This window comes from Tamandua tetradactyla, chromosome 6 (assembly GCF_023851605.1).
Source record: "Tamandua tetradactyla isolate mTamTet1 chromosome 6, mTamTet1.pri, whole genome shotgun sequence".
Classification (NCBI taxonomy): Eukaryota; Metazoa; Chordata; class Mammalia; order Pilosa; family Myrmecophagidae; genus Tamandua; species Tamandua tetradactyla.
Genome location: NC_135332.1, coordinates 84666800 through 84806641, shown reverse-complemented (window position 1 = coordinate 84806641; position 139842 = coordinate 84666800). Strand labels below are relative to the sequence as shown.

The following is a 139842-nucleotide window of genomic DNA, read 5'->3' as shown; positions in this document are numbered from 1 at the left end:
AGGGGCCCCCAGGGTACCCACCTGACCCCTGCCCACTGCCCCACTTGGCATGAAGCTGGGCTACTGCCATACAAGGGGGAAACTGAGGCTCAAAGAGCAGACAGACTTGCCCACGGCCCCACAGCAATGCGGGGGTTGGGGGGCCCAAGTGGCCCCTGTCCTGGTCCTCCCCAACTGTGGACCTCATTCCTGGTAAAACGTGGCGGCTTGTGGTGGGGACCCTCTGGTGTCCCAGGGGGCCTGTGGAGGCAGAGCATCCAGGACACCAGGGGGACTCCAGGCACCACGTGATCCCCGGGTGGACCCTCAGCGGGCTCAGTGGGGCTGGTGAGTGTCCCTGACTCCATGCCCCCCCAATCTCTGCAGGGCACCACCAACCAGACGTGCATCCTGTGGGACGAAGCAGATGTGTAAGTCAACATGGGTTTTGTGGCCTGCAGGGCTCCAGGGTGGGGTTTGGGGAGCTGACCCAATGAGGGGCATGCAGGTTTCAGTTTCGGGGTGCCATCCCCTTCCATCTGTGTTATTGCTCGGCCTTTCCCAGCCCCTCCCTGCCCAGGTCCAGCCCCACCTGCCACTTCCCTCCCAGGGAAGTTCACAGTTCAGGAAGGGACGTTGAGGCTGGACCCCGCAGCCGGAGGCAGGGTGGGGAGTTACACACACGCCCCAAGCAGCAGAATTCTTTGGTTTGCACGCGGCCTCCTGGCGCTGGAATGCGGGGGGAATGAGACACGGACTTCTGGGTGGGCAGTAGATCTAGACCGCGGGCGCAGACACAAGCGTCTTCCGCTCCCCTTCAGGCGCGCTCAGCTCTTTTCCAGGCTCCTGCGGGAACCAGCAGGGTGCACGGGGAGGTCGGGGCCGAGGTGGGGGCTTGCAGGGCCCTCTGCGACCATCTGGAGGGGCTTTGTGCCAAGGCTTCGAGATGCCAGTGGACCCTGAGCTGCAAAGAGGGTCAGGATTTCAGGAGAGGAGGCAGGAGAGCATGGCCGCTGGGTCCTACCGGCTGGTTCCTTGGGGCGGCTGGCCTTCACCCCAAAGGCCCTGGGCCCGTGGGGTTTGGTGTGCGGAGGGAAGGAGGGGTCAGGCACTGGTGTCACTGGCACCACCCATCTGGGTGCACCCCTCCAGCCTGCTTAATCAAGTCCCCAGGCCCCCTCACCCCTGCCCCAGGCCACCGGACTGTGAGTTTGCCCATGCCATCTCCTTGGCTGTGACCTGGGGCAGACCTGGCCTCCTGGCGCCACAGCTCCCTGCCCTGGGCCACGGAGTCTGTCTGCCTGCTGGGAGGAGCTGTGGCCTCACCTGCCCTTCCTCTCTCTGGGCCCAGCCTGGCCCCTGGTTTTGCTCCGATGCCTCCTGCTTGTCCTCCGGATCGTGGAGGCTCAGGGTAACTGAGACCCTGTGAAAGAGCCCACGGCTGTCCCGGGCACCATGTTACCTACATGACCCTCCCCAGTGGGTCTTGACATCGCCCTGGCAGCTCTTTATGCGGCATGCACATTACAGCGCAGGTGCCAGGGGGCCAACTGGATGTGCCCAGCTAGTGGGTGACAGAGGCTGTCTGAGCCCAGAGCTGGGCAGCCTGGGGCTCACGGGGCAGGGTCTGAGGGGGTAGCTGCATCCCACACTCCCCCTCACTGCACAAGACGCTTCTTCCACCATCAGCTGGGGGCCATGCCCATTAGGTGTTTTCCAGTGACCTGTCATGGTACCAGGGGCTGGGTCTCGGGTCAGCTTCCATCAGTGTGAGGGGAATCGGGTCTGTGTTAGTGTGAGGCAAGGCTTGAATGCGATCAAGGGGGAAAGGTCTGGTGGGCCCAGAGCTCCCCGCAGGGATTGGGTGGCTGGTGCAGGAATGGGGGTGGGTAGATAAGTGACATTAGCTGGGAAACAGGGACAATTGTGTCCATGAGTTCATCTGTAACTGAGCCCTGACCCTGGTCACACACTGAGCCTTGATCTTGGTCACACACGGAACCCTGACCCTGGTCACACACTGAGCCCCGATCCTGATCACACACTGAGCCCTGATCCTGGTCATATACTGAGCCCTGACCCTGGTCACACACTGAGCCCTGATCCTGTCACACACTGAGTCCTGATCTAGTCACATACTGAGCCCTGATCTAGTCACATACTGAGCCCTGATCTGGTCACATACTGAGCCCTGATCCTGTTCATACACTCAGGCCTAACTCAGTCCTGACCCTGGTCACACACTGAGCCCTGACCCTGTTCACACACTGAGCCCTGACCCTGGTCACACAGTGAGCCCTGACCCTGGCCACACACTGAGTCCTGACCCTGGCCACACACTGAGTCCTGACCCTGGCCACACAGTGAGCCCTGATCCTGGCCACACACTGAGCCCTGATCCTGGCCACACACTGAGCCCTGATCCTGGTCACACACTGAGCCCTGATCCTGGTCACACATGGAGCCCTGACCCTGGTCAGAGTCTGAGCCCTGATCCTGCTTCTCCCTGGGATGGCTTGTGCATGGTCACATTTCATGACTCACATGATGCATGCTTGCAGAGCTGCTTCCTCAGCCACATGTGACACTCGACTACATAACACACTCACTTATGGAAATCAGTGAGTCAGAGGCTTCCACCCACCAGCACAGACCCTGCAGACTGCCCCCTCCCCCGCAACACACTCAGATGTATGGACTCAACAGCCACAATCGAGGTTTCTGCCCATGCCCTGTGAACACTGGACCCTGCTGCCCCCTTACCCTGCCATCAATTATGGGCCCAAATCCCTCGCTCTCTGCGCCCTGCCTGACAGGATGGCTCGAAGGCCCTTCCTCCCCCATACTGCTAACCCGGCCTGTGAGGGACAGCGAGGCCTTGCGGAGTGGGCTGGCAGGGAGGGAAGTGGAACGAAGATGGGTGGAGAGGCTTAGAGTTCCCTTACGCTTGAAGCAGCAAGGACCACTGACACTTCTGCACATTCCTGTCTACCTCCTCAACCAGCTGTGTCTCAATCAACCAGGACTGGGGTGCACAGTGGTGGCTGTGACAGTCATGCCCATACCCCCAAAACCGGGTGTTGCCCAGTTGGGGGTCAGTAATGGTTTATGAGTAAGGGAATGAACGAATGAATGGATGCATGGCAAGTGAGAGGATGGACTCATGGCAGGTGGAGTTGGATGAGTGGACAGGTGGATAACCCATGGTGACTGGTTGGATGGATGGGTTCACGGAAGGTGGAGGGTGCCGTGAGTGCAGGTGTGCTGCTGGGCGATAGAGAAATGGTGGTGGACTTGGATGGATGGCTACATGGGTGAATGATCAGCCAATGGATGACGAATGAATAGGTGGTAGGTGGATTGTGGAAGGAAGGATGAGAAATGGATAGAGGTGGGTGGCTGGGGGGGAAGATGGGTAGACAAATGTTGGATGGATGGAGAAGCAGATGGTTCTGAGAGTGAAGACTAGAACCGCATCTAGAAGTCAAGCTCAGGGGTCCTGAAAGGACAGCTCCCTGGGTCTCTGCTCCTGGCAGACTGCCAGTACTTTGAAGTCTTTTAAAACTCCTTTTAAAGCACAAAATAACTGAGAATATGAAAGTCAGAGCTGGCAAAACTCACAAGTCATCTGCTCTGCCCTCATTTGAAAGTGAGGGTTCACTGATGTCCGGAGTGGGGGAGGCAGTCCAGCCCAGGGCACGGGCATGGTGTCCTGCAGGCCGCATGTGCTGCAGCCCCCACATTTCCTGGAGGGTGCTCTGTCAGATGCCAGCCCTGTGAGGGCTCCAGGAAGGGCAGGGTCCAGGCCTATCTTTTCACACGCTCCGTGGTCCACGTTTGCATCGTCTATAACCTTCTGATAAGTCCTGCAGCAGGCTCCTATTCAGCTGGGGCCAATGTTTCCCTTGCTGGTGGGCTCTCAGCACCCTGCCTCTGCCCACACGGCCCGTCCTGGACAGGCTGACGTGCCCTCCCACTCTCTCGGTCTCCACTCACGAAGCGGGCTGCTGCCAGGCACCGTTAGGCCCGCCTCATTTAATACAGACAGAGCCACCTCCGCGCCCCATCCTTCACCAGCCTGTTTTGCAGTGGAGAAAACTGAGGACCAGAGAGCCCACCTGAGAAACCCAGCATACCCTTCCAGGTCTGGGTGCTGACCCCCAGGGCCTGGCCATGCCCAGGGAACCCCCAGGTAGATACTGGGGACCCAGGCCCAGCCCCCCTTCCCAGGGTCCCTGACTAAATGAAGGTCCTGGTCCCTTTAAGAGCCTCACCCCCCCCACCCCACCCCCGTCGCTGGTTTCCCTGGAGAGGGCAATGAGGGGGGCAGGCGGAGTGGGGGAGCGGAAGGGAGACTTGGCAGGGTCCCCAGGTCGCTGTCAGCGGCCGGTTCCCAGCCCGGATTTCTCCCACGCCGGCCAGGCTTCCTGATGGGGCCGAGGGGGTGGGCGGTGCGGGGGTGGGGAGGAGACAGCCTCCCACACAGGGCCTCTTTGGTAGCCTGGGAAAGGCCTCGGGATCCACGCCCGGGAGGGAGGGGGCTAGGGGCTAGGAGGCTGCTTTGCTTCCCTCGACCTGTGAGCGGGGGGGGGGGGGGGGGGGCACCCTACCCCAGCTTCTGCCTGCGACCAAAGCCTGGACTCAGAGCCCATCCCTCTGGGGCAGCCAGGCTGGGCAAGGGCCACCGTGCATTGCAGCCTCAGGCCTGTCCTGCTCACCTGCAGGGTTTGGGAGCTGGAGGGAAGGAGGGGGTCAGGAGGTCACGTGCACTTGCCCAGGGTCGCCAGGCACTGTGCTCCTGTCCCTGGGGCTCTCTGACTCCATCCGGCCTGGACCCCAGTGGCTGCCTCTGCCTTTGGGCCTCTCAAGCGGGCCTTTCTGCCACTTCCCCATGCCTCCCCCACAGAAGCCCCCTCCCCGCAGGCACTGGCTCTTGGTCACCTGTCTCCCGTGCCAGGAGCTATTTGTGGAGAGAATGAACAAAAGCCACTTGAATGCAGCCCATCTTAGGGGCCTGGGGATCCGTTCCTCCATTCCCTCATCTTCTCATTCATCCTGCAATGGCTCCGCCCACAGCCTTGAGCACTCCGTTCCTACACACCAGCCTGGGCTACCCCAGGGCCCCCACCCTGTCACCTGCTCGCACTCTGCTAGGCGCTTGTGCCACTCCACTGGTCATCCACCAGGGAGGTCTCACCCTGAGAATCAGTCCGTTCTGCCTCCCTGATATAGGGGGAGAGCCCGATATGGGAGGAGGAAATACGGAGAGGCACAGCCCCCTGGACCTGCCCTCTAGATCAGAAACCTACAGTTTCATCACCTAGACAGTGGGACAAGATGGGCCCCTATCCACAGGCATGCGATGCCTGCCCCACTCCCAGTCTAGAGGGGCCATATCCCATCTCCCAGATGCCAGGGCTGCCAAGGCTGGCTGGCTGCCCCAGCAGCTCCCCTGCACCCCTTTCTTTTTCTGGGCTGTGGCAGCCCTAGTGGGGAGCTTTCTGGGAAGGGAGCTCTGCAGGGAACAGGAGGCATGCCACGGGGCATCAGACCCGCCTGCAGTCCTGGTCTGGGTGCATGGGTGATGCATGGAGGCATTGTGCCCACGGCCTCTGAGCTGTAGCATGCTGGACTGCACAGAGCTGCTCCTCCACTCTGGGCTTTCCCTCCTTGTAGGAGCCACAGTGTTTGGGGGTCCCGGCATCAAGTAGCGTCTGCGTCTGTGGGTGGGTGGTTGGTGTGTCGCGACGGCAGTGTCCTTGGGGACATGTGGATGAGGGTCGTGGGTGGTCAGGTGAGTCCTTGTCTCACCAAATGAGCAGGACGAGGGTGCAGGTTGGTGCTGGGTGGGCCTGAGGCTGGCTCAGGTGGGTATGGGGGTGCAGGGGGGGTAGGATGGCTCAGGTGGGGCAGGTGGTCCCGGTGGCTGAGTGGGCAGCCAGGCAGCAGCTTTGCAGGAGCAGGTGTTGGCACCACTGGAGCCAAGGGCTGGGACAGAGCCAGCCTGAGGCTTCTCCACCCTCCTCAGCATCACCTCCCACCCCACTGCTGCCACTGCTCCCCACCAGCCCCTCCCCATCAGCACCCCCAACTATGAGCTTCCATCCCTGGCACCACCTGCCTATCCCGTGGGAAGGGCTGAAGTCCAGGCTCTGCCACCTGGTGGCCTGGATGCAAGCTCTGGTTTGGCACCGCCTTGCGGAGGCCACCCTCTCCCTGTCTCAGTACCCTTTCCCACAGGCTGGCCAAGGGCGGGGAAGGTGAGCGTGCAGTTGCAGACAGAGTTTGCTTACTCAGTTGTTTGCTCATTCATCTGTTCATTTGTTTGTCTATATGTTCTTTCATGCATTGATTCATTGGCTCATTCATTTATTCACTCGATTCATTTGTCAAATCACTTATTTGCTAGTTCATTTGTTCGTTTATTCATTTGCCAGCATTAGTTCATTCATTGGTTCACTTGTTCACTCATTCATTTGTTCATTTTTTGTCCGTGTTCATTCGTTAATTCATTTTTCAGTCACTTATTCACTTGATTCATTTGTGATTCATTCATTCATTCGTTCACTCATTTACTCTTGTACTCATTCATTCCCTCCTCCACCTGTCCACCTGCGGCATGTCCAAAGCCCTGTATATTGGCCCAGCCCTGTGCCCCTTCCTTCCCTGGCATCCTCCTGTGAGGAGGGTCAGCGGTGGGCACAGGACTTAAGTCACGTCTGAACCTCCAGGATGGCCCCAGCTTGCCTGTCCAGACCCCCAACCTCCAGCTCCTATGAGGCTCAGGCTCTGCTCCATTCCCTTGGGAGCCACCTCCCATCCTCAGGCAACCAGACCTCTGCCCACCAAAGTTTCTGTCTCTGCACAGAGCAGTGGCTGTGACCGTTCAATGAGATGATGTGCGTTAAGCAGCTGGAGCCCAGGAAATGCTCAGCCAGTGCGGGGCCATCATTCCCAGCCTGGACCATGAAGGCTGCTTGGAGTGAAGGCACCCTCCATGGCCTGCCCTGTGCTTGGGAACAGCAGTGATCCACTCGGGCAAAGCACCCACCCAGGGGGAAGCTCAGGATGGGGTTCATGGAAGAGAGGTGGCTTGAGGTGGTTGTGATGGCTGAGCTGGAGTTCACCTGGCAAGGGAGAGTAGAGGCACCCCAGGCTCAAAGCACAGCATGTGTAAAGGCCCGGAGGCAGAGAGGGCTTGGGTGTTGAGGAGTAAGTGGTCCAGAGAGAGGTGGGAGTCAGGAAGCAGAGAAAAGAGGCTGCAGGGAGGTGGGGCCTGGTGCCCAGGCTTGGGGCCTTGGGTCAGTTCCTTGTCCACTCACGAATCACCACTTCCTTTCTAGGAGCAGAGAGGGTGAGCTCTCTTGCTTTGAAGGTGACCCAACAGAGGTGGAATTGGGGTGAGGGTATGGAAGAAGCCTGCAGATGATGCTTCCTGGGCACCTGCCCTGCACCAAGTCTTGCCAAAGCTTGCTCCATTCCCAGCCCTGGCAGGCTGAGACCAGGCCCTAGACCTAAGAGCTCAGACGAGAAGCCTGAGTTTCCTAGTGGGGGCAATGCTTGGTATGGCCACAGAGCAGGCCGCTGAGTCTCCGCCCTGGTATGAGTAGCCTCAAAGTACATTCTGGGCTTCTTCACATCCACATGGCCTGTGTCACCTGTGGGGAGGGCAGGGGCTGGGGCAGCTAGGGGTGTCTGGACCACGAGCATGCGTGGGACACAATTTATGGCTGACCCTCTCCATTGCAACACTCGCCTTCCTGCTTCCCTCTGCCTGTGGCATGCAATTGCTTATTTGTGCAGCAGAAGTCTTCATCAAAACTGCTGCTCCCTAGGTGGCCCAGGGGTCTGTTCTAGTGATAGAGAATGGTGGCAGCTGGTTGCTCCTCAGCTCTGTAGGGGCCAAAATGGTCAGGAACACACTAAGGATGTGGAGGACAGGAATCAGGGTAGATGAAAAGAGGGACTTCCAAACTGGCAGGTAGAGAAAAGAACATCGGGTGTCCATTCTTCCTTGGCCTTAGTGCAGAGGTGCCTGGAAGCAGGAGAATGGTGGGACGGCCTTGAGTTCACGTGAGGTGAATGGGCCTTTGGGGCTCAGATGAACTGGGAAATGCTGGAGGGTGGGGAGGCAGGGGTGTAACGATGAGCCCTGCAGGACATATTTCTCTACCTGCACAGTTTGGACCCAGTGGTGTGCTGAGTCAATGCTTGTTGAATGTTGGGGTCAGTGATGACCAGGCTAGTATCCGTCCTGGTGGTCGTCACACTGATGGCTCTGCTGAGGTGACAGCAGTGAAGTGGTCAGATTGGAGAGATGATGGTAATCACGGTGACCGTGTGATAATAATAGTGGCGAGGGAGGTGGTGGTAGTAGCAGAGGTGACGGTGGTGATAACGTGAAGGCCGGGGCATGATAGGAATAGTGATGATGATGGTGATGATGATTATGATGGTGATGATGGTGATGATGATGGTGATGATGGTGGAGGTGGTGGTGATGATGATGGTGGAGGTGGTGGTGATGATGATGGTCATGATGATGATGATGGTGGTGGTGATGATGATGATGGTGGTGATGATGATGATGGTGGAGGTGGTGGTGATGATTATGAAGACGATGGTCATGATGATGATGATGGAGGTGGTGGTGATGATGGTGGTGGTGATGATGATGATGGTGGTGGTGGTGATGATGATGATGATGATGATGGAGGTGGTGGTGATGATGATGATAGTCGTGATGGTGATGGTGATGTGGTGGTGGTGCAGGTGGTGGTGGTCATGATGATGATGATGATGGTGGAGGTGGTGGTGGTGATGATGATAATGGTCATGATGATGATGATGATGATGGCGGTGGTCATGATGATGATGGTGATGTGGTGGTAGTGGAGGGGATGTGATAGTGATGGTGACAGTAGCAGAGATAGTGGTGGTGTGATGGTGATGGTGAGCCAAGCAGACACCAGGACCAGATGGGGAGCCAGAACCCACCCTCATGCCACAGCTAAGAAGCCAAGCAGTATGGACCCCAGAAATGCAGATGGGAGAATTGGCCTGGAGAGCAGGAACAAGTTCATGTGGCCACAGGTGGTAAGGATTTGGGACTGATTAGAGCACAGGGCTGGCTTGGAAGAAGCTTGATGAATGAACAAGGGAACATCCCGGCCTCTGAACCCTCCAGTGCGGGAATGTGGGGAACTGGGGGCAGCTGGCCCCACAGCTGGCAGGGTAGGTTACAGGCCAGGCAGAGCCAGGCTGGAGGTCTGGCAGGTGAGGTTCTGAGTGAGGGGCAAAGGAGCCATGAGGCGTCCCGGAGGCCTGGAGAGGTTTCAGAGGGGCCAGCACGTGCTGGAGGAGGCAGAACCCAGCCCTTCCAAGCCAAATGGCATCCTTGTATGGGTGGCGAGGCTGGCATCTGCCCTCTCCAAGAGCCGTGGTCCACCCATAGACTGTCCCGGGCCTCTGTGTCCCCCACCCAGGTGAGTGGGGAGGATGAGAAGAGAGCTTGGACCCCAGGGAGGGCTGGGTTTCCATCCCTGAGTCTGGAAGCTCTGACTCAGCGCAGCTGGCGCCGGGCAGGGGCGAGGCGATTGGCATCTTGGCATGGCAAGGAGCATGTGAAGGTCTGGAGGCCCTGCCCCGGAGCTGCAGAGTGGGTCTCTGACATGGTCAGCACCGCAATTGGCCAGGGAGCCAACCCCACATGCAAGGCCAGCAGGCTTGAGAAGGCACGAGTCTCATCCAGAAGCTGGAACTCAGCGAGACCCAGGCCAGGCAGGTGTCTGACCCCCAGGTCTGCGGTCCGGTGACCAGGGTCCCCTCAGGTCCACAGCCATTGCCCCCAGTCTGGTGAGCGGGAAGGGAATGGGGCTGACCTGGGGATTCTGGCAGACTGGTGGCCAGGTGAGGGGCTGGGTATGGAGAAGGAAGGCAGGGAGGGTTCCCAGAGGAGGCAGCAGCTGAGACGAGCCCTGAAGTGTGCATCCCAAGAGGGCACTGGGTCAGGGGGACAGGCCAAGGGGAGGTCTGGAGGCAGGAGTGGGTGGGTGCATCCTGGGTTGCCAGTAGTTCTGCCTGGGCCAGTGGGTGCAGGCAGAGCTGCGAGGGCCAAGGAGTGCCCGGGAGCCTGGAAGCACCCCCAGCCGCGGCTGTCATGGTGAGGTGCGGCTGCTGGGTGAGGCAGGAAGTAGGGAGAGGGAGCCGACTAGGTGGGCTCTGACTGAGGGTCAGGCAGAGGCTCAGGAGCTCACAGATAGGACCATGGGAAGCTCGGTTATCCAGGCAGGCTTCCTGGAGGTGGAGACTCAGCACTGCCTTGGTCCACATCTAGAACGTCAACAGACAGGGATGGGAAGTGGATACCGCCGAGAAGGTTGATATAAGCAGGTATAAGGAGGGATGATTAAGTGGGGCTTGTACCTGGGATGGGGTTGGAACAGGCAGCTTTCGGCGGGGAGCACAGGTGGAAGCTGGCTGAAGAAAGTTCCTGAAAGCCAGGCTGAGGACTTATGGGGGGGGAGTCCCCCTCAGTACCCTTTCTGTCAGGTGCCTGCATTCCCCCACTGAGGGTAAGCTGTGTGCACTTCAGGTTTTTTTCTGCAGCGTGGGAGGAATCCTTATGAGTCATTCACACTCAAGTGTGAATTAGTCCATCACATCCCAGGGGACTCCAGCTGTGCGTGGTCCGATAATAGCACCTGCTTCCTGGTCCAGCAGGAGGCACAGTGAATGCAGCAAAGACCCGGGTTCAGCAAGGAGCACACGGCCGGCAGGCGGGCAGGCTGGCTCTCAGTGTCACTGTCCCCAATGTCCTGTATACCTCAGGGTGGGGGGGTTCCGAGGGACTGTGTGGCCATTGCTCCGGGTGAGGAGAGAGCTGAAGGAGGGATCTGAGAAGGGACCCAGGCCTGACGTCTCAAATGGTGGCACTGGCGCTGGGAGGAGGTAGGGAAGGCAGGGTGGGGGGGCATGGGGGGAGGCGGCAGAGCAGCGTCAAGGGGTCAGCAGCATGTCTCCTAGGGTGGTGGCTAGGGAGGGGTGAACCCTGGCTGGGCTCCCCATGTATTTTAAAGGGAAGCCCATCAGATTTACTGATGGGCAGGTTTGATGGGAACAGAGGAAGCAAGGAGGGTCCCTGGAGTAGTCAAAGGAGGGAGGAGGTGAGGCAGCCTGGGGGGTCCTGGAATGGGTGATGGGAGGCTGGGGTGCTGGGGCCCATCCTTCCAGTTTTCCCTCACTTACCTGTTTCCCTAACGAGCCTTGGCTGAGCACCCCTTCCCCCCCGCCCAGTGCCGGGACGGGGTGAGGCCTGGGGGCCACGGGGAGCTGGACAGGCCCAGTTCCTCCTCCCAGAGCCCAAGAATGGGGGTGGGCAGCCCAGAGCACAATCTGGGAAACAGGCGGACACGAGGCCTTCCCCAGAGCGGTGCGTGCCAGGCAGACGGCGGGGTGGGTGGGGGATCGGCCCCTGGGAGAGCTGGGGGGCCATCGTAGGGCAGGACTCATCATGGGGGGGTGGCATGACTCAGTTGCCTTTTCAAGGGCTCTGCCAGGTGGGAGGGAGGAGACTGGGGATGGGAGGGGGCGGCGGGGGCCGTCCCAGGCTTGACGTTGGGGACATGGGGCTGGCTATGGCGTGTTCAGGATGACGCGGACACTGGGCTGGGGGTGAGGAGAGCCCGGCGCGAGCCTTCTAGACGCCCTTGCAGCTGGGGGGGGGGGACGGCGGGAACAGAGGAGTAGGGGTTCTGTGACTTGCTGGTGTGTAGGGGTATAGAGTCAGGGCAGCGGGCAAGCTGAGGCCCATGAAAAGGGACAGGAAATTGTCCCTTGCGTCTGGTGACACGCAGGCTGTTGGTGATCTTGCAGGAGCCGAATGGGAGGGGTTCCTGTAATGGGGGGTGACTGGCAGCCTGCAGAGCATGGGCGTAGCTTGGTGGCCAGACCAGCCCCCTCCTGGGGCCCTGGACTGAGGGGAGACACAGCCCTCCCCAGAGACCCCAGTCTGAGGGGACCAGGAGGTCCCCCGTTTCGCTCAGGCGGGGTGGGGTTGCCTCCTGCTTTAACTCTGGGCCCTTCTCTGTTCTGGTCACCGGCCAGCCCCTTTCCTCATCCTGCAGCTAGCGAGCAGAGCGAGGGGGAAGCAGGTGTCCCTGACCCAGATTCCTCAAGCGTGGGACCAGGAAAGGGTCCTGGCTCTGTGACCCAGATATTCCAAGTTTCTGTAGCTCAGAGAAGAGGTTGCAAATGGTCTCCCACGTGCGGGAACAGTTGCTGAGTGCAAGAGAAGAGAATGACTTGCCTGGGTTTCAGAGATGGAAGCAGATGCTTGCCACAACAGGGAGGATTTCAGTCAGATGTGAAGAAGAACTTCCACATACTATGAATCAAGGTCTTGGTAAAAGGGGGTGCTTCCTAGAGGACTTGTTGAAAGAAAGACGGTTGATGGTCCCTTGCCCTTTTCTAGGGAAAGGATGCAGGTAAGGGGTCCTCAGGTCGGGGACCCCCATTCATCGCAGGCAGTGCAGCCAGCACGGGCAGCAGCTGGGGAGCTCACCCTAATGAGTTCTCTCCCTGGCTCTTTCTCTGGCAGGGTCTCAGGTAACCCTCGGGGTCCCTTCAGATCTGTCACCAGAGTCTAGAGGTTCCGACTACTGAAGGCCTTGGGTGAAAGGGGCTGTTGGTCTGTTCATCAGAAAGATAAAAGTTGGAGTCTCACTGTGTGGTCTTAGGTGACCAGGTCCCTCTGTGTGCCTCAGTTTCCATATCTACAAAGTGGACCTGAGGCTATTGACAAGCCTGGATGATGAAATGCACTGGAAACTTCGGCACACATGGAAGCCGTTGTTGGGGGGTGGGGAGAGGGCCCCTGCCCTGCACTGACACCGCTGACACGGGTTGCCAGAGCCAGGAGGATGCCGGAGTGGGTGCAGGCCCGAGGCCCCAGGTCTGGGCATCTCATGGTGCGTCAGTGACTCCTCTCCTCCTGGGGTTTCTAGACCCAGGGTGGAGGTTTCTTGGGCTCCCCCATGGCCTGATGGGGTCCGGAGCAGCAGGAGCGGGCCCTGGCTGGGCCCTTAGGAGAGTGGCCAGCAGCCCCTTGCCCCTGCCTCGGGAACCATTAAGCTAATTAGCACCCTCAGCTGGAGACGCAACCCAGGGGGCTGGGGCAAGTGGTCCCCTGGGCGGAGCTGGCGGTTACTTATCTGCCTGGTGCCACGGGCCTCAGCCAGCCTGGCTCCTCCACCACAGCCTCCAGGGGACTGTCCCTTCTCCGTCCTCCCAGCACCCCTTAGGGCAGGACAAGAGGCCGGGTCCAGGACCCCCTGCTTGAAGAAGCAGGGGCTGGTGGACTTGCCTGGACTGTGAGAAGCTGGGATTTGAACCCCAAACCGCTGGTCACGAGACCTACTCTGAAGAGCAGCCACTGAGCCAACAGTGTAGAGAAGCAAGAGAGAGTGCGCGAGAGAGGGAGAGAGAGGCACCCAAAGAGAGAGAGAGAGACAGGCAGGCAGGGATGGGGCGGGGGGTAGTGCCATGGGTGCAGCCGGGCAGGGATCGTGCATGAACCCATGTCTTCTGGCCTGCGCCCCGCGGGCTGTCTCGGTGTCTGTCTGGTGGCCTGCCTGTGCCTCCCAGGTGTGCTCCCCACCAGCTCAGGGCAGCAGCGGGGCTGGGGGTGGTGGAGCTAAGATGAAGCCTGGCCCTGTGCCTATTGGCTGCGTGCTCCTGGCCCATCTTGGTCCCCTGTTCCCAGGGATAGGGGCTTCTCCCCCATGAAGGGTGGGTGGAGGGCCAGACCCCCCTTGCTGGATCTGGGGTGTGACTCAGAGCTCCAGGACTGTTGGGGTCCCCGTGTCCCCTTCCTGGTTCCCACCAGGCCCCAGGTCCTGCTTCGAGGGCTGCAGTGAAGCAGATCTGCCCTCTTCCCACGGAACGGGTGAAAGGGTCTCTGGGCAGGGCTTAAGTACTTTGACCTTTGCTCCCCTCTCTGCTGGGGCCACGGGGCCCACAGGGTGGCAGGCTGGGGGTGGGAGCCACTCAATCCAGACTGGGTCCGTGGCCCCTGTCTCGGTGGCTGGGGTTGGCTCCTTGGCCACCCAGTAAACTGCCTGGCCCTGAGCCTCAGCCCCTCTTGGCCAGGTGGGGTTCAGGCGGGCCAACTGGGAGGCTCGGGCAGAGGCAGCTCCTGGCCACCCCAAGGATGCTGCCCCCAAGGCCCTATCCAGATGCATACCCACTTCGATGTTCCCCTTTTGTGGCTCCCTGGACCCCGGACAAGGAAGGGCTCCAGGAACGGGTGTGCCCCCTCTCTCCTGCCCTTCACAGAAGAGCACCGCCTGAGGCCTCTTAGTCCAGTGCCTTGCAAGGCCTGCTCTGCCTCTGGGGGCTCCAGGCATGCCTACCCCTGGGGCCTGGCCTCCTCCCCTGTGTAACGCAGGCACCAGCCCTCTGGTGCAGGGGAATCGAGAGGCAAAGCAGATGTGAAGGGCTCCCCAGGGGTGAAGCAGGACCCTTTCCCCCAGGCGTGATGTTCTGCTGATACTTCTGTGGGCCTCTGAGAAGAGGGGAAGGAGGAGGAGATAGGGTGCCAGCCCTGATTCAGGAGAAGTTGCTTTGGGGCAATGAAAACCATCCCAGGCACTGGCCCCGGCCGCACAGCACTCAGGCGGGAGGAAGCTGGAGCCTTGGGGGTGGGACAGCGCTTAACGGAGGGGCCGTGGTGGGGTCGAATGTGGGGCCGGCTCTCTTCCATCGTCCTGGGAGGGCAGGCTGGTCAGAGCACTGGACAGGGAGTCAGCTTGGCTCCAAACCACAATGCCACAGGGCAAGGCCCTGCTGATACAGTCCGGTACGGTGGGGAGGTACGGAAAGCACAATGAGGCACCATCGGAATGGGCAGAAAGCGCAGCATGCAAGCTCTAGGGCAGACTGTAGGAGACGGTGGGGAGAAACTTCAAAGCTTTTCTTCTGAAATTCTGGGGCAGGCCCTGGGTCATGCCACCTGGGGAGGGTGAGGCCTCTTTCTCTGCACTTGGGCTCCAGAGCTGCAGTTTCTGTCTTTAACTCTGGGCTGTGAGCAGCACCGGGCGCATGTCTCCAGGCAGCCCGTGATCCCTTGCAAACAGGCCCAGGGCCCCTGGACAGGGACGGCACCTCATTCTGGGGAGGTTTTCCGGGGCCTGGCAAGGGAAGGCCAGGTCCAGGTGGGCTGCAGACTTCTAAGCTCCTGAAAAAGGGGGCTGGCCTTGAAAAGTGGAGGACATGGGTCCATAGCAGGGGGTGGAAGAAGGGGAATGTTGAGCAGCAGTTAAATTTCTGGTGCGCTTAAAACCTACATGAAAACAGGCGCAACTGTGCAGCCTGTAGACAGCAGGAGGGGCCTGGGTCAGACGCGAGGTGGAACTTTCCGGCTGCGGGCAGAGTACAGTGTCTGCACTGGCTGCCCCCAGGGAGACTGTTTCTGCTCCCGGAGATACGCAGGCAGAAACCAGGGGCCCCAGCGCCTGGGGACGCTGGGGGGTGGGAGGGGGTAGGGTGGGACCGCGGTCCCAAGGTCATCAGTGCGGCGCCCGGGGCTTGGGTCCAGGCGGCCGCAGAAGCCGGGACTCGCTCGGCTCCAAGCACCCGGCCGCGCCCTCCCTCAGGTTCGCCCCCTCCCCGCTCCACGTGCGCCTACGAGCCGCTGCGGGCGCTCGCCCCCAGCTCTCGCCCCCGGGCGGCCGGGCCCGGGAGGAGCGCGATGGGGGCGGGGGCCGGGCTCCGGGCCAGCTCTCGGCGCACCCCGCCGCCGCCGCCCGCCCCGCCCCCCGCTCCCCGCACCCCCTCCCTGCGCCCGCGACTCGCTCTCCGGTGGCTGCTCCGCTCGGGCTGCGGGCGGCGGGCGGCGGCGGCGGGGCCGGCGAGCGGAGCGCGGCGATGGAGGCGCGAGCCCGGGGCGCCGGCGGCGGGCGGCGGGGCGCGCGGCTGCGGGCGGAGGTGCGCGGCAGGCGGGCGGACGAGGGGGCCGCGGCCGGGGGCTGGGGGGCGGCGCGGGCCCCGGGAGGCCGAGCGCGTCTCCTCCCGGGCGCCGCCGCCGCCGCTCACGCCGCCGCCTTGTCTCCCCCACCCCCACACCGTGTGTCCCCGTCTCCCCCGCCCCCGCAGACCCTCCGCCGCGCCCCCGCAGCTCGGGCCCTGGTCGTGGCGCGGCTGCCGCACGGTGCCCCTCGACGCCCTCCGGACGCGCTGCCTCTGTGACCGTCTCTCCACCTTCGCCATCTTAGCCCAGCTCAGCGCCGACGCGGTGAGACCCCGGGGCCGGCGGCGGGGCGGGAGGCGGGCCGTGACCCGGTGGGCGCGAGGTCGGGGCGGGGCGGGGGCGGGGGGCTACCGGCGGGGAAGGTTCCTGCGGCGGCGTGGGACGGCGGCCTCCCGTCGGCCTGCGGGGTGGGGGCGTGAGGGTGGGGGCTGCGGCCCGGTCCGGGAGTAGGGGCTGGGGTGCCAGGCCTGACCTGCAGGGAACTGAGTGGGTGACAGTGTGGAGTTGGGGGTGAGCCTGGGAGGAGCTGCTGGGGCGCCCCGCAGCAGTGACTGGTGGTGAGTCCCGAGCTCCCCCAGTCTCCGCCAGCTCAACGTGGGATGTAGGACCTTGGAGGAATCTGGGTCCTCTCAGGGGACAGAAGAGGGCAGCAGACTAGGCAGAGCTGGCAAGACCCTTCACCTGGTCAAGGACCCTCAGCCACTGTAGGGTCCCTGCCGGCCCGGAGAGGGAGGGAAGAGGAGTTGGCCTCCTTCCTTGGAGCTGTTCCCACCACCCCAAGTGGAGCCTGGTCTGGGAGGGAGCCAAGTCCCCAGCAAGGGGCCCTGGGGTGGACAAGGCAGCTGGACCCGAGCCAGCTCTGCCACCCTCCCCGGGAAGGCCCTGTCATCTCATGGGCCCTCCTTTTTGTTCCTGTGATGTTTGTGGGGGCTGCTGGTTTCTATGGTGATGGCATCTTGGGCCAGCCGCTGGCTGGGGCCCTGGGTGCTGGGCCCAGCCCACTGGAGCTGCTGGGCTCACCCACCCCAGCCAAGCTGCACCCACAGGCCCTGGGAAGGCCGGTCCCTTCGCCTGCTGTCCAGGCTGGGCAGGCCCTCGCCAGATGGGGCGGCACAGCCCTGCCCTCGTGTTGGCCCCGGCCCCTGAGAGCATTCCCACTCCCCCATTTTGTCCTCTGGGAAGTGAGTCAGAGCACCCCAGGTTCCCAGTGGGGGCCCCCCGGTGCCAGAGCTGGATGGCGCCTTAGAGGTCACCCCACTGAACCCCACTTGACAGGCAGGGGAACCAAGCCCCAGAAGAGGACCTTGCTCAAGGTTTTGGGGTGAGTCTGGCTGGAGGGTATTTGTGCCTCTGGCCTTGACTCCAGAGTGCTCTCCCCCTCGGGCAGCTCTCTGCACTGGGGCTGCACTATTCCCACCTCTGTGAGCTGGGCCCTGTTCAGCAGCAGCCAGAACTATCCTGGAGGCCCCCTGGAAGAAGTGTCTTTCCTGGGGGATGGCGGTAGAAGCTAAAGCAGCTGGCTCTCCTGCGTGGGGAGCATTCAGAGAGGAGGAGCTTTCCCTTGGCTCCAGCAAGTGCAACCAAGCAGGGCCCTGATGTGACGGCTAGTTTTTGGGGTGTGTGAAGAAGAGGCCCTGGGGGCAGGAGAGGGTTCTGCGGTGGAGTGCACCCCCCCATAATTCTGCCCCCTCCACTAGGAGGTCACTGTCAGTTGGCTCTTGAAAGTGTCCTGGCCACTTTCCATGGGCTGAGCCCCTGACAGGCCTGACATGGAAGGCATGTGCAGCAAGGGGCTGTGGGGTGAGTGAGGGGCTGTTGCTCCAGAAGCCCCCAGGGAGAGGCAGATGGGATGCAAGTTCTGTCTGCAGGAGCTGAGGGAGTCAGGGCACCCTGTGGCTGCAGCACCAGTGCCAACCTGACCCACCCAGTCACAGCCCACAGAGGTGGAATGCCAGCCCCTGGGTCAGCCCTTTCATCCCCTCGTCCCACATTGGGTGGCCGAGGCCACGGTGCAGTAGCTGCTGGCTGAGGTCAGGATGTAGGAACTGGCAGCGGCTGCAGAGCTAGTCCTGGCCAGGGGAGCTCGGGCAGGATGCCAGTGACATCCCTGAACCTCAGTTTCCCCTGTAGTTGGGAAGGAGTCCCTGCCCTGCCTGCCTCTGGGAGGCCCACCGGGGCAGGACGTATCCCACTCAGCATGGGTTCTCCATGCAGCAGGGCCCCAAGCTCAGAGCCTGAGGGGGTGTCTGGGATGGATCCGGTTGCAAGTGCCACCCCCCCCCCCCAGGGGCCGCCCCACGCTCACCCTGCCTTCAGCATCCCACGGCTGCCTACCTCTCCACTCCCAAATGCCTCCCCAGCCTTCTTGGCTCTGGCCGGTGAGGGCCTCAGAACTAGAACAAGGGATGGGTGGAAGGGCTTCCCAAGAGACTGTCCTGGGTGCAGCCCTCGGTGACTTCTCTATCTGTCCTGGTGTGCTGACCTCTCTGAGTGGCAGGGGGCTGGAACCTGGCTCCTACCTTCCAAGAGTGCAGAATCTGATGGCAGAGACAGATGTGTTCTCACACAGATGTGGGACAGTCCTGGCTGGCAGAGGTGGGACGTGGAGTGGTTTGGGGAGATATCTACCAGGAGATGTGGAGCAGGCCCCTGAGGGGTGAGCAGGAGTTCAGAGGGGAGGAGTGACGCTCATTCCAGGGAGGGTTGCAGTTCCGGGGGATGTGGGAGAGGGCATGATGTGGCTGGGTATCAGCACAGGGTGGCAGGAGAGGTCAGGGGCTGCTGGCATGGCTGGGTCAGGGAGAGCACTGGGTTGCAGTGCAAGGACCTATGAGGCTGCCATGGAGACTGGTCTGGGGGCAGCCAGGGGTGAGAGGGGCGGGGGGCAGGAGGGATTGCCCACCCCTGTGCAGGCATGAGGGCTAGAAGGGAGCCCTGTGGGCACGGGAAGAGATGGGGTACAGCCTGCCTTGGCATTTGGCTAGGTGGGTGGTGGCTGCGGGACACCCTAGGATATGGGCGGGCATCAGAGACTAGAGTCCAGAAACAGGGCCTAAGATAACAGTAGAGATGGGGAGCCATGGGTGTCCCTAGGAGCCAGAGAGGGATGAGACCCTGGGTGAAGGGAGAAAAGACCGTGTATCTCCTGAGAGCCACACACAGCACCACAGTGTCCGGGGGCACATCCCGGCTGTCACTGCTGCACCTGTGACCTCAGACTGTTAGGTAACCACTGTGTCTCTGCTGCACCTGTAACCTGGGAAGGTTAGGTAACCGCTCTGAGTCACACTTGTGAGGAGGACGACACCAACTGCTTCAGCTGTGGTGGGATGGTACTGCCTAGCATGTAGTAAACAGGCTGTAAAGGACAGCTGTTGCTGCTTCCATGATGTGTCTGAGATCCTGTTACTGGTCTGAACAAGGTCAGGGCTCAGTGCGTGACCAGCATCAGGGCTCAATGTGTGGCCCGGATCAGGGCTCAGGTGTGATTAGGATCATGGCTCAGGGTGTGACTTAGATCAGGGCTCAGGCTGTGACCAGGGTCAGGGTTCAACATGTGACCAAGCACCAGGTCTTAGCATGTGCCCATGGTCTGGGTTCAGTGCATGATCAAGGTCAGAGCTCAGTGTGCTCAGTCAGGGCTCAGTCCATGATCAGGGTCAGGGCTTAGATTCATGGGTTATTGGGAGCCATGTGTGGTGTTAGGGCAATGGCAGAACAAAAGTGGTACCTTAGAAAGGACATCAGATTTGGGGTGCATGGGGTGTGGGAGAAGACTGGGAGCAGGGGCTCGGGTGGTGGAAATTGACCATTACCATATAGACAAGAGTAGCCATGGAGATTGGTCAAGGAGAGGGACAAGTACCCTAGAGGGGGCCGAGAGAGGATGGCAGGCAGAGGGGCCGTTTCCGATTGGGTGGTCAGGCAAGATCTCTGTGAGATGGTGACATCTGAGCTGGGAGGGGAGCCAGCATGTGAAGGTCAAGGCATGTGAAGAGCAGTGAGTGGAGGGACCAGTGTGTGCAAAGGCCCTGGGGCAGCACGGAGTTTGGCACAGGCGCTCATCTCTCTGCCAGAAAGCTGGTTCACTGACTTGGGGCCCATCTTTTGCCCTTCAGGTCTCTAGTCCAACCCTCCTAATGAGGCCTGACGTCCTCTGATATGCTTGCCCACACCCGCTGTCACCTGTCCCCTCCCCACATTGCCCAGGACCTGCTGGGTGAGGGCTGTCAAGAGTGAGCGATGAGCCAGGTGGGGAGGAGGTGGAGCGGGTGGGCAGGTGGGTGGATGGGCTGGCGGCTGTGCGGCTGCCAGCCTAATGAGGGCAGACGAAGGCAGGTGGCCGCGAGGTCAGGGCAGGAAGCAGCCATACAACAGGCGTGAGCCACTTACTTGGCCACCTGTCACCTGCATGGACAGCTGACTGTGGGCTGGACTCTAGAAGTGTTTGCTGGGATCATCTTGCCCCCCACCCACTGGCTTCCTCCCAGCTGAGGGCCTGCTTTTCTCCTGGGGTGATGGGACTCCCACCCCGCAGGGCCTCCTGCTTTGTGGTTCTGAGCTCCAGGGCCTATAGGCTGTTGCATGTAGAGAGATGCCCTGGGCTGAGCTTCCTGCAGGGGACAGTGGTGACACTCTCTCCTCTCGACCTTTGCCTCTAGGGGCTCAGACCAAGCTTTGGTATAACCGAACTGGGAAAGGCCACCTTGCTTGTTGTCTGGGTCTCCTCCAGGAGACTGGGTTAATCAGAGGGACCTGCCTGGAGGAGACGGCTTTAGAACTGAGTCTCTTGGGTTGTCAGTGCTCCCGCAATGAGAAGCAAAGGGGTGTTCCGGAGGATGCTCGGCTTGAGCAAAGATGCAGGGCCCAGAATGAACGGGGATCCACTGTGTGGGTCTGGGAAAGTCCCAGGGTTGAAGCTTTGCCTCATCTTGTCCCAGGAGAGGAGAGGGAGATGGCAACAGAGGCAGGGGGAAGCCCGGGCAGGAGAGTGGGCAAGCGATGTTCTCGAAGCTTCAGGTGTCCTGCCAGCAGAGCCTGAGCCCCAGGGAGGGCTCTGAGGCCTCCACACCACAGGCCGCCAGGAGGAGATAAGTGGTCAGCAGGCGGCTGGGCTCCAGGGAGCTCTGGCATGGAGCCGCAAGGGAAACGAGGTGCCGGCAAAGGCAGGGGGCAGACTGCGGGGCAGCTGAAGGCCCCACTTTCCCTCCTGGGGCCCTGGGGCTCAGGATGGGTGAAGCACCGCCTGAGGTCACCCAGTGAATGGGGAGAGGACCATTCACAGGCTCTAGAACCCAGAGCCCTGGCCTCGGCCCAAGCCCACCTCTTTCCCCGGGGCGCCCGTATGAGCTGGCCTTTGGCCCATGCCCCCAGCACTGCTGACTGCCTGGCTGACCTTGGACTGCTGTCTCCCATTTCTGAGTCCTGACTTCTCTCCTTGTCTTCTGGGTGTTCAGGCCAGGCCTGGCCCTGGTGGAGCCCCTGGAACCCCAGGGACACTCACCTGCAGGGACTCACAGTCACCCCCACCCTGGGACCCAGGCAGGGACAGAGTGACCCCTGGAGGGGTTCTGGGAGGCAGGGGAGTCTTCCTGGAGGAAATAGCGTGTCTGAGGCAGGCATGGCATGAGCATGAATGGAGTGCCCTGCAGCGCCCGGGGTAGGGGAGGAGCCCCGGCGGGGTGGACGGGGAACTGGTGCCGATGGAGCCGCCTGCTGGGAGCTCGGGGGCCTGGGGAGGAAAAGGTCCCACAGAGAGCAAGGAGGGCTGGCCAGGGGCTTTGGGAGAAGCAGGGAGCAAGCCTCCCACCTCTGCGGTGGGTCAGGGGTGGGCATGGGTCTGTGGAGCTGCTCCATAGGGTGCTGGGCAGGTGGGTCAGACGCTGGGGTGGGGGTGGGGTGGAAGGTATCAGCTTCTGGGCTGGGGAGCCCATAAGAGGCTCCTCCTCGCCCACCTGCTTTCCACCTCTTCTTGAAGCCAGGAGGCTGCTTACAGCGGGTGGAGGGTGGGGGCTGCAGAGCTCCTGGCTCAGGCATAGTTCCCTCTGCTCTGGACGCGGCAGCGGGGCCTTTGATCACTGCCCAGCAGACGCCCCCGTTGCCTCCTGGAAATGGGTCGGTAGATGTATGGGCGCCCCCACATCCAGGGGTGCTTGGGGCTGTGCTGAGCCTGAAAATGGGGCAGCAGGGTGGGGGGCACGAGTAGGATTGGTAGGCTGCAGCCTGGGAGGGCCGGGCTGGGTGCTGTAGGAGGAGGGCACAGCTGGTGCAAAGACCCTGAGGCAAGAAGGGCCAGGGGGCTGGAATGGAAAGTCGGCAGGGCCGGCTGGGCCACTGGGAGGTGTCTCAGGGCAGGGGCGGGGAGGAGGGAGGGCTTGGAGCAGGGGAGGGGGTGACCTCACATGATGCTTGGTAAACTGCTGTGGCGGCTGCTGCTTAGATAAGAGCCCAGGGGAGGCCAGCCACGGGGTTGGCCCTAGAGGTTGGAGGGTGGGGACACAGAGGGGCTGCTAGGGGAGAGAGCACAGCTCTGGTGTGGGGTGGGGTGGGGGGCTTGATGGGGCCGTGTTGGGAGGGGCTGTGAGGAGAGCAGGTGTGGAGCCTTGGAGGCGGAGTGGAGGCTTAAATGCTGGTTAGATGCTCAGGCCCAGCTGGGGGGTCTGGGAGAGGGTGGGAGCAGGGGCCACCCGAGGGCCGGGGGGGCCAGGAGAGCTGCCCGTGGAGAGGCCGGGCTGGAGGGAGCGGCTCTGAGACGCCTCTGTGTCCCCTTCTATGACATGGTGGGGGGTGGGGGGGAGCGGGGATGCTTCTTTGGAATTGGTGGTGGAGGGGCAGGGTTTGGGGCCAGGCTCCGCAGCCGGGAGTCCAAGGGTGGCGTTCCCACTCTCAGCACGGTGGAGGGGGTGGGCATCTCCCCTCACCCAGAGGCCGGGGGACCAGGGTGGGGGGTGGGGGGGTGCTGCACCCAGGGGCCCTGGCTTGGGGCTGTGGCTCCGTGAGGACGGCCCTCACTGCTGTGTCTCTCTGCGCACGCCCGCCGGGACCCCCAGAACATGGAAAAGGTGGTGGTGCCGTCGGTGACGCTCATCGTGGGCTGCGGCGTCTCCTCCCTGACCCTGCTTCTGCTCATCATCATCTACGTCTCCGTGTGGAGGTGGGGGCCTGGGGCTCCGCGGGGAGGGCGCGGGCACAGGGCGGGGTGGGCGGCCGGCGGGCTCAAGGGGCAGAGCCAGACCACGGGAGGGCCGTGGGTGTCGCGGGGCTCTCCCGGGCAGCCGTGGGTCAGGCTCGGAAGTGCTGGCCCCCTCCTGCCCAGCCCCACCCTCAGCAGCCCCCGGTCGCCCCCTTTGTGTTGTACGTGCACCCCAGCCCCTGCCCCCCATCGGCCTCTCCATCACAGTCCCTCCCTCCCCCACTGCACCTCACCTGTGCACAAGGGTCCTGACTGCTGCCACGCATGCTGAATGACACTGACAGGGGACAGACAGGCATGGGGATGGGGTGCACCCAGGCCAGACCTTCTCCTCTCAACCCCCACCCTCCCCCATGAGAAACCCAGGCCCTCTTTTCTCCGCCTCTGAGTGCACTGCCTGGTGATGCCAGCTCACCCCAGCAGAGCCAGCAGCGCACATGAGGGTCAGGCCAGCGGAGGCCACCTCCCCTCCCTCTGTGCCCTGACATGGGGCCACACAGGGCCACAGCCCTCCCGGAGGCCAGAGTCTGGCATAAGGGCCCAGAATCTACTCCTTTGCCCTGGGGCCAGGTGCTTTCTGAATTCAGGCGCTCCCCAACTCCTGAGGCTCCCTGACCCTAGCTGTTCCTACCTGGCCACAGATGCTCCCTATCTCAGTTGCTCCTCGGACTGTATACTCCCCAGCCCCAGCTGCTTCCTACTTCAGATGCTCCCTGACCCCCGATGCTCTCTGACTTAAGGTGCTCCCCAATCCCCAGGGATCCTCCACCCCAGGTGCTCCCTGAACCCAGCTTCTCTGACACCAGCAGTGTTTGGTGGGGTTGGTTACAGGGCCTTACTGAAGCCCGAGACAGGGACCCCAGGCAGGCATGTGGTGGGGGCAGGCGGGGACAGTGTACAGGGGCCGGACTTTGTTGTGAATGCTTTTGCTTGAATCAGGAATGAAAGCTTCAGGGGAGTGATGAGTGTGCACAGGCACAAGTCCTGAGCTTGTGTGGATGGGTCCCTCTCCTGCCCGAGGGCCCGCTGTGCACCCCAGTGAACAGAACTGCGGGATGGGGGCGAACCAAGGTCACCATACCCTGGCACTGCCTGCTGGGGCCTAGCTGAGGACGACCAGGCGGGCAGCCCTGCATCAGACACCATCAGTCATTGAGTTACACCCAAGGTCGGGTGAGGGATCGATGGATGCAGTGGGGCGAGGAGCGCCAGGCCTGGCTTGTCCTGGTGACCCAGCAGCCATGTTCAGCGGGCACAGCTCTGCCCCCGAGGGTATTGCACGGCCTGACCTCAAAACGCCAGCACCCTGTTCTCCCCTCCCCCACTGTTGTCTCTGGCCTTGTGTACACAGGCTTGGCCGCTTGGGTCAGTCCTCATCCAGGCCTCAGTTTCCCCATCTGGAGAAGGGAGGTGGGGGCAAGTGCAGGCAGTTTTGAGGTTTGAGTCTGCAGCTTTCATGGGAATCACTTGCAAGCTGCAGACAGGGCCCCTCCAGATGGCATCCATGAGAGCAGAGACCCAGACAGGGAGGAGACCCTGTCCAGGGTCTCACAGCACGTCACAGCCAGAGGCTCAGCCTTTTGCCTTCTGCCTGTGCAGGGAGGGGGCTTTCCATCCCCAAGTGCCAGGGGCCGCTGTGCTGGGATAGTGATGGCTGGCCAGTGCTGGTACTCGGTGCCTTTTCTCACCATCTGACCAGAGCCTGGAGCAGCAGGTGCTGACAGCCCCACACCACCTTTCCCAACAGATGGGGAAACCAAGGCATATGCCCAGGGGCACACAACAGAGCCAGGATTCAAGCAGGCTACCAGGCTGCATTTTCCCCTCAAAGTCAGGCCCACATGGGGATGGATGGAGCTGCCAGCTGGGTGAGGGGTAGAGTGATAGGGTGAGAGTCTGCCCAAGGGGAGGTGTCTCTAAGGATGAGCCACTCCCAGCAAGAGGGGCCAGCTGTGCTCAATAGTAACCAGTATTCTCTCCCAAACCCAACTGTGGGTCACAATTTGGTGTGCGGTGGTGGAGGTGGTGGTGCAGGTGGTGGAGGTGATGGTAGAGATGGTGGAGGTGGAGGTGATGGTGGTCGTGGAGGTGGTGGAGGTGATGATGGAGGTGGTGGTGAAAGAGATGGAGGTGATCTTGGAAGTGGTGGAGGTGGTGGTGGAGATGGTGATGGTGGAGGTGATGGTGGTGGTGGAGGTGGTGGTGGAGGAAGTGGAGGTGATCTTGGAGGTGGTAGAGGTGATGGTGGAGGTGGAGGTGATGGTGGTGGCAGAGGAGATGGAGGTGATGGTGGTTGTGGAGGTGATGGTGGGGGTGGAGGAGATGGAGGTGATCTTGGAGGTGGTGGAGGTGATGGTAGTGGTGGATGTGGAGATGGTACTGGTGGAAATGGTGGAAGTGGAGGTGATGGTTGTGGAGATGATGGTGGTGATGGAGGAGATCAAGGTGATCTTGGAGGTGGTGGAGGCGATTGTGGTAGAGATGGTGGTGTTGGTGGGGGTGATGGTGGGGACAGTGGTGCTGGCAGTAGTGACTGCAAGGATGAGTGGGGTCCTGGTCTCAGTGCCAACCACAGGACCCCAGTCTCTCTGAAGCCGAGGCCCACTGGCCCCCCGCCCTCCACCCTCTGCACAGGTACATCCGCTCCGAGCGGTCCGTCATCCTCATCAACTTCTGCCTCTCCATCATCTCCTCCAATGCTCTCATCCTCATTGGGCAGACACAGACCCGCAACAAGGTAGGTGGCCATCCAACCTCCCACGTGCTTCTCAACATTCCTAATGGGCTGGGGGACACCTTCAGTAGGGCCTGGCCTGGAGGGTAGCTGGGAAGGCCAGGCTGTGGGTGGGGGTGCCACCTGGAGCCAAGTGACCTCTTGTGCTGAGTGTCAGCTGGGGTCTCCTGCTCTCCTGCTCTGCTCTCACAGCAGTGTCCCTTGGGCTGAGGGGAGTAGTGGGGACCTTCCTTTAGGGTCAGCCCTGGCCCTGGTCACTCTCCTGACTCCCTGCTTCCAGGATGCTGCAACCTCATTCCAGGGCATAGGGTAAATCAGGCAGGAGGAGTCGCAGTCAGACAGAGAGGAGGAGGGGGACCAGGCACTATCTGAGCTGATCTGGGACTTGCTGTGTGGCTTCAGGGTGGGACTTGCCCTCTCTGGGCCCTGGGTCCACCATCTGCTGAACGGATGGGTTAGGACGGACACCTTTAGTGGGTTCCCCTCTTGTGGGTGGTTGTGGCAGATGGGGAGGGGGTATGTCTATCCTGGCAGTTGGTGGACATTTGCCGGCCAGCCTCAGGCCACTGCACTGGGTGGCCCCTTGGTTGCTTCTTGCCGAGGACACAGGCTGCTAAGCCTCTTTCCACCTCGGGCCGTCGGGGGCTGGGGGGCCGGGAGTGTCCCCGCCCAGCCTCCCCTCGCCCACCCAGGTGGTGTGCACGCTGGTGGCCGCCTTCCTGCACTTCTTCTTCCTCTCCTCCTTCTGCTGGGTGCTCACCGAGGCCTGGCAGTCCTACATGGCCGTCACCGGCCGCCTCCGCAGCCGCCTCATCCGCAAGCGCTTCCTCTGCCTGGGCTGGGGTGAGCCGGGGGCGCGCGAGGGTGGGGTGCCCTCGTCCTGGCCTCTGCAGCCCCTTTCCCCATCTCCGGGCCTCCCCTGTCCTCCTGCTGGCCCTCACCTCCCCACCAAGGGGTTGCCAGATGAAATCCGGGATGCCCCATAAAATTTCCACCATCGTTAAACAAGTGACCATTTCTTAGCATAAGCACATCCTGTGTAGTATCTGAGATGCGCTGGTGCCACGAAAATAGTCCTTGGTGATCTGACATTCAGGTTGAACTGGGGGCCCTGCAGTGTCATTGGCTGCCTGGCCGCCCTGCCCCTCCAACTCTGCAGGACACATTCCCACCTCTCTTTACACATGGTGATCCTCCTGCTTGGGGGGCACTAGGCCCCATCCCTGGGCCCCTTCTTCCGGCAGGGGCTCCGAGGCTGTGGGACGATCACCTTTCTTTCTGGTCTTTCTCTAGGACTCCCTGCACTGGTCGTGGCCATTTCTGTGGGATTCACCAAGGCCAAAGGGTACAGCACCATGAACTAGTGAGTCAGACAGCCTGGGGGCTACCCAGACCCCTGTGCCCTCTGGCCGGGCACCCTGTCTCATGGATGAGAAAGCCAGGGTTTAGGGAGGGTGGTACACCGAAAGCCAGAGGCTGAGCCATGGGCTCTGTGGGCATCTTCCTTCCGGAGTCAGCCAGCTCCTTCCAAGGTCAACCAGCTCCTCCCCATTTAACCTCTCCCGCCCTCCTTGGAAGTGGCCCCAGGGTTGAGAGGATGGGCCCTTGGAGCCCTCAGAGCATCCCACTTCCTGACCAGGTGCCTTGGACAGTTCCATCAGTCTCTCTGAATCTCAGATTCCCTATCTGCACGATAGGGTGCCCACGCCCACTGTGCTTAGGTTGGTGAGAGGGCAGCTGCGCACAGTGGGTGTGCTTCTCACAGCAGGCCTCTGGGAAGGAGTGGTGGGCAGGGGGCCCCTTTGTGGATGAAGGCCAGTGGGGCCAGATCCTAGGGGTCTCAAATGCCAAGCCAGGGAGCTTGGTGCTTATTCTAGAGGTGGTGTGGGTTCCCAAGGCAGGGAGAGAGGGGAGGGGCTGGGGGGGCAACGAGGGAGAGGACCAGAGGTTTGGCTCACTATGGATCCCGAGGGGGACAGGACATGGCCATACCTTGGAGCACCTCCCAGTTTGGGCAGCACTGAGGAAGGTCAGGGATGAGGACACCAGCAGGTAGGGTGAGCGCTGGGAGGGGAATATACACCATCCCAAGATGAGAGGAAGAAATGCCCAGCCTGCTGGGACTGGGGAAGGAGCAGGGAGGATTCACAGCAGAGGGGACATTAATGTAGGGCTCTGAAGGTTGAAGAGGAGTTTGTTTGTCAGCATGGGGAGGCTATGTGGGGAGGCTCACACTGGGCCAAATGTGTGAGCAAAGGGCCAGATGTTAAAGCTCAGGGGCCTGGGTGAAGGAGCAGGTAGGGGACCCAGCCAACATTTTAGGCACTGCATTGGAAGGAATGGGTTCAGAGGAGAATGGGGAGGGAATGCAGAGAGACCAGCCCAGTGAGCCATGAGTCAGGAAAGGAGGGGGGGTATCAAGCCATCAGTATCTGGCCAGCCTAGTCCTCCTGCTGTGTGGTCTGGGTGGGCGCAGCTCCCCGTTCCCCCTCCCCACCCAGCTTGGGGCCTGTTTACGCCTGGGAAATGGGGGTGCTGAAGGTCTAAAAACTGAAGACTGTGCAGCGACCCGCATACAGGAGGCATTTACGGCCTGCTGGTTCCCTTCTGTCCCTGCTCAGCTCCTCATCTCCCCTTCCTGAGAAGCTGGTTGCCCCTGCGACCCCCGTCTGCTGGCAGTGGGGGGGCAGGCACACCATGGCTCTAACAGCCTCTCCCTCTTCCCCAGCTGCTGGCTCTCCCTGGAGGGGGGACTGCTGTACGCCTTCGTGGGACCAGCTGCTGCTGTTGTGCTGGTACTGACCCCTCTCCTTTGTCCCGTGCCTCGGCTTCTCACCTGCCTTGGGCTGCAGCCTCTGAATGTGCCAGGGGCCTGCCATGCTCACACTCCCACCTCCAATGCCTTTGGGGTGTGTGGGGTACAGGGCCTGGGACAGGGCAGTCGCCTTTGGTTTCTGTGAGCTCAGCCCACCTGATTATTGGGTACCAGCCGTATATAGCCCTCTCCTGCCCGGAGATAGGTGTAGGTGTGATAAATGAAAGAACGGGGGGCTGAGGACAGGTGGCGACTGCAGCGGCAGGTGCTGGCAGGCTCTACCTGGCCTTGGGAGCTGGGCTGCTGGGCTGGAGGCTGCAGTGGAGACTGCACGGCTGTCCTGGCTGCAGTCACTGCCCCTTGCTTGATGTCTGGAGCTTTCACTTCACTGTTTTCCCACCCATCTGGAGAGGGACACAAGATAGTCCCGCCACTCCCAGGCCAGTATTGTCTCAGATTATAGATGCATAAGGGGAGTTGGGGGTGGGGGAGGCCAGGCACCCTGGCTAGGCCACCCCCTGCCTTTTTTTGTGGGTGGGGAGGCGAGGCTCTTCCTCAGCCCCCTCCCCTCCTGACCCCCAGATTCCTGGTAGTGGGGGGTACCCCATGCACAGTCTGGAGGGGGCAGATTAAAGGAGGCCCTAGGCCACCCAGGGCGAGGCTGACCCTGCATGGATGCGCTGGAGGAAGGGCAGGTCTGCTCCTTGTCCCTCAGAGGTGCCATGGAGAGGCCTTACTTGGCCTCATGGGCCAACCGCAGAGGCCTGAGCTCCCATCCTTACTGCTGACCTGGACACCTCCTTCCCCCCAGGCTTTGGGAGAGCAGGGGCTGGTCCTTACCAGCCAGGGGCCCCCATGGCTCTTCCTGTCCAATGGGGCATGCAGGTGAAAGCTGCGAGGCCGGGCGGCCGGGCCTCACTGGTGTGGGAAAATGGAGGTGGCCCAGGAGGGATCACGCTGGCAGGCCTGCAGGGCGTTTGTCCTTAGAGCCTGGCCAGGGCCAGCCAACCCTGAGCTGCGCGGCATGGCCCCCAGGGGGTCCGCCTGCGCACTGCAGGTCCCAGCATCTCCCGCTGCGGGCTGGGGCTGTTGAGGGGTGGCCTGGGATGAGGGGTCTGAACGGGACCTTCCCTCCACCCCAGCAGGAAGGATCATAGTCCTCTGGGGGAGTCACAGGGTTCCCCAGGGCTGTGGAGGCGGCGTATGGGGGACCCCCAGGAACGGTGGCTCAGTCTTAGGTGGGGGGTTGGGTAGAAGTACGGGAGACTTAGCTGAGACCCCAAGAACTTCCCTAGGGTACAGGTGTTCTGGGGACATGGGGACAGCCAGACGGTGCGGTTGGAGCTTTGCGAGTCAAGGAGGGTGTGATGGGAACCAAAGGGAGGGTGGCCCCGACTAACATCTCCAAGGGGCTGCCCGGGCAGGAGCCGCGTGGCAGAGCCAGGAGGAGGCAGGGTGCCCAGAGACGGACCTCCGTGCTGGCCCAGGACGCCCTTGGCCCCAAAGGCGGGCCTCAGGGTCAGCGGCAGAGCCTGGGTGGGAGGCCCCCTCGCCGCTGGGTACCCAGCAGGAGAACGGGAGGGCGCGGGGCTTCCCTGGCCACCCTTCTGGCTCCGCCTTTTCCCTCCGGGGCTAGGTCTGAGCAGCCGTGGGGAGCCCCAGGCCAGGCAGACAGTCCTGCCAGGCGCTGGGAAGCGACCCTCGGAGGGACAGGGACAGCTGTTACGGTGGCCCCAGGACCACGGCGCCAGCCCAGCCCTCTCTGTCCCCAGGTGAACATGGCCATCGGCATCCTGGTGTTCAACCGGCTGGTGTCCAAGGACGGCATCGCGGACAAGAAGCTCAAGGAGCGGGCGGGGTAGGGTCCAGGCCTCGGCGGAGCAACCCGAGTCCACCCCGAGACTGCAGGGCTGGGGCCCCGGTGCAGGAGGGAAACCGAGGCACAGAGGCTATGCTTGGCCAGTCCCTGCGTCTCTCTGTGCCTCAGTTTCTCTCTCTGGCCTGAGGTAGTGCAGGAGCCCTCCGAGGTGCTTGGAGACAAGGAAGCTGCTCAGGGAGACCCCAGCAAGCCAGCTCACCATGGTGGTGGGAGGGGGACCTGGGCCCTGAGCTGGCGCCCAGCCCCCCAGTGATCCTATCCCCTAAGTGAGGCTTGCTGTCAGGCTGGGTTCCTGTGCTGCTGGACCCTGAGATGGGTGCCCCGCCCCTTGGCAGAAGGCTCACATGTCCTCAAGGGGTGGTCAGCCAGGGAGGGACAGGCAGGGCACAGGCCTGACTGCATACGGCCCCTCTGGGGGAACTCGGCCCAGAGAGGGGAGGGCCTTGCTGGACATCACATAGCACCATGGGGCAGGGCAGGGCCCCAGGAGTGTGGGGGAGTGTGGTGGGGTCTGAGCCCCCTTTCCAGCCCAGCCTCCCCTCAGAGGGGTTCTGCAGCACTTCGGGGAACACTGCGGGCGGTGCTGGCTGCTGGCCAGGACATGACCCCCTCCCTCGGTCTTCCCCTCATGCTCTGAGCCCCCCCTCCCTCTGCTGCCACTATGTGTCCTGGCCGGTGTCTGTGGAGGGGTCCCTACCTCCACCTCCCCTTTGTGCCTGTCTCGGAGTGTGTGTCTCTCTGTCTGTCTGTCTGTGTCTCTCTCTTGTCTCCCTAGCTCCTCCTTCTCTCCCCAATGAACAAATGCTTCAGGAACCTTCCCTAGGGTCCTGGTGGGCCCTAGACCTGGTTAGACAAGCTGAGTTGGCTTAGGGGGTGCTGTGTGGCTCCCTGGGCTCCACAGGGGTTGAGAGCCCGGCTTGAAGGTCCGGTCAGTGATATAGGGGTGGAGCAGGCACTTCTGAAGCCGCCCCACCTCTGGGCACCCTGCCACCCTGCCTGTTCCCAACAGTGGGCCCTAGCACAGAGCTGTCTGCAGCTAAGTAACCCTGCAGCCGCATCTGTGGATGCGGTGCCAGCCCTCCAGGTGCAGCCTCAGGGCTTGCTGCTGCCTCCGGGGTAGGTTCTGTGGCTGCACTCTGTCTTCCAGACAGCAGGCCGAGGCCAGGAGAGGGAGAGAGGCTGCTGGGGTGGGATTCACGGGGACCAGGAGGCAGGCAGGCACAGAGCTCACCCGAACACTACTCTGCTCCCGCCTCCGCTGGGGCTGCCTGGCCCCTGGGGGACCCCGGCAGGCTCTTCACGTGCCAAGGCCTAGCCAAACACCAACCCTGCCCCCATGAGTATACATACGCACACCCATGGGCACGCCACCTGGGTCATGTGCAAGCAGGCAGGCCTATACTGTGCACTTATACATATGCACAGATCTGTGCGTGCACACACACCCGGGCACACCCACGTACATCCATGTGTACACTTACACACACGAGACTTGCGGTGGCCGCTACCTGGGTCCACTCACCAACAAAGTGCTTGGCCCATCCATCCACCCCCCCCCCCCAGGTACCCCCAAACAAGCTGCAGGCTGGGACCCCTCCCTCGTCCCACGGGGCAGTCTGTGGTTCAGCCAGACTTAGGGAATGAGGGAGGGGAGGCAACGGAGCCCCATCTTCTGATTCTTTGTGCAAACGTAACTATAGCTCCACCTTCCTCTGGACACGGGCACGTGCATGCCCCAACCCCCTACCCCTGCTGGCCCCCCCGCCCCTGGGACCTGATGACTGGAACCCACCCACTTGGGTGCACAGAGGCCACACATGCAGCACACTGCACAGCAGCCTCCTCCAGTTGGAAAGAGCCCCCCAAGGACCCCCGTCTCTCCCCCAAGGACCCCCGTCCCCTCCCACAGGTGTCCCTGAGTCCCTTCCAGGGGGCTGAATACACTGCCACCCCCCCTGCCCGAGGGCGGTCACCTCACGCCCTTCCCCCAACACCCCGGGGTCCTCGAGGAGAGTGTGCTTTCTTTCAGCCTTTTAATCTCGCCTGCAGTCAGCTCCCCGAGCCCCCTCCCGGGCGGGCGCCCCCCTGTGCCGAGTGCGGAGCTCTCCCCGCCGCCGACGCCTCCCGCGACGCCACCAGTAACGCCATGTTAGTGCTCCAGTGCGCCCCGCCCCCTGCCTGGCGCCAAGCTAAGTTTTGTTCATTTGTTTGAAGTTTTGCCTTTCGTTTCTCCCGTCAGCCCTGGGGCTCCTAGGCAGCCCCCAGCCTTTCCAGCCTCTGGTACCTCCATTCCTCCCGGCATCCCTTTCCCTCCCTGCCAGGCTCCAGGGCAGAGGCTGATTCAGGGGCCTCCGTGGGGGCAGGGCGAGGCACTGGGGCGGGGAAGGGGAAGCCAGGGCCGCAGGCAGTGAAGGACGCAGCTGGGTGTGGCCGGGGTCAGCACGTGGCTGGGACCAGGCTGGGGTGCAATGAGCGTGTGGCCGGGCCCAGCCCCATGTGAGGCCGGGCCCCGTGCGGGCTCAGGCTATGCTGCGGCTGGCTGGTCCCAGCGTCCCTGTGGGTGCCTGGCCCCCATGAGCCCATCTCTCTCACTGCCAGGTGCTCAGGGAGAGCGGCTCCTGCCCTAGGGCTGCTCTGAGAGCCCATTGCCCTTGGCCAGCAGCCCCTCTTCAATGGGCACTGGACAATGGGGAGGGCCCAGGTGTGTGTGAGAGCGTGGGTGTGTTTGGGTGAGTGTGTGAACGTGTGTGTGTAAGGGCACAAGTGTATGTGCAAGTGTGTGTATGTGATTGGGGAGGGGGGGTGGTCAGCATGGGGCTGTGGCCCCGAGGTCCGGCAGGGAGGCCGCCTGCAAGGGGCTGGCCCAGGCCGGGAGGGGACACTTGGCCCGAGAGCGTCTGCACCCCTGTGCTGGGACATCTTGTCCTTGTCCAGGAGGGAGCTGGACCCACCCCCACGCTGGCCCGGGGCTGAGATGTTGGGGTCCCATGTGGGCCCCTGTGTCACCCATGCTTTAGGGGCAGGGGCTGAGTGGAGGGGGCTCAGAGGCGGGGGTCCCCCCGGGGAGGCGTGCCTTCCTGCAGGGAAACTCCCTGCTGGCTATCAGCTCTCAGTGTCCCCCGACAGGAGGGGTGGAGGACACTTGGCTCTAAGGTGGGAGCTGCCCAGAGCACCTGCTCTCCCTCCCTGCCTTGGGTCAGGAGCGAGGGCCCAGAGGGGACACTCTCCCATCACACCTGGGGGTGGGGGGGGTCTGAATTGCCCAAGGCGGGAGCAAATGGGGGCACCACGGCAGCTCTGTCTCCTTTCTGTCTTTGCACCTGAGCCCCGGCAGTTCCCCATGCAGCCCTTTGCAGAACCGCAGGGGCTGGGCTGGGGCCGCTGGGGTAACAGACACCCCGGAGCCCCGGCTGCCTGCCCACCACCACCAGCAGAGGCCCTGGGGAGCCGGGGCGGCTCCGGAATGAGATGGGAGAGGGCGGGGACAGCTCAGAGAAGGTCTGCTCTGGAAGGAGAGAGAGTGACCGCTGTCCCTCCCCAACCCCCCACAGCGGGGAAGCTGAGAGCCAGTGCCAGGAAGGCCCTTGTGAAGCCGTGGGGGGGCGGGGTACTGGCTCGTTGGGGCGGGTAATCCTTATGGGGGCACGCTCCGTGCCAGGCCCAGGGCTGGGTGCCGGGGTGGGGACAGCGAGCCGATTGGGCACCTGCCACAGCTCGTGCCAGGGTGGAGGGCACCCCAGGCCCACACCCAGTTTGCCTGCCCAGAGAGGGCAGGCTTGGGGTAGGTGCTGGTCCCAGAGACGGAAGGGCTTCAGGGCACCCCTGGGGTCTGGGTGGAGGGCTGATGGAGCGGCTCCCCCATATGAGGAGGCCTAGGAGGGTGCGGGGGGCCTGCACGTGCCTGAGCCCCGGTTGCTGGGGAAGAATGGGGCCAGGACAGCACCGAGGGATGGAACAAGGAAGAGGAGGAGGTGGGGGGCTGGGGCTGGGTTTGGCTGACTGTACGCAGCTGAGAGGTGGAGAGATGAGGACAGAGGTGGGCCCTGGGCTTGGGCCCTGCTGATGTCTCTGACACAGAGCTGAACAGTGGGGCTGGGGAGTGGTGTGCGCCCCCCCCCCCCAGAGACCCCCAGGCCTCGGCCCCATCAACTGTGGGGGTCCTTGTCCAGTCCCTGCCAAGCTCCTTCCCGGGGCCCCTGGCCCATCCCACCCCGTACCCGCCCCACCTGCTCCTAACGCCTGCTCTGGGCAGATCACACGGTGGGTCCTGCTGACGATGACCGGGACCCTGCAGCCTCTTTGGGCTCATGAGGTTGAAGCAGGGTTGGGACACTGTTCTGTTCCTGCCCGTGATGCTCGCCCTGCCCTGTTATCCCCTGACAGCTCTTGGAGGCTCTTCCCAGGCCCGTGGTGGGTCGGGGCTGGGGACGGCAGGGGCCCTGTCGTGGGGGAGGGGCCAGGCCCAGGGAAGGGGCTCAGGAGGGTCTGGGCAGAGCCGTGCCCTGAGAGGAGGAAACCGTCTGTCTGCTTCCATCTGTCTTCTCTCACTTTTCCAGCCTGGCCTTGTCTGTCTGTCTGTCTGTCGTCCGTCTCCTCGCCCTTGCTGTTTTTTCTCTCTCCCTCCTTCTCTCTCACTCCCCCCACTCTGCCTGTCTCTCTTTGCAGGGCCAGAGCTCAGACCTGGCCAAATGCCCCCTGCCACGCGGCCATTTCCGACTGTGACTCGGGGCCCAGATCCCTTGCTTCTGGCTGGGGGTGTCTGAAGGCCCTGGAAGTGAGAGCCATTGGACCTGTCCCCCCCGGGACTCCACCCCTCACAGCCTCTTCCCAGTTCCCTGTCACCTCCTGGACCTTCAGGAGCCTGGGTCTCTCCAGAATGCTCCCTGACCCCCCGGCTGCCTGGTGAAGGCAGAGCCCCGTCCTTGAGGGTCATCCTCATGGGCCGCCAGCTCTCCCAGAGACGCTTGGGGAGGGGATGCTGCAGAGCTCTACAATGGCCTTGTTGGCTGGGACCCCACCATGGACGGAGGGATCCTCCCCGAGAAGAGGAGGCCGGAGGCTGGGAGTGGACGGGTCTTTGGGAGACGGTGGGGTGGGTGGGGGTGAGGGGCAGTGGTGGGAAAGAGGCATCTGGAGAGGGGTCGGTGGGGGGAGGGGCAGCCAGGAGCGAGGCCCCAGGACGGGCCCCCAGGGAGACCCGGCTCTGGGCACTCCCTCCACCCGAGGCCTGGGGCAGCGGCGGGGGGTCCCGGCTGGCCCCTGGCCCGCCTGACGCCGCCTGCTGCCCCTCGCTCCGCAGGGCCTCGCTGTGGAGCTCCTGCGTGGTGCTGCCGCTGCTGGCGCTGACCTGGATGTCCGCCGTGCTGGCCGTCACCGACCGCCGCTCCGCGCTCTTCCAGATCCTCTTTGCCGTCTTTGATTCCCTCGAGGGTTTCGTCATTGTCATGGTGCACTGCATCCTGCGGCGGGAGGTGGGCCAGGGGCGCAGGGGAGGGGCAGGGGCGGGGCGGGGAGGGGTGGGCGCCGGGTAGTGGCCAGTGGGACCAGGTGGGGGAGGCGCGCGGGGCGGGGGGCAGAGTGGAGTGCTGGATGACCTGGGCGGGGGCCTGGGGGTGAAGAGGGCGGGGCTGGGGCTGGACGAGGGGGCAGGGGCGGGGTGGGTCGGACCCCGAGCTGGTCCGGTTTATCTGTGTGGTCAGCGCCCCTGGGCCACCGGCCCCCGGAGGGCAGGGCCATCTCTAAGTGGCCTAGAGCCCCAGCACACAGCCCCTGTTCCATCCTGAGAGTAGAGCCTCCTCCTGCTGCACCTGCCCTACCTGGGCAGGGCCTGGGGATTGTGCCATCCGGGTGTCCCTCCTCATGGGGCCGGCAGGACAAGGAGCCCTGGGGGGTGCAACACGGCAGGCGAGATTCCTGCTTCTGGAATTCTCTGGACCTCATGTTCACAGAGAAGTTTTTTACCAAGCTGGGTCCCTAGCCCCACCTGGCGATAGCAGTGATCAGCAGAGGGGATGCATCTGGTCTCAGAGGGGACGGGGACAAGCCTGCATCCTGCCGTTGGTGGAAATAGTAGAGCATGTGCTTTGAAGTCTGGTGGAGAGGGCCGCCAAGGCGCACGGGCGCAGCTGAGCCAGTGTGTGTCGTGGTTGGGTGGGGGGTGTCTCGGAAGACACGGAACAGGATCCAAATAGGTGCTGGGTGACAGGCAAGGATGTTGGGTTGGACACGCCCGCTTCCCTCCCCCCTCTCCTTGGAACCTCCTAGAGAAGCGACAAGGGGGTGCTCTAAAGGGACAAAGGAAACGGAGAGGAGGCAGCAGCTGTAAAACTTGGGTGCTAGAAAGCAGGAAGACAACAGGTCTTGAACTAGGCAGACCCGAGAAAGCCAAGTCTGGGCTGGATAGGTGGGGACGGAGCAGCTGCTTCATGCCACAGAACACCAGAAAGTTCTGGATGCTCAAGGAAGGCCTGAAAGTGGGTAACTGGTTATCGTCTGCTTAAGTTGCAAGTTCTGATCCCCTCCTGGAGGACGGCAGTGCCCCCCTATTCAGCCTTGCCCTCCCACCGCACCCCACTTTTTAGGGAGAGTGGACCAGGCTGTGGAGGGGAGACCGCTGGCCTGGGGATACCCTGCACAGCTGAAGTGGATCCCCACAGTGATTGGAAAAGCAAACACGCTGAACTTTGATCATCCTCCAGCACTGGTCCCCGGCTCCTTCTTCCACGTGGGGAATTTGGATGTCTGTCCAGAAGGAAAGGCTGGAAGCGGGAGACCTGATGTTTCAATGGTGGTTCCGCCCCAGCAGGCGTCCGGTAGCAGGGCTTGTTGCAGGGACATCCTCAGAGAGGAAGCACTCGCCATGTCGGGTGCCCCACCCTGCCCGGCCACCCACGCATCCTAGGAATCCTCACCACAGCCCCAGGAGCAGGTGCCCTTCCCGCGCACACGTGCAGCACCCCTGCAGCTGTGGATGGAAGCTGAGCTGGGCACGACCTGTTCCATGGCCATTCACCACCAGGCCACCTAGCTCCTGTGAAACAAGAACAGCAGGCTACGGAAAAGGAAGGCTCTGCGGGCAGGAGAGCTCTAGAAATTAAAAGTACGAGAGCAGAAAACAGAAAGCTCTGTCGCAGGGTAAAGCAGAGTCTGTCTCCCACAAAGTAGAAAAAGTGGGACAACGGAGAGAAAAGACTCGTTCGAGCATTAGAAGGTAACTTCTGAAGATGTAACCCGTGGATAGAGGGACACTGGTCAAAGGAACGAGGCAGGTGTACCCCAGAGCCGGATGGCAGCGGTGGCTCAGACTGGAACGGCCCGTTCCCCAGAACCATCCAGACCCAAATGAGGTCACATCATCCACAAGCTTCAAGACACAGTGGGGGTCCAAAAGAGATCCAACGCGCTTCCACGGTGGGTTGGAACAGAGACCCATAGCGTACAACGTCCCCATCAGCCCTAGAGGCTTGTGGCCCCGTTCTGGCCATGAGTTCCCAGGAGCGAGTTCCCAGGAGCACCTGCAGGGCAGGAGGCCCAGGGGACCTTGCCAGGGTCAGCAGTTCAGAGGCCAGTAAGACCTTAGGGTCTGGACCCAGTCCTGCCTGAGCCCAGCTGTGTGGCCTCGGGCAAGTCTCTCACCCTCTCTGGGCCACAGTATCCCTCATGGAGCCCCTCCCAGCCGTCTGAAGCTCAGTGGCTGGTGTGAGGATCAGCAGGAACAGAGTCCAGGCTCCGCAGTGAGTGCTGGGCACTGGGAGCTGTGATCTGCAGGGCCTGCAGCTGGCACTGACACCATCCCCTTCTGGATGGTGTGGCTGTAATCGGCAGAATCCCCTTCAGCAGAGCTCGTTGCTCTTAATTACTAGCATTAAAGAGCTGGTGCTCCCCGCTTGTCCTCTGTGCCTTGCCCCCAGTGGACGTGCTAAGGGAGTGAGACCCTGTCCTAGCATGACGGAGGCAGCGCCGTGCGGAGTGGAAGCAGGAGGACCCAGAAGTTCTCCGGATGGTGGGTCTTGACTGCGTGGTCTTGACCAGAGGCTCTGCGCCAATCAGGGATAATCTCAGATGGGAAGAGAAGGTGGGAGCTGCCCCGCCGCGGGCAAGACTCACGGTCCCTTCCCCTCCCTCAGCAGAGACCTTCGCCCGCCATGGAAACCCTTGTCGCCTAGCTCAGCAGCAGAGCCTATACAGGGCACTGTGGTGTGGGCATATTGGAGGTGGGCTGCCCGCTGACCTCCTGTTGTCCGTTCCCAGGTCCAGGACGCAGTGAAGTGCCGCGTGGTGGAACGCCAGGAGGAGGGCAATGGGGACTCGGGGGGCTCCTTCCAGAACGGCCATGCCCAGCTCATGGTAGGACCCCGAGCCCCGGGGCAGCCCTCCCACCTGGCACTCTCCACCCCACCCTGTGCCCTCAGACCCTCACCAGGTCCCGGCAGCCCCACCTGCAGGAGCGCTGAGTGCCATTTGCACTTGGAGAAACTGAGGCTCACCAAGGGTACTTCCCTGGTCCAGGGGTGGCAAGGAATTTGGGTGGGGCCTGACATGCCTGGGGTGCCCGTTCGGCCAGTTGCTGCCCCTTGCTCTGTCCCAACACCTGCCACCCCCTTCTCTGCCCACACCCCCTTTAAGCCCCTCGATCTGAGCCCGGGGAAGGAGCTCCGTCTGGGCAGGTGCTCCATGCCCCCATACCTGCTGCCTCCCTGGCATCCTGCCTTTTGTCTGGACCCAGCCAGTCCTGCTGGATCCCCTGTCCCCTCCTGGGTCAGACACTGGGGTGATTGTGTCCTTCTCCCTCTGTCCCCTCACCCTGTCCTTCTGACTACACCCTCTTGGCTCCCTCCACCCAGTCAGGCCCTCCTTGGGCCTCTTTGCCAATTTTCTGTCCCCATCCAGCCTTAGTGGGGAGCCTCAGGCCTGGTTCTGCCCCCCTGCTGTCCCTGCTCTCCTTCCAGGGAGCTCATCCACGCCCAGGGCCCTGCCCAAGCCCATCCAGGCACGTGGCACCATCTGTAATGCCCCCTCAGCAGCCCACAGGGGGCCCTGCCGACTTAGCCCATCCCAGAGCCAGCCCTGACCATCCTCCTCCCAGCCAGGGCCTAGGGCCAGAGGGGGAGGGAGGGGCCAGTGGGGGGGAGCCCAGTGGTGGGGGTGGGGGTGGCCCAGTGGGGGTGGGGGAGGGGCCCAGTGGGGGGGGAGTCCTGTGGTGGGGGTGGGGGTGGCCCAGTGGTGGTGGGGAGGGGCCCAGTTGGGGAGGGAGCCCAGTGGTGGGGGTGGGGGAGGGGCCCAGTGGGGGGGAGTCCAGTGGTGGGGGTGGGGGTGGCCCAGTGCGGGAGAGGGGCCCAGTGTGGGGGGGAGTCCGGGGGTGGGGGTGGCCCAGTGGTGGTGGGGAGGGGCCCAGTGGTGGGGGAGGGGCCCAGTGGTGGTGGGGAGGGGCCCAGTGGGGGGGGAGGGGCCCAGTGGTGGTGGGGAGGGCCCCAGTGGTGGTAGGAAGGGGCCCAGTTGGGGGGAGCCAAATGGGGGGGTGGGGGTGGCGAGGGTCCCAGTGATGAGAGGGGACCGTCCCAGGCCTGCCCCTGCCACACCTCTGCCTGCCACCTGATGTCCGGCCAAGCTCGTCATCCCCGTGCCTCAGTTTCCCCATCTGGAACAGGGCACGTTCAAGGGCTCTAGTTTTGTCTCTTTGGGACAGTCTTCCCCCTTTGCTGAGGCCTCTTCTGGGCCTGCCCTCTGGTCTCTTCTTGGTGGCCCGGCCCTCCGTTTGCTAGGTTGGAGGTTAAGGAGCCAGCTGTTCCTGGAGGCCCACAGCTCCCCAAGAAGGACCCTCACCCCCTGCAGTGGGCCCTGAGCCGGCTCCCCCAGCCAGGCCCAGCTCCAAGGGCCTGGGTCGCCCCCTCCCACGTGCACACTGCTCCGAGGGGTGGTTGGGGAGGTGACAATGTCCTGAGCTGTTGCCTCGGAAGGGGGACGACTGAACCCCACCTTTTCTTCTCTCTGGCTGGGCAGCCTCTTTGTCTATAGAATGGGGCTCACGTTGGCCCCTAGAGCTGGGGTGAAGTGTTGTGGGCAGACCCTCCATGCACATTGGTGGCCCAGGTGACAGGTGGCCCTGGCTGGACAGCGCCCATGTGCCCTGCCCCCTGGAGGAACCAGGGAGGCAGAGTGGAGGAGTTCTTGTACTGGCGGTGGGAGCCAGGGACCCTGTGGGGATTGGCAGGGGACATGCAGGCAAGGCCTCAAGTGAGCCTTGGCTGGGAACCACTGCTACTGCCCAGCCAGCCCGCAGACCCTTTCCTTGGAGGTAGAACACACATCCGTGAGCATGTGCATGTGCGACCACACAAGTGTGAGGCACGGACGTATGTACGGAGACCAGAACCCCCACCCCACCCCCAGATGAGAAATTTCAGAACTGGGGACGTAAACCGAACACGTTAACTCCCTGCTCCTTGCATACTCATAAATGTGCACACATGCAGGCATGGATGTGTGCGTGGAGGCCACATGTACACAAACACACGTGCAAGAGCAAGCAGAGACGTGGCCCCCACTTGGCACGTGGATGTGAACACCAGAGTCTTGTGCAAACATAACCCATAGCTCCTTGCACACGTGCAACCCCCTAGCCCTCCCGAGCATGCAGACACGCACGCACACGCACACACACACACATACTGCTGTCCCTTTCCACCCCATCCCTTGCCGGGCACCTGTGCTGAGAGGCCAGCTTCACGGCCTCCTGCCGGCCGCCTGGCCCCCCACCCTCCGCCCGGCTCCCCACGCCCACCTGGCCCCCACCTGCCCCACGGTCTCTGTCTTATAGACGGACTTCGAGAAGGACGTGGATCTGGCCTGTAGATCAGGTGAGCGCCTGACAGGTGAGAGCGACAGGTGGCCTTGCCTGGGCCCACTTGCTTCTTCCTCTTTACTGTGTGTCTGTCTGTCCCACTGTCCTCATCCCACCACCTGCCTCCTGCATCCCACACTGTCCGTGGAGGGCCTGGTCCTGGGCCACCCCACCCACCCCCACTCAGGCAGGGTCTGTGGGGCATGAGCAGAAGGCTCTGGAAAACTGTCCTGGAGCTCAGGCATGGCAGGAGCAGGGGATGTCTCTGCACCAGTGGGATTCTTAGGACTGAAAAGGCCCTGCACCTCAGGCTTTCCCACCCCTGTCCTGGTCATCCCCACCCCACCCCCAGTATGTCTCCCAAGTCCTGAGAAGCACCCACAGGCCCTGCCAGACTTCCCCTCACCTGCCTCACCCCATCATACTCCCAACCTCAGGCCTGCCCTCCTCAAGGGCTGTGTTCTGTCATCATTAATCTCATCTCATTGCAGAAAGAGTGTGGGGGTGGGGAGGGATTTGCACATCCCAGTATGGGGAGACATTAGCAGGAGAGAGGAGAAGAGCAGGGAGCAGGAGGCACCGCTGAGCCCCAGGCTAGCACTGAGCTTCCTGGAAGCAAGTACAAAAAGGGTATCAGTTGCTTCCCAAAAAGGAAGCCCCTGAGAGTGGGCAGACAAGGAGCTGTTTCTTTCCCCAAGGGCCATTCTGCAAACCAGGGGTCTGGGGTGGTGACAGGAGGCTGCAGAAGGGCTGGCAGCCACACCTTTCATCCCAGATAGCAGAGGCGCACCTTCGCTAAATCTTCCCCGGTTTCTCACAGGCTGGGAGGTGGGAGTGTTAGCTGTTAACAGGAGCCTTTCTCCAGTCCTCACCTTAGCCCCGCAGCCTACCTGGGGAGCAGGGCAGTAGGAGAGGTGGGGTCAGTTCCATCCAGGTGAGCACCTGCCTCTGAGACTTCAGCTCCTTCCTTATTACTGAACGAGCTGTGCTGCCTGCTCAGGGGCTCTGGTGCCCAGCCTGGCAGGGGGCCTCAAGGGCGCAGTGTGTGGGTGTTGCTGGGTGAGCAGTATCCCCCTCCCAGGTGCTGAGTGTGCGAGGTGAGCAGGGATTCTGCCCTTGGGGAACTCAGGTGTGCCAGGTGGGTGGGCCCCAGAGGGAGGTCAGGGTAGGACAAGGGGAGGGAGGGTGGCAAGGCAAGCGGGAAGGGGCTGGGGGCCCCAGGGAGTTTGGATTACTCACCCAGGGCTAGGGAGGCCTGTGGCTGGATTGATGCAGGGTAGCCCTGAGCTGCTCTGCATTTCTGCCCGTGGGGAGTGGGATGGGGGCTTGTGGGAGGAGCCCCAGGGACCATGAGTGTCCCCGGGACTGGCCGGGCCCCCTGAAGAGGTGGGTGTGCTCATGGAGATCAGAGGTGGATGGGGGCATCTGATGGAAGGACACAGGACACGTGCAGAGGTGAGGCATGAGGAGAGGGGCGTACCCTGAGATGGCCCCGCCTTTCAGGCAGGTTTGGCGGGGAAAATGGCATGTCAGTATGGTGGAGCCAGAGGGTGGCAGGTGGGGTGTGGGGAACAGGGGAGAGGGCAGAGCTGAATGGGGGCTGGGGGCTGGTGTCTGAGAGGGTGGTGAAGGGGAGGGACCTGGCATGGTGGTCTGAGAATGCCCCCACTGCAGCGATCAGAGAGGAGGAGGAGGGAGGCGGGGAAGGAGGGAGGCCTGGCAGCAGAGAGGGGCGGAAGACAGCAAGCTGCTATCGACCTGGGATGCTTGGAGGTCGTGGGTAACTCCCTCCAGGGCCAGTGCTGACCAGAGGAGGGCAGGAAGCAGCCTGGGTGGGGAGGGGCACCGGCAAATGGGGGTGTAGTTAAGGGACCACTGCAGAGACCTCCCAGCCTTGCCTAGTGGGAGGGTGCAACTGTCCCAGTCAGGGTAGGTGCCCCAGAGGTATCCTGAGTTGAAATCTGTGGGGAGCGGGCATTTCTCTGGGGGATGGGGGTCTGAAGGGCATTCCCTGTGGAGAGCTGAAGCTGGGTGCCCATCAGGGTGGGGGAGCAGCAGGGCTAGGGAGGGGCTGTGGGCAACACCAGGCAGGAGGTGATACAAGCTGGTGCCCAGGGCAGAGGTCAGGGCAGCCTGGGCTGGCTCTGTGGGAACTGGCCCCTGTCCAGTGTAGCTGGACAAAGAGGTGCATCCCAGGGGGGCATTGGGGGACAGAGGAGGGGAGTTCAGCACCTGCACCAGGAAGAACGGCCTTCGGGGCAGAGGTGGGCATGGGCAAAGGCTCACGGGCTGGAAGGGGCTGGCCCGGCAGTGCCGGTGGGGCTCGGGGGTCGCACTGGACTTTGCAGGGCGTCGAGGGGCCCTGGGGAACCAGATTCCAGCCTGGCTTGGCATCATGGTCGTCAGACAGCGGGGGAGCTCCTGTCCCCGAGTCCCAGGGCACCCTCGCCCCCAGATGGTGACTCAGCCTGCCAGGGCCGTGAGTGGGTGGGCGCGGCCAGGCCTGAGGCATGTTCTGCCCACCTCCTGCACTTCTGAGCCAGCATGGATGCCTGTGGGGCCAGCTGAGGCCGCCCCTTGCATTCTGCTTCTTGGCCATGTGGGAGGTCCCTGTGTGGGGACCCGGTCATTTGGCCTCCTTTGGGGGCTGCAGATGGGGGGGGGAGGACAGAACCAGAAGGTGGCGGCGGCCCCAGGGCCAGGAGGGGACCTGTGCCTGGGGGCCCACCCTGTGGCCGCCCTGACCCCTCCCCCCACCCCACGGGCCCCTGCAGTGCTGAACAAGGACATCGCCGCCTGCCGCACGGCCACCATCACAGGCACGCTAAAGCGGCCGCCGCTGCCGGAGGAGGAGAAACTGCAGTTGGCCCACGCCAAGGCGCCGCCCTCCGGCTTCAACAGCCTCCCGGCCAACGTCTCCAAGCTGCACCTGCACGGCTCGCCCCGCTACCCCGGCGCCGGGGGCCCCCTGCCCGACTTCCCCAACCACTCGCTGACCCTGAAGAAGGACAAGGCATCCAAGGCGTCCTTCATCGGCGATGGTGACATTTTCAAGAAGCTGGACTCGGAGCTGAGCCGGGCCCAGGAGAAGGCGCGGGACGCGAGCTACGTGATCCTGCCGCCCGCCTCGGCCACGCTGCGGCCCAAGGCCAAGGAGGAGCCCAAGTACAGCATCAACCTCGACCAGATGCCGCAGACGCGCCTCATCCACCTCAGCGTGGCGCCCGACCCCGGCCTGGCCACCCGCGAGCCCCCGGGCGCCGGCCCCCCCCGAGGTGCCCCCTGCCCAGCCCCCGCCGCCCCCACCCCCGCCCCCTCTGGAGCCGGCGCCCCCCAGCCTGGGCGAGCCGGGGGAGCCCGCGGCCCAGCCGGGACCCAGCGTGGGCACTGGGACCAAGAACGAGAACGTCTCCACCCTGTCCATGAGCTCCCTGGAGGTGAGGGCCAGGGTGCGGGGGTGGGGGCTGGGCCTGGGAGCCCAGGAAAGGGCCCGCTGGGGCCATTGCGTCTCTTCTGCGGACTGGTGGCCGGGCCTGGGCCACACCTGCCGTCCGGCCGTGGCTGGGAGCGGCTCCTCCCTTGTCCCAGCCCTGGCCTGGGCGGCTCTGTTTCCGGCCTGGCTCAGAGGGCCTCAAGGCCCAAAGCTTGGACTGATCAAGCCAGAGCTAAGCCAGGCTTGGGGTGCAGACTCCACATCCACAGACCCACCCAAATGTGGAGGTGACCCCAGAACCTCCCACAGCCTTTTGGACAATGGGGCTCAGGCAGGGGCAGCAGCCTCCCCAGGAGCCCCCACCCCACCCTTGCCCTGGGTCTCTGGTGAGACAGCCTTGGACCCCCATGTTTCTCTCCCTGGGGGGCCTGGCGCCCATGGCCCCCATAGCTGTGCCATGGCACAGAGTGCAGATGTCTTGGGCAGGCTGAGCTGGGAGAAGAGGGGACAGGGACTTCCCAGAGTTCATCCCCAGCTCTGCCTAGGCTCACTCATGATGTGACCCTGGGGGTCCCTCCCACCCGCCCACCGGTCACTCTATCACCTGCAGCCCCACCATCTGCCCCGCCCACTTTCCCCAGAGCCCCCCAGCCTGGGTTCCGGCAGGGGGACACTGAGAACAAGAGTGCAAAGTGAACCCCTCCTCAGGTGCGTCCCCCAGGCTGGGACCCCGAGCAGGTGGATTATAGGGAACCAGCTGCAAATGCCCCCTCACCCCTTTTCCCCCAGCGGCGGAAATCGCGGTATGCAGAGCTGGACTTTGAGGTGGGTCCTGGCGTCCCCTTCCCCCAAACACCTGGGAGGGAGGGGTGCGAGCTGGAGCTGGGGACCGGGGCTCAGCCTGGCCTGGGAGCTGGGCAGGGGTGTTGGAGCCCACAGACAGGTGTGGGCGGGGTGGGCTGGTGCGCCCTCCTGGCTCAGGACCCCTTTTTCCTGCAGAAAATCATGCACACCCGAAAGAGGCACCAGGACATGTTCCAGGACCTGAACCGGAAGCTGCAGCACACAGAGAAGGACAAGGAGGCGCTGGGTCCCGACAGCAAGGTCTGGGAGGGGGACGGGGGGGGGGGGGGAAGAGGGAGGTGGAGTGAGGACCAGGAGGGAGGGGGGTCATTAGGTCAGGCTGCCTCCTCCCTCCTTCTACCCCTCTACTGCCCATCTCATTCATTTAGCCATTCCCAAAGATGATCCAGCCCAGCCCCTGCTAGATCCTGGAGACACAGGGGCTCGCACAGAGGTCTGGCCCCAAGGAGTGTGCCCAGGGCTAAATGGCCTGGACCAGGCTGCCCCTGGTAGGAGGGAGTGTTGAGCCATTGAGGGATACTGAGAAGAGAAGAGCCAGCCACAGGGAGACGGACAGCCAAGTCTCCGGGCTGCAAGCACCCCCACCCTTGACCTGGCTGTGGGGGCCTGCTCCCTTGTGAGGCAGCCCTTTACAAGTTGGGGGAGAGGCTCTGCCCATGCGACCCCAACAACCACACCCCCCTCCCTGTCTCCCATCCTACTTTCCTGTTCCCCTCTCCTGTCTCCCCCTCTCTCTCACTCCTCTCCTCTCCCATACCCATCTCCTGTGTTCTGTTCTCCTGTACCCCCTCATTCCCCCATCTCCTACTGCCTCTTTCCTCCTGTCCCCCTCTGCTGATGCCCTCTCTCCTGCCCCCCTCCCTCCCTGTACCCCTCTCTCCTGCCCCTCCTCTCTTGCCCCTCTTCACTGCTTAAATTCACATTGGCACACTTTCTCTCCTCCCCTGTCCCTTGCTCTGGGTGTCCCCTCCGCCTCTGCACACATCCCCCACCCCCAGCAGCCAGAGAAACAGCAGACTCCCAACAAGAGGCCCTGGGAGAGCCTCCGGAAAGCGCACGGGGCGCCCGCGTGGGTGAAGAAGGAGCTGGAGCCGCTGCCGCCGACTCCGCTGGAGCTGCGCAGCGTGGAGTGGGAGAAGACGGGCGCCACCATCCCGCTGGTGGGCCAGGACGTCATCGACCTGCAGACCGAGGTCTGAGCGCCCGCGGCCTCGCACCGGCCGCGGAGAGGGAGGCTCGCGTGGCCCGCGCCTGCGCAGGAGGGGCGCGGACACACCCGCGGGCGGCGGCTCAGGCCGCGCTCAGGCCTCAGGGCGCCCGGCCTCGGGCGCCGCGCGCAGGACAGGAGGGGCGGCCCCGGCGGGCACAGGGCCCGGAGGCCGCCGGGCCGAGCGCGGCGGACAGTGGGCGGGCGGGGTGCGGCCGCGGAGGACCCGCCCGCTCGGCCCGGCCCCGTTTTTTAGACACCCCCACCCCCGGGAAGCAGCCAGCCGCCCCTTTCCGGGGCCCCGGGGTCCCTCCCCAGACCCAGGCGGAGAGCACAGCCCTCCCACCTGCGCGGCCCCAGGGCCGGGACTAAAGCCCACCGGGAGAAGCAGGGGTGGGCAATCTATTTTTTCTCTCCTTTTCTTTTCTTCAATAAAAAGACTTAAAAACCCAGTTCCTCTCTGTGTGTAGCTTTCCTCGACGGCTCCCCACCCCGGGGGCCCCAGGTTGTGTCCAGGCTTCAGGGGCTGATTCTGTCTGGGCCGTGGAACCCCCACCCAGCAGGCAAGCAGGCAAGGATCACCCCCAGGCCAGCAGGCAAGGATCACCAGGCCAGCAGGCAAGGATCACCAGGCTGCCCATCCTCCAGGGTGGCCATGAGGGAACCTTCTAGAGCCTGGGTGCCTGGCCGCCCCGCGCTCCCCCTTTCCTGCCCTACTCTGTTTATGCCAGCCTCCCTCCTCTGCGTAACCTTTTGGGTATCCCCCCACCTCCACACTCCCTCAGGGTTGGTGTGGGGCTGGAGCAGGGGTGCGGGACCGCAGCACTGCGTCCCTTCCTGGCCTGGCCTTAGTGGTCCCGTCTGCCCAGGGGGCCTGGAGAGGTCACCTCACAGCGAGAGTGAGAACAGACGTGGAAAGCCCCAAGCTGCAGCCCACGCCCAGCCAGTGCAAGGTCAGCGATGCCCGGTCTCGCCCTCTCCGTTCACGCCCCTTCCCCAACACTTGCCCCCTCCTGCCTGCAGGAGTGTCCCCACCTCTGAGCAGGCTGCAGCGGGGAAATGCTGACTCCCGCCCTTCTCCGTGGTTCCAGCAGGGGGCAGCCTGAGACTCCGCAGCGAGCTTGGCTGGGAGGCGGGGGAGTGGGAGGAGAAGGCGGCGCCGCTGCTCTTGTGCCGATGGGCTAGGCAGATACCTGTTGCCCACCCCCACCCCAAATCCACACCCAACTAACTAGAGTGGTCTCGAGACCAGTGGGCAGAAGCTGCCGCCCATAGAAAGGGCTGTGCTGGGTGGGCTACATAGAAGACCCAGAATCCCCAGATCATGCCCCTGCCCTGTGCAAGTAATAGGGAAAGCAGTGCCATGCCCTGCCATAACTCGGGGGGTGGGGGTGGGGGGGAACTGGCAGGGGTTGTCCCCACAGCATGGGGCTTGGCTCTGATAGTGTCACTGTCTCTGCATATGTCTGTGAGGCCCCTCTTCTCACACACACAGTCGGGCTGGCAGGTGGGGAGGGGAAAATGCTTGGTAGGTGTGGCCTCCTGCACGACTGTCAGCAGCCACAGGTGACCAAGCAACTGAGTGACCATAGGCGACCATGTGCGGCTGAATGACTATAGGTGACTGACTGTGGGTGGTCATGGGTGACTGTGAGTGGCTGAGACACTGAGAGTGGCCACAGGTGACTGGTTGACCTCAGGTGGCCATGGGGGACTGGGTGGCCATGACTGCGAGTGATCTCAAGTGACCATGGGTGACCACAAATGATTGACCATGGGTAACTGTGAGTGAGTGGCTGCAAGAGGTCAGAGATGACCACAGGTGATCGAGCAACTGAGTGGCCACGGTGGCTGGGTGACCACAGGTAGCCATAGTGGCTGGTGGTCATAACTGTGAGTGGTTTTAAGGGATCATGAATGGCCATGCTGAATGGGTGGATGTAAATAGGGTGACGGGAGGGCATGCACCCACCCCTGCAGCAGATGAGGGGAGAGTGTGTGAAACCCCCAAGCCCAGCACACAGCAGGCCCTCAGGAACCAGCTCCTGGAGCCACAATTCTGAACACTTTTAAGAATCACATTTTGTGTGTAAGATTTGGTGGCAGCATCTGACCCAAACTCAAGCTTGTTATAGATCATTTGACCCCCCTAATGAACATGGTCATATGCTTATTGCAGCGATGTTAATGCATTTTATTAGGGTTCCAGTGAAATGTCGCATACACCCTACTATCTTTCTAAACCAAGAGATCCTGAATTCCAAACGCATCTGACTCCAGGGTTTTGGGAGAGGGGCTGCAGACAGTGATCCCAACCTCTCCTCTAGGCTGCTGTGGAAGGAACCTGGGAGGGCACCTGGAAGAAGTGGCCCCAGGGAGAAGGTCCTTAGGCCTGGGATCTCCTCCTGTTAAGGCAGCAGAAAGCACTGGGTAAGAGTCTAGAGTGTCCTTCATCTCTGCCCTTGTGGAACCTGAAGCAGGTGCTTCCTCACCTTGCTTACCTCCCCTGTCCTATACCCAGCACTACCTGTCACACAAGGATCACACCGAGGTCAAATTTCAGCAAGTGACCAGGATCAGGGCTTAGTATGTGGCCTGGATCAGGGCTCAGTGTGTGACCAGGATCAAGGTTTAGAGTATGACCAGGATCAGGGCTCAAATTGTGATCAAGATCAGGGTTCACATGGTGACCAGGATAAAGGCTCAGTGTGTGACGAGGTTCAGCACGTGACCAAGACCAGGGTTCCGACTATGATCAAGCTCAGAGTTCAGAGTATGACCAGAGTCAAGGTTCAGACTGTGACCAAGATTAGAATTCAGTCTATGGCCAGGATCAGGGCTCAGTGTGTAACCAGGGTCAGGGATCAGTATGTGGCCAGGGTTCAGTGTTGTGCATCCCAGCCCTTGTCTCCAAGAAAGCCATATCTATACCAGTAGAGGGCATATCTCCAGTTCCCTGCATCAGCTCCATTTTCACAGCTGCTTGATGCTCACAAAAGCCTCCTACTGTGACTCATCACAGACTTTGCTGTCTGCTCCCAGCCTATCAGAACAGAAAGCCAGCCAGGGTTGAATGATTCCAGAAGATCTTCCAAAACTTTTAGTCCTGCTTGATGGCAAGTGAGTCCTGCTTGATGACTGGTAAGCCCTGCATTGGGTGGGGCTAGGGGCCCTGGGGCCCTCAGTTGCTCAGAACAGGGGAATGGGCTAGGGCTCGGGCCTCTCCCCGTATCTCTGCTGGTTTCCTTCTCTATTTTATCCAGCTGTTCAGAGTGACACAGTCTTGATGCTGGACAAGGCAAAGATCATGATCATGTATTCAGTGAGGAAACTGGGACTCAGCGAGACTGATGCTGCCAGCATCCCACAGGTGAAGAGGGTAGGGCTGCATCTGGATCTACCTCTCTTGTTCTAATTCTGCAACCCTTCCCACGTTGGGTGGGTCACCCAAGGACAACAGTGGGATCTCCATCTACTTGTTCCTCCACCAGAAGTCACTCTCTATCTGGGGACTCCAGAGCTGGCCAGGCCAGGAGAAAGATCTTCAGGTTCCCTTGGTTTGCTCACATTTTTGTACAACCACCATCCTCATTGACAACACAAGTCATGGGTGAAGCTGAGGCCGTGTGAGCTGCCACTCCTCTACCTACCATCATCAACACCATGCTGACCCTCTGGAGAGGTGATGGGCTGTGGGTGGAGGTGGTCACCACGATAGGCAAGAACATTGCAGAGACCAAAGGCAATGGTGATTGTTGGGTGGATAGAGGTGGAGCTGCAGCTGGAAGATCTTGGTGCTGATTATGATGACAGTGATGGTGGTGGGGACGGTTTCTTAGTGCTGGTGCTGATGGTTATGGGGTTGGAAATGGGGATCTCACTAGCTTACCCTGTTTCCAGCTCCCACAGGGACTATCTGGAGGGAGGATGGATGGATGGATGGATGGATGGATGGATGAGGGATGGATAATGGAGGGTAGATGAATCGATGGAAGATGGATGTACGGATGGATTGATGGATGAGAAGATGGATGGATGAGAAGATGGGGGGATGGATAGATGGAGGGAGGATGGATGGTTAGATGGATGAACATGCTAGATGGAAGGTGGATGGAGGGAGGTTGGATGGCTGGATGGCTGGATGAATGGATGGAGGGATAGGAAGATGAATCGCAGGAAGGCAGTTAAGAACAACGTCTAGGGTCTGAGTCACCTGAGGGTGGAGCTGAGATGAAAAAAGACCATGAAGTGCATCTCAACAGCACCTCCTGGATCTGGAGGAAGCTCCCCTCATTTGAACTCCACCTGCTTGTTCCCTTTTCCGTCACCAACTTAAACAGCGCTGGGAGTGGAAGAGCCCTAAGAAGGTACCCTCCACCGTGCTGGAGTGGCCTTGCCTTTAGGCAGCCGGAGATCCTTTCTGCCAAGTCTTTCACAGCCACCTCTCTCACCCCATCTCCCTGGTTCTGGCTTAGGGGCAAACAAACTTGCTGCTCATAAGCCCTTCCTTGAATCTAACCTAAATGTGGTATCCTGTAGTATGAGAGGATTACTGCTTCCATCTGGCAGATTCTGTCCTTCTGCTCTCCTTTTCTTCCTCCCTCTATTCTGACTCACAAGCCTCTCGCCACCACCTGGCCTGCTTCATGGCCATCTCTGCCAGGCGCTGATGGCTCCTGGTCTTGTTCAAGACAAAGCACAGACCCTCTAGGCCCCCTGCAAGGCCTGCCTTCCATAGGATATTTCTGCATGGAAGAACAGATCAACAGTGGGCTCGTGCCTCCAGGACTCGCACTAGAACTTTCCAGAGGACAGGATTGTTCAACCCCAATCCCAACTCACGGTCACCTCCTGAACTAAGGGCTGTGTCAGGTGAGCATCACACCTGGAGGGCTGTCGTCTGCCACCTTTTTGCTGTTTCCCACAAGGCGGCTGGTACCTAAGGATCCCAGAAATAAAGTTAAGCAGGCCTGGGCACCCCCACCCCTCTCTGCCTGCAGCCCCTGCCCCCACTCCAGCCCCAGGCTGCCAGGCAGCCCTCCTCTGACAGATGTGCAATGTTCCCCTCACACCTTGTAAGCCTCTTGGTTCCCTCCAAGGCATTGCCCTGGGGAGGTGATTCCAGCACCAAGGACGCCTGCAGTTCCCCCAGACCTCAGAGTGCAAGCAAACAGTCAGGGGTCACACAGGGCCCCATTTCCTGCTCTACTGCCTCTTCCCTATGGCCTAGAGAGCCTCAGAGCAACCTGTAGGATGGGAGCCCCACCCTCCCTTCCCTGCAGCCTGTAGGGAGATGGTGGGACGTTCTGACTCTCCCATTGTGTGCCCTCTGTGCCCTGGGGCCTGCTGGGCATCTGCTGGGTCACCCCAGCCTGGGAGAGAGGTGCAGAGGGAGAGCTCCACTCCTGCAATGGGTGGTGGATGGAGGGAGGCTTGAACCAATCAGGCTCTGACTCGGGCCCTTCCCTTGACCTTGGGCAAGCCCCTCGTCCTTTGGGCCTTTGTTTCCCAGCCGATGCCATGAGGCAGGACTGGGTGCTTTCTGAATGCCCTTCCGGGGCCCTCATTCTGTGACTCTAAACTTCTAGAGGCCTCAGGAGCAGCGGGCACCCCAAGTATTTTTTCAGACCTTAAAAATAACCAGGAGGGGCGGAAGCGTCTCTAAATAGCTTGCGAATGTGCCAGTCACTCCCGCTGGGGAGCGGAAACTCCTCCAAATAAGGCCTTGGCGGAAGGGAGCCGGGACAGTCACCGCTGGCGTCAGAGCCACCTCCAGAACCTTCCCTCCACCGCCAGCCCCCACCCCCGGGGCCTGCCAGCTGGAGGGTTCCCCACAGAGGGCGGCAGGAGGACTGGGACTTCCTCGGAGGGCAGGTCTGGGTCAGGCTCTGCTCAGGGCTCCCAGGAAGTCTGGACTCTTCTAGATGTCCAAATCCTTCCTGGGGATGATGGCATTTGAGTAAAGAGCATTTGGGTCCTAGAATTTAGAATTATGGAAACTTAAAGTGCACCAGGCTAGAAGTGTGAATTTAAACATATGGCATTTTAGGACACATTCAGACTCCTTCCCCCAATCTCTGAGGACATGGGTACAGCCAATGCCCAGAAGGGTGGGGTGGGTGGCTTCCCAGTAGCCATCCTCACCCAGTGCTCCCAGCAAGCTGGGGCCCTGCTCAGCGCATCTCCCACCTGGCCAGGGAGGTGGAAGGGGTGTTGCTGGGCTCAATATGGTTCTCCGGGAATACCATATGGACCCCCACTCAGGAAGGCGAGGCGGGTGGGAGGTATACCCCATCAGTTGCCTCCTTCTGTCATCACACGGAGCTCCTCCAGAGGCAGATGGTGAGTGGGGGCAGCCTGGAAGTTGGGGTTCCAGGACCTCAGGACTACCCTCCCCTTGCTGGGCTCCTGTTAGCACAGAGGTCAGGTTTTCACCTCCTCTGGCTGGCACCCTCAGGTTTCCTCCCAAGACCGACTCCTTCAGCCCCTTTGGAAGTCTCTCCCCCTGGGGAGAGGCATCTGCTGGACTCTACCCCAGCCCCTCCAAAGGGCAAGGCTTAGCCTCTGAGGATGAGTAATTTGGGGGGGCGGGTCTCAGGCCCTATGACAGCAGAGGATGGAGAGGGCCTCTGCCTCATTGGAAGAGAGTGGGGGAAGACATGGTCTGGTGTCAGGACAAGGGAGCAGTTGGGAGTGGGAGGTGGGGGGTGGGACCGAGCAAAGCCATGACCCTCCTTACCCGCCCCCTCCTCCCCCACAGTGGCTGATCCTGGAAGGTCAGTGAGTTGCAGCCAGAGAAGCAGGGGTGGGGTCCCCAGCCAGTACCCAGGTTAGATTTGGAGGTTAGAGCCAGGACCTGTGCTTGAGTTATGGTGAGGCGGGGTGGGAGTGGGATGGTGCTGGATCGGGCTGGGAATGGCCGAGTTCCCAGGGGTATTCAGCCCTTGACCCCACCACCTGCTGGACTGGAGGGGAGAAGTTGGGCTCTCAAAGGATTGCAGAAGAATTCTGGGCCCAGAGTAGGTTCCATCCCACCTCAGGTCACCCACAAGTTGCTAGGAGGGTAGGCATGGCCAGGGTCATGTGCTGCAGTCTGGGCCCAGTCCCAGTTGCCCCCCGCCCATCATCTCCACCTGGGTCCTGGACAGCCCCCGGACAGTTCAATCCCCTCTAGTCCATCTTTGTGTGAGGCTGCCAAACACTCTCCTGGCCCCAAACTTCACGTGTCCTAACATTGTCCCCAGCCCTGGCTCTGAGTTTCCTTGAGGGCACTCTGTTCCTTGTATCTTTGCATGAGGAGCCTGGTCCCCCTCAGGATAGGGCCCACTCATGAGCCCCCACAACCACACAGGGGTTGCTCAGAGCAGGCTTTGTTAGCATAGCACAGCTGGGTGGGATGCAAGGGTGTCTGGGGGGAAGGACCAGAGCCTGCTGGGAAGGGCCCACAGACCACCTCCACCTGTCTCCAGCTGTGTACCAGAGGACATTCTAGGAAGGGACAGTCATTGGAGGAGAGGACAGCAGAGGGGACTGGGAGGGCAGAGGCTGCTCTAGAGGACTCAAGGCAAGGACAGTCCCAGTTGGATCCTGTCCCACTGGTCTCAGAGGCCTGTCAGTCCAGCTGCAGCACCACCTGAGTGAGCATCAGGCCTGCAGGGACCGTGGTGATGGGCCTGAGGGGTCTTGGCGGAGGCTCCCCAAGAAGCAGATAGCAGGACATTTGCAACAGCCTCCTGCCGCTCCAATGGGGCAGGGACTATAACATTACCCTTCTTTAAAGAAGAAGAAACTGAAGCATAGAAAAAGTGAGTGACTTGGCTGTGGGCTTTGAAGCCTGGCCACCAGGCTGCAGCACCTGGCTTCCTGGCTGTCACGCTGGACACTCGTGTGTGGGACATTTAGAATGGCTGAGTGCTGTCCTAAAAGAAAAAGAGCAATTTCCATTTCAAAAATTAAAAAAACAAACAAGATGCTCAGATGTGGCTGCTCTCTAAGCCCAACTCTGCAAATGAAATCACTGCCTTCCCCACTACATGTTTCATGACACCCAGGGGTGAAAGTCTCCCTGGCGGCATAGGCGAGGACTCGGAGGGAAAAGCCTGGCCCTTGCACAGTGAGATCAACAATGCCATCCTGACCAAATGGGGAAAAGAAGTGTAACAAATAAGTTATCAGTGGCTGAGAGAGTATAAACAGAGTTGAGAGGCTACTCTAGAGGTCACTCTTGACGCAATCTTCTGTTAGACATTCTGTTAGGATTCCTGCCAATCCTAAAGAACACCTAGGGTGTTAGATAAGACTCTACAAAGGTTCCACGTACTAGGGTAACTTTCCAGAAACCTACAACCTCCAAATGGGTCCCTGGACCAGATATGTCCTGAAATGCAGAGGGGCTAGTCTTTCCAGAACATCAACTAGTTCCATCCCCCTACCTCATATTATTGACAGCCCCTTCCAACATGAAAAAGTTAGAATGGGCATAGCCCAAATAACCCTACAGAGTGGGAAAAAGATCAATGGTGATGGTGGGGTTATACAGAGAAGGTAGGTTTAAGAAATAAGTATGATTTCTGAATCATTATATTGATATTTCTTTTTGTCTCTTTTAGCTAAATTAAAAACCTAAAACTGTGGAATTGTAACCCATACCAAACTCTGTTCTACAACCAATTGTTGTGATGTGCTTTAAAATTTATTGCTTTTTGTATATATGTTTATTTTTCACAAGAAAGAAACAAAAAGTCTTTTGTGAAGATAAATGCACAGCTATGTGATGATACTGTGAACCACTGCTTGTATACTTTGGATGATTACATGGTATGTGAATATATAATATATATCAATAAAATTTAAAAATAAAATAAAAAATAATCTAAAAAAATTTTTAAGGTAAAACAGACAAGAAGGAAGACACTGTGCTGACAGAGTAATGCAGAAACCTGCAGGTCTTTACTTGGGCCTGGACTATCTTAAGTGCCAACAGGATGCAGTATGCTGGGGCCTGGGCTGCCCCACCTCTCCCTGTTTCCCTGTCTTGCTGGGGAGAATTGAGCTCCCCTGCCCTGTCCAGCACCCACCGGGCCCTGAGTCCCTCTTTAGCTCCTCCTAAGGTCCTTCTCACGAGGGGTCCTCCTCTCTCTCCAGAACCTTAATGGGCCCCTTCTCATCAGATTTAATCATAGAGCTATTCCGGCTTTCTATTTCTTCTTGAGTCACTTTTAGTGTATTGTATTTTTCTAGCTACCCATCCATTTCAACTAAGTTTCCAGATATATGGGTATCAGGTCACTCATGACTGCCTTTTTAATTTTGGGTATGTCTATGCTTGTTCCTCTTTATCATTCCTGACAATTGTTGAAATTTCACCTTCCACTTTTTTCCTTGTTCAACTCTTTATCATATCAGTTGTTTTAAAGAACAGACTGCTGGTTTTATGGGTCCACTATATTATGTCTTTTTCCCCTTCTTTCATTAATTACCGCTCTCATCTTTATGATCTCCTTCTTCCTTCTTTCTCTGGGTTTATAATGTTCTTTTTCTAACTTCTTAAGCTGGATACTTAAGGGTAATTTTTAGCCTTTGTAGTTAAAATAAGCATTTCAGGCAACAGGGGTCCCTCAAAGGGTTACTTATTTCCACCACACACATTTCTATCTGTATTATTTTCATTATTGTTCGGTTCTAACAGTTTTCAAATTTCCATTATGATTGCTTTCTTTGATCTAGAAGTTATGTATGTTTTTAAATTTCCAAACGGCAGGAATTTTTAAATCTATTTTTTTGGCACTGATGTCTAATTTAATTGCAATGCTGTCAGAGAATGTACTCTGTGTGAGACTTAACTTTATTACCTAGAATGTGACAATTCTTATAATCGTTCCACATGCATTTTGTAACAGGCAGGTACACAGCTGTATATCCACTAAACCAAGCCTGTTGATTTAATTGTCCAAATTTCCTATACCTCAATTATTTTGTTTCTGCTTGATCTATTAATACTTGAAAAAAGTACATTAAACGACATTATGAAAGTAGCTTCTTTTCTCTGTAATTCTATCAGATTTTGCTTGCATATGTTGAAGCATACCAGTTTAAAGTTGTTATATCTTTCTGGTGAACTGAATCTTATTTGAATCTTTACCATTAAAACATCATAATGTCTTACTCTTTACTCTTAAAATCTTATCTTGTTTCATGTTAATATAAATAGCTGGGCTGACCTTTGTTAAATAGTATTTTCATGGTTTTATTTTCAAGTTTTAGGTGTGTCTCATGTAAAGGAATATAACTGGACTTGTAAAATCTAATCAGAGAATCATTTCTAACTAAGGAAGCTAATTCATTTATATTTTTGTAATTATTGATACATTTGGACTTAGTGATATATATTTGCTCTGCATTTTTATGCTTTTAAAAATATCCTTTCTGGATTTCTTGATGTGAACAAGTTTTTAAGGGTTAGAGTTAGGAGTTTTTTAAATTCATTTTTATCTTTCATTGGTTTGGGGATTGTGCACAATGTTTTCAATTCCTTTTGAATTTACCTGTGAAATTTTGCCGGTTACTTAACAAGATCTAAAATCTTAATCAGTATATTTACCCCCCTTTTAAACAACCCAAGGACCTTAGAATACTCCAAACCTTCTGTTTAGGCTTACATGCAAATGTTGTCCATAATTTAATTTAATTCTATATTTTTTAACCCCACAAATTAGTTATTATTATCATCGCCATTTTTTTCCTAAATTTGACAAAACATAGTTACATTTATCTGTGAGCTTATCAGTTTCCTTGCTCTCCATTCCTTCTCAGGGCTCATGCTTTCCTTCCTTCTCCCAGGCATACATTCTGTGGAAGTTTCTCTAGTGCAGGTCGGTGGGTGGTAAAAAGTCTCTCCTTCTGTTAGCCTCAGCGCCACATGCGGGAGGTTTGCAGTTGGCCATGCCTCTCACCTCATGGCACAGCGTCAACACTGGTCCATGTGAGGCCCTGTTCTGGTTTATTCTCTTCTGTCCCTATAGTCTGCTTCCCATCCCCTTCCCCCAGTCTAGAGGCACCTATTCTAATTTAGTTGATGTGTCTTTTTGGTATAGAAGTGGTCTTGCCAAAAGAAGTATGTATTTTTTAACTTTTTATTTTGAAATAATTTTAGGCAATCAGAATAATCACAAAGATAGCACAGAGATTTTCTGCGGATCCTAACGTTAACAACTTATGTAACCAGGGTACAATTATCAAAGTGCATATGTTTTTAATGTATTTAAATTATATCATTATGTATCTCATTCTGTTTCTTTCTCTTTTCTCATTACGTACATTTTTTTTTTTAAAAAAAAAGATCCTTCTGGGTTGCTATGTGTGCATCTGATCTGTTATTTTTTCCCTTTTTAAAATTTTTTAAGTGATTCTGTATTTTATTAACTGCAATGGCATCTTACATACTTGATAAATACAGTATTACATGAGTGATACCTTATAGGTTAGGCAGAAGGTTTATCGTACTAAATTATTAACTAGAATAGTCAAATTATTGAGCTATCTTGCCTGAGGAGGTATAAACTGCTCTCTGTAACTGCTGCTTTCAACCAATCCCTACCAAAGCTCCTACACCTCTTCATAATCATATTCTGAGCAGATCCCACAACTTTCCAATGCTTTGCAGTGACTCAAAATCTAGCCTATCTAGTCTCAATACAAGGCAAAGCTTTGCTCAGACCCATTATTAGTCAAACTTATGGCTCTGGACACTTTAAGAAGAAGACTCAGATGTGGATACTTCTTCCCCTCCCAATTTTAATTATATAATTCAGAGTTTGGACAAATGCAAATGCACAGTCCTGAAACCACCATCAAGCCAGTTACGATACACAACTGCTTCCTGCCCTCCACCACGTTCACTTCGTGTTCCTTTGCAGTAAATTTTCTCCCCTCCTACCGACTCTTGTTTGTACATGTCTGCTTTCTGTCAAAATAGTTCTGCCTCTTCTAGAATTTCATATTGATGGAATTACATAATATGTATCCTTTGACGATTTGCTTCTTCCACTTGGCCTAACAAATCTGAGATATGCCCATGCTGTTGCTCTTATCAGTTGTTCTTTTCTTGCAGATTTGTTATTTCATCATATGGCTCTATCACAATTTGTTATCCATTTGCCAACTGATGGACATTTAGCTGTGTCTCATTTTTTACCATTACTAGTAAAGCTTCTATGTTAAAGCTTCCATGATGAGTCTGATACAAGCCTTGGGTGGACAAGGCTTCACTCTCTTAGGTAAGTACCTAGTTGTGGCTCTGCTGGGTTGATGGTAAGTAATAACCTATTTTATAAGAAATTGCCAAAACATTCTCCAAACTAGCTATAGTATTTTGCATTACTACCAGCAAGGTATGAGAATTTGAATTGTCATGTCTTCCATTTTGGCCATTCCAATGGATGTTTGGTGATCGAATGATGTCTCACTGCAGCCTTGTGTTTCCATGACAGATGACAGCTGAACGTCTCTTCATATACTTATTTGCCATCTGCACAGTTTCGTTGTCAAGTATGTGTCTGTCATTTTATTAGAGGGTTGAATGAGTCCTTTTTGTACTCAGGATATAAGTTCTTTGTCAGACATATGTTGAAAATATCCTCTCCCAGTCGGTGGCTTGTTTTTCATTTTCTTAATGGGGTCCTTCATAGATTTTTTTTGTAGAAATTGCAGTTTAATTCATACATTTACATCAGGCATTCATTTTGAGTTAACTTTTCAATATACTCTGTGATAAGGGCTGAGAATCATGTTACTGTACACGGATGACCAGGTGATCCGGCCCCTTTTGTTGCAGACTACCCTTTCCTTGGCACCTTCACTGAAAATCAGCTGACCAAATAGGCAGGGGTCTATTTATGGCTGCTCCACTTTTCCATCGATCTGTTTATCTCGATTGCTGTAGCTTTAGACTAAGTCTTGAAATCAGGTAGTGTAAGTCCCCCACAAAATGTCTTTGATCTTTGTGAGGCTAATCTGGATGGTGACTTTCTTACAAAGGAATTTTTTAAAAAAAGTTTTTAATTATGAAATATAACATAAATACAGAAAAGCAATAAATTTCAAAGTGTATTGTAACAACTAGTTATAGAACAGATTTCAGAATTTGGTATGGGTTACAGTTTCACAATTTCAGGGTTTTCCTTCTAGCTGCTCCAACATACTAGAGATGCAAAGAAATATCAATATGATGATTCAGCAGTCATACTCATTTCTTAAATCTTATCTTCTGTGTTATAACTCCTTCTTTTCTTATGATCCTGCTACCAATCTTCAGGAATAGTTGAGCTATCCCCATTCTAACTTTTTCATTTTGGAAAGGGGTGTCGATAATATGCGGTAGGGGGATGGAGTTAGGTGGTGTTCTTGGAGAGGCTGGGCCCTCTTGCATTCAGGACTTATCTGGAAGTTGTAGGATTCTGGAAAGTAATCTTAGTGCATGAAAATTTTACCGTCTCAGATAGAGCCGTAGGTATTCTTTACAATAATACAGTTGGTTGGGACTTGGAAAACCATGGCAATTAGTAATATCTAGCTGAAGCTTGGGTAAGAGTAACCCTCAGAATAGCCTCTTGACTCTATCTGAAATCTCTTAGCCACTGATACCTTATTTTGTTACATTTCCTTTCCCCCTTTTGGGCAGGAAGGCATTGTTGATCCCATGGTGCCAGGGCCAGGCTCAACCTTGGAAGTCATATCCCATGTTGCCAGGGAGACTTTCACCTCCGGACATCCTGTCCCCCATAAGGGGTGGGTAATGATTTCATTTGCAGAGTTGGGCTTAGAGAGAGAGGCCACATTTAAGCAACAAAAGAGGTCCTCTGCCAGTAACTCTTAGGCATACATAGGGTTAGCTTCTCTGCTATTGAAATATACTGCATGAGAGAGAGCCTCAAGCTCAAGGGCTTGGCCTATTGACTTGGGAATTCCTAATGTTTGACAGTATCAGGGGTCTCCCCGGTGGTAAAGCTTAATAGTTCTATATTATTTTTCCAGTCCCTCAAGGGACTTTGCCAATACATTTTAATTATCTGCCCAACATAAACTCTGGAATGTATCCAGGTATTACATTAAGTTATACAGAATTACAAGCCTTCATTCCCATTCTGGGCTCCGCATGTTTGGGTAGTCTAAATGAGCTATCCAGACAGGTTGAGTTAGATAATGTGCTACAGAAAACTTAGGTTTTGGACAAAATAAACCTCTCTTCCTTTGGTCTCATACAGTAGGTGAAGTTCTAAAATACAGACAATGTCATCCCTACCCCTGGATTCTGATTTAAATTAGTCCCAACCTGATTGGCTTCATTCTCATCTCTAATTGAAGCCTCATCTCTTTTTTTGGTTTATTAACAGTTGCTGTACTGTAGCAACGCTGACTTTCAGAGCGACAAAACTCCAATTCTGAGTCACAAGTGTCATATGAGTAGTCACAATTCCAGGGAAATATCAGGTTATACATATATAGCACAGCATCTCAAAATCTAGAAATAACATGTATAGCTCTGGACTAAATGTGACTGCTACAAGAGCTTACCATCTAGTCCCCAGTTTTCTTAAAAGTATTTTCTAAAAGAGACTAAGCAGTATTTTGTTCTTTTGTTTCTGGCTTATTTTGCATCACATAATATCCCCAAGGTTCACTCACCTCCTTGCATGCCTCACATCTTTGTTCCTTCCTGTAGCCGCACAATATTCCATCGTATTTCACCACAGTTCGCCATTCTACTTCTCAATCAACGTATCCTTCTGTCACCTCCATCCACTGTGCATCATGGATTAAGTCCAAAGTAAACAATCCATGTCTCACATTATCCTCACTTAAAATCGTTGTACAATCATCAACACTCTCAACTTTAGACAATTTTCATTGCTCCAAAGATAAAAATACAAACCTCAAACAACAGCAAATCCAAACCTCCCCTTAACTCTTGTCCTTGCCCACCCCCACCCCAATTTTTAACCCCTGGTATTACTGTGGTAGTTGATGTCTTCCTGTTAAACACAGCCCATAGCATGCAAAGGCAGTTTTCTCCTTATACAGGTTTTGCCCTTCTATTATTGACTCTTTGTACAAGAGTCATACCTCTGAAGTAGTTTATGCAAGAACTTACTTATATTTGTGGTGTTATCTGATGGAATACATGGCTCTATACAACCCCTTTCAATCACAGTCACCTTCAATATGGCAATATACTTATAAACCCACTAATGAACCACCTTCACTTCTATCCATTTCCCTACATTTAAGTTCAACCTCATTAGTTAACTGTTCACCCATCTCTAGCTTGTCTTACATGGGAATTGCATGGGAATTTTCTGTTTTACTTTTTATTTTGACATACTTTCAAATCTACAGGATACACATGAAAGTACTGCAAATTCCATACAGAAAATTCCAACATACTCCTATCCCTCCCAAGATACTTAGATCCACATTTTGCCACATTTGCTATTTCTTTCTATCCATTTTCTGAACACTTTTGTGTAGGTTGCAAGCTTCTTGAACATTTAATACTGCCCATGTACATTTCTGAAGAACAAGGATATTCACTTATATAACCATCTTAAGTATAGTGATCAAGTTCAATAAATTTAATATTGATATGCGTTCCAGTTAGCAAGCTGCTGGAATGCAATATACCAGAAACGAAACAGCTTTTATAAGGGGGAATTTATTAAGTTGCAAGTTTACAGTTCTAAGGCCATGAAGATGTCCCAATTAAAACAATTCTATATAGACGCTGGCGTCCACTCTCCCCGCCCCCACAGCCCCCAACCCCTCCCCACAGCCCTCCCCCAAACTTTTTTAAAAAAGAAAAAAAAAAACCAGTCTATAAAAATGTCCAAATTTGGCGGGCCGCGGTGGCTCAGCGGGCAAAGTGCTTGCCTGCTATGCCGGAGGACCTCGGTTCGATTCCCGGCCCCAGCCCATGTAACAAAAACGGAGAAACAGAATACAATAAAACAAGAAAATGTTTAAAAATGTTAAAAAAAAAAAAAAAAAAAAAAAAAAAATGTCCAAATTAAAGCACCAACAAGAGGTTACCTTCACTCAAGAAAGGCCAATGAAGTTCACGTTCTCTCTCGAGTGGAAAGGCACATGGCAAATATGGCCACGTCTGCTAGCTTTCTCTCCAGGCTTCTTGTTTCATGAAGCTGTCTGGGGGAAATATTCCTTCTTCATTTCCAAAGGTCTGTGTGGCTCTGGAGCTTTTTCCAAAATGTTTACTCTTTTAAAGAATTCCAGTAAACTAATCAAGACCCATTTGGAATGGGTAGAGTCACATCTCCCTCTAATCAAAGGTTAATACCCACAATTGGGTGTGTCACATCTCTGTGAAGCTAATCTAGCCAAGTTGCAGGCTGTAGTGTTGAATGGGGATTAAGAGAAATGGCTCCCTCCACAAGGTGGATCCAGATTAAAACATGGCTTTTCTAGGGTACATAATCTTTTCAAACCGGCACAATATGAAACTTAAGAGCCTACATTCCAACATTTTCATATATTCTAATAATGCCCTCTTGAGTCTTCTCCTCCCTTGTTTCATTGCATATTACATATAATCATCAGTCTCTTTTCTTACTCCCCTTTTTAAAATTGTGGGAACATACAAGTGTTATAGTCAGGTTCATGTATCAGCTTGGCCAAGTGGTGGTACCTGTTTGTCTGGTTGGGCAAGTGCTGGCCTGTCTGTTGCATTGAGGACATTTCATAGAATTAAATCATGAGCATGCAGGCTGCATCCACAGCTGATTCCATTTGTAATCAGCCAAGGGGAGGGTCTTCTGCAATGAGTGATGCTCAATCTAATCACCGGAAGCCTTTTAAGGAGGATTCAGAAGAGACAGGCTCTCTTCCTGCTTTGGTTGGTGAGCCTCTGCTGTGGAGTTCGTCCAGACCCTCCATCAGAATCATCGGCTTTGCAGCTTGCCCTGCGGATTTTGGACTCTGCGTTCCCACAGTCACGTGAGACACTTGTATAAATTTTATATTTGCGAGTGTTCCCTGTTGATTCTGTTTCTCTAGAGAACCCTAACTAATACAACTTGGTACCAGAGTGGTTCTTAAGAAACAGAATCTTTAAAATGGGTTTTTATGAATGGTTTTCTACTCTGATTGGACTTAAAGGCACTAAGGATTCCGATTACCATAATCAGAATGACACTCCCAATCCATGGAGTGAGTTGGCAAAAGAGACAGTCGAAATATCACCATTCGATTCTCCTAATGCTTCACTTGTTCAAAGCCAGGCTCCGGGGGATAATGTTTTTGCCACCTTTACAGGGTTTGGTGGAAATAAGAGGTATAGAGATGTTGGCTGTTTGTTGTTAGATACACTGGCTATATTAAGGAGTGAAAGGGATGGGCTTAAGGCTTCAAACGAGAAGCTTAAGCACTATCTGATAGATGTAGAAGTTTCTATGAGTATCCTAAAGGAAAATTTTGTTTCCTGTAGCCGTAGACTTAAGATCTCTGAAACTCAGACTCAGAATCTTATTGTTAGAGTAGCAACTTCACAATGTAAACTGAAATCTCAGTGTTGCATGGTGTCTGCCATTAAAGTGAGGGCCTTGATTGGAAAGGAGTGGAACACTGACAAATAAGATGGTGACATATGGATTGATAATGATGTCGGGGGTGAGGTTGAAACCCTAAGTCATGCCGAGTCTTCTCTAGATAACCCTGTAATAGTCTGCCCTGAGGACATAGCCGCCCCACCTCCAGCCTGCCTTGAGGAGTTGGCCACCCAACCTTCTCCTGAAGGGATTAGCCCTAGAGTGATTAATCCTGTTTCACCCGATGAAACTACAAATGACTTGGAAGATACTTCTAATTCTTTTCATAACCCACTCCCACTACCCCTCATTTCTTCCAGACCTATAACTAGACTAAAGTCCCAATAGGTCCCTAAAGGTGAGGTACAAAGTATCACATATGAGGAGGTACGTTATAATCCAGAAGAACTGTGTGAGTTTTCCAATTTATATAGATAGAAATCAGGGGAATATGTGTGGTAATGGATTTTGCAGGCGTGGGTAATGGTGGGAGGAATATAAGGCTGGATCAGGCTGAATTTATTGATATGGGCCCTGTGCTGGTTTGAATGGATGTATGTCCCCTAGAAAAGTCATGTTTTAATCAAAATCTCATTCCCTATTCAGTACTGTATGTTTGAAAATGTAATCAGATCATCTCCCTGGATGATGTGATTTAGTCAAGAGTGGTTGTTAAACTGGATTAAGTGATGACGTGTCTCCACTCATTTGGGTGGGTCTTAATAAGTTTCTGGAGTCCTATAAAAAAGGAAATATTTTGGAGAATGGAAGATTCAGAGAGAGCAGAATGACATAACCACGAGTAGCAGAGTCCACCAGCCAGTGACCTTTGGAGATGAAGAAGGAAAATGCCTCCCGGGGAGCTTTGTGAAACAGAGAGCCAGGAGAAGAAGCTAGCAGATGATGCCGTGTTTGCCATGTGCCCTTCCAGATGAGAGAAGAACCCTGACTGTGTTCACCATGTGCCCTTCCACTTGAGAAAGAAACCCTGAACTTCATCAGCTTTCTTGAACCAAGGTATCTTTCCCTTGATGCCTTAGATTTGACATTTCTAGAGACTTGCTTTAATTGGGACATTTTCTCGGCCTTGGAACTGTAAACTCATTAAATTCCTCTTTTTAAGACCCATTCTGTTTCTGGTATATTGCATTCTGGCAACTAGCAAACTAGAACAGGCCCACTAAGCAGAGATTCTGCAATCAAGGTTATAGCTTGAGGGGTTAGAAAACGTATTAACAGTTTGTTTGGATGGTTGGTTGAAACATGGATCAAAAGGTGGCCGACATTACCTGAGGCTAAAATGCCAGAACTGCCCTGGTATAATGTAGATTGTGGAGATCTAGAGGCTTAAAGAAATTGGAATGTTAGAGTGGATTTATCATGCAAAGCTTGCTCTCAAGAATGTCTGAAGGATGCACCTTTTACCAGAACAGTGAGAAATTAATTTATGAGACTAGCATCATCATCCCTGAAGAGTCCTATAGTTGCACTTCTCTGTAGGTCAGATATTACTGTAGGAACTGCTGTCACTGAGCTGGAATCCTTAAACACAATGGGGATGATGGGATCCTGGGTTGGCAGAAGCCAGGTGGCAGCACTTAATTGCCAAAGACAGGTAGACGTGGCTACTATAATAGACAGCAAACTCAAAGCAGGAGTCAAAATTATATGACTCACAGAGATTTGTGGCATTGGCTAGTAAATCATGGGGTACCTAGAAATACAATAGAAGGGCACTCTACTAAATTCTTGTTTGAGCTGTATAAACAAGAGTTCTAGGTCAAGTGAACAGAAGTCTTACCTGAATTACAAAACACAGAGTCACGGTCCCTTAATCAATTTGCAGACTTGAGACACTTTACAGACCCAGAGCCCCTTGAATGAAGGGGAGGCCAGGACCGTTTAGGGGAGAACTCTGTTACACTGCCACAAATTTATACTGTTAATCTTCCTCCAAGCCTTTTCCAAGGAGACCGACAGCCTTTTACCAGGGTAACTGTGCATTGGGGAAAAGGAAATGATCAGATATTTCAGGGATTATTAGACACTGTTTCAGAAGTGACATTAATTCCAGGGGACCCAAAACATCACTCTGGTCCACCAGTCAGAGTGGAGGCTAATGGAGGCCAGGTGATCAATGGAGTTTTAGCTCAGATCCACCTCACAGTGGGTCCAGTGGGCCCCTGGACCCATTCTGTACTTATTTCCCCAGTTCCAGAATGTATAATTGGTGTAGACTTACTGAGCAACTGGCAGAATCCCCACATTGGCTTTCTAACTCGTGCAGTGAGGGCTATTATGGTGGGAAAGGCCAAGTGGAAGCCACTAGTACTGCCCCTACTGAGCAAAATAGTAAATCAGAAGCAATATCAGATTCTTGGAGGGACTACAGAGATTATTGCCACTCTTAAGAACTTGAAAGATGCAGGGGTGGTGATTCCCACCACATCCCCATTCAATTCTCCTATCTGGCCTGTGCAGAAAACAGATGGATCTTGGAGGATGACAGAGGATTATCGTAAATTCAACCAGGTGGTAACTCCAATTGCAGCTGCTGTTCCAGATGTGGTATCATTGCTTGAGTAAATCAATACATCCCCTGGTACCTGGTATGCAGCTATTGATCTGGCAAATGCTTTTTTCTCAATAGCTATTAGTAAGGACCACCAGAAACAGTTTGCTTTCAGCTGGCAAGGTCAGCAATATGCTTTCACTGTCCTACCTCAGGGGTATACCAATCTCTAGCCCTATGTCATAATCTTGTCCACAGGGACCTTGATCGTTTCTCCCTCCCACAAGACATCACACTTATTGACGCTATCATGTTGATTGGACCTAGTGATCAAGAAGTAGCAACTTCTCTAGACTTACTAGTAAGGCATTTGCATGTCAAAGGATGGGAGATAAATCCAACAAAAATATAGGGGTCTTCCACCTCAGTGAAATTTCTAGGTGTCCGGTGGTGTGGGGCATGTTGAGATATCCCTTCTAAGGTGAAGGATAAATTGCTGCATCTGGCCCCTTCTATGACCCCAAAAAGAGGCACAACGCCTAGTTGGTCTCTTTGGATTTTGGTGACAACATATTCCTCATTTGGGTGTGCTACTCTGGCCCATTTATCGAGTGACCAGAAAAGCTGCTAATTTTGAGTGGGGACCTGAACAAGAGGAGGCTCTGTGACAGGTCCAGGCTGCTGTGCAAGCCGCTCTGCCACTTGGGCTGTATGATCCAGCAGATCCACTGGTGCTGGAAGTGTCAGTGGCAAATAGAAATGTTGTCTGGAGCCCTAGGCAGGGCCCTATAGGAGAATCACAACACAGACCCTTAGGATTTTGAAGCAAAGCCTTACCATCTGCTGCAGATAACTACTCTCCTTTTTGCCTGCTACTGGGCCTTAGTAGAGACTAAATGCTTAACCATGGGCCAACAAGTTACCATGAGACCTGAGTTGCCTATCAAGAGCTGGGTGTTGTCTGACCCACCAAGCCATAAAGTTGGGCATGCACAGCAGCACTTTATTGTAAAATGGAAATGGTATAGATGAGATAGGGCCAGAGCACGTCCTGAGGGCACAAGTAAATTACACAAAGAAGTGGCCCAAATGCCCATGGTCTCCACTCCTGCCACATTACCTTCTCTTTCCCAGACCAGAGCTATGGTTATTTACAGTGAATTGACTAAGGAAGAGAAAACTCAGGCTTGGTTTACAGATGGTTCAGCATGATATGCAGGTACCACCTAAAAGTGGACAGCTGCAGCACTACAACTACTTTCTGGGGTGTCCTTGAAGGATAGCAGTGAGGGGAAATCCTCCCAGCGGGCAGAACTTCGAGCAGTGCATCTGGTTGTTCATTTTGCTTGGAAGGAAAACTGGCCAGAGGTGCATTTGTATACTGACTCATGGGCTGTTGCTAATGGTTTGGCTGGATGGTCAGGGACATGGAAAGACCATAATTGGAAAATTGGTGACAAAGAGGTCTGGGGAAGAAGTAAGTGGTCAGACCTTTCTGAGTAAGCTAAAAACATCAACATATTTGTGTCCCATGTGAATTCACACCAGAAGATGACTTCAGCAGAGGAAGGTTTTAATAATCAAGTGGATAAGATGACCCGTTCTGTGGATACCAGTCAGCCTCTTTCCCCAGCAACTCCTGTCATTGCCCAATGGGCTCATGAACAAAGTGGTCATGGTGGTAGGGATGGAGGTTATGCATGGGCTCAGCAACATGGACTTCCACTCACCAAGGCTTACCTGGCTACACCCACTGCTGAGTGCCCAATCTGCCAACAGCAGAGACCCACACTCAGCCCCCGATATGTCACCATTCCCCGAGGTGACCAGCCAGCTACATGGTGGCAGGTTGATTACATTGAACCACTCCCTTCATGGAAGCGGCAGCGATTTGTTCTAACTGGAATAGACACACTCTGGATATGGGTTTGTTTTTCCTGCACACAATGCTTCTGCCAAAACTACCATCCGTGGGCTTACAGAATGCCTTATCCATTGTCACAATATTCCACACAGCATTGCTTCTGATCAAGGAACACACTTCACAGCAAATGAAGTGTGGGAATGGGCACATGCTCATGGAATTCTCTGGTTTTACCATGTTCCCCATCACCCAGAAGCAGCTGGATTGGTAGAACGGTGGAATGGCCTTTTGAAGACTCAATTCTGGTGCCAACTAGGTGGCAATACATTGAAAAGCTGGGGTTATGTTCTCCAGGAAGCTGTATATGCTCTCAATCAGCGTCTGCTGTATGGTGCTGTTTCTCCCATAGCCAGGATCCATGGGTTCAGGAACCAAGGGGTGGAAATGGGAATGGTATTACTCACTATTACCCCTAGTGATCCACTAGGAAAATTTTTGCTTCCTGTCCCTGCGACCCTGAGCTCTGCTGGCCTACAGGTTTTAGTTCCAAAAGGGGGAGTACTTCCACCAGGTGAAACAACAATGATTCTGTTGCACTGGAATCTAAGACTGCCACCTGGTCACTTTGGGCTACTCATGCCCCTGGATCAACAAGCCAAGAAGGGGATTACATTATTGTCTGGGTAACTGACCCTGACTATCAGGGGGAACTAGGACTGCAACTACACAATGGAGGTAAAGAAGAGTTTTCTTGGAATATAGGAGCTCCCCCAGGGCATCTTTTATGATTAATCATGCCCTGTGATTAAAATCAATGGAAAACTGCAACAGCCCAATCCAGGCAGGACTGCTAATGCGTCTGAAACTTCAGGAATGAAGGTTTGGGTCACCCCACCAAAGAACCACGGCCAGCTGAAGTGCTTGCTGAGGGGAAAGGGAACATGGAATGGGTAGTGGAAGAAGGTAGTGAGAAATATGAACTAAGACCACGTGATCAGTTACAGAAATGAGGACTATAATACTGTTTTGTTCTTGTTATACTATTTAAGTTGTAAGATAACAAGTTTAAGAATGAATATTACCCAAGGACTTGCACCCTGTTCTGGAGAGAGTTAATGTGTTTCCAGTTATATGCAGGATATGCTGTGGGGCGCACAAAAAGAGAGACCACATAATTCAAAACTGCAAGCCAATTTGGAGTCTTTATTAGCTGGCCGGCAACTGCCTCAGAAAGTTCCAAGAAGGAAGATTCAGAGAGCAGCCGCCAGAGGTTTTCAAGGCGTGCTTATAAAATCTAAAATTATGTTGTGGTTTTGCAGTTGCTAGCAAGCAAGTGTATCATAGAAGCAGAAAAATGCCATTAGCTGTTGCCAAAACACATCCCATTCTCTCAGTTTCCTAACATTGGTTATTGTTTAACTCTTGGGGACTTTCAGCCCCAATGTTGTGGGGACTTTCCCTGCTTGGGCCTGATTGATTGCTTCTGGCCCTCCACAGATAGTTGAGTATTGGGTGAAAGAAAAAAATGCGTGTTTTAATGTCTTTTATTTAGAAATTAGGTACAGTTTAAGGTGATATGTACAGCTGCCAAGCTGACAAGGGGTGGACTGTCATGGTCAGGTTCATGTGTCAACTTGGCCAAGTTTTGGTACTTGTTTGTCTGGTTGGGCAAGTGCTGGCCTGTCTGTTGCAATGAGGACATTTTATAGAATTAAATCATGATCATGTCAGCTGCATCCACAGCTGATCCATTTGTAATCAGCCAAGGGGAGTGTCTTCTGCAATGAGTGATGCTTAATCTAATCACTGGAAGCCTTTTAAGGAGGATACAGAAGAGACATTTGTCCTTCCTGCTTCGGCTCGCAAGCCTCTCCTGTGAAGTTCATACAGATCCTCCATCGGAATCGTCAGCTTCACAGCCTGCCCTGTAGATTTTGGATTCTGTATTCCCATGGTCACATGAGACACTTTTATAAATTTTATATTTGTGAGTGTTCCCTGTTGATTCTGTTTCTCTAGAGAACCCTCACTAATATCAACATCCTTGTTTAAGTGTTTAAGTCTTTGCGTGGACATGCGTTTTCGTTTCTCATGGGCAGAAACCTGGGACTGGAATTGCTGGGCTTTGTGCTAAATGTCTGTTCAACTTGGTAAGAGATTGCCAATCTATTTTGCAGATGAAATGCACTGTTCTGTATTCCCACTGGCAATGCAGTAGAATTCCAGTTGTTCTACATCCTTGTCAGCTCTTGTAACTGTCAGTTCAAAAAAAAATTGTGATAGATATAATGATATTTTGTTGTGGTTTTAGTATTCATTGCCTTAATTGTTAATGAGGTTAAGCATCTTTTCATGGGCTTATTTGCCATCTCTATATATTCTTTGGGAAAAGGTCAACTGAAATATTTAATCCTTTTTTTTAAAACTTGATTACTTGTCTTTTTACTACTGAGTTTTGAGAGAGCTTTATATATTCTGGATACAAATTTTCTGTTGGATTTGCAAATATTTTCTCCTGATCTGTAGCTTGTCTTCAGTTTCTCTTGAGAGTGTCTTTCATGGAACAGAAATTTTAAATTGTTTTCTTGTATAGATTGAGCTTTTGGTGTCACATCTTGGACCTCTTTGCCTAATTCTGGGTCACAAAAATTTTCTCCTATGTTCTCTTCTAAAAGTTTTATATTTTTATGTTTTGTATTTAGTTTACTTTTCAATATCCATTTCAAGTTTACTTTTTTATGAAGTGTAAGGTTTACATCAACATTTTCCTTCAACTGAGGCTATCTTTATTTCACCTACATTCCTGAATATATTTTCACTAGAATTCTGGGCTGAAAGTTTTCTTCCAGCATTTAGAACATTTTGCTCCATTGCTTTCTGGCCTCTACGGTTTCTGATAATAAATCCACTGCCTTTCAAATCATTGTCTCTCTACGTGAAATGCACCATTTTCCTTTGGCTGTCTTCAACATTATTGTGTTTAGTTTGCAGCAATCTGGTTATGCTGTGTTTGGCATAGATTTCTTTTAATTTACCCTGTTTTGAGTTCACTGAACTTCTGAATCTGTAAGTTTATGGCTTTCAGCAAGGCATTATTTCTTCTAAGGCATTTTCTGTACCACACTCTTTTCTCCTCTCCTTTTGGGACTCTTTTCCAAATCTGCTTGGCTGATTTTTGTTTCTTTTTTTTTTGCATGGCAGGCACCAGGAATTGAACCTGAGTCTCTGGCATGGCAGATGAGAACTCTGCCTGCTGAGCCACTGTGGCCCACCCTGCTTGGCCATTTTTGATATTTTCTTATCCTTCCTCAATTTTTTCGAATTCTGTCATTTCTCTAAAATTTCATATATAATTATTTTGTATGCTGTATTTGATACTTCCAATATCTGAAGTTCCTAGGAGCCTAACGCTTATAATTTTTCTGCTGGCCCTCACTCACCAGGCTTCTTCCCTCTTGCCTGGTTTCGTGATGAGCTCTTTCTCAATCTGCCTGCCCACCAGGGGCATTCGCCGGGAAAGCCTTTTACCGGGAAAGCCTTCTTCTGGGGAGCTCTGGATGCAGTTAGGGGTGCTGCTGCCCCGCTTTCAGCATCCTGGTACAAGTGCGGGCTCATTTCCACCACCACCCTCTCCTGTCTTCCAGCCCTCACAGGCACCCTGGTGGTGGGGGGGTGGGCTGGGCCCCTGCAGGCCCTTCTCACTCACCAGCCTCAGGTTAATTCACTGGGCTTTTCATTTGTTTATTTTTTAGCCTTTAGGGATTCCCCTAACATTTGTCAAGATCCTGCAATACATGAGAAGGGATATTCAAGTACTTTACACCAGAGAAAGCAGTGCCCTCGGGCAGGGGGGGGGTCCCACTCGCCCCCCTCCTGCCCTCTTGGGAGCATCTGCAGTCGTCACCCCCTCCCCACACAGCTCCCCATTCTCGGCCTCTGTGGCGTGAACCCCACTCCCACCTCTCTCAGACAGCTCATCAGAAGCCCTCCCTGCTGCAACTTCTCTTCTTGGGGTTGTGGAAGGGTGGGCCTCGTCGAAATAAGGTCCTGGGCTAGCTTCCCCCCACCCCACTCGTACCCAGTGGCCTCCCCCACCCCAGGCTCCCAGTGTCCTATGAGCAGGAGGCTGCAAACCTGGAACCACAGGCGCTCCCCAGAACAGCCTGCCCCCCACTTGTTGGAATGTGCTGGATGCTCCGGTCCTGGGCCTCTCATCCTCGCCCCTCCCCCATCCTGCCCTGGCCCCCTCGGTGTCCCCCTTCATGTGGGCTCAGGTGGGGTGAGCTGTGTCCACAGTGACACCTTCGAGTCCTCCCCCAGTCCTGTACGTGCGATGAGCTAGGATAGCCCTGGGGAAGCAGGGGGCCCCACTCTCCTGAGCAATGGGGAGAAGGCAGGAAAGACCCCCTCCAGCTTCAGGGGGTGCACAGCCCGGGCCCACACCTGGATGTGGAACGTCTGGCTCCAGAACTGGGAGTCACTTCCCTTGCTCTCAAGCCCCTGGGTGTGGGGTCCTTAGTCAGGGTGACTGGGCCGGAGAAGGACCACCACCCAGACAGGAGCCCTGGCTTTGGACCCCGCCCTCAGCCTGCCGGGAGCCTCGGGGTGCACAGAGCTCCCAGCCTGGTCCCTCCCATCCCTGCAGCTCCCCCGAACCCCAACCCCCATCATGGTTCCCTTTTGGACGCCCTCCGCTTCGGCTCTTGGGTCCAGAGCAGGCCGCTGCCTTTCTCTCCTGCAGTTCCTTCTACCTGCACGGCCACTGGGCTCCGGCGTCCCTCTCCTGATGCCTGCCTCCTCCACTGAGCTGCCCTCACCTCCTAAAGTGTGTCGGGGCGGGGGTGGGGGGCCACGCACTTGAGCCCTGGACACCTGACTGGGGCTTCTCCCCTAACAGGGCCTGGGGGACCCAGAGGGGGCATCGTCCACACGTCTACCGAGGACTCCTGGGTGCCAGAACTCTCCGAGGCACCGCAGAAGCTGCAGAGAGCAAGGCTGTGACTTGACGAGGGGGTACAGTGGGAGCCCCCACAGGGCTTGGGGAGGAGGGAGAGGAGGAGACAACATCCACCCCGGAACTTAGGGAGCAAAGGTGGCCACCTTGGCTGGAGGGCGTCCCACGAAGGGGCCTATGTGCTAGCCTCGAGGGACCTCGGGGAGCCCGAGGGGCTCCGTAGCTGCCACCCAGCGGGCTGGGGTGGGGGCAGAGTGAGAGAAAAGAGGCAAGGCTGGGAGGTCGGAGGGGCAGGGATGGAGCCACAGAAGGCTCGGGGCACCTTTGGGAGTTTAAACCTGACTCTGACGGCAGGGCCGGCAGGGCGGGCAGGGCTCTGTGCACTGACAACTCTCGGCTCTGGCTGGGGAGCGAGGCTGTGCAGGTCGGTGCAGGGTGGGGGAGCAGCGGGGGAGGGTGGGGTCAGGATGGCAGCAGGCCCGGGGCTGGCTCCTGTCCCAGCAACCAGCTCAGTGAGTCCAGGCTCACACCAGCCTAAGGAAATGTCCCAACAGAAGCTTCCATGGACCTAGGGGAGAGGGCAAGCTGCTGCTGGGCAGCCATGCCCGGCTAACGCTTGTGGCTGGAGGGGCAGAGGAGGAGGCGGGGGCACGGGGAACTCAACATTTAATAAGAGAAAGTGATTCGACAGCATCAACAGCAAGGAGGAGAGGCGAGGAGGGCGGGAGCAGGGGCTCAGGTCACGTACTGGTACAGCTCCATGACGTCCTCCCAGAAGTCCTGGTAGAACTTGCGGCTCCTGGAGTCCTGGTCCTGCCTGAGGGTCTCGAAGTCTGCGGCAGAGAAGGCGGGTCTGACTGCACCGTGTGCCGCAGCCAGGGCGGGGAAGGGGCAGCCTGCCCGGGGTGTCAAAGGAGGGCCCAGGGTGCGGGACAGGAGCCCAGGTCTGTGGGGGGCGCAGCCTGACCCAGGGGCCTCAGGTGGGGGACAGCTCTGACCCAAGAGCCCCAATTGAGGGGGGATCACAGCTCTGTCTTGGGACTCCCCAGTTGGGGCACAGCCGTGAGCCAGGAGCCCCAACTGAAGGGGGTCACAGCCTTGTCCCAGGAGGTTGGGGGACAGTCCTGACCCGGGAGCCCTGTCTGGTGTTGGGGGTCAGCACAGCCCCAGCACAGAAGCTGCACTCTGAGGCATGTTTGGGGGGACACAGCGCCCCCCCCCCAGGAGTCCCGGCTGTGGGTGAGGAGGGCATGGAGTGTGCCCCCATCTCCAGGTACCCGGCCGGGGTGAGGCTGGTGGGTGGGAGCCACCCCCGGGGCCGAAGGGGGCGCCTGCCCTCCCCGGGCCGGCCCTGCTCACGGCTCTGGAGGAGCCTCACGTCTCCCTTCTTCAGGTGGAAGCAGAGGTCGGCGAAGTAGTCCTGCAGCAGGCCCCCTGCGGCGGGCGGGAGGGGCGGTGGGCTGGGGGCACCGTGGGGGAAGGACTCAGGCGGCCGGGACCCGTCCTGTCCACCCGCGGGGCTCCGCGTGCCTGCGCCCTGGGGCAGCCCCAGGGACGGGCGCCTGGCCGGGTCTGGGGACCGCGGGCAGCACCCACCGATGAACTTCATGGCCACCAGCTTGAGGTTCCTGTGGGGACTCTGGAGGTACAGGAAGGCCTGCAGGAGGAACTGTTGGTAGCTGCCGAAGTTGCTTTCCACCTGGAGGCCAAACACCCCGCAGCCTGAGGTCAGTGACGTGGCCTGCCCCACGGCCCTGCCACGACCCTGCTCACCCCTAGGAGAGTGACCGTGGCCTGGAGGGGAGGAACCTGCCCCCCTACTCTGGACCAGGGTCGGGGCCCGGGTGGGGTAAGCCGTGGTTGCTCAGTGGGGAGGCCTGGCCCGAGGCAGGACAAGGCCTTGAGCTGCTGCCCCATCCCGCTGTACCCATCCCAGGCAGGTCTGCCGGTGCATGGGTTGGGGGCACACTCCCTGCACACTCCCCCTGCCCACATGTCCCTGAGCGCTGTCACTCTCCCAACACTCTGGATCCAGCCATAGGTCAGGGCTGGACATACACCTGTGAGAGCCAGTGGGGACCGGGGCACGTCTGTCGGGGCCTCTGGGAGAGGGAAGTGGGGAGTGGGCCATGGTTCCTTCCCCTGGAGGTGTGCTCTGAGGATGGGGGGCCCGTGCCTGCCGTTCCTAAGAGGGGAGAGCTGGTCAGGGAAAAGGACCACCTCTGGAGCCCCGAGGACAAAGCCCAGGGCGGTGGAGAGGACAGGGCCGGGCGTGGCTTTGAACCCGCCGAGCCGGCTCCTTGGCGGCTGGCGCCCACCCCAGGCTGTTGGTCAAGCTGGTGGCTTCACCGCTGGACCAAATCGGACTGGCCTATTAAGAACCCAAATGGGAGGTTCTTGTCCACCTTGGCCCTCTCCCCGGGGGAACCCCGCTTCCGCCACGGGCTTCTCTCACCTGCCACCTCCTGACCAGGCTGATCTGGGGCTGCGCTGCCGTCCTACCCAGCCTCCCTCCCGACACTCTTGTTGGCTTTCCACGCAGTAGCCTCAGAGGGTGGCCCTCACGCTGCTGCCAGACCCACCCCACGGCCTGGACCCCCACCCCATCCCAGGCGCACAGCAGCCCGGGGCCAAGACAGCCCTCCCTCCGTGAAAACCCTCGGCGTGCTAGTTTAAATTCACCTTCACATAGTAGGTCGAGAACAAACCACACTCTGGAAATCTGGCCTCAAAGCCTGGCTGTAAGAGCCAAGCCCCTTCCCAGCCGGCCCTCAACCTGGGCAGCTGGTCTGGGCAGCTCCGGGTCCCCACCAAGCCGCATGCGTCCTCCCAGCGTCCCTGCTCTGCCCTCCCACGCCCTTTCTGCTCAGACACTAGGACCCCCCCTCCGCCACCCCCCAGAAGCCAGCCGATTTCATGTCTCTGAGCAGGACGCAATTAGGAAGGGTCTGAGACAGCCTGATGCCACAGGAAAGCAGATGGCAGTTTTAAAAGCTCAGGGGGGTGCTCAAAGGAGGGTGAATCTAAGTCAAGGGGGCGGCTCCCGGTCCTGCCAGCCCCCAGGATTTAATATGATGGTGAGAATCGTGATGAGCTCAAGCTATTAGGCCATAAATTCATAAAGATCCTCAAAAAAAAAGAGTTAATATAAAGAAAACAAAAAGGTGGCTATATCATAAAAGCAGGGAAACTATGACACATTTAATTTTACATTGGCATTAGTTAAGTCAGAAGCGGTTAAATACAGACACTTTGCTTCTTCTGGGTGTGCTTTTTTAGAAATGGGGTGCTGATGTGAACTTGCTCCCATCCCTGGATGCAGGAAAGAGTAAAGACAGGAGCTGTGAGTGGGCCAGCAGCCTGGGGGGTGAGGAGGGGCTGGGGAGGGGGCAGCTGGCAGCAGCAGTCACCCCTGTTTCTGCACCACCCTAGCCAGGAGATGGGTTCACAGAGCACCCCACAATTATTACCACAAACTAGACTGAAGGCACTTTTAACCCCGCTTAGGGATGGGGTCGCTATATGGGAATGAAGGGACAACAGGGAAGGAATGCAAGCCCCCAGACTTAAAGAATCTGTGATTTCTAAGAAAGATGCTGACTTTTAAAAACCAGCCTTTATGCACAATGGGGAGGCGGGGCTGGGTGCTTGGTCTGTGGCGCTTCCCTGCGGGCAGGGCCTGGGTCCCCAGCACCGAGGGACCTGTCTTTGGGTCTAGTAAAACCAGCACAACCTAAGAAGCTGTGGGCACAAGAGACTCTCTGAAAGGCCATGAGGCTACTTGGAGAGAGAAGAATGAGGCTAGAACAAAGGAAGGGAGAAGAAGGTAAGGCAATAAGGACACAGGAAGTACACTGATGGGTTTTACAGGCCCGGTCATATGGTGAGTCTTATCTTATTTACAGTGTTTTGAGACATTTCAGAGAATCTGATACTTAAATTTAGGATTTTAATTAAACATCCAGAAGCATTTCATTAAACCTTTAATCAATATGTAAATGTTCGTGGACGTTTACCTTGTTAAATCCACAAGGTTTAATTTCTCAGTTGCCTTGCCGATGGGGGGATGTTTGAAGATAATGTTGGCTGTCTAACGTTTAAGAGTGCAGATTGCTTAATAAATTAATGAAGTTGATACATTGGGTATTAAATAAAATATAAATGGTAGTGTATATGCTTTGACATGCAAAAAAAAAAAAAACCCTCAAAGATTAAAGACCTTATTAACAGATTTCTTACCAAGTCCTTAGCTAAGGTAGCTACAATGAAAGGGAGATCCCCCAGGCAGAACTGGCAGGGACAGAAAACACATGGGCTGGCTGGCACCTAGATGCCCAAAGCACAAGGATGTGGGGGATCCAGTAGAAGTGGGAGCTGGTCCTTGTTTGCTGGCTGCCAGAATACAATATACCTGAAACGGAATGGCTTTTCAAAAGGGGAATTTAATAAGTTGCAAGTTTACAGTTCTAAGGCCATGAAAATGTCCCAAAGCAAGTCTATAAAAATGCCCTAATTAAGGCACCAACAAGAGGTTACCCTCACTCAAGAAAGGCCGATGAAAGGGACATGGCGAACTTGGTGACAGCTGCTAGCTTTCTCTCCAGGCCTCTTGTTTCATGAAGCTCCCCTGGGTGTGTTTTCCTTCTTCATCTCCAAAGGTTGCTGGCTGGTGGACTCTGCTTCTTGTAGCTATGTCGTTTGCGTCATTCGGGCGGCTCTCTCAGACCTCAAACCTTTTCTAAAAAGCTTCCCTTTTAAAGGACTCCAGTAAAGTAAAGAAGACCCACCTGGAATGGGTGGAGACATGTCTTCATCTAATCAAGTTTCATACGCACAATAGATTGAGTCACATCTCCGTGGAGATATCCTAATCAAGTTTCCAACCTTAAGTACTGAACAGGGATTAGAGAAAAGGCCGCCTTCACAAAATGGGATTAGGAGTAAAACATGACTTTTCTAGGGTACAAAAATCCTTTCAAACCACTACATTCCATTCTCTGGACCCTAAAAAAAAGACATGTTTTTTTCCCATATACAAAATACATACATTCCATAATTTCAGAGAACAGTAAACCATTTCAGTAATATTGCAAGGTTACAAATACAAGGTTGAAACCAGTACAAAGTCAGTTACAGGCATGGTCTATCCTAAAGCAAAATTCTCCTCTGGCTCTGAACTTATAAAACTCAGAACAAGCTATTTGCTACCAACATACAAAGGAGGGACAGTCATAGGATACATAATCCCATTTCCCTAGAGAGAAATTGGAAGGAACTCAGGGGTCACTGGGCCCAAGCAGTCTCAAAATCCTGCAGGGCAAAGTCCATTAGATTTCAAAGTCGGAGAGTCATTTATCTTTGGAGCTTTAGGAAGTGGCAGTCCTCCCCTTTCCAAGGGTAGCGGATTGCCTCTCTCCAAACACAGCCTTGAGGGACATTCGGGAGACCACCCTTTCCTCGGCTCTCCCACTCCAAACACTGGGGCGGCACCCGGGCTGTCTACCATCTGTAGGACACACGCTCAAACCTCCATGTGGTGGCAACCAGGCTCTCCCCAAACCCCAGGAATGTGCTGCACGCTCTCCAAGGCCTGAGGCGGCATGACTCTTCCACTGCGACGAGGAGGAAGGCCCATCCTCTGCCTTTGGGGCAAACTCACCCTCTCCACATGTGTGGGTGGGTCTGCTCTCCTGGCCCGAGGCTTCTTGACTTCAGACCCTGCCTCCACGGTTGTGCCTCTGAAGTTATTTTTCCTCCCGTGTGTCCTTTCTCTGTCCCTCTCAGTCCAGACTGGCAGTGGGTCTGTTTATACAGATCCCACAGCGCTCTTGTTGGCTTTTGAAGCAGTAGCCTCAGATCGTGCCCATCAGATATAAGCAGTTTCCACAAATCCTTCCTGGATAATTCCATTTCCAATCCTGGATTTTTCCGAAATGGCTGACCGCTTTAACCACATTTGGTTAAACCCTCACATGGGGCACTATTCTCTGGGGTCTTCCTTCCTGGAAGCCCAGAGTTTTTCAGAACATCAATTTCTGATTTCTTTGTACCCAAGAGTTCAGTTTTCAGCTTATCTCTCTCCTGTCGCATTTCATTATAAGCTGTGAGGAGAAACCAGACTGCACTCTCTACATTCAATTTGGAAATCTCTTCTGCCATATATCCAAGTTTATGGCTTTTAAAATCTGCCTTCCAGCCAAAGCCACTAGTCAATTTTGCTAGATAATTTGCCATTTTTAAAACAAGGATCGCCTTCCTTTCAGTTTGCATAAACATGTGCCTCATTTCTGTCTAGAGCCTCATCAGAGGTATCTTAAGAGTTCACATTTCTACCAAAGTCTCTACAAAGCGTTCTAAGCCTTCTCTATCAAGCTTCTCACAACTTTTCCAAAATCTTCCCTTTATCCATTTAAAAAGCCGTTCCAACATGTTTGGTATTTGCAAACTGCAGCAGCAGCACTCCACTTCTCCGGTACCAAAATCTGTTCTAGTTTGCTAGCTGCTGGAATGCCATATACCAGAAACAGAATGGCTTTTCAAAAGGGGAATTTAATAAGTCGCAAGTTTACAGTTCCAAGGCCATGAACATGTCCCAATTGAAGCAAATCTATAAAAATGCCCAAAGTCAAGGCACTTGCCTTTAAGGCACCAACAAGAGGTTACCTTCACTCAAGAAAGGCCGATGAAGTCCAGAGTTTCTCTCTCAATTGGAAGGGCACATGGCAGACATGACAACGTCTGCTAGCTTCCTGTGCAGGCACCCTGCTTCAGGAGGCTCCTCTGGGGGCATTTTCCTTCTTCATCCAAATGTTGCTGGCTGGTGGACTCTCTGCTTCTCGAGGCTCTGTCACTCTCATCATTCGGGCAGCTCTCTCAGACCTCAAACCTTTTCCAAAAAACTTCCTCTTCTAAAGAACCCCAGTGAAGTAATCAAGACCCACCTGGAACGGGTGGAGAGACACATCTCCATCTAATCAAGTTTAATACCTACAATGGATTGAGTCACATCTCCGTGGAGATAGCCTAATCAAGTTTCCAATTTATGGTACTGGATAGGGATTAGAAGAAAGGCTGCCTTTACAAAATGGGATCAGGATTAAAACGTGGCTTTTCTAGGATACATACAGCCTTTCAAACTGGCACATTCCTGGATCTTGGGGCCTGGGTGCTAAGGCTCTGTGGGTCCTGGGCCCAGGAAGACACCGAGGAGGAAGAGAGAACCCGGTGTAAAACAGGGGCCTTGAAGGGCAGCACCAGGTCCACAGACTCCTCCAAGGGCAGACAGAGCGACCAAAAGAAAGCTTGTCTGTCCTGGCTGGGGTTAGGGGCTGGGCACAAAAGCTTCCTCGAGGAACGACGACCTCAGCCCATACTATGTGGTTTTGGGGGTTGAGGTCCCCCTACCTGTGCAGCATGGGGTGCCGCGAGCCGAGGCATGCACGCGAAGTGTGTTCTGGGACCCCCCCCCGGGGCACCTGGCAGAAGCACCTGAGAGGGCACTCGGGCCTTCGTGACCGTCTCACAGGTAGAGACCATGGAACAAAAGGACACAATAAAGGAGGTGGGACTCCACCATGAAGAAGAGTCAGAAAACATCGCAAATGACAAGATTATTGGAGCCTCAAGAATGCCAGACCAGCGAGCCCTTCGGTAGAGAGGGTAAAGTGCTTTTAGACGACCCTGTTTGCAGTAAATGGGGACTCGCAAGAAAAGAGCAGATCACTGTGAAGAAAGAGCCGATGGACCTGTAAAAGGAAGAAAAGAGAAACAAAATGAAAGCCGCAGCCACTGGCATGAAAAAGATGCATGAAGCAGCAAATCAGAGGTGGATGAAGACCGAGCCATTGAACGGGGAAGGTAAATAAGAAAAGAAGCCAAAATGCAGCATAATAGGTAAGAGATGGAATCCGTGAGCGTGAGGTTCAGGTGCCATCTTCCCTGCTGTGAAAACGCGACTGCGCCCTTTCCAGGTTTTCCTCGGCTGGTTCTGAGCTTGGTTGGCTGACAGCAGTGGGGGGAGGGGAAGGAGGGGAAGATCCACGCGTCCTGCTCTGGGCGCTCAGCTGGCTTCTGAGGCACCCGCGGCCAGCAGCTCCTCCCCGGGACCCTCCCTACAGAGTGCCCGGAGGGGGTTCCAGCAAATTCCATGCCGCATCAATTTCCCTGCCAGCTGATGAGACCTGGCCCGTGTGCTCTCCAATGGGTCTGAATTGCAGCCCAGGGAGGGGCTCTCCCTTGGGCCCTGACCCCAGCCCTGGGTGCAGAGGCTCTTCCTAGCCTCTCAGATTCCATGCTGCCCTTTGCTATCCCTTTATATATATATATGCCTTCCCTATATTCCTTAGAATCCCCTTTATTCCACACTGGTCGATTTCTCACTACTCCAACTCCCCGCGGCAGTGAATCACCTGCGTTATATTGAGCTTCCCCTGTTGAAACTGCCACATGGTTCTGTCTTCTGTCAGGCAAAGCACAGACCAAGGAGAAGCAATGCCCTGGGCTCAGCTAAAAGGAAAGCTCCTGTCCTGGCAGTGACGTCACCACCACAGCCGCAAGGGAATCCTTGCAATGCAAATGATTGAGCAAGATGCAGTCTGGACACCTTGAGGATCACATGTGCCTCCAGTCAGAGACAGAGAGCCTGTATCAAACGGGGGGTCCGAAAGACGATGCGAGGCTGCGGGACGTCTTCCGCGGCCTGCCTGCCTCCCAGGGAGGGCCGGCTCAGGTGGACAGGACATCGCGGCAAGCAGGGGCATGCCCCACCCTGGGTGTTCCTCCGCTTTTGCAAATACCCTCTCTGCCCTCTCAGGGGACTCTGGCCCCCTCCTCCAGGAAGCTCTCCCTGACTGCTCCTGTCCATGGAGACGCTGGGCCCACTCTGGCTGGTGATATTAGGGGATGGGTTTTTCAACTGGTGTTTTTTGTCCCTCCTGCCCCATTCTCTCACCTCCGTAGTCTGTCCTCCTCACGTCGCAGGAGGGAGGTGGCAGGGTAAAGAAACCATAGCAAGTCTCTTTTGGGGACCCTTTGGGGTCCCCAAAAGCCTGAACCCTTAGAACACAGGGACTGGCAAGCAAGATGGATGGTCTAAAGTACACGAATGGAAAAGGATTTCTCCAGGAGTGGAGATTCCTGGGAGGCCAGTGGGATGGACGGGGAGGGGGGCAGAGATCCTAAGAGGTTCCTGGCGACGGCTGGGTAGGGCACCCGCGCTCCTGGGTGTCCAGGAGTGGAGATTCCTGGGAGGCCAGTGGGATGGATGGGGAGGGCGGGCAGAGATCCTAAGAGGTTCCTGGTGACGGCTGGGTAGGGCACCCGCGCTCCTGGGGCATCAGGCAGCCTTGGCAGGGAGCCCCACACTCTTGCATACTTTGGTAAGTAAGACTGATGTAGACTGGGGGCCAGGGACTGAGGGTGCTTCCCCTGCCCCGGCCTCCACCCTGCCAGGGGTCCCCACGCAGTTGGGAGGGGTCCCAGCACGAGGTTTCTGCCTGGGCCGAGGCTGAGGGCCGGCTTGTTTTCCTGCTATCAGGTTAGTATGAGTAACTGGCTGAGACCCAGCCAGCTTCTGGAAAACAGATCTGCCCTGCTCCATGCTCACCTCTCAGCCCCATTCCTCTCCCACCCCAACACCAGACCTGGGCCTCACGCAGGCACCTCAGCCAGGAAGACCCCATCTCCCAGGCCTGTGCCCGGGCTCTAATTGGGCACTTTGTGGCCACAGCATGGGGGCGGCTGTCAGACCTGCACTGTCCATGTCGGGGATCTGAGTTTAGATACGGAGGGAGAGTGCGTCCCTCCCAGAGGCTGAATCACCTGAAATCCTGCAGCCAGCATGGAGGAGGCACTGACAGGGGCAGACGGCCCGCCTCCCGGTGCCTCAGAGAGGGGACAGGCCAGGCCCCTTGTGGACCCTTGGGGCTGACCCAGTGAGCTCATCCTAGCCCCAGCCCATCCCTTTTCTGGAAGGATCTTACCATGTAGATGAAGATGTCGTACTCGGCGCCGAGGCCCTGACCCCATGCCAGCTTGTTGAACAGCTGCTTCCGGAACTCCCACTTCAGCAGGATGGCACAGCGCAGGAAGGTGAGCTTTGTGTTCTGAGGGTGCAATGCAGAGGAATACTGGTCAGCCCGGTGCCCAAGGCTGCCCTCCCGGCCAGACCCCAGGGGAGAGGCTTCTGCTGCCCACCGCAGTGCCCCCCACTCCTTGTGTCCCCCGCTCCTGGAGCCCTGGGGTACCTCGCCCTGGTTCACAGGAGGGCCCCACAGAAGTGGGGGTTACCCCACTGCCCAGACCTCCCTCCCAGCCCAAGGGGACTAGGGAAGGGCCAGGTCCCCTCCCTCATCAGCACCCAGCAGTCTCAGGACCCCCGGGCCTGGTCCCCTCCAGCCTTGCTGACTCAGGGGCGGGGGACTGTCCTGCCTGGTGCTGGGGCTTACCTCCCCATCCCCCAGAAACAGTGCTCCCTGGAGGGAAGGGCCATCTCCTCTCTGGCACCCACAACGTCCTTCTTATAGTAGGTGCTCGATAAAGGCTGTGGCTTTGAGCTGACCCAGGAGGACCGTCCACCCACTACCCAGGCAGGGTGCACCCTCACCTTCCTACTCAGAGAACGCATGGTGGGCCTTAGCTTCCGGGCAGCTTATTCCAGGACTTGAGCTCCTCAGGCTCAGTTAGAGACCTGCCTCCTCCAGGCAACCTCCCCTGGTTACCTCCACCCTCTCTTGCTCAAAACTTAGCATCTATACCTCTCAATCTCCCACTTGGTCATATCCTTGCCTTTTACAGGTCTCTCATTTACTCATTCATTCACCCCTTCATTCATTCAATTCTCTGCCCTACGCTCACTCAACAGGAGCCTTGGGCTGGGGGCTGGCATTACAGACTTGGTCTTAAAACAAACCCTCTCTCCAGTGTTGAGGAGCTCTCGGGCCATGGGGCCAGTAGCGACAGGTCCAGAGGCTCTTAGGCTTGATGGCTCCAGGGCCCGGGTGGAAAGGAGGAGTGGGAAGGGGAGAAGCCAGATTGAGGGGAAGAAATGGGAATTTGGGGGCAGCTCCTTGAAAGCTCAAGGAAAGGCAAAAACAGAAAAGCCTAAGCACAAGGCTGCAAGCAGGGCCAGCCCAGGGAGTCAGCTTGGCACGCCCCTACCTTGCGGGGGAAGCAGATGTGCCGCAGGACAGCTACACCTTCTAAGGATGGCAAGGGGTCCGAGGGGAGGTGGTTCTGAGACAGGCTCTGGGCACCCGGGACTGGTGGGTGGGGGTGGAGTCTGGGAAGCCTTCACGGAGGAGGCGACACCCATGTTGGGTCTCTGGTGTGAGCAGAGGTGAGAAGGGGCAGTCCACGACACGGCACCCTAAGACCCCACAGGGCCTGCGTGAAATGGCCAGGGCATCAGGGCAGGCAGGACTGGGAGGGACTTTAGCCTGCCAGTGGGCACCACGGGCCTGAGCACAAGCCTCGGTGGGGAGGGGAGGGAGTGGAGGCAGGCAGGAGAAGGCCGGAGCTGACTTGGGGGAAAACCTGAAGCAGGTGGGCCCAGGGGGTCTTGAGGTCCCCTGCTCTTTGCATCTGGCCGTTAGCCGGCCCAGGCCCAACTCCCGTCCTCTCTGGACACAGCCTCGCCCTGGACTCCATGCAGCAGAGCCATGGCCACTCGAGCTCCCGGGCCCTTGAGCAGAGAGGCCCCACCCCGGGCAGCCTGGAAGAAGCCCTGGGGGCCACTCGCCTTGACTACGGGGGGACAGCGGTCAGCCAGGTGGAAGAGCAGCGGCACCAGCGCCTGGAAGGCGTGGCCCTTGAGTGTCTGCCGGTACTTCTTGCCACCGCTGTTGATGACATCTCCGAACAGGAGGATGGCTCCTCCGCGTACCTCTTCTCTGTCCTGCAGGTACCGCGGGCTCCCTCAGCCAGGACCTGGCCTTCACCCCAACACAGAGACCCCCACCTGCCCAGCCCTGGCCCTTCACCCCAACGCAGCACCCCCAGCCCTGGCCTTCACCCAACGCAGCACCCCCAGCCCTGGCCCTTCACCCCAACGCAGCACCCCCAGCCCTGGCCTTCACCCAACGCAGCACCCCCAGCCCTGGCCCTTCACCCCAACGCAGCATCCCCAGCCCTGGCCTTCACCCAACGCAGCACCCCCAGCCCTGGCCCTTCACCCCAACGCAGCATCCCCAGCCCTGGCCCTTCACCCCAACGCAGCACCCCCAGCCCTGGCCTTTACCCCAACGCAGCACCCCCAGCCCTGGCCCTTCACCCCAACGCAGCACCCCCAGCCCTGGCCCTTCACCCCAACGCAGCACCCCCAGCCCTGGCCCTTCACCCCAACGCAGCACCCCCAGCCCTGGCCCTTCACCCCAACGCAGCACCCCCAGCCCTGGCCCTTCACCCCAATGCAGCACCCCCAGCCCTGGCCCTTCACCCCAACGCAGCACCCCCAGCCCTGGCCCTTTACCCCAACACAGAAACCCCCACCTGCCCAGCCCTGGCCCTTCACCCCAACGCAGCACCCCCAGCCCTGGCCCTTCACCCCAACGCAGCACCCCCAGCCCTGGGCTTCACCCTAACACAGAAACCCCCACCTGCCCAGCCCTGGCCCTTCACCCCAACGCAGCACCCCCAGCCCTGGGCTTCACCCTAACACAGAAACCCCCACCTGCCCAGCCCTGGCCCTTCACCCCAACGCAGCACCCCCAGCCCTGGCCCTTCACCCCAACGCAGCACCCCCACACATATATACATTCCAACCCATCCAGTCGCAGCCCGGCTCCTGCCTCACCCTCTGTCTGAACGACCCAGAGTGGCACCCCCTGCCCCCCCCCCCCACCGAGCCTGCTGACCTTGCCCTCTGCACCACCTGCTCCCGCCTGCTCTGCAGCGCACCCCCCTTTTCCATCTCATGTCCCAGCCCACTCCTCTGCCCTGTGTGCTCTCTCCCGGGCCCCTGGGGCTGCCTTCTGTCCTGCTCTCCCTGCTCCTGGCAGACCAGGGTGGGACCACCGTCCTTCTAGCCGCATGGGGGTCCTGGAGACCCCGGGAAGGTTCCTTCCTTGTGCAACTCGGCTTCGCCCTTTGTAAAAAAGGGGGAAATGGCAGGGTCTTTGTCTGCGGGTGGTGGTGAGGATGGAGGGCGGCGCCTGCGGCCCTTGCCAGGTGGTGGTCGGCTTCTACCACTCGACCCCTCTGGCCCCACCTCTCTGTCTTCACCAGGAGCCTCCTGGGTCCCTGGGGTGCTATCGGCCTCCCCAAACCAGCCCCATGTCTCGTGTCCTCAGCACGAATTGCAACCTCCATCCCCCACTTGTCCCACCTGGGGTTCACCCTTGACCTGTCCCTGCCCTGTCCCAACACCACCCCGAGGGTCCCACAGGCCCACCCGCCGCCACCTGTGTCGCCCCTGCCTTCCTGGGCCTAAGACCTCACCCAGTTCACTCAAAACCCCTCGAAACCATGCACCCTGCCCCAGGCTTGGCTGCCCCCAATCCCCATCCCCACCGCGGGCCCGAGGGCCCCTTGGGGTGGGCGTGCGTGCGGTCTGCAGTGCAGAGACGAGCTCAGGCTGTGTCTGCACAAGGCTCTGGATGTGTTCACCACGGTGAGGACCAGAGCACGCAGGCTATGCCAGGGCTGAGCCAGCAGAACATGCCTTCCTGGGGCCTGGTCACCACCAGCCAGGCCCAGGCCCGAGTCACAGTGGTCTCCTTGACGGGGGGCTTTGGGCCAGGCATGCTCAGGGGGTGTGGGTCAGAGGGTACCGCGGGTCTTGACCATCCCATGCCCTGCCACATCCCCACCCCTGGCCCCAGAGGGCGCCCGGGGCCCCACTCACGTTCTCAAACAGCTGCAGCAGGTGCTGGGCGATCTTGAGGCTCATGGCGCCAATGCCCTGAGCACCCAGGCGGTGCAGGATGTCGCCCAGAATCGCCATCAGGCCCAGGGGGTCTTTGGGCTCAGGCACCAGGAACCTGTCCAGCAGCCCCAGCAGCTGGTGTCTGAGCAGGCCCACCTGCGGGAATAGCCAGCCCCTTCCTGGCCCCTCCGCTCCAACGGGGCTCCCGGCCTCTGCTGGGCCATCCCACCCCGGGAAACGCCCTTCCTGACCCTCTCTGCGGCCTCCCTCTGCAGTATGCGGCACACCACCTCCTCCAGGAAGCTCTCCCAGATGGGGCGCAGCCCCTCCTCTGAGCTCAGTCCCGCTGCCCTCTGTCGCCCCTCCGCCCCACAGTCCTTACTCCTTGGACTCTCCCAGCTGCCCCTGAACCTCCTGAGGGTGGGGGCAGCCTTGGTTCATCCCCAAACCCAGCTGGGTGGGCACTGCGGCTGTGAACACTGAGGGAGCAAACAACGGAAGATGGCGTCCCTGACTGAGGTCGGCTCTGGTGCCCGCTTCCTGCCTCCCTTCCAGCCCTGGCACCGGGAAACCAATCAAGTGCAGCAGGTTTTCTGGGAGAAACAAAGACTCCTCCGGTGGCATGACAGAGACAGATGGGTTCTGAGAGGCCCAACGGGCAGGAGGAGCGACTGGGAACTCGCTTAGGAGGCTGCGCCCACCATGCTGGGGTGGAGCTGAAATGGGACGGCCTGACAGGTGTGCTGTCAGGTAAGGGCTTCCCACCTGGAAAGGAGGCCCAAGTTGCTGCCTCCATTTCCAAGATTCTAGAATTCCTGGCTCTGCACACCGCAGCAGGGTTTCCTACCCTCGTCTGCCTCTCCTGCCCCCAAGCCTTGAGTGCCTTCCCCATCTAACCCGCCCAGTGGACTCATTCCACACAAAGTCTCCGCCTCCCTGGGGTCAGAGTGGGCACCCCTCCCTCTGTCAGCCGCCAGCCTCACCTTCTCGGGTTGCATCAGGGTGCTGCTGAGGCCCTGCAGGCTCAAGGCCCGCACCAACTGGTTACTATTGGTCAGGCCCAGGCTCAGGAAGCTGGCCATGGCTTTTCGAGATGTGTACTGCGTGAGCTCCTGGCTGTTGAGAAACTGAGGCAGGTCGGTGCCATCAGTTGCCTGGGGCCCCAGGCATCGCATCTCTGCATGAGGCCTTCCTGAGGGCCTCGGTGTGGGGGCGGGGGGGACGTACAGACCTCTGAGATGAGGAGGATGGCCACCTTGTTGTCCCGCTCCTCGGAGCTCTTCAGGGAGATGACCGCCTGCCCCAGGACGGCCTTGAGCTCGCAGTTGTAATGGGCCATGGCCCTGCAGGTAGGAGAAGCGGGCACAGGGACCTTGAGACTCCACACCCCACCCCCACCCTGCCCTCCTCCTACACCCTGCAGGCTTGAGCCAGGTGGGGCCATCAGCTCCCAGGCCCTCTCAGCTGCTCACTCACCTGGCCAGGAGGGTCAGCCCCTCTGTAAAAGTGTCCACGTGCTCAAATAGCTCCCAGCCCTTCAGCAGCTGGAGGTAGGCAAACACCTCCCAGCAGTTCGTGGTCCAGAAAAGGCCCTTCAGCGCCTCCAGGCATGTCCTGAGGCCCAGCCGGGTGGGGGCATTTGGGGGGAGTGGAGGTGAGGGCAAGGGGCTCACTTCTCCACCCCCAGACCCCTACCGCCCTCCCTCAGGGCCTCTGCTGTGCCGTCTCCTGACTGCTGGGGGCTGCAAGCCCCGGGTTCCTAACCGCCTCCCCCGCCCAAGCCCAGGGCTTGTGGAGTGTTTGCAGGGGAGCAGGGAGGACGGGCCCGGCACCTGCTAGGGCTGAGGGGTTTCATGTGCAGGGTGCCCTCCTCCTTCTCTGAGATGCCGTCCACCAGGCCCAGCTCGAACAGGTAATGGAGCTGTGTCAGCAAGCCCACAAGGATGCCGGCAAAGGCCCAGCGGATGGTGGCCTTGTACTCCGATATGTACAGCAGCTCGTAGATGGTGCCCAGGGCCTGCAGTGGCACAGGGAGGAGGCCGCAGGGGGCAGCTGGCCAAGGTGGGAGCCATGAGCTGCACCCACACTGCACCCCAGGCACCAGGGCCCACTGCCAAACCCGGCCATGGCTGGGAGAATCCCCGGGTCTCCGGCCCACCCTAGGACTCAGCACTAAGAGCCCTTGGCCACTTCTGGCCAGCTCCTCTGCCAGGCCCCACCCCACCGGGCTGGCTTCCAGCCTCTTGGTGGTAGTAGCACCCAGTGCAGGGCACGCACCTGCCCCAATGCCTGTTGGTCCTGCAGCGAGCAGCCGGCCGACAGGAAGGGCAGGCACCCATGCCGGGCTCCCTTCCCAGGCTCGGCCAGGGTCTCTAGCATGCCCACCTTCAGTCTGGACCAGGCTACTCCTCCTTCCCAGACCCCACCCTCATTGAAAGCCGTCCCACTGGGCCTGCTGGCTCCTCCAAGGGCCCTGACTGGGGGTAGACTGCTCACTATCCCACGGCCCACTCTGCCACCAGGGGCTCAATTTCCTGGAGGTGTGCCCACCCACCCGGGCTGTGCCTGGCACTTCTGCCCCCTCCCCTAAACAAATACATCCTGTTGTCACCACGACCCCTGTACCCCGGCTGCCCCTGATGGACAGCACGGCCGCAGACTGCCAGCGCACCCTACAGCTTCCCCCTCAGCCCCCAGCCGCCTTTCGGAGGCAGATCTAATTGCCCCCACCCACATCCTCCCAGGGTTTCCTCTGCAGTCATTGTGACACTCAGACCCTGGCCCCAGCTGTCCAGCGCCCCTCATTCTCTGACCCCCTTGGGTGCTGGAAAGTACCGGACCCTTTCACCTTGGGGTCTCTGCCCTTGCTGTGCCTCTCCAGGAAAAGGTCTTCCCCACTCAGGATCCCCGAGCCAATTTCCGCTTGTCCTATCTCTACCCCTGCCACCCCCCAGGACCCATTTTGTCTGCTGCAGGCTGGTTTTTTCTCCTCCGGCAGTGCTGGCCCTTGTCCCTGGGGGTAATCTCCCCATCCCAGGATATGGCGGGCCCCACCTGGAGGCTTATGTTAATGAGTTGCTAATGAGATGATTCAGGCTGGGGGCAGCCACCCTCTAGCCTTAGGGTAGGGGGCGGGCCGAGAGGGTAGGGGCTCTGAACCTGCCGCCTGCAGAGGTGAGGGAGGCCAGAGATGGAGGTCCTGCCTCTGTAATGGGATCCAGGGTGAACTCTGGGTGCTGAAGTCTGTCTAGCTGACCTTCCCCGGTTGGCAACACACACTGATGGGCGGGAAGGATGGGGCATTCTGAGCCCTCGAGGAGAGGACATGGAAGCTTTTGGTTTGAGCCCCTCTCAGACCTTACTCTATGGGGTCTCTTGTTTCCTTTTTGCTATAATAAAATTGATCGTAAGTCTAATGCTTTCCTGAGTTCTGTGAGCTGTGCTTGCACATTGTTGAACCTGAGAGGTTGGTGAGAACCTGAATTTGGCACCAGGTGGCCTAAGATGGGTGCCTGCCAGTGGCTAGTGCCTGAGGGAGGGGTCCTGCTGGGGCTGTGCCTGGTTCCTGGGGGAGGGGGTTGGGGGTCAGAAGCCACTGCAGGTGGAGAGGTGAGTGCCCATGACAGTGGCTCCGGCCCTGTGACAGGTCAGCAGCTAATGCACCAGTGACCTAGAAGGCACCTGACCTGCCAGGCGGGGGGCCAGCGGTCCCGGCTTGTGGCAAACAAGCAAGACCCACCCTTCCCTTACTTCCTGAATGACCCCGATGAGGAAGGTGGGATTACAAACGCGGAAGAGCCCAGCTCGGGTACGCAGGCCATGTCATGGGGCCTCCCTGGGGTCCCACGGGGCCCCAAATGATAACGCTGCTGCAAGGGAGAGGGGTACCCTGAGGCGGGGGCGGGACTGTGAGACAAGGGGCGCTGCTCACCAGCAGAGAGACAGGCTCCATCTGAGGAGTGAGCAAAACGACCTCCTTCGGGGGCCGCAGCTTCAGCTTCATGTAGAGCAGGGTGAGGACCTTTCGGGACAGCTGGGCGTTGGTGCCCAGGGCTTTCCACATGGGTATGATCTTCCTGGGGAGGACGGGACCCAGGACAGGCCCCTCCGCCCGGTCAGGACCTGCTGGGGGGGTGGGGGTGGGGCAAAGCCGTCCGCGCCCAGGGCCGCGGTGATCCCAAACCCGCTGGTCTGCAGAACCGCCGATGGAACTGGGACCCGGGGAGATACCGCGCGGGCGGGTCAGGACGCGTGAGCGCCCCGCACCGGGGAGGGCCCGGGAGGCTTCATCCGGCCGAGCAGCCGGTGCCGGGGAGCCCCGTCGAAGCTCCGAGCCCAGTAGCTTTCGCTGACGGTCGCGCTCACGCCCCCCGCACCCCTACCCGCGCGTCCCTAAGAAGACGGTCCCCCTCCTCGAGCCCTGGGCTCAGGTAGGCAATGGCGGTTCAGCGGAGCCGGCCAAAGCCGGGACGCGCGGTGGCGGTGTCTCTTCCTCAGCGTCCGCGTCCCGGGAACCCGCGGGCTCCCCCACCCCTCCCCGACGTTCCCCGCCCGCCTCCGCTGGGGACGGCAAGATCAGGTTAAAATGCCGCCAGGGCCTCGGCAGGCATGGGGCGGGGCCAAGGGCAGGGGCGGGACCCGGGGCGGGACCCAGGGGCTGGAGTGGGGCGGGGACTGGGGGGCGGGGCCTAGGACGGAGGCAGGACCTAGGAGGGAAAAGGGGGGCCTGGGTGAAGGCGGGACTCAGTGCGTGTGGGGGCGGGGCCTGGGGCGGGGCCGAGGACGAGAGCGGGGGGTTGGGCGGGGCCTAGGGCGAAGGCGGGGCGGGCTCGGGGACGCGGCCGAGGGCAGCGGTGGGACAATGGCTGGGCCTGGACCCGGACTAGTATCTCCAGGGGCACTTCTAACCCGCCCCCGGGGCCACCGATTCTGGTTTTGGTCCCACCCTTACCAGGAGGCTGCCCTCTCTACGAGTGGCAGCTTGGACAGCCCAGAGTGGCTGGAGTCTGGTGTATCTGGGGTTCTGGGGCAGCTGTCTGGGAGCTGCTTGGGGGCCGCTTCGTGCTCTGACCTCCCGCCCTTTGTGAGGCTGAGTCTGAGGGTGCCCCCTTCCCTGCTGAAAGTCCTCACCTGAGTCTGCGAAGCTGGGGGGGAGGTGACAGCCCTCTCGTGGGCTCTGACTTCCCAGTACCCGGGCTGGAGGCTGTGGGAGGGCACCCAGAGAGGACCGGGCAGGAGACCCACCTCTCGGAGGGGCGGCACAGAGACAAGATCAACTCGATGGTCTCCTGGGTGTGCTGTGTCCCCAGAATAGTCACGGCCTTCATCATGGTCGCCTGAATGTCCTTGAAGATGATGTGCGGCAGCTCCTGGAAGAGGTCGTGCAGTATCTCGGCCACCTGCAAGGAGGGGCGCATCAGAGAGTCCTCAGGCCCACCCCTTCCCGCTCCTCAGCCTGCATACGCCCCGAGGTCGCTCCTGCGAGAGGTCATCTCTGATCCCTTCAGCACCCAACGTGACCCAGAGTGAATCTGCACGCCACGGGCCTCGTTCAGGCCAGCCCTTATCCCCACTGTCCGGAAGGAAACGGGAACAGTAACCCCTTTGGGTGCCAGTGTGATTGACTCCCCAGCTCCACCGACAGGAGAGCCCAGGGGTGGGCCCGCGATTAAGTTGTGCTGGCCAGACCACTGGACAATGGCTCCTCCTTCCCTCTCTCCTGCTGGGTGTGCACAGGCAGTGGGTAGCTCTGCTCACCCCTGCTGCTGCCCCGTGACCTGGCGGGAGGGGGGGGCACCTAGGGCTGCCTGGGTTCCAGGGATGGCAGAATGGGTGGGGGTGAACCTGGGGCCTCTCAGGGTCTTGCTGGGTCCCCCCTGCGGCACTCCAGCCTGAGGGTTCCAAGCTCAGGGCCAGGACTCTGCTCTGCACAGCTGCTGGAGGCAGGGTTAGCTCATTAAGAGGGTCCCGAGGCCACTGTGAGAAAGGGGTCTGGTGGGCACACACGTACACACCCATACACCTGTGCACACACGTATATAAATACCCCCACACCCATATGCACACGTGCACACACACATACATACACACGGGAGCCCTTGTTGCTTGACAGTCCTACTGCTTCACCATTCCAGTCAGGGTGAAGGGCAGGACCGCAGCCCCCCTTCCCCCTCCCCTTCCATGACTCCCTGCCGGCCCCGCCCACCTGCTGGCGCTTGATGCCGGGGCCCTGGAAAATCAGCAGGAGGATCTCCGTGGCCAGGTCCGAGCACAGGTGGCTGCAGCTACGGAGCCCGTGCAGGAGCGTGAGGGTCAGCTGCGTGTGCTGGGCCACTGTCAGGTTGTCACTGAAAGCCTGGGAGGGGTGGGGAGGGAGGCTGAGAGCTGAGGGGGTGGGATGAGGGCCCCCAGCATAGGGTGAGGGCAGGGGTCAGGGGCTGTGCTCTCCGAGGTCCGCAGCAGCAGAGTCTCTCCCGCCTATGGGCTGGGAGAATCCCTGGGGGGTGTCTCCCTGGGGGCCTCTCTTACCCGGAGGGAATGTGGACACAGACTCAGGGGACCCCGTAAGGCCCCCTGACCTGGGACCCCCTCCCCGACAGGACATGTCCGGTCCCCAGGTCCTGCCAAGGCCCAGCTGCTGGAGGCTAACTGCCCCGGAGAGAAGGTGGGTCCCTGCCCAGGGGGTTAGGTGCCTCCCAGCCTTCAGCCAACATGGGACTGGCCCAGGGGGCAAAGCCTGCCCCTCCTGCCTCACGATGGGGCCACATAGGTGGGGCGGCCATGCTGCAAGCCCAGCCCAGCACCTCCCTCGTCCCCCACCCCCCACTCTCAGCTCCTGCCCAGCCCCACCTGCTGCCTCCCTATTCCTGACAGCACTTTCTCCACAGGGCTCAGAATTCAGTCTGAGGTTTCTAGGGAACCTGCCTAAGACAACAAGTTTCTAAGCCCAGGGCCACTGGGAGGGGCTCCACAAGAGCCTTCACCTGCATGCTGGGGTGGCTGGTTCCTACCACACAGCCTGCCCACAGAGGTCCTCGAGCACAAGGGAGGGGAAACTGAGGCACGGGACAGTTGAATGACCTACCCAAAGTCACCCAGCCAGTTAGGGGCAAAGCTCAGACTCACGCCCCATCCCTTCACTCCTAGTCCAATGCAAGGGAGGGCACAGTGTGAGACAGATATGTGAGGGGAGGGTGGCCAACCTACGTGCTCCCCTGGGCCCGAGACAAGTGGGTCACCCCAGGCGCGGAGGCAGGGAGCAGAACAGAGGGGGTGGTTCTGAGGATACCCATGAAAACCTTGGGTCCGGTGCCACCTCCCAGTCAGAGGTGGGAAGGGACAGGGGTGGCGGGTTTAAGGGAAAGCAGAGGCAGGAAAGAGCCTTGGTGGCCTGGGTCTGACTCTGCCTGGCCCACTGCCCCCCTGCTCCCCAGGCCTCACCTTCACCACATCATAGAGCTTAATTTCCCACTCTCTGGAGGCCTTCACTTCAAAATTCCGCATTTTGTTCAAATGTATGAATTCCAGCACCTTCCCTGTTATGAGACAAGGAGGTCAGGAGGTCCTGTCTCAGCCTGGGGGAGTGACACCCTCCTTCCCAGACATGCCGTCCCCATGCACAGACCAAGGACGAGGCTCTGCGGGGGAGGTGAAAGAGTCAGGGCAGGTGCCTGGGAGAACTCAGGGGCCCCTCGCCCTTGTGGCCAGCTCACCCTTCTGCTGGCTCAGGAGCTGCAGGAGCAGGTAGACACACTGGCGGGAGTGGTACCGGATGAGCGGGTCCTCATCCCGCCACAGCAGAGTCAGCAGACCCAGCTGGTGGCCCAGCATGGAGGGCGAGGCCTCTTCCTGGGGTGGGGGTGGGGGGCCGGGCAGAGCCATGAGCAGAAATGAGCTGGCGTTCTGCTGTCACCTCAGCTATCTCAGGTCCCCAGCTTCCCGCCCCTCAGACCAAGGGACAGGCACAGGCTCAGCAACGGATAAGGGGCTCTGCTTTTGCCTCCAGGGAAACCCTCTACCTCTCTGGCCTCAGTTTCCCCCTCTGGAATGATGACAAGGGGACTGGCTCCTTGAATGCACCTGCCCTGGGTTGGTACTTGGTGAACACCACTCCGCCAACCAGGTGTATTCTCCCAGCTTCCTTTCTTTCTCCTTCACTGAGGGGTCCCCCACCCCCAGCAGCCCCCCACCTGCCTCTGCTTTCTGCAGCTAAAGGAAGACTCAGGCTCTACCCTGACCGGGGTCCAACTGCCTGATTGGGCTTTCCTATTCTTTGGAAGTGACAACATCCCAGGTAATGCAAAACTCAAAAATTGCTGGTTTAAGGATTTGTGCACAAGGGAGGTTTATGAATTGCATCCCCTCTCCCTCTCCTTTCCAGTCTCCCCTCAAGCTGACAAGGGTGGAGGGTGCAAACATACACAGGTGTAGAGTCACAGGAAAAAATATTAAACCTGAAATAACAAAGTCATGCTATAGCCATGGTTCCGTGACGTCACTGTTTCCATGCAACAACTTATCATGGCCTGTGTGCTGATTTGAAAGGATTTACGCACCCTAGAAAAGCCATGGTTTAATCCTAATCCGATTTTGTGGAGGCAGCCTTTACTTTTAAACCTTATTAAGAATGTAGGCTGGAATCTTTTGATTAGATTATCTCCACAGAGATATGGCTCCACCCGTTCCAGGTGGGTCTTGATTAGTTTACTGGAATCCTTTAAAAGAGGAAGCATCTTGGAGAAAGCTTCAGAATGAGGAGAGCCACAGCAGAACCATGAGAGACGAGAGAGCTGCAGCCAGAGACCTTTGGAGATGAAGAAGGAAAACACCCCTGGGGGAACTTTATGAAGCAAGAAGCCTGGAGAGAAAGCTAGCAGATAATGCCATGTTCGCCATGTGCCTTTCCAATTGAGAGAGAAACCCTGTATGTCATCAGCCTTCGTGGACGGAGGTATCTTTACCTGGATGCCTTAATTTGGACATTTTTATAGACTTGTTTTAACTGGGACATTTTCATGGCCTTAGAACTGCAAACTAGCAACTTAATAAATTCCCTCTTTTAAAAGCCATTCTGTTTCTGGTATATTGCATTCTGGCAGCTAGCAAACCAGGACAGCCTATCTCCAAATCAAAACCCTTAGATGCAATCTGCTCGTTTAAACAGTTGCACAACATCCCACAGTATGAAAGTACACTGACTTGTTGAGCATTTTCTTGCAGTGGACATTCAGGTCGAGTCCTGCTTGTGTGTGTTTGTGTGTATTATAGACAAAGCTCCAATGCACACGTGTGCCTGCTCCCTTCGGACCCACCTGGGACCCGGATCACCCATGGAGTGTGGTGCAGAGCTGGGAAGGGGCTGGCCAGGAGCCACCAGCTCCGCCACTGTTTGGTGGCCTTTTCATGGGCTGGCCACCAGCCCTTGGACTGTTTCCCGGAGCTTTGCAAAAGATGTTTTTTTCCCTTTCTTGCTGGTTGTTCGGAGCTCCTGGGGGCGGTGGCGGGGACGCCCTGGTTCCTTCTGATGTACCCATGGCTCTCTGTGCACTGCGGCACTTCCTGAACCCGGGAATCAGCCTTTTCTGCAAAGAGGCTGAGTTCTTCTGTATTTAAAATCCAACCCCTGGTCACTAGCTGTGCTCCTTGCTACTCTCCCATGGTTGCTTTGAGGCTTTGCAGGCTGCCCAGCCTGTAGACCCACCCCCACCTCCACCCCCAGGGCTAATGCTCAGAGTAGACCGTCCAATCCCAAACCACACCACGTGGGACACTCTCTTCTTACCCCTATCTATACTCGCAGCTCTCTTTCCCAACACAGAGGTCCTGGGTCACATTCCCCTCCATATGCTTCCTCATCTGCCCAAGCCTAGAGCACAAGTTTCAGAACTGCAAACCAACATCCCTGCAAAAAAGCGAGCTATCGCGTTTGTTAGAGTATTTGCTTATCTCCAGTAGAATAATCCCATATATCAATGAGTCTGGAAAACTGAATACCCCTGTATAAGTCCACCTCCCTCTCAAGATGTAACATGGTTCCTTGAGCTCAGAAAATTCCCTGGGGTCTCTCAGGTGAGTTGTGGCACTGCCCAAAGTGGGAGCGTTTCCCGGTGCACACCTGAGCCGGGCTTCCTCCTTCTAGGTCCGTGAAACTCATCCATATCTTTGGGTGAATCTGTGAAAACACCACCACAGTGGCAGTGTAGCAGGACATTCTCCTACTGATGGAAAGTTGGTTTGCTCCCAGTTTGGGGCCACTGTTGGAAAAGCTGCTGTGCAGAAATGTCTTCACTCGTCTTGGGTGAATAGCTGGGTGTGGCGTTGCGCAGCTGCAGGACAGGTATACGCTTAACTTTATATGAGACTGTGTAGCTTCACCAGCACAGCATGACCCATCAGAGGCAACACCTCCTCGGCCGCACTCTGACCTGTCAGTCTTTTTCATTTTAGCCCTGCAGTGGACACCTGGTGGTAGCTCACTGTGATTCTAATTCGCATTTCCCTGCTGACAAGTGGCACTGCCCATGTTTTCATGTGCTTTGTAAAATGCATGTTTAAGTCTTTTGCCCATTTTTAGAAATTGGGTCGGTTATGTTATTACAGAGTTGTAGAAGTTCATGATATTTTCTGGAAGCAAGTCCTTTGTTAGCTATGTACATTACAAATATTTTCTCCCAAGCTGTATCTTGAGTCTTTATTCTTTTAACAGTGCCTTTTGATGCACAGAAGTCTTAATTTTGATGAAGTCCACTTCATCGGTATTTATATAGTTATTGTCTTCTGCATTCTAAGTATTCTTTGCCTATCGCAACTTTATAAAAATATGCTATGCCTTCTTCCAGAGACTTTATGATTTAACTTGCACATTTAGCTGTATGATGGCTCTTGAGTTATTTATATTTATGTTGTGAGAAAGCATTGAGCTTCATTTATTTCCCTTTGGATCTCTCCTCATTCTGGCACTGTGGAAAACACTTCTTTTCCCCACATTTTGTGCCTGTTTGCTAAAGTTGCCTCGAGGCAATGCACCAGAAGTGGGTTGGATTTACAATGGGGATTTATTAACTTACAATTTCCAGTTCTTAGGTCATGAAATTGTCCAGCTCATGGCATCAACAGGACAATACCTGGACTCTGGAGACAGGCTGCCGGCATCCAGAAACCTCTGTCACCTGGGAAGGCACGCGGCCCATGTCTGCTGGTCCTTTGCTCCGGGGTCTCATTGCCTTCAGCTCCTGGTTCCAGAGGCCTCCTCTCTGAACTTCTGTGGGTCCTCTTCTAGCTTCTCTGGGGCTTCTCTGAGCTCTCTGGGCTTTTCCTTTGTCTCCTTTATCCTGTCACAAAGGACTCCAGAAAGCGGATGCAGACCCACCTTGAATGGGTAGGGTCGCATCTCAACTGAACTAACCTAAGCAAAAGGTCTCGCCCACAGCAGGTCTGCACCCGCGGGGACGAATTAAAACAACGTGGCCTTTTCAGGGTTCCTCAACAGCTTCACGCCAGCACAGAGCCTGGGCTGAAACCAAGCGACCATGTGGGCCGGGTCTAATTCCTGACCGGCTGCTCCTGCCCCTCAGACACGTGTGCCCGCCTCTACCCTTGCACCGTGCTTTCTGCAGTACTTCGCTTTCTATGTCTGGCATCGGCTGTCCAGCCCTGCCACTTTGTTCTTTGTCAAGACCACTCGGGCCACTCTGGGCTCCCTGTCCTGCCCCTCGTGGGCCCCGACACACCATTCTGTCTCCCTGGGTGCTTTCCCCAGGGGGACACCTGGCTCCCTCCCTTCCCTCTTTCACATCTTCGCTCCCAGATCAGCTTCTGGACCACCCGATGTGAACTGCAGCCTCTGCCCCAAGACTGGGTCCATAGGGCGGGACCTTTCCCTCATCACCCAGTGCCAGCCCTGGAGTAGGAGGTCACAGGGCCTATGGCCAGCCCAGAGGTGGCCAGTGCCCAGGGCTTCCCCAGAGCCAGGTGGGTGCGGGACCCCCGGGGGCGGGCTGGGGCTCACCGGCAGCTTCAGGCAGTTCAGCGCATACTGCAGAAACAGCGAGATGGACTGGACCACCCGCCTCCGCTCATGGCTCTTCTCTGACTGCAGCCAGGACTCTGTGTGCTGGGTGGAGACAGGAGAGCCTGATGGCCTGCAGCCCCTGCAGCTCCCACCCTCACCCCCAGGGCAGACCAGGCCCCGAGTGGGTGGGACGCCTGACGTGTGCTGGGTGAGCGCTCTAGGCCATGGCCTCCCTGGCTGCAGGGATCCCCAGGCCACAGCCTCCTCAGCTGCAAGGACCCTCAGGCATGAGGTCTCTTTTTCACAGGTGGCATCACTGTCCATGAGCACATGGGTAGCAGGAGTGGCAGGTTGCAGCCAGGGAAGGGGCCCAGCATTGCTGGTCCTCCTTCTTCCCCACCCCCACCCACCCACCCAGAACACCCACCCTGCCCTGCCGTGCATCAGCTCAGCTTCTTTAGGCAGCAGGGCCACCTGAGAGCTGCTCAAGAAAACATGGGTTTGGAGGACTGAGGAAGCCAAGGGTGCCCCAAGGAGCCCTGGGTTTCCCATAGAGACTCAGAAGCCGCTGTGGCAAGTAGGGGCAGAGGCAGGTCCAAGCTGAGGTCGCCCAATCCCAGCTCTGCTCACCTTTTTAATTTCTCAGGAGATTTCGGGGGCTCATGACAGAAACCAGGGCTCTGTGGCAGCACATTTTTGAAACCTCTGCTCAAGGCCCATCCTCCCACCTGCTTCCGGCCCATGCCTGCCCCGGCCAGCTCTTGCTCAGGGACCTTTCTCTCCCCACTCTCTGACCTCAGCCACTCAAGGACAAGTGCTCACATCTGGAGCCGTGTCTCGGAGGTGTGTGGGGAGGGAGGGGGACAGAGTGGCCACTTTGGGCCTGGATTTATCACTGTCTGGCTCTCCCTGGGGGTCAGTCAAGCCCCCATGTCAACACCACACTCTGGCCTACGGTGTGGATGGCAGGAGCCTTGTCAGCTTGACACAACTCCATGAGGTCAGGTCCCTGAAGGGCACCGCCCCCTCTCTGCCCCCTTCCCCAAGCCTGGCCTCTCCCTAGGCCCCAGGACCCCCTGGACAATGTTCCAGCTTCTGTCTCATCCCCTTATCCCGCCCCAGGCCGTCCCCTGCCGCCCAGCTAAGCACAGCCCTGGGTTGGTCCACTCATCCTGGTGGGCCTCGTGACAGCCTTTGGTGATGGGTCTGTGTTCTCCATTTGCAGCAGGGACCATAGGTTCACACCGATCTGGGGGACAGCCTCTCTGCCATCTCAGGGCTCAGGGGGCCAGAGTAGTCTCTGCCAGGCCTCTCTTCTTGTCTTCTAGATTAGCATCCTGGCAAAGCGTATGGCATGGGGCAGCCACAGTGGGATGCAGCTGAGACCCCCATAAAGGGGCAGCAGAGTGAGTGCAGCTAGCAGCCCTGCTGACTCCACCGCAGGGGGCTAGGGCTTCCAAACACAAGCTGGGCCAGGCCAGCTGCCTGCTTGCAATTCCTCAGGGGCTCCCACTGGTCTTTTGGACAACCCTTTAACAGGGTCTGTACGGACGTCCTTGGTCTGTACCGTCGGTCCTTGACCACAAGGACCTTGACCACTAAGCACTGGCCAAATTCACCAGAAAGTGAGCAGTGGACAATTGCACAGGGCCTCATTCACTCCATCTAACAACCCTGCAAGGTAAGTTCTGAACATGCCCCATTTTATGAAGGGGAAAACAAAAGCACAGAGAGGGGAATTCTCTTGTCCATATGGCACCCTCAGGAGGGGTGTCCATCCGGAGGTTAAGCGCCCGGCCCTCACACCACACGCCTCTCAGCTGTGCACACTCCTTTAGACTCCGGGGCTCTGGCAACTTGGAACCCCCTATACTGGCTGAATACACTTTCACGCTTTCCTTTAGCCTGGTCATGCCCTGCCCATCCTTTAGACCTCTCTAGGGGCCTTCCAGAACCCTGAACAAGGTTTAGACCCCTGCACTGGGTCTCCTGGCTTCCCACAGCACCTGTCACAGCATCAATGCCACACTGCTGTTGTGAATTTGCTTGCCATTTCCCCTGCCAGAGTGTGGACTTCTGATACAAGAGGAATTGTAAAAATAGGGCCACGTACATGAGACTAAACTTTTCCTCAGAAGTTTCATATATGATATTTGAGGTTTGAGACAAAAATTGTAACACCAGTTTGATAGCCAAATAAAATCAATGAACTAAAGAAACACATGGACAAAGAACTAAAGGAAATTAGGAAAACAATATAGAAACAAAATGAGAATTTTAATAATGAGATAAAAAGTTATAAAGAATAACCAAATAGAAATTCGGTAACTCAAAAGTACAATAGCTAAAGCAAAACATTCAATAGGGAGGTTCAAGAGCAGACTGGAGGAAGCAGAAGAAAAGATCAGTGATCTAGAAGACAAAATTTAAATTGTCCATGTTGAGGAGTGGAAAGAGAAAAAAGAAAACAAAAAACAAAAAACAAAAACAAAAAACCAGAACAGAACAGCACCTCAGGGACCTGAGGGTTACCAAGCACAGCAGTAAATGCATTGTAGGAGCCCCAGAAGGAGAAAAGAGAGATAAAGGGCTAGAAAAAATACCTCATGAAATAATGGCAGAAAACTTCACAAATCTGATGAAAGATATGAATGTACAAATGCAAGATGCTCAAAAATGTCAAGAAGGATGAACCCAAACAGACTTAATTCCAGGCACGTAATGATCAAACTGTCCAATACCAAGGACAAAGATAGAATCTTAAATCAGCAAAAATAATAATAATAATAATAATAATCAGGAACAAGACAAAGACATCGCTTTCCCCACTGCTGTTTGTAATAGAAGTTCTTGCCAGAACAATCAGACAAGAAAAAGAAATAAAATGTATCCAAATTGGAAAAGAAGAAGCAAAAGTATCTGTTTGCAGATGACACCATCTTATATAGAGAAAACCCAAAGGAATCCCCACAGGTAAATGATTAGAGCTAATAAATGAATTCAGCAAAGTGGCAGGGTGCAAAATCAACACTCACAAAGAGACACTGTGTTCCTACACACCAGCAATGAACAATCTGAGGAGGAAATTAAGAAAATGATTTTATTTTCATTAGCAACTAAACAAACAAAATATCTAGGAATAAATTTAACTAAGGATAAAAAAGACTTGCACACTGTGCTGGTTTGAAATGATTTATGTACCTTAGAAAAGCCGTGCTTTAACCCTAATCCAGTCTGGCGGGAGCAACCATTTCTCTTAACCCCTGTTCAATAATTAGGTTGGAAACTTGATTAGGTTGTCTCCACGGAGATTCGACTCACCCAATTGTGGGTATGAACTTTTGAGTAGAGGGAGATGGGACTCCATCCATTCCAGGTGGGTCTTGATTACTTTACTGGAATCCTTTAAAAGAGGAAACATTTTAGAAAAAGCTTGAGATTCCAAGAGAAATAGAGCCCGTGCAGCCAGAGACCTTTGGAGAAGAAGAAAGGAAGTGCCCCCAGCAGAGCTTCATGAAACAAGGAGCTGGAAGAGGAAGCTAGCAGGCGCTGCCATGCTCAACATGTGCCTTTCCAGTAAAGAGAGAAACCCTGAATGTCATCGGCCTTCTTGAGCCAAGGTATCTTTCCCTGGATGCCTTAGATTGAACAATTCTATAGCCTTGCTTTAATTGGGACATTTTCTTGGCTTTAGAACTGTGGACTTGCAACTTAATAAATTCCCCCCTTTAAAAGCCATTCTGGCAGCTAGCAAACTAGAACACACACTGAAAACAAAGACAGACAAGCAAACAAACAAAAACACACTGCTGAAAGAATTTAAGGACCTAAATAAATGACAAGGAATCCATCTGTCATGGTTTGAGAGAATTAACATTGTCAGTATGTCAATAACACCCAGTGCAATATACACATTTAATGCAGTCCCTATTAAAATTCCAGCATTTTTTTTGTAGAAATGGAAAAACTGATCCTCAAATTTATACCAAACTTCAAGGGTCCCCAAATAGCCCAAACCATCTTGAACTAGAAGACCAGGATTGGAGGACTCACACTCCCCAATTATAAGTCGTATTACGAAAAAAACAGTAAGCAAAACAGTGTGGTATTGGCACAAATAGACAAAAACATCAGTGGAACAGAACAGAAGGTTTCAGAAGTAGATCCACAGATCTATGACCAATTGATTTTTGACAAGGTTGCCAAATACCTGCAGAGGGGAACGAAGAGTCTTTTCAACAAATGGCCTTGGGGAAGCTGGATTTTGTCGAGGGGTGAAAGAGTTCTAAATCTTCATTCTGCCCATCTCATACAAAATTGTTCACGTTTCAAAACTAACAATTTTTACTTTGAGGCGAAACATTTGCAAAAAGTCAGAAATGGACAATTTTGTCTAAGAATTTAAATTACCAAAATTGATTGAAGGAAAAGTCATACTTCTGCACAGATCAAAAGCTACTAAAGAAATGGAACTGGTAGTTAGAGATCTTCTTCGTAAAGCCCTCAGGCCCAGATGGTTTTTATCTACAAATCTTAGCACTCGCTGTGGCGGTTTGGCACCACCGAAACATATGTCCTTAAATCTGATCGGTCCCTGTGCATGAACGCAGCGAAAGCAGGGCCTTCTGACGGGGCCACTTGGGTTAAAGAGTGACTCAGCCCAATCGGGATACATCTTAACCCTAAAACTGGAGTCCTTTATAAGCAGAGTGAAATTCAGACTGAGAGAGCCCCAGGAGGAGAGGCCAGAAGCTGGACTCAACAGAACCCGGAAAAGAAGGGAGAGGCCAGGAGAGGCCACCACGTGCATTGCCATATGACAGAGGAGCCCAAGGGTCTCCGGCAGTCAGCCCCTGAAGCTCCCGTCTTCAGGGAGGAAGCATCACCTTGATAACATCTTGATTTGGTCTTCTCCTACCCTTAAAACCGGGAGCCAATACTCACTGTATAAGCAGACCCACTGCATGGTATTTGCTCGAGCAACAAGGAAACATCTAGATAATAAATAAATTATACTTAAATTTTAAAAATGGAAAAAAGGAAAACCTAACTAGGAAGTAAAAATATATAAAGGATAAAAACAGAAAATAATATAAATGAGCAAAAAAAATTGGAAAGGATATGAAAATAAATATTCTATAAGAAGACTTCTTGTAAAGCTGGAAAAAAAAAAGAAAGAAGCTCACATAACACATTGCGAAAAATGGAAAAAATATATAACTTCAGCTCGAACAGTTATTTTAAAAGGCATAAGAAATGAGTAATCACTGCCTTTTACAAACTGCTGCAGAGACTAGAAAATGAAGGAAATCATCCAATTTATTTAATGAAGCAAATATAACCTTGATAACTAAACAAGAAAAAACATAAAAGATACAGGTCAATTTACTTTAAGGCATAGATGCAAAAATTTTAAATATAATATTAGCAAATCAAATTCAATAGTGTATTAGCAAAATGATGTGTCATGACAAAGTGGGGTTTACTCAAGAATGCAGTGACACTTCAAAATTGTAATTTCACCAAGGAAGCCTGCCTTATGAATAGAGTAAAGAGAAAACCATGTAACCATCCCAGTACGTAGAGAGAAATGTTCGATGAAATTCAGTATACGTTCAAGGTTAGATCTGAGTGCGGTGACCTTGAGATTGTCTCTCTTGGATCTGGCTGCTGTCCTCAAAATCCATCTCTGTGCTCAGAGGTCTCCAACACTTCCTTCTTCCTTCCCTCTCTGACAGGTCTCCACTTCTCCCTGCTCCCTGCCCACTTTCTCTCACAAGCATTTCCCCGATAAACGTGCTCTGTGTTTAAGCCCACTGGGCACCTGCTGCTCAGGGGACCCAAAGCGAATCAGAAATAGAAGAAAACATTCTTCACCAACTAAAGGGAATCTAGCATCATCTCCAGTAACCTGCTTATTTAATGTCAAACCCTTATGAGCATTCTTCCTAAATCCAGAAGACAGAAAAGGGTACCTGCCTCCACTGTCCTATTTTGTACTGTAATGGAATGGCCTAATCAATGCAAAAAGACATGAATAAGAGATTTATTTTTGAAAATATAGGGTTTTGGAAGGAAGAGATACAAATGTCTTAGTTTGTAAATAACATGATCATTTACAAAAAAAATAATAATCATGATCTTAGTAAGAGGGTCTCAGGAAGTGGCTAGCTATGACAACAACATACAAAAGCCATAGTGTTCTCAGATCAGGTAGGGTCAGTTAGAAGTTGTGATTCTTTTAAACAAGCCCATCTCCAATATCAACAAAATCTCTAAGCTTTCAAAGATGCCTGGGGTGGCCCCTAGTCTTTAGCTCTGAATATCAGGACCAGCTCAGCGTATTTGTGAGACGGATGCCTCCATTTAACACACACCTCTGGGACTGATGGGTAAACCAGGAGGCCAACTTGTTACTTTTGGCAAAGCAGACTACTGCACTGCCGAGGAGTAGCCAAGCTTGGGTTTTCTGACTGAGCCTGGGAAAATGCTCCGTGGGAAGCCAACCTGCGCTCTGCAAGGAGACTGGGCAGACCCAACCAGAGACGCTGCAGAGAGGGCTTTAAATGGCTGACGGCATCAAGGCAAAACAGAGGATGCATCCGCATCTGCTACAGAGAAAAACCTGTCTGGGAAACAGCACCTCAGCATCAAGTGGGCAGGCCGCCAGCTCCGACATCCACACTGTTGAGTTAAATTCTTGCTCTGCCATGCTGTGTGACCTTGCGCAAGTGACTTAACCTCTCTGTACTCTGTTTGCAAAGTTAGGTTGCTAAGCATGCTCACTTCTGGGGGTTGTTGTGAGGATTAACTGATATGCCTGGCATGGAATACAGACTCTATCATGATCAGTGGGGGAGCATGGTGGGAGTACGGTGGGAGGGAGCTGGGAATTGTCCGGGCAAGCTTCTCTGTGAGACCTTGGCAGAGCTCTGAGCCCTGGGACAGTGTCACAGGACACCGAGGAGAGCATGTCCTCCATTCTCAGCTGGGTTTTGTCATCCCCATAAGGGACTGTCCCTTCTCACCTCTTGGACCAGCAACATTGCACTCTCTTGACACAGAATAACTTTCTCTCCTATATTCCTCTCCTGGGTGATTCTGCCCAGCCCTCAAGTACAGCCCAGGATCCCCTCTTCCAAGAAGCCTTCCTGGATAACCTGCCCTAACCCATATGTGGTGGTTTGAACCTGTATGAGTCCCAGAAAAGCATGTTCTTAAATGTAATCCATCCCTGTGGATGTGAAACCCATTGTAGGACAACCTTTTGATGATGCTACTTCAGGTAAGATATGTCCCACTTCATTCAGGATGGGCCTTAATCCTATTATGGACTCCTCGATAAATGGAATGAATAGAGAGAAAAAATCACCCACGGAAGTAAGAAGCTAAAAGCAACAAAACCTGAAGAGAATGGAGAAACCAGAAGATGCCACCATGTGCTTTGCCATTTGGCAGAGGAGCCCAGGGTGGAAGCAGTGGGTCTTCGGGAGGAAAGCTTCACCTGATGATGCCTTAATTTGGACATTTTCTTGGCCTCAAAACTGCAAGCAAATGAACTCCCATTGTTTAAGCCAGCCCATTTCGTGGATCTGCTTGGAGCAACCTGGAAAACCAAAATACCACACCTCTCTCTGGGTGCTTATCACCCTGTGTCCCAGTTGTCTGTCTGTCTGTCTTTCCTTTCCTCTGGACCGTGCGGGGCCGACAGCCGGCGGGGCACCGGAGGAGAGGTCAGCGAGTCAGCGCAGCTCAGGGGCGGGGCCAAGGACCCTCCCCAGTTCCGGAATGGCTGGGGGGCGTGCATGGGGGGCCCGGGCGGCCCTTGGCCCTAGGGAGGGCCCCGCACCTGCAGGAGGAAGTGGATCTCGTCCATGCTCTCGTTCTCCGAGATGAAGCTCTGCAGCAGCAGCTCCAGGGCCTTCGTGGTCTTGCCATACAGCATCTGGAAGCGGGGAGACGCCGCCTGCATTGCCCGGCCCTACAGCCCCCAACCCCCCACCCCGAGCTGCCCTGCAGGAGTTCGGCCACCCCCTCGCCGCCGCGGGGCTTCAGCAGCCACTGCCTCTGGGACCTCAGCCTGCTCCTCCTGCAGGCAAGTGTGATGACATCTTCCCGGCCCAGCCCGGGGGCAGCTCCGGCTCCCGGCCCTCAGGTGAAGGCCTTGGGGTGCTAAGATGTGCCCGAGACCCCAGAGGGCACTGTGCACCTGGCAGGGCTCGGGGAGATCCAAATCCTTCAGCTGCGCGTGCCACCCCTGACCCTGGCTCCTTGGACAGTGTCCCCTGCCCTCCGCTACCGCCTCTCGGGCCCTCTCACTGTTCACCTTCCTTCGTCTTCTCTGTCAACACTGCACTCCCCCAAGGTTGCTCCCGGCCTCAGGTCCCTTCTCACTGTCTTTATTTTCCCCGGCTGATGTCCCCAGATATTCACAGGTCAGCAGGAGCATGGCTGCCCATGGACCTGCCTTCCAGGAATTACCGCACTGGTGGACAATGGCCCAGAACAGCTTTTGGCGCTGGGGGGCTCTTAGATGGGCTAATGCCAGGTGGGTGACCCCCGGACCCATGGGGCTGGCTGGCATGCGCTCTGGCCAGCAGATTCCTATCTGTTCCAACAGCCCGCCATGGGCAGCCGAAGATCAGAGCTTCCTCCAGGGACGTGCTCGGGCCAATGGAGTAAGTGAACTTGACTCATGCTGAATCCAAGCACAAGTCCTCAGGGGCTCAGCAAGTTTCTGCCCGTCCCCAGGCCCGCCTCCAGGGGGAAGTGTGCGCAGCAGCCCCCAGCCTGGGGTAGAAGCAGACCCAGGAAGACCCTAGTCTGGATGAGAGCTGCACTGCCGCATACCCAAGGACCAGAAATGCACACCGTGTGGGGTCCTAAGCCACGGAGACCTTGGGGATGCTTGTTACCACAGCAAAAGCTAACCAACACCTGGAAGCATGGCACATCTTTCCAGGGTTTCGATCCTGGAGTTTTCATCCATGATCCCATCTGGGTCTCACAAAATCCTGAAGGAATGGCACAGCGATTGGAAGCCCCGCAGAATCCAAAGGCCCATGTTTCTCCCAAGGTCATAGCGAGTCAGCGGCACAGCCAGGAGACGCCCAAACCTTGACCCCAGGTCCCGTGCTCCAGAGCTGCCCTCCAGCCTCCACCCACCACACTGGAAATAGGCTTGGCGGACAGACCTGCTACCCAGAAAGACACGTAGAAGGCCCTGGGAACAGGCAATTCACCTTGACATCTGGTTCTGGCTTCAGGGGAGGCAAGCTCTTCTCCAACATCTCCATGGGTGGAAGCATGTACAAGCTCTGCAGGCAGGTCTCCAGGACCCTGGACTTGACCATAGGTTTCAGGTGTGGCCGCAGCTGGCTAGAAATAACACAGAGAAGGGGCTGGGCTTCTTTGCACAGCCTGTGGTCTTGGGGATGAAAGGCCTAGCTGGAAAGGTTTCCCCGGAGGGAGAGCCTTTCTCAGTTTATAATGTGGGAGTCGATCTGGATGATAATGAAGTCTCTGACTCTGATTTGTGGATGAACTGTTGGGGAAAATGAAGCTTAGAGGGATTAGAAGGGCCTAAGGAGAGGGGGTCTGCCCTGAGCCATCCTGACTCGTTCACTCAATTTTCTTGGATTCATTGGCATTTGTTTGTGAGAAAATGCAGAGATTATTCTAGGCTCAGGATCAGGACTGTGGATGAGATCAGGTCTCGACCTGTCACCAGGGTCAGGGCTTAGCATGTGACCAGGACCAGGGTTCAGTGTGTCATCAGGGTCAGGGCTCAAGGTGTGAACAACAAAGGTCAGGGCTCAGTGTGTCATCAGGGCCAGGACTCAGTGAATGATCAGGATCAGCACTCAGGCTCAGTGTGTCATCAGGATCAGGGGCAAGTGTGTGATCAGGATCAAGGCTCAGGCTGTGTGTCATCAGGATCAGGGCTCAGTGTGTCATCAGGATCAGGGGCAAGTGTGTAATCAGGATCAAGGCTCAGGCTGTGTGTCATCAGGATCAGGGCTCAGTGTGTCATCAGGATCAGGGGCAAGTGTGTAATCAGGATCAAGGCTCAGGCTGTGTGTCATCAGGATCAGGGGCAAGTGTGTAATCAGGATCAAGGCTCAGGGTCAGTGTGTCATCAGGGTCAGGGCTCAGCATGTGAATAGCAAGGATCAGGGCTTAGTATGTGACCAGGGTTGGGGTTTAGTGTGTGATCAGGGTCAAGGTTCAGCACATGAACAAGGATCAGGGCTCAGCATGTGACCAGGGTCAGCATTCAGTGTATGAACAAGGGTCAGGGCTCAGGGTGTGACTGGGATTAAGGCTCAGTATGTTGCCAGGATCAGGGCTCAGATTGTGACAACATAACCAGCCTCTCCTGGACTAGAAACAGAGCAAGTCTAACATCCCTGATGGAGTGTGGGCCTTGGCCTCAGCCTGCCCAGCACTTAGTCCTGTGCCACCCCATCGCCCTGCCCCTCCTCCCCCTCTTCCCTCCTCCTTGCACCCTGACCTCACCCATATTCTGGGTGGGTGAATGGGTTCCTGGCTTGGCTCACCTCAGTCCCATGATGACTAGGATGATTTTCTCTTGGAGGTGGGTGGCCAGGAAATTGGGCTCCCTCTGCAGAATGCACTGGGAGGGGTGAGAGGAGGAGCCAGCATGGCAGCTTCTGTGCGGCCCCCACCGTGGCCCCTGGCCCACCCACGACCCTGGGGGCACCCACGGGGAGGGCAAGGCACCCCTCACCAGGAGGCACTGGACCAGCTCTGGGATCTGAACGAATTTGTAGCTCTGGGAGCCAGACTCCTTCTTAATTGCTGCCACAAGCATGATGGCCGCCGAAAGGAAGCTTGTCTTTAGGATATTGTCCTGGTCACGTAGAGACGGGCACAGAAGGCAACGTCGGGCAGAGTCCAGGACATCCCGTCTCATGGGCCCAAGTGCCCACCTTCACACCAAGGTGCTCAAGGCACACGCTCAACACACACAGCACGCACACAACACACACGGCACGCACACAACACAACACGGCACACACGCAACACACACGCATGCATACATCACTTGTACCATCTTCACAGCACACAACACACGCCTTGTTAAGTAAAACAGCATGACAGCCTGCACTGGTGTTGCTGTTGCCTGGAAGGAATTTTCCGAAGACTAAACAATTGCCCTGCAGGGTCTTTCTGAGACTATGGAGCCTACTGCACCCTGCAGGGTTGCAGAGTAACAACCCCCGGTGATAAACCTGCTTCACCCTGGTGGAGGGAGCCTCTCAGGGTGGACACACCATGCCACCCAGTGTATATCTGCTTCCGTCTCTGTAAGACCCTCTCACGTGAAGGGAAGCCCAATGTCAGCCAAGCAGAACATTTCCTTGCTTGAGTCTGTGCCCGTCCTGTGTAAGTTTTCTCTTTCCATCCCCCCAGCGGAGCGCCCTTCCACTCTCTGCACGGGATGCTGCCCAATGCATGATTCACTCAGTAAAGCTGCAGATCCTAAACTGAATACAAAATTTTGCTATTCTCTATTTTGGTGACAAGGACAGGTTCTGAAGACAACCGCTGATGGCTCTGGGCTCCACGAGAAAGGCAGGTGAAGGTACCTTGAGCCTATGAGCGCTCTGACTTCCCTCCATCACCGAGCACCACTGTCTCTGTGTCGGCTCTCCGGTCTCACGAGCCTCTTGTCCAAAGGCCAGAGGGCCCACCTCAGTGATGAGACGATGTGCATTTTGAGTCCAAGTTCCCTGGCTGTTGGTACCGTCTGCAGCTTCATTCCTGGTTTTTTTTTTTTTTTTTTTTTTTTTTTGCTGTGGGTTTCTTTGTCCTGTGCACCAGGTAAGATGTGTGCCATGAAAAGATGAGATCCCCCAAATCTAAAAACTTTGGTTCTCCACCCTCCATCACCCCAGCATACTCATGTTTAAAAATGGCAGGGCCGGCAGCTATGCCTGTTTAACAACATGGCAAAATCTCACCAGAGTCACCCAGATTGCAGTGACCACAACGGAGGATGTCCAGTTACTCAAACATACTCATCTCAGAGGTGCATTTCAGTTTACTTAGAAATGCAAGACTCTAAACTAGTTTCATTAAAGGATGCCTTACAGAAGGCAAATGAGAGGTTAGAAGCTCATGAAATTTCTGTGTTCTCTGTGTTTGTGTTTTTATGTCAACCCATGGCTGTAAAATTTGAAATTGAAGCTATAAGCACTCAATTTGGGTCTGTCTGTCTGGTTTTTTTGTTTGTTTGTTTGTTTGTTTTTGCACGGGCAGGCAGCGGGAATCGAACCCGGTCTCCGGCATGGCAGGCGAGAACTCTGCCTGCTGAGCCACCATGGCCTGTCCTGTCTGTATGCTTTCATGTATACTTTCCTATCTCTGGATTGTATTAAAATTAACTTATAAAACTCTTAAAAGACCTCTGTACAGATGGGCTTAAACATAAATAAATGTTTATATATAAATTGATATTCCTAAAGTCCCAGAAGTTAAAGAAACTAAATTTTTACCATTTCCAATGAAAAAAGAACATTTGTAGAACTAAACCCAAATGTTTTTTAAAAATTCAAGATCACACAATACATATAAACCTTGATAAACAGGACTAGTTTGATATTGTCAGTTAATTAAAAACAGCTATTTCTTCTAAGACGTCAATGTTAAGTATAATATAAGCATACGATTTTGTCCTACTTGGGTATATACTTTCTAAATTGACACAGGTTTACTGATCAAACAAGCTAGAATTACATCTGCTGGTATCTTTAAGATGATGAAAATGTAACTTTGCATTTAGCCAAATCGAGTTATTATTCTGACGAATTTTATTGCAAGAGTAATTGTGTTTCGTGGGATGTTAGCTTGAAGAGAGTTTCTAAGATTTTTTTTTGGTAATTTAAATATGTAAGGTATGAAGGATGTGTTTTTGTTAAGGAAAAAGAGAGTAATTTCGTCCTAAATTAAAATGAACGGTTGTCGTAGAATGAGAAGCAGAAATGTGTAAGACAAAACCTGTAGGAATATAGAAAGTTGTAGGAGGTTTTCGTAATTTTCTTTTCAGATTGTTCACTGCTAGAATATACTAGATTTTTTGTATATCTGTCTTATATCTTGCAGCCTTGGGGGACTCATTTTCTACTTCTAATAGTTTTTGGTGGATTCTGTAGGATTTCCGATACACCAGAGTATGCCATTTACGAAGAGAGACAGTTTTACTCCTTTCTTTCCAATCTGGATGCTTTGTATTTCTTTCTCTTGCCACATTGCTCTGGCTGGAACCTCCAGGACAATGTGGAACAGAGGTGGTGAAAGCGGATGTGCTTGTTCCTGGCTTCCGGGGAAAGCATCCGACCTTCCACCAGCAGGTATGTTAGCTGTGGGGCCTTTAATCAGGTTGATTGTTTGCCATGAAAGAGTATTGGGTATTGTCATTTGCTTTCTCCACCTCTATTGGCAATCATGTGGTTTCTGCTTTTTCTTTTACTCATGTGATGTATCACATTAATGGGTTGGGCTGCACGCCCTCCTCGCTTTTCTGGGATAGACACCCCCTGGTCTTGGTGTGTAATTTCTCTGTGTTGCTGGGTTTGGTTTGCCTGTATTTTCACAGATGTAGGGGATATTGATCTGTAGTTCTGTATGAAATTTGTCTGGTTTGGCTATCAGGATAACACTGGCCATGTGGAGGGAGTTGAGAAGTGTTCTATCCTTTCCTGCTTGTCTGGACGAGTTTGTGAAGAATTGGCATTGATTCTTCTTTAAACCTTTGGTAGAATTCATCACTGAAGCCATTTGGACTTGCGTTTTTCTTTATGGGTAATTTTTTTAGTCACTAATTCGATGTATTTGCTTATTATAGGTCTATTCAGATATGCGCTCCTTAATTTCAGTCTTTCTTGGAAAGGGCCAAGAATTTGACAAGAGCCACTGAGTGACTCACAGGGAGGCTTAGCAGGTGCCACCTGAGGAAGCTGATGGGAGGGTGACAGGGGGTCCTCACCTGTATCCACGAGAGTGGGACAGAGAGCACATGCGCCGCACACGCACACCTACACACACTCCACTCACGCATACCGCATCACACCACACACCAAGCACTCCTCCACAATCCCCTAAACACACCCACAAGGTGCATCATACTCCAAGCACACCTACATACACCCCTAAACACACCATCTCCATCACACACACACATCACACACCCACACATCACAATCACAATCCACATGCCATGCCACACACACGGACTCACACACACAGTGCATCACACACACACATCACAAACACTCATACATCACACACATCACACACACCACACATACACCACATCACACCACATGCACAGCATATCACACACACACACATCACATACCCACATAACACAAACATCACATACCACACACACACACATCACATACCCACATAACACACACGTACGGCATCACATATACAGTGCATCACATACGCTCATCACAAACACGCCTACATCACACACACACCACACACACGTACACATCACACACACCACATATGCACATGCACACCACATCACACACATACAGACACCACATGCACGCACACACACACACACACATGCACGCATGCAACAGGGACCCAGGCAGGACTGGACAGTCAAGAGCGGGAGATTTGCTTTGGCGCACTCCCTGGGTGATACGTGGGTTTTTGAAGCGCAGAGAGAAGTGAAAGTGCCCTCCGGAGGGACTCCTGCCTCCTGCCGCTGTCCTTAGATGAGGACGGGCAGTGCTGCACTGGACTGGTCAGGGCCTATCCCTGCCCGCCCCCGCCCCCGCCCCCGCCTCCCCCCAGCCAGAGCTGCCCCAACCCAGGAGAAAAGGGCAACGTACGGCCACCTGGGGCTGTGGGGTGAGTTCTGCCCGGCCCCCTCGCCACCTGCCCCAGCCCCGTTTTCCAGGCTCGTAAGCACCTGTGCAGGAGCAGATCAGGTGCATAAAGCGGGCATCTGGCTAAGCAGAGCACACGAGCTGCTCGCCGAGGGGGCAGACTTCCTGCCCTTCCCACCTCCCCACTGCCCACAGGCTCCCGGCGAGGACAGACGCAGGGTGTCCAAGGGCCACTGTGCAGGGACAGCCCCTGGTGGAGGGCCCACTCACGTAGCAGCTGCTGGAGAAGTAGTACACCATCCTGGAGGCGACGTTGTCCACCCAGGGCAGGATGTTCCCTCTGGCATGCGTGGCCATCTGCCCGTAGCACAGCAGGGTGGTGCTGCCCACCCACCTCCAGTGCGGGCTGGAGTCCAGCGGCTGCAGGCGGGCAGGAGCTCGCACCTGGGCTGGGGCTGACCCCATCCTCCTGCCCTCAGGGCAAACGGACCCACACACCACGCTCAGTGCCTCCTGCCTGGGTCCCCGCAGAGCCCCCTCCCCAGGCCCGAGGGATCCATGCTCCTCCAGCCTTGCTGCGCTAGTAGCCCTCCCAGGCTGCCCCAGCCCCTCCCAGTGCTCCCACTTGGTCTCTGTCTTCCCAGCCAGCTGCGGCCTCAGGACCCTTGCTGGGAAGACGGAGACGTGCCTGTCACCTGCCACGGTCAGGAGGGGAAACCGAGGCCCAGACCATACACATCAGGTCAAGGGCAGGCCCGGGACCAAGAGCCTGAGCCCGGATTCCCAGCCCCAACAAGGTTGTGGCGCAACCGGGGGTGGCACCAGGACGGGACTCCCCACCAGCACTGGGCCACGGCGGCCTTCACTGAACCTTCCTCCTGCCTGAGTCCCATACCTTAGCCCCTCAGAGAGGTGGGGGGCAGGGTTACACCCCCACTTTATGAGGGTCTCTAGGACACAAGGAGAGGGCCAGGCACACAGGACGCAGAGCTTCACCCTGCCTCCGCTTGCCCAGCGGTGCCCTCTCCCGGGAATGCGCCCCCGACCTGCGCGCTGCGGCCTCGCTACCTGGCTGTCGGGGCCTGTGAAGGTGGATCTCAGGAACCGGGTCCGGCCCAGGTGCTCCAGCACGGCCCACACCTCCTCCAGGTGCGAGGTGGACGTTAAGCCCACGGCCATCGCGATGCCCTGCCATGGGGGGACCGTGGGCTGGCAGTGGGCTGGGCCGTGCCCCGCATAGGCCGCGCGGGGCCCCGGGAGGGGACAGGGAGGACACAGCGCATGGCTGACTCCACCCAGGGCGTCCCGGCCGCTCGCTCATACGGCAGCTGGGTTTTAAACGCGAGGTGGCACGCGGTGCCAGTCTGCAGTGGGCGCGCGGGCTGTGGGAGCGGCGGGGACCCCCCCAGCTGCCAACCCACCTCTCGCTGGGCAGCGAACTGGTGGGACAGCTCCAGGAGGCTGGCCAGGTGCTTCTTCACCAGGTCCCCGCTGGCGGCTTCCCGGAGCATCAGGCCGTAGCAGCGGAAGAGGAAGGTCTGGGAGAACAGGGGGCTGAGATAGGGGACCCCTCCCCTAGACGGCGCGGGGTCCCCACCCCCTGCACCCACCGGCCCTCGGTCCACCATCAGGGGCTCGGGCTCCTGCCCAGTTCTGCTCCCCACAGGGGGCTCTGGCAGCACGCTCCCCCCCACCAACACACATGCACCGGCTCTCAGCCCCCTTTGCGTGTTTGTGGGGGTGGGGTGCATCCTCTGCCAGGTCCTGCTCGACCCCCCAAGCCCTGTCCCAGCGTGGCTGCGAGGGACCTCCTTGCTGCCCTTTGGTCTGCAGGTTCCCGGGGGTCAGGCCCTCAGAGTAGGCCCCCTGCCTGTGCTTCCTGGTGAGGTTAGTCCAGGGCCAGCCGGCCCCACCCAAGCATTCCCGAGTCTGCCGTGATCCCTGCCTGTGGCTGAGCCCAGTCCATCTCAGGGTCCTTCACAGAGCCCCCCATCCTGGCCGGCAGCAGATGCTCAGCTGATAGGGCTCCGTGATGAATCCTCAGAACCTGGTACGTGGCTGAAAACCCGGTGGGGACCAAGTATGGGGGCAGCCCAGGCAGGGAGCCCTCAAGTCTTTCTGGGGTGTTCTGTCCAGAGGCTCTGGGGTGGGGGAAGTGGCTTGGGTGGCCATGGGACCTGCCCTTGGCTACACCCGCGCGGGGATCTTAGAGCCGGACCCCAGCCGCCGTGGGGTTGGGGAGACTTCTGGGCAGCCCTGTGGGCCGGGCACTGACCTTCTCCAAAGGCAGTGTGGGGTCCAGGTTCACGGAGGCCAGAAGCTCACAGATGGAGGCGTTGGCAGCATTTGGTTCCAGCCTCTTCCCGAGGAGCTGGGGACAGAGCACAGGCCCAATCTTCCTGCCCCGACCCCCCCCAGACCAACAGCCGGCGAGTGTGCGGGCCACTCAGAGTCTCCTGCCAGGGCTGGGAGAGGCTGGAGACCCCAGGATCCTGCAAGCCCTGGGGCCCAGAGTCCCCTCGGGGCAGCAGAGAGCACAGCGGGCCACCCCCAAAGGGTAAAAGAAAGGCTGAGATGAAGCCCCACGAGCAGCTGGGCCCCCTTCTGAGAATGTGATTCTGGCCACATCCTCCTCTGATGGAGACTCTCAGCCACCCCCTACCCCCTCACCCCTGACCCAAAGATAAAGTCAGGACCTACCCTGCCCGTGTCTCCCAAGTACAGCCCTTCTGATGCTACTGCCACACTAGCCCCAGGGCCTTTGCACAGCTGCTCCTTCCTGCTGCTGCCACCCCTGCCCCATGCACCCTTCAGCTGTGGGGCCCCTTCCTTTTCACAGGCAGTCCTTGGAGAGCACCCATGGCTTCCAGGGCAAGGCAGGGGGTTCCTATGGCTCAGTGAGGAATGCAGGCCCACACTTGCTCAATCAGCAATCGGCTGTAGCTTTCGAGCACCAGATGGCCAGAGGCAGGCCAGGGGTCTGCAGGTGACTCCTCTGTGCTGGCAGGGAGGAACAGCTCCTACCCTGACTCTCTCCCAGAGCAGACTGTGGGGCTAGGGGCCCCAGGACTGCAGAGCCCCAGGGAGCCCCAGGCCTGCATGCTGAGGGACTACAGATGGCGATGGTGGCAGCAAGCACCTGGCAAAGGACAGAATGGCCTGCAGGGCCCCTGGTCCCCTTGTGGCCCCAGGCACAGAGACTCTCTCCACCATGGGAGCCACAGAGGGTGAGGGAGGGTGCTCCCGGCAGTGTTCACGGCCGCTCGGGAACCCTACCGTGCTGCTCTCCTGCAGAGCGTTGCAGATGGTCTCCAGGACCAGGCTTGTTTTGACCTCTGACATGGCCCTGACTTGGCTGACCAGCACATCCTCCTGGGGAGGGCGGTAACCCAGGGGCTCAGCCAGGGACACCATGCCCAGGTGGTCTGCAGCAAACAGAGAACAGAGAGGTAGTGCCAGGGCTGGCCACAGCTCCAGGGGCAGTCTCAGGCCCCCAAACCCCACAACACCTGCTCCTGCTGTGTCCTGAAATCACACCTGCAAGAAGCACTTCCTTCAAAATGCATCTGGGGGGAAAAGGTGTGCAAGAATGCTGGGAGGCTGAAAAGGCAGTGTATTCAGGGAAGACCTGCATTTCCTGGAGGCCAAGAAGGCTGATTCAGGAGGCACATTGTTGACTCAGGACAGGGTCAGCCCAGAGCGAGGCGGTTCCCAGATAGAGCTGGGAATCCACTTGGGGAGACCATACACGCCCCACAGCGAAGACACGACATGACAGACCAGAGAGAAACAAACAGGGATTGCTCAATGTGCCGAAGTAATCGCTCCCCACTTAGAACCAAAAACAAAGCTGGATCTCTACCCTACTCATTGCACCTGATAAATTGGTCTAGTGTAAACCCTAGGGCCCCTCAGAGCCAAAAAAATCCAGGGCCCTATTTCCTCTTTGAACTTTTCTCTTGAGTTTCCTCCTGATAACTTTTGAAATTTGAAATTCCCACCAAATGTTTTAAAAGTTCAAGTGCATATCATCCAGGCAAACCTTTGGTGAATAGGAGTAGTTTAATATTGCTGGTTAAGTAAAAACAGTTATGTCTTCTGATTTATCAGCATTGAGCACAATACAAGCATACAGATTTTATTTTACTTGGGTATGTTCTTCCTAAAATGTGCACAGGTTTACTGATCCAACAAGCTAGCATGATATCAGCTAGATGTTTGAAATGATGACAAGTGTAAATTAGTGTTTAACCCAATTGAGTTTTTATTCTGACAAATTTTATTTCGGGTATTATTGCTTGGTAGTATATCAGCTTGAAGACAATTTCCAAGATCTTTTGGGAAACTTAAGTTTGCAAGGTCTGCAGGGTGCATTTTTGTTAAGGAAAAAGAGAGTAGCTTTGTCCTGAAGTAAACTGAATTGGTCTTGCAGAATGAGGAACAGGGAAGGGTAAGATAAAACCTGATGAATATGGAAAATTGTAGAAGGTTTGTGGAAATGAATTTTATTTGTTTCAGACAACACGGGCTAAGATTTGGTAGGTTTATTTATAGGATGTTTTGAAGAGCTTTTGCATTAAACAACGTTTTCATGCTGAACTAGAATTTGCTTTTCTCTCCGTTAATATGAAGACATGTCCCTTGGATTATTGGTCTGCTTTTATTAAGAGGCTGTAAAAGGTTTTACTTACCCATCTGAGTAATTTGCCTACAAGGCAAAGATTCTGTTTCTTCTCAGAATAATATTCTGTACTTTATACTGGCCTTACTGCCCTACATTGAGAATAAGTCTTCTCATTTTTAAAAGAGCTAAGTTTTTACTTCCTTTTTTTTCCACCTCCTATTTTACTTTTAAAATCTTGTTTACTTTGGTTAAGTAGGTAACAAGCTATTGTTGATCAGCGACCTATGCTCCCATAATTATCTAAGTATTCAAATCTCCTGTCAGCTTTTGACATTTTTCTTTCTCCAAATCAAATCTTAAGTGATATCTTTTTTTAATTTCAAACTGTCTTTGGGATTTTACAGAGAGCTCCTGAGACACCAGAAAGGATTTGTGCTTTCCTCTTATAAACAGAGAAGTGCTAGAAATAGTTAGGTTTATTTGATATGTTATGAGAGGTGTGGGACGTATTGTCAAATTAGAAGGAATTTTCTGACCTTCTGTTGCTTGAATTTGTATTGGCAAAATGTTACTAATATAAATAATTAGGAAATTATGTAGAATTTCTAGCAATCTGTCAGTGTCCTCACTGTCTATGACAGGTCCTCATGTTGATCTGGCAGATGCCCACAACATTAGCGCGTTAGCGATCATAATTTCAGTTATTCTTAAAAAGTTGCACATGCCATAGAAACAGGAAAGTTTCTTGTTATTCATGTACTCAGTTGCTTCCCTGAAAGAGCTTGCAGTCAGCTACAGCTCAGATCTCCGTCTTAGGTGAAAAGGGACTGCAAATGAGAAGCCAAGCAGATCTATGAAGCATGCTCCACCTGCCAGTTACATAAGCCAGGTCAACCTGTAAAGGTGGGATGCGGTCAAATGCCTTGGCCCACAGGGCCTTTTGGACATCTGCAAATGAACTTTATAAATCTACTCCCTTCTATAGGAGGCGAATATGTCCTTGGTGTTATGTCTATTTTCTGGCTGGATAATGACTTTCCCTTGTTCCAAGGCTGCTGCTCTGACAGTAACTAAAAAAAAAAAACTTTTAGACTTTGTTTTCCCTACCTGGGGAAGTCCTGTTATTCTCTCGAGTGATGGAGGCTCCCAATCTATTGGAAGTGTAATCAAGGAACTTGGCAAGATCTCACCTATCAGACAAAAGCTTCACTGCCCCTACCATCCTCAGTTATCAGGAAAGGTAGAAAGGATAAATGACTTCTTGAAACTTACGTTAACTGAGTTTCCTGAATCTCTCTCTCTACTGGCCAGGCTTCTCAGCCTCGATGGCCCTAAGGTCTAAGCGTCGTGAAAACACTGGCTAACCACTGGTTCATGAAGGGAAGAGCCCTGAGGCCTGTTATTTAACCTACAACACTGGACTCCAAATTATTACAGTGTGAAGGTGATATTGAAAGGGACTAACCACACATGCCCAGTTCACCAATCCCAGACCCAGCCTGCCTTTCCCGAGAAAGGGAAAGGGACTCTACTTGGCCTTCAGATGGAGAACTGATGTAATGGAAGAGGCGTCCACGAAAGATGCTTGGGACCCCAGAGGTAAGGGACCTTACCAAGTCTTACTGACCACCACTGCATCAGTAAAACTACAGGGAATTGGCCCCTGGGTCCACATGTCACAACTAAAACATGCTAAAATTGATTCGTGGCTTCCAGAAGCAGATGGCATCTGATGCAGACAGTTTTCGCCCAAGGTGGCCGAACAAGTACATGGCACCCAAGATCATGGCTCAGGACCCACCTGAATTTCTTCTTCTTATTCCCCATTTCTTCCTTTTCACTGTCAGTCTAGACATTCTCCCACTCTTCATATGCCTCTTACAATGCCCCATCTCCAACCCCAACAGTACCCTACCTTCACCATGATTTTATGCCCTCTTCTCTCTACCCTATCCTGCCCTAGGTACTCCTACCTTGAACAGAGTTTCTTCATCTTTCCAGCACACCATATAGTAGACGAAACCCAACAGAGTAGGGTTTCCATTCCATCAAAACAAGAGCCTACTGCAGGATCCAGACTCCCTCTAAAGAGACACCATTTTTCTCCAGCCACCCAAGGTTTTAATCTTCCTTTGGGCTTACCCTCAATTAGCTCTCCAAGCCACTATCCCATTCCTTAGAGTCTTTATTAAATCTTTACTAAGCCCTTCAATGGCATTGGCTGGTATGTGGACACAAGGTACCCAAAGGACTACCCGTCGACTGGATGTTTCTTATTATACAATTGATGCTGACCCTGATGGCTGTTTAGGAGAAGCTTCCAGAAGGGATCATTAGAAACCCAGGGCTCTCAGGACCTCTTCCCATACTACAGAATCCCACGAAGAGACTATTGCGAAACCAGAGACAGCTCTAAATGGATCGTGGAACACCTCATTAACCCAAGCTAAACTCACCAAAAATGATGAGTTTGTTCTGGGTGTTCTGGGAGCACAAAGAAGAGGCTGACCTAGATTCTCCCTCGAAGGAATTCTAAAACCTTTCATACCTGGGATCTAGTAGGTCCTCAGTAAGTTTTATCAAAACAATGAGTGAGCAAATGAATGAATGAACAAGGGAAAGAATGAACAATCAATCAAATGAGTGAGCACATAAGTGAATGGGTTCGTGAATGAATGAGTGAGTGAATGATGCCAGCTGGCCAGCGCCACCACTGAGGGCCCCTAACCAGATGGGGGTTATGGGGCCCAGAAGAATCAGATGCACGCAAGTGTCACACATACACATACCTCCTTGGCAAGACAATATATCTAATGCCAGTTGATTGTATAGGGTTGTTGTGCAAAGTTCTGACACCCCGACAGCTAGTGAGTTGATGGCCTCCTGGGTGGGAGACAGGTTCTTCTAATCCTATCTTCAGTCTCATAGTATAATTTGTCATCTTCCAACACGGGAGACAACTGCCCCAGTGGCAAAGGAGTGACACCGAGAACACAATGCCCCATGAGTCTAGCCTGGGCTGATGGGTTTTCCACGACCCATCTGGAGCTGTCTCTAATCTGACTGTCGTCTCTTCATGGGTGGTCTTAAGGAGCCCTGAACCACACCTGCAGCCAAGACACGGTCCATCTTCTCTCCAACCTCCACAGCTGAAACTTAAAATGTGATTCTGCAGCCCGGTCCAACTCAACCCATCTGGTTAGGGGGCCTCAGTGGTGGCACTGGCCAGCTGGCATCATTCACTCACTCATTCATTCACGAACCCATTCACTTATGTGCTCACTCATTTGATTGATTGTTCATTCTTTCCCTTGTTCATTCATTCATTTGCTCACTCATTGTTTTGATACAACTTGTTGAGGACCTACTAGATCCCAGGTATGAAAGGTTTTAGAATTCCTTCGAGGGAGAATCTAGGTCAGCCTCCTCTTTGTGCTCCCAGAACACCTAGAACAAGGCTCCCACCGAGTGTTTTGCACATGGTGTCCGAATGATGAGACTGACTCCACACCCACCTGTCCCTCCCCAGGGATGGAGGATCCAAGGCCTTCAAGGATGGGGACAGAGCGTGTGCAGGTGAGTGATCTGCTGCAGCCTCTGCTCCCCACACAGCCACCTGCCCTCTTTGGGGTTCCTTTGGCCTCACTTTCAGCTGCTCTGCAGTGAGCCAGAGGTGCTGCCAAGGAGGGTCGAGTGAGACGAGGGGCAGACATGGGTACTGAAGAGGAGGGCGAGGAGGGCATACAGCCGGGGTCTCTGAAGAAAACCTTGCCCCTTTGTCAGGTTTGTATGGCTCTGGTCCATGGTGGTTCCCTGAAGCCCTTCTAGATGTTTCTGTCTGCCTGCTCCCCTAAACGAGTGTCAGGAGGCCAGAAGAGAGGGCCATGGAATCCCAGAAGGTGTGAATGCGTGTGAATGGCAGACCTGCCGGCTGCACACACTGCAGGGGCAGCGCACACGGGCGGCACCCTCCCACACCTGTGGGGTGTGCATCCGTGACCCCACACTCTTTCCTACTGACCCAGAGGAGCCCACCCTCTGGACCCCGTGGTAACACCCTACAGTGGTAGATGCTTTCCATTGCTGGCTGACCAAGATAACTCCAAAACTTATAAAATAAAATACCTCGCTCAATGAATGGTGATCCACGCTTTCTATTGGGAATGAGGAGGCAAAGGCTCTGCCAAAGGGACTGGCAGGAGCCCTGAGGGACACCAAGGCACTGTGGCCAGGGCACAGCCACCCAAACATGGGCTCTGACTGCCATTCCAGGGCCCCCTTCCCTCACCCTCCCTGCAGAAGCCTTGCCTGGAGGAGGGTCCCCGTGGGTCTCACTGCCAGGGGTGGGTAGTGCAGCCCCTTGCCCCCGCCCGAGCCCAACCCTGGTCCCTGCACCTCTCCTTACCATTCACCAGCTCTTGCTCTTCAGTGGGAGGCAAGCAACTGTCTCTCTGGTGGAAGCCATCGCTGGGTGCAGCTACCAAGGGTAGCTGGGATTCTGGAAGGGCCAGGTCTTGTGGTGGGGGTGGAGGGCAGTGTCCAATGCAAAAGACTCACTAGAACCTGCCAGAAAGAAAGGCCAGACCTTACCAGGACCCCCCTTCACACTATAGTTGGTGCCCCCTATCCTTTCCCTACCACCCAGAGTTGGCGCCTCTGACCTACCAGGGCCCCCCCCGCCACCCGCCTGTGGCTGCAGCCCGGAAAGGTCTGTATGGAACCTAGGGGAGGAGGGACAGAGGAGGGTCATGAACTCGGTGCTTTCCCTGTCCCTGTGGCAGGGACAGTAACCTGCATCTACCTAAGCCGTACCTTGTCACAATTTCCAAGAAGCTTAGCAGGTGTCCCAGGGAGCAGCTGACAGCGGCTCAGCAGGCACAGGCAGCCTGACCGCGTTTATGCAGCTCACCCGAGTCACAGGGGAGGTGGGGTAGAGCTGCCTGCCTCTCCACCCATCTCCCCTCCTGCATCCTGTGCCCCTGGGTGCTGTTGGGGACCACAGGGGATGGCCCACGAGCCTGGAGGCCTCACCCGCTTTGCTCTCTGACTTCTCCCAGGTGCACGGTGATCCCACAGCTTTCCCACCACCCCGTCCTGTGTCCTGAACCTTCTTCCCCTTTGACCCGCTCTCAGTGCCTCCACACCTAAAAGGACCCCCTGGCTACCTGGAGAGGGTTCTCAGGCATCTCACCGGCCCAAGGGATGGCCACAGACTTCCACTCAGGTTTTCAAGCTCCCCACCCAGCCAGTGGAGGTCCTGGGATCCCTCTCACCTTCCCATCTACTCTCCATTGCAGCAGCTCTGGCCAACTCTAATGCCTATCTTTCCAGAAAGCTGCCCCTGCTTGCAATCACTGCAGCCTTGCCTCTACTGGTGAGCCCCACGAGGGCCTCACTGCACCTTCTGCTGGTGATTCTCTCTCTCAATCTGTCCTCCTCTCTGTCCCAGGACTGACCTGTGCAAAAGTGCTGACCTGAATGGGCCATTCCATGGTTTTCTGACCCCCTGCGCCACCCTGGCCCCTCTCTCTTCCCTCCACCTCTTCCTGGCATCAGGGCCCCCACACCCGCTTCCCCAGGCTGCTTTCTACAGATCTTCTCCACCACCCCTTGGGATTGTCCTCATTAGAACCTCCATCTCCAGACCAACTTCCCTGCATGGCCCCCCGTGACGTTCATTCACTACTTAGACATCAGGTCTGCTTAAGTATGTTCCCTCCTGGACTGAAAGCTCCATGGGGCAGGGCTGGATCTGCCCTGGTCCTCTTTGCACCCCTCAGACATGGTAGAAGACCTGACATGGTGGGTGCTCATTGTGTGCAGGTTGAATGAATGAATGCAAATGAATGTATGAGTGTACACAAGAGTGATTGCAAGAATAAGTGTATGGGTGAGTGAGTGAATGAATGCAGGAGTAAACATGAATGAATGAATGTGAGGGTGAACATGAGTAAATGAATGTGTGGATGAGTGAACATGTGAGTGGATGAATGCGTGAGTGCAAGTGTGAGTGAGTGAGTGAATGAGTGAGTAAGTACAACTATGAATGGGTGAGTGAATGGGTGTGTGCAAGTGTGAATAGGTGAGTGAATGAATGGATGGGTTAATAAATGAATGAGTGAGTGAATGGGTGAATGAATGAGTGAGTGGGTGATGAATGAGTGAGTGGGTAAGCGAATGGGTGAATGGGTGAGTGAATCAGTGACTAGGTGAGTGAATGGGTATGAGAAAGGGTGAATGAATGAGTGAGTGTAAGTGAGAGAATGGGTGTGTGAATAGGTGAGTGAATGAACCAATGGAAGCATTCTGCATCCCCGATGGGCGGAGCGTGAGGCATCCTCCTAACCCTGACAACCCACCCTGCCCTTCCCCTGCCCCTGCATGGGATGTCCCTAGCCTGGCCATGGTGTCCCCCATGCCAGCCCTACCCCATCCCCGCATCTTTGCTCCCCTCGCCACCCCTCCCACCCCCAGCAGCAAGGGACCATTCCCTGGAGCCACACCCTGAGGACAACCCGTCATTCCACACTGGGTTTCAGCATCGGCCCCTTCCGCCAACTTTTCCTGGGCCGTCCCTCTCTCTGACACCCCAGTACCCCCTCTGTCCTGCGCTGTAGCTCCCAGCTCCCTTCCAACCGCCTGCAAGATCCTTAAAGACCCGCCCACCTTCACGTGGACAGGAAGGTGGGGAGGAAGGAGGAAGGGAGGGCAGAGGGGGAGAGGGGACGCATTCAGGTGAGCGTGCTAATGAGGATGAGCTGGGAGGAGGCTCTCGAGTCCAGTGGGAAGAGTGGCGCGTGTAGGGCACTGTCCCTGGGACTTCCGAGGCTGCAGACGCAGACTGGGCACTGGTTCCAGCAGAACCCCTCCTGAGGGACAGTGGCTATCGGCCTCCACCTGGGGCTGTTGAGATGGTGGGAGGAGACGGGTATTCTGGTTCTCAAAATTCTTTTCATTCTCCAACCATTCCACTCCCAGCCTGGAGTGGGGACAAGGAGTGACAGTGGGAATCCAGGGTGGCTTCCTGGAGGAGGCAAGGTGAGACCCAGGAAATCTGGTCAGAGGACAGCTGGCCCAAGATAACTGAGTACCAAGAATAACTGGCCGGTTCGCCTCTGGGGGAGAAGGTGGGGATCGGCTGGGAAAGCTTCAGGAGTGGGGAGGCCCAGGAAGCCCCCAGCTACAGTTTTCCCTCCTGCTGCCACATGACTCCGGGTCCTGAACATGCCTGCTGTCTGTTCCCTGCTCTTCCTCTCGCTCTGAGACCACTAGCCCCTGGCTGACCCACCACCGGTCCCCATGCAGCGAGACGGCCCCTCTCTGCCGCATCCCACCGCACTTGAGAGAAGGGAACAGCCAACCTGCAGCCCATCCCCTGGGGACTCCTCTGCCCTGTGTCCGGCCAGGCCATGCCAAGACCCCTGCTCCCTGTGGCCCAGCCACTGGGCTTTCTTTCGGTCTCTGGGCAGCTCCTGGTGCCCCTGCCCTGAGCCTCTGCCATGCCTGCCACCCAGAACGCTCCTTCACCCGCTGCCCAGCCCAGACCCCGTCCACTCTCACTCCAAACCCCCCTCGGGGTGGGGCTTCCCATCCTGGCCCTCAGCCAAGGCTCCTTTCTGCCCGCCTATGGGATGGCTCCGTGGCAGGGGCCAGGCCATGCATCCGCAGCCCCCTGGAGCCCCCATGGGTGAGGATGGATGCGATGCACGCAGAGACAGCCCTGAAGGGAAAGGCCGAGACATGAAAAAGTCTCTCTCCCTGGGGACGGCTTAAAAGGTGGTAAACATAACAGCCAGGACCCAGCAGCACAGAGGAGGTGCCAGCAAGCCCTGTGGGCAGCGCGAAGCCCCCACGGTCTCGGGGCCAGGTGGGGACAGCTGCCCAAGAGCCCGAGTCCATGTCTAGGGACATAATCGGTGGGAAAATTACAAATGCATGACACCTTCGTTACTGAAGGATGCTCCCCAACAGCGTGGAAATAGCCGTTTATGTTCAGAAAGAGGAGGGGTGGGCAGGGTTCGAGAGCCATGTTTTGGAGGTGATTTATTCTAAATGTGGGACGCTGCCCGGGGCCGGGGCTGGGGGTGGAAAGGCCTGTGACTCGGTTGTACCATGAGGGGTCATCTCTGGCCGTTGGGATTCTGGGTGATGTTTTTTCTGTATTTTCAAAAATTTACACGTGAAGCTTTTCAAAAAGGAGAAAATATATGTAAGTCAGTAAACATTACCTTCAATCCTGAGGGGGAACCGGGACAGCTGCGGGGAGCCCCGAGAGGTGAGAGCTGGCACCAGGAACCCCTGGTCAGTGGCGAGGTCACTGAGGAGGCAGTGACCTCTGCCTGAGGAGAAGGACGGGGCCCGGCTGTCACCCTGCAGGGCCTGGGGTGGGGACCTGCATGCGGGTGGGGCGTGGGGGGGGGGGCCGTCAGCAGAGATTTTGAGGGGATTTCTGCATTCACAGGGTAGGGAGCAGACCCAGGCTGGCATAGCCTCGGGGGCTCCTTCTCACCTGAGCTGGGGAGGCCCTGCCCCAGAGCCCAGGACGCTGTCCAGCCCTGTAAGGCATCTTAAAGGTCGTTGGGAGGCCAGGCAAGGCCAGGGACTATGGGAGGCTCCGAGGAGAACGTAAAACAGGGGCAGGCTGGACTGACCCACGAGGCCCACGCCAAATCCCCAGGGTCCCAGCAACCTGGGGTGGGGGTGAGGGGTGGGCCGAGCACCAGAGGAGACCCAAGGGCAGTTGGGAAAAGCAGCCTTGTAAGGGGCAGCTTGTGGGAATGTGCCCCGAGAACCCTGTCTACCAACAGCTGCTGTGAAGCTTTGTGCAGGGATTTTGGGGGTTCAGGCCAGGGCAGGGATTTGAAACGGAACTGGGCGCCACCATCCCCACCCAGAACTGCTCTGCATCTGACGTGGGGTGGGGGCTGGTGGAGGTGGCAAGTACCTCCCCAGACACCTCCGCTTGGGAAGCCAGTCACTGTTCCCTGGGGTTGTAGTTCTCCCGGGACTCACTGGGAGCAACTGCCAGGAAAGTGTGTCCTGAGAGCACGGGACACGAGAGGACCCCTCCCCAGGCCAAGCCGATTTCCCAGCAGCCACCACCTGGCAGAGCTGCCACTGAGAATTCTGCCTGCAACGGCCGGTGCTGCGGCAGTTTGGTGGAACTCAGGGTACAGGCCAGGAGCCTGCTTCTCCAAGGCAGGGCAGGACCTCACTCTGGAAAGCATGAGAAAGCCACTGCCCCTCGTGGGAGGCTCAGCCACCCACACCTCTCCCCCGACCCAGTGTCTTCTTGTTTGGAAGCCCCCCAGGACTGCGGGGCCCCGAGAACGCTTGAGGGGTCCAAAAGACAGGGTCACCTCCAAAACGGCCTCCTCGGAGGAAGCTTCCAGGGGTTCCTGGAAAGAGCCCCTGGCTGGAGAGGGTCTCTTCTGGGAGACCTCTGCCCTCTCCCTACTGCCGCCAGGCTGGCTCTTGGGGGGCGGCCTGCTCACCCCATGAAGGCAGAGCTGGGGTGTAGGCTCACAGCACAGTAGGTTCCTCCCGCGGGTCCTGCCTGTTCACAGGACCTGCTCTCCACTGCCGCTGGGACGTCCTGAGGACCCCAAGGACAGAAGCCTGCACACCCCCCCATACACACACCTTGAAATTTAGAACTAAGTTCTCCTCAACCTACCCCTAACTGCCCAGGGCCGTTGGCACTGAACCTCTCCCCTGTGGTTTACAAAGCCCAGGGGTAGTCAGGGGGACCCAGTGCAAAGCCCCCCTCTCCTACCCTGCGCCCCTCCCCAGCTGGCTGGGGGCTGCCCTTCCCTCAGGCTCCCACGTTCCTTAACAGGGCTTTTGGTGGGTATTTCTGAGAGCCGCTGCCCACCGCCAGCCACCCGTGACGGCAGGCAGTTGGGAGGTTTTCCCCCAGAGAATGTTCCAGATGAATAAGGCATGCTGGGGAAGCTTTTCAGGCACTTGTGAGTCACAGGGCATCTTTCAGTTTCTCGAGGCAGAGACGAGTCCAGGACTCACCAACTGTGTAAACCAAACAAGGGTCAGTCTCCCCTCCTGGGGGCAGAGGAGGCCGCACTTGGGGGACACTGCCCCAGGGGCAAGGTGTGGGCACAGGCACCTCAGAGGTTGCGTGAAGACGGGAGGGGGACCAAGAAGGGAGCTGAGAAGAAAGCAAAACGGCCCAAGGGTTGGGGGGTGGATTCCTGAGAAGCCCTGGAGTAGCGGCCCTTCGGGGAATCTCTGCCACAAGACCCTAGCGGCTGTTCCCCGATGGCCCCGGGCTCCGAGAACAGGAGGGGCCTGTGGCCCCGTTTGCGTGGTAGCTTCCTGGTGGCCAAGCTGGGCCTCCTCCAGGCACCCTGCTTTCCCTCAAGGTCGCGGGGGGGGGGGTGATGCAGTACCTCTGCAAACACCCTTGTGAGAGGAGCCCCTCCAGCCCCGCCTTGAGAGTGGGCTTGCTGAGACTGGCCCTGTCCCTCCCCAAGCCTCTGAGGCCAATCTAGGGGTGGGGGTGCGACAAGGTGGGGGAGGAGGGAAGACCCCAGCACAGCCTGGCCCGTGAGGGCTGGAGGGAAACAGGCAACGAGCATTTCCCAGGTCCCCATATGTTCTTTGAACGGGCAGTGTGGCCATCTGTCCCCCGAGAAGAGGGCTGGAATCAACCCCACTGCACCCCAAATCCCAGAGGGTAGTGTGGGCTCCCCACCCCCCAGGGACCCACGATTTCACCCTGGAGGGCCCTTGGAAGGCACTTGGATCTGGGCCTCGGTGGGGGTGAGAAGGGGGTCCCCGAGATCCACACCCTGCCCTGTTCCGTGGCAGTGGGGGTCAACCTGGGGGAGAGGAGGGAGGGGTGGCTCTGGTCCCCATGTAGAGGGGGCTAGGTTGGGGCCCTGGCCTGGCGCAGAGCAACGTCACGAGGTTGAGGAAACGGGCAGGGGTCTGCACTCAAGGGTTAAAGCCCAAGGGCCAGGCAGAGAGGGCATTGCAGCCTCCAGACCCCTGCCTGGGGGTGGGGGTCCCGGGCCCACCGTGAGGCTCAGGCCCAGGCCCAGGAGACATGGGGAGGGGCCACGTGCTGCTCAGGGACACTGGGCAAGCCTGGGGCTGAGTGTGTCAGCCTGTGGTCGGGCTGACGGTCGGCTGACATCACAGGGTTTGAAGGGCACGCTCTGGCCAGGCAGTGCCACCCACCCACCCAGGCCACTAGCTCACGGGTGCCCATCAGGGTCACCCCATCCCGGGCGCAGGGAACTGAGGTCACAGGGCGAGGCAGAGAGCAGTCCCGGGCAGGGGCAGGCCATGGGCGAGATGATGTGAGGGTGGGGGAAGTGCGGGGGTGCCGGCGGGCAGAGGAAGGCCAGGTGGGACCTGGAGGCGGTCAGGAGGGCCGGGGTCATTTAGTTATTTAAAGCTCAGGGTTGTGGTGACCCTGCTGGAGGGCTGGGATGGGGGGAGCCGAACGCACAGGCAGGAGAAGCAGGGGGAAGGGGAGACAGCCTGTGAGCGGGGGGCCCGGGGGCTCCCGATGGGGGCATTGGCACAGCCCAAGGGAGAAGCCGAGGAGCAGCCTCCCAGGAGAGGCGTGCAGGGCAGGAGACCGGGAGGCAGGCCCCTGGCTGGGGGGTTGCAGAGGGGTCCACAGTGCCCCATTTGACCCTCACCGTCCTCCACCTCCCCCAGAAAAGGCCTGAGCCAGCGCCACAAGCACACACCCATCACCCCTCGATTGGGCATACGGAAACCAGGATTGATCCCCAGGGGCCAGAGCCGTCCTGACCGAGAAGCACCCGTTGGCCAAGGATGGGCTCTGATGGGCAAGAGTCCCCCATGACCCCAGGGGTCAGCCTGGGTGCAAGGGTAGCCTGGGGTCTGCCGACAGCTTGTGTCCCAGGCAGGGCCTGGAGACCCACACGGGAGGCTGTTTTGCCCGAGGCAGCCGGGTGCCTGCGGCCAGTGGGGGTTTTATGTTACCCCAGTCCCCAGGGTCCCTGCCACCCTGAGACCCACAGGATAGGCAGCCTGGGGGAGGCAGCAGGGCCAGGGAGCTCGAAGGGGAGGTCCGCCTCGACGGGGAGAGGCTGCGCGGGAAGGACACAGGTTCCTTCCCACTGGCCAGGCCAGGCAGCCACCATCTGACTGATTCATTTATTCAATATGTAGTAACTGGGCACCTCCAAGTACCTTCCCCATCAATTTGGGAAAGGGAGAAGAGGTGAACAAGGCAGTGTCAGCCCCTGGGGGCTCCCAGCCCCATAAAGGAGGGAAGTCACTTGAGCAGGCCAACGCTACTACCAAAAACAGGAACAGAGGCTTCCCTTCTGCCTGGGAAAAGTGGGGCAGGCTTCATGGAGGAGGGGGCATTTGAGCTGGCACTTGAAACATAGGTAGGAGTTGGCCAAATGTTGAAGATAGAAAAGGTATCTCAGCAGAGGGACGTGCAGATAAAGCCATGGCGTTGGGGGAAGAGTCCAGCAAACCACAGGGGGCATATACTTGCAGGGGCTTTGGGGGGGCTGGGGAACAGATGCGAACTGATTGCAAAGTCCTTTGTAAATACAGAGCTCAGGAGCTGAGGTTTCGTCTTGGGGCAAAAGGCTGCACCCCGAGGATCCAAGAGGGCCCAGTGGGGGTGGCTCTGGTTCTAGGAAGGTCCCCCTGGGGCCTGGGGGAGCAGAGCCTGCTGAGAGGGAGGCCGTGTCTGACTTTCCTCTGGATTCAGGGACCCCGTGGGCCCAACGGGCAGCACGCGGACCATGGAGCGCCGGCAAAGTGCAGGATTTTCACTTGAGTTTCTCTGCAGCGGGAGGGAGGTCAACGAAGCGTCTCCTGTCTCCTGCCATCTGGCCGCAGGTGCTGCGGAGACCCCCGGCGCCTGCAAGCATTTGCCAAAGGAACCAGGGAGGGGTGGGGGGCTCCCAGGAAAGAAAGCCCTGTGAGGGTAGTAGGGGTGGGGGAGGAGGAGCGGGCCGGAGCAAGACGTTGGTGGGAACTGTCCTCAGACTGGGTGGTCCAGAGACAGCGGGCGAAAGGGGGAGGAGCCAGAGGGGCCTTGGAGGACATCCGCTCCCCTCACCCTGCGCCCTCCCTCCCGCAGCTGCATTGACTGGGCTGGGTGCCTGTGTTCCCTGGCCCGGACGCGCCCCCCCCACCCCCACTCCCCGCCCGAGGTCTGCCCTAGCAGCCAGGCTTCTGGCCACACAGCCGAATCCCCTCAGGACATGGCTCGGGCACTGCACTCATCCACATGCCCAGCTCAGGCCTTGGGTGGTGGAGGGACCCAAGGTGGGGGTACCCAACGGCTTCCAGAAGGAGGGGGACAGAGGGTTTCCCGGGCCCACATAGGCCCAGCGTCCTCCTCTGTGGGGGCGCCTGGGCTGCTGCTCATGGGCTGAGGGGGTACCCCAGGGGCTCTGCACTGCCAGCAGCCTGGGGTGCGCTTAGGAAGCATCTGGCACACAGGGGGTGTGCAGTAAATGCCAGCCGCACCCACTAATGCAGCTCAGCATCCTCTGATTCAAGCCGGTGATAATGGGGTGAGGGTGGGGTTGGGGTAAGGTGGGGTGGCTTCCAAAATCCCTTCCCACCCAGAATGCAGTCTGTAAGGGACCTGAGGTGCCCTGCAGGGAGGGGCATGGGGAGGGCAGGAGGGGAAGGAGGGAGCAGAGGTGTGCGGGGCCAAGCCCGGGCCAGGGAGCTGGGAGATCCGCGAACCACCTGCCAGGCCACCTGCCCTGTCTCAGGGCTGCAGGGTCGGACACAGGCCACGGTCCCTCTCTGAGCCCATTTCCTCCTGTGCCAAGGGAGGGGGCATGAGGTTTCCATGGAACTGAGGGAGACGGTAAGATGCCTGGTCCGGCCCAGGCACCTCATCTTTCCGCTGCTCCGAGGAGCCGGCTCCTGTCCCCCAGCGCCCCGGTGTCCCTCTGCCTGGGCGTCACCTGGGTCCCTTTGGAGCACTCAGCCCCTTTGTTGAGTGACTATGCGTGTGGACAGGACCCAGCCCAGGGTGGTTTCCAGCCCACGTGGAAGGAAGGAAAATTCAGCTGGAGATGCCCGGGTCCTTCGCGATGTCCCCGGCCGCGGTGAGGGTGTGGTCACCCCCACTTTCATTTCTTGGCCTGCCTGGCATTTGTTTTGTGCCCTTCCACACTGGGCTCTTGGCCAGTTTTTCCCTCTCTCTCACACAGTAGATTATAAGAACCTTGGAGTAAAACGGTTTTGCTTTGTTTTGCTCAATAAATGTTCGTTGAATGAATGAGTGAGTGAATGAGTGAATGAATGAATGGCAAGAGGGTGGGTGGAAGAACACAAGGAAACTTCTGCCAAGGGTCATGCCTGATGTGCAAGGAGGTCCCGCTGGGTCCCGGGACCGGGAAGCCCTTAGTCCCCAGGTGCCTGGAGGAGAGCCCCCTGCCCAGATGACAGTGACCAGGCCCACGGACCCTTTCCCTCTCCCTCCTAGGGGAAGAGCTGGGGCCACAGGAAGCTTCTTCTTGCCTGGAGCCCCCCAATTCAGCTCGGGCCCTAGAGCCGGGGCTGGCCGCTGGGTCATCTATGCTCCCTGAGTTGGAGGCTGCCCAGGTGGGATGCTCCCCAGGAAGGACCCAGGCTGAGGGTGGTCCCCTCTGTCCCCATGGGAGGCACAGGGGGAAGGGGGAAGCAGGGTGACTCCCCCATGCCCTCTGCGGCCAGCCCAGCACAGGAGTCAGGACTGCGTGTTGCTCATACCAAGGGGTCTCTGTTTGTGACCTCAGAATCCCACCCACTTCCTGGTCATGACACATAAGGAGCCTCAGGGCCAAGCAAGGCCAGGTCAGAAGGGACTGAGGAGCCAGCACCCATCCAAGCCTCCTGGGCCAGCCTCCAGGCAGGTGCTCTCCAAGTCTCCATGACCACCCAGCACCCCCACCCCTACCCCACGCAGCAGACTGCCCTTTCTAAAGGAAACCCACCAAGACCTGCCTGACTCCCCCAGTGCCCTTCCTCTTAGGGGGTCTCCACTTCCCCAGGACAAGCAGGGCACCATGTTGAGGGGGGCCTGGTGGTCCATCCCTGCCAGGCTGACTGGCTTCATTTCCCCTGGACCCCCTTGTGCCTGTGTCTTCAGCTGTGCCTGCTGTGTCCTGACCCAACAGGGGTCAGTGCCAGCACCCAGGAGAGATGACAGTATGTGGAGCTGGTCTCCCATCAGTTCAAAGGGTACGGGACCCTCGTTCTTGGTGAGAAATCAGGTGCAAGAAGCCTGAGGACCTGTGCTTGGCTCACTCTCCGGTATTTGTTAGTCCAGGTTCACCCAAAGTAGGGCCTGCAGGGACCTGAGATGACGTGGCCCATTGCCCAGGAAGCAGGAGTGAGAGTGAGGGAAGAGAGAGAGCCCACCTGGGGGGTGGGGTCGTGTTGAGCCACTTGCCACCATGGGCAGTTGGGGTTCAGTGCCATGGGGGCACTTGGGGGAGGCATGCATTGCGGTCCCAGAGTTGTACTCCTGGAAACAAGGACACTGGCACACTTGGCCCTTTGAATAGGGCTGCCTCTGCCTTCCCAGCTGCACCTGCTGGAGCTAGCCTAACCCTCACCCTTTGGAGACAGCTTGGAAGCAAAGCAGAGTCACTAAGTGTGGCTGCAGGCAAAGGTGGAGGTAGGCTGAGAAGGTGTATGTACGAGAGCCACTACCTCTGTCCTCCCTGGTTGGGTGCCACCTGGCTGAGCTAGCTCTACTTAGATGGTAATGGCTTAAAAGAAGCGGATGTTTTTCTCATATAGCCAAAGGCCTGGAGGTGGGCAGTCGGGGCCTGGTTTGGCAGCCCCAGTTCACAAAAAGGACCCAGGCTGTTTCACTTTCTTAATATGGGATTGTCCTTTTTTCCTCTGGCCTCCAAGATGGGTGCTTCACCTCCAGACATCATATCACCATTCCAGGTAACAGAAAGCAGGGGGAAGTTCTCTGCCAGCTGAAAACAATGGCTGTCCTGTAAGCCCATCCAGTGGGCTTCTTATTCCTCACTGGCAAGAAATGTGCTACACAGCTTAAGAGCCTGGGAGGGTCTCTGAAGGGACAAACATGGCCACCCCAGACAAAACCAGGGTGGTTCTCTAAGGAGGAGGCTCAGATGCCTGGAAGGCAGCTGGCAGTATCCATCAGAGGCAGGTATCATTAATCATAACCAATTCCCCATCCTCAACAGGAGTTGGTGTCCCCTGCGCCCCAAGCCTCAGATACCCACACGGCTCTTGGATCCCCCCCCAATTCCACATCTGCCAGTGTGGGCTTGACTTCCCAACCCGGGTGGTCCCCAGGCCTCCAGCTCCCTCCCCCGAGATGCCTGCAGTGCATAGGGATCAAGAGACAGAATGTGCTGGACGCTGCCCGTGGGCTTGCCGCATGGACGGTGGGCTCTGAGCCAGTGCAGGGGCTTAGTGCCCTCGGCCACCCGCAGAGGGTGTGACCATGAGCGGCCATCCTGGTGAGGGCCCCGTGAGCACCAAAGGAGCTGGGACAGCTGCCCCGGCCAGGGCCAGCATGAGGCGAACGCGGGCGCCCTGTGACTGGGAGTGGAAGGAACGGACAGACGGGCCAGTCCCGTGTTCCAGGTCCTTGCTGCATCCGGAGTCTGCCCTTACATGCAAACCCAGCTGCCTGGGCCCCAGCTCAGACCAACCCGACTGGAGCATTCCCGGGAGTGTGAATTTTAACCGGCGGCCGCAGGGGCAGCCAGAGAGGGGGCCGTGGGCTAGAGGGTGGCCGGTTCCCCACCCCTAACAGAGGCTCAGCCAACCTCTTCCTGGGCCCAGCCGGGGGTGGGGGGCGGGCTCAGCCAGCCTGCACAGCCCTTGGTCGGGCTCTGGGGAAGCCCCTGCACCCTGGGCTGAGGCCTGCACCCTGGGGGTCAGGTTCTCCCCCTGGAGCATGTGGGGCAAGCAGCTGGGGAAGGCTTGGTGGGACCCCAAACAAGGCAGGGGCGAAGAGCAAAAGAGAAGGGGCATCCATGGTCTCGGGGTCCTAGCCATGGGTGGGGGGGCTGGGGGGCACCACATCTCCTGCTCGTTGAGAGCACTGTGCTGGAGCCGTGTGATTGGCTGGGCTGCCGAACGGGATCTTCCACCTTCCAGCCTGGCTGGGAGGTGGTCATTCATTCATTCATTCACTCATTCATCAAAATTCACGGGATACCTGCTGTGTGCCAGGCCGGCGCCGCCGGTCGCTGGAGTGGAGGCTCCCCGCCCTCAGGGTTTATAATCCAGCGGGGAAGGGAGAGGATGGGATCATTACAGGAGGGCCGGTCGCTGCGTTTGGAGGGGCCGGAAGGGAGGCCTGGAGCAGGGGAGGCTGCAGCGGGGCGGGGGTGGGAGGGCCAGGTCAGCATTCCAGGATTGCATGGGTGGCCGCCGGGCACTCGGCTTTTATCACAACTGTCATGAGATGCCAAGGGGGCAGGGGAGGGGAACCATTGGATTGGCGTGGTTTGAGGGATTCCCCTGGTGGAGGGTCAACTTTGAAGCTATTGGATCCTGCACAGGAGAGAGGGGGTGGCCTGGGTGGGGCCGAGGCAGGGGAAGGAAGCTGTGAGCTGCAGGTGGGAGAGGATGGCTTGGTGACAGATTGGCAGGAGGCAAAGTGTTGGGTAGCTGATGGCTGGTTAGGTGATGGCTGGGGGTAAGCAGCCGTACTGAGTCAGTCACACAGACACAGAGCACACAGCACGCGACTCAGGAAACAACCCTCAGGGGAGAGTGGAAGGTGTCCACTTTATTCAGGAAGTGTACAGGCTTATATAGGCTGGGAAGCATGCAGGGACACATGTCGGGCTGGGATTGGTGGCCGTTGTTGCTAGGCTTGAGGGCAGATTTCTGGGATTGGTCACTGTTGTTGCTAGGGCAGAGGGCAGATTTCTGGGATTGGTCACCATTGTTGCTAAGGCGCAGGGCAGATTTCATGTCAGCCATTTTGTGTTGCCTTGCATCAGCCACGGCAGCCATGTTAGTGATATTTTATGGTTTCTCCAACAATTCCTCCTTTTTTGTTTTTTAGCTTTCCAGGTAACTGTGCCTGTCTTAGGTTGCCTCCTCTGGAGGTCTTACCCGTCTTTGGCTACCAGCTAAGCCACCGGAAGCGAGGCGCAGCAGCACCTATCTTAGGTTGCCTCCCCAGGAGGTCTTACCCATCACTGGCTGCCTGCTGATCATCACCCAGGAGGATTGTGATGCATAGCCTAGGCTAGCTGTATGGAGACTGTGGAGATGCAGGCGATGTTATCGTACGATAAAGCCAAAGCCCAGACAACGGGAGTGCATGCGGGAGGGGGTAGGCCAAAAACCACCAGTATTTAGGAGGGCGATGGGGGCCTCAAGGAGCCCAAGGTCTTCCTTGGGACTCAGGGGTATACAGCAGCTAGTGGGAGAGCAGGTGGGAAGGGTGCACAGGGGGTTGTTAACGGCAGCTCGCAATACAAATCTCCAACATGTTTCTCCAGTGCTTAATGTCCTCTTGGCCACGTCTGCAATGAGTCTTAAACAAATGGTTTAGCAACAGGCCTTTAATCTAGGGGGCTTGTCATACTTTGGTTGCAGCATCATCGCTAGGGGAAGGAATAGGTTGGTATTGCTGCATAAGCACCATAAGGTGGAGAGCATTAACCTGTGCTTTAACAAAAGCTAGGAGGCGCTTAATTACACATGGGCCTATATATATCAGGAGAAGGAGGATGAAAAGGGGTCCCAGAATAGAAGACATAAGGGTGGTTAGCCATGGGGATTTATAGAATAATTGTTGGTACCAGGTCTCTTGGGCGTCACGCTCACGCTTACGGGTCACAAGTCCCTCCCTGAGTTTGGTCATGGACTCCTTAATTACACCAGAATGGTCAGTGTAAAAACAACATTCCTCGCCTAAAGCGACACAGAGCCCTCCTTGCTTGAGGAAAAGCAGGTCTAAGCCTCTCCTGTTTTGGAGAACGACTTCTGATAGGGACGTAAGGGATTTTTCGAGGTGGGTGATGGAGCTTTCGATGCGGGTTAGGTCTTCGTCTACCGCAGGTCTTAAGCTGGAGAGGCCCTGTTGTTGGAGGGTGATAGAGGCGATGCTGGCGCTTAGGCCAGCTACGCCGAAAAGAGAGGCGAGAGTAACGGCTGTGATGAGTTCTCTTTTCTCTTAGCATGGCTGGAAGCCGCACGTCCCAGTATTGATAAAGGTCCTCTTCTTTATGGAAGAGGACATGGGGCAGCACAGTCACAAAGACACACAGTTCTCCCGTCTCAGTGAGGGCCTTTTTTGCTATGCAAGGGGTAAGCCATGTGGAAAAGCGCAGCCATTTCGCCCCTACTGGGGGAATAAAGTGATGGAGAGGACAGTTGAGCACAGACCGTATTTAGAGAGGTAGAGACGTTGCCAATGCAATGCCCAGAGTGAAGAACGGATTGCATGGTGAGACCAATTTTTCTGCCAGTCCAAGGACATTGGGAGGGACTGTCCTCGTCGGAAGCAGTAAACGAGGCATTAATAGCTATGGCATCATAATAGGGGGGCTGGGCGGCGACACACAGCCGACAACTGCGAGTAAGGAAAGGAAAGCAGCTTGGAGCACTGGCCAGAGCGGGGTGGGGGGAGCAGAGGAAGAGCTTGTTTTGTGTGAGGTGAGGGCGATAAGGTTGAGATGGGGATGGGATTGGGAGAAGGAACAGCCTGAAGCGGGGGTACGAGTACTCTGTTGGGCCCAATGGCAGAAGTCTGCTGCCTTGCTTCCTTTTTTATCACGATAAGACCCCCTGGGTCGACCCCTTCCAAATAATATCTGAAACCCCCTGTTCGGCCGATCAGCCAAGAGGGATCAGTAGGGAGCTGTACAGTAAGGTTCAGTTTTTCACAGGTTGACTTAGCGTATATGTGATTGATGGAGTGGTCGCGGGGTTTGCATCCAAAAGGGGCCCATGTTAAAGTTAGGTGACGATCAGTGGAGGGAGGTTTCCAAGTAGTGGCTAGTGTTTCACACCCCCAGTATGCACAGTCGTATTGGTTGGGAGCGTTGCAATACCGTTTTCTGGGGTTTGAGGACGGGCACATGTAGTATTGGGCTTTGTTAAGGCATGGTGTGCCCTCTGGAAGCAGAACTAGATAACAGGCATAAACAATGAAAGAGGGGCGGCCTGCTGTAACCTGGGTCTGCACGATTTTGGAATCTTCCCATTGTGCTAAGGTCCATTTCCAAGGCTGGTGGGGGTTGGAAGGGAAGGGTGTAGATTGGAGGGAGGCATCGGGGAGAAGCAGAAGCAAGAACGAGAGGAGAGAGAATGGTGAGAAGGGTGACAAAGACACTTGCGGTTCATGCTGACGCAGGGTTTGCGGGAGCTCGTCCATTAGACACGGCAGACTTGGTCAGCCAACTGGGGATCCAAAGGGGCTGGTCTGTGTTTTATGGAAAGACACAAGCAAAACCTCGCCGTTGGGTTAAGAGTGGGTGTGGACCCTTCCACGCATTTGTGAGTGGGTCCCTCCACGTAACCAGAGGGACGGGTGTCGGCGCCTCCCGAAGGCCGGCCCAGTACTTTACCGCGGGTGAGCAGCGGTGAGCGTCAAAG

General features: G+C 56.4%; 2 protein-coding genes across 6 annotated transcripts in view; one reads left to right on the top strand and one right to left on the bottom strand.

Annotated features, from left to right (window-relative positions):
- Positions 1-46991, top strand: part of ADGRB1 (adhesion G protein-coupled receptor B1) — a 70182-nt gene extending 23191 nt beyond the window's left edge. Inside the window, 16 exon segments of the mRNA XM_077166648.1 lie at positions 367-410; positions 16132-16270; positions 23056-23159; positions 25833-25935; positions 26625-26775; positions 27226-27295; positions 28661-28727; positions 30520-30605; positions 35926-36097; positions 38877-38972; positions 41443-41482; positions 44241-44721; positions 44723-44903; positions 45689-45724; positions 45899-46003; positions 46765-46991. Coding sequence (XP_077022763.1) covers positions 367-410; positions 16132-16270; positions 23056-23159; positions 25833-25935; positions 26625-26775; positions 27226-27295; positions 28661-28727; positions 30520-30605; positions 35926-36097; positions 38877-38972; positions 41443-41482; positions 44241-44721; positions 44723-44903; positions 45689-45724; positions 45899-46003; positions 46765-46962 — 2073 coding nt within the window. The 3' untranslated portion in view covers positions 46963-46991.
- A 27552-nt stretch (positions 46992-74543) lies between these two features.
- On the bottom strand, positions 74544-127578 carry LOC143688564 (maestro heat-like repeat family member 5). 5 transcript variants are annotated; one of them, XM_077166643.1, is made up of 28 exons: positions 127491-127578; positions 123668-123825; positions 117915-118063; positions 116914-117009; positions 116060-116176; positions 115707-115826; positions 114909-115058; positions 110516-110638; positions 110325-110401; positions 109008-109143; positions 107615-107710; positions 99763-99867; positions 95468-95603; positions 95196-95290; positions 93961-94110; positions 93000-93154; positions 92707-92868; positions 91687-91831; positions 89588-89772; positions 89232-89369; positions 88987-89098; positions 88739-88882; positions 87735-87911; positions 85632-85787; positions 83875-83997; positions 75491-75593; positions 75254-75328; positions 74544-74727 (listed from the first exon to the last, which is right to left on the bottom strand). In XM_077166643.1, exons 3-28 carry the CDS (start codon positions 118050-118052, stop codon positions 74630-74632), a joined length of 3312 nt encoding a protein of 1103 aa, XP_077022758.1. In that variant the 5' UTR covers positions 118053-118063; positions 123668-123825; positions 127491-127578; the 3' UTR covers positions 74544-74629. The 5 variants fall into 5 exon arrangements, 4 of the variants coding, with proteins under 4 accessions (XP_077022758.1, XP_077022759.1, XP_077022761.1 ...); XM_077166644.1 differs by lacking the exon at positions 127491-127578 and adding an exon at positions 124075-124768; XR_013178129.1 differs by having other exon boundaries at positions 74689-74727; positions 75491-75616.
- Positions 127579-139842: the final 12264 nt, after the last annotated feature.

Coding starts and splice junctions, on each gene's coding strand:
- LOC143688564 (XM_077166643.1), bottom strand. CDS start 118,052: ATGGTGTCCCTGGCTGAGCCCCTGGGTTACCGCCCTCCCCAGGAGGAT. Junction 107,711..109,007: donor AGCCAGAACCAGATGTCAAG/GTGAATTGCCTG, acceptor CCCCGCTTCCAG/ATGCTGTATGGCAAGACCAC. Junction 95,291..95,467: donor GCTCCTGAGCCAGCAGAAGG/GTGAGCTGGCCA, acceptor GTCTCATAACAG/GGAAGGTGCTGGAATTCATA.